At 47.4% G+C, this 144,179-nt stretch overlaps 1 protein-coding gene across 3 annotated transcripts; it reads right to left on the minus strand.

Moving 5' to 3' along the window:
- Window positions 1-20,392: 20,392 nt before the first annotated feature.
- On the minus strand, window positions 20,393-113,922 carry ENPP6 (ectonucleotide pyrophosphatase/phosphodiesterase 6). Of its 3 annotated transcripts, XM_036250072.1 has the most exons (9): window positions 113,597-113,922; window positions 78,204-78,383; window positions 51,991-52,102; window positions 42,502-42,643; window positions 41,647-41,826; window positions 38,733-38,870; window positions 26,261-26,384; window positions 21,001-21,253; window positions 20,393-20,801 (listed from the first exon to the last, which is right to left on the minus strand). In XM_036250072.1, the coding sequence occupies exons 1-8, from the start codon at window positions 113,835-113,837 to the stop codon at window positions 21,048-21,050; spliced, it is 1,323 nt and encodes a 440-aa protein (XP_036105965.1). In that variant the 5' UTR covers window positions 113,838-113,922; the 3' UTR covers window positions 20,393-20,801; window positions 21,001-21,047. The 3 variants fall into 3 exon arrangements, with proteins under 3 accessions (XP_036105965.1, XP_036105964.1, XP_036105966.1); XM_036250071.1 differs by having other exon boundaries at window positions 20,393-21,253; XM_036250073.1 differs by lacking the exons at window positions 20,393-20,801; window positions 26,261-26,384 and having other exon boundaries at window positions 21,076-21,253; window positions 113,597-113,883.
- Window positions 113,923-144,179: the final 30,257 nt, after the last annotated feature.

Consider the following 144,179-nt stretch of genomic DNA (forward strand, 5'->3'; position numbering starts at 1 on the left):
CAAGGGTGGGGCAGATGTTAGTTGTTAATGGGCCTCAATTTGCATTTCAATGGCCCACCTGTGTGCGGTTGACTCTCCGAGGGAGGGGCCGCCCCCTCTCCCCAGAGCCCTGGGAAGGAGCACAATGGCCAATATCCTGCGTGGCTGTAACTCAGCAAAAGCTCTGAGCGCCCTCCAAATCCCGAGTGTCCCCACACAGTTCCAGTCCAGTCCGCCCTCCCTCTGCCGGAGCCCAGGTTGAGTGGCTGTGGCTGTTTTAGCCTCTGTCCTGGCTCCACACTGGGAGCCGCTTGGGAGTGTGACCCGAGGGCGCTGCTCCCAGCTAAGGGTGCTGCTGTCTGTGGGCTCCCAGCCCCTCTCTCGTGCCTCCGCAATCCTACCAGGATCGAGTCAGGGTCCCTGGTTATATGGTTCTCGCAGGCTGCTTTTCTGTTCCTTTTTCCTGACGATTTGTCTTTATTTTAGTTGTAATTCCAGTTTGGTCCTGGGAGACGGTCTGTGTAGCTTCCATTCACTCTGCCACCATTTTTTCCCCTCAACACGAACCACTTTAAAGTGAACAAGTCGGTGGCATTTAGTACGTTCACACTGTTGTGCAACCATCACCTTTGTCTGCTTCCAGAATCTTCTGTCTTCCCCAAAGGAAACCCCATGCCATTAGCCTCGCTCACCCCCCTCCCTCCCCTCCAGCCTGGCAGCCACTCAGCTGCTTTCTGTTTCTACAGCTGTACCTGTTTGGGGTATTTCATGACTGGAATCGTACAGTCTGCGAGCTTTCTGTTGGACTGAATAATCAATCTACATTAATTATTTTAAAGCACTTTTTGTACATTAAGAAGTAGATAAAGTAGAAAACTTAAAACTTAATTAGATTATTAAGGGTTCTCTTCTTAGCTGACTTCCATGTTCAAAGGTGTGATGGTATTTTATTTCTTCTTCTTTAAAAAAACAGTTAACCATGACTTATTCATGATCTTATAACTGAAAGTTTGTAACTTTTGACCCCCTTCACCCATTTAAAAACATTTTTTTTCCTATATTGATTTTAGAGAGAGGGAGAGAAAGATAGAAGCTTCGATGAGAGAGAACATTGATTGGCCGCCTCCTGCATGGCCCCCACTAGGGCTTTGGCCCACAATCTGGGCATGTGCCCTGACTGGAAATCGAACTGGCGACCTCTTGGTGCACGGGTCGATGCTCAACCACTGAGCCACACTGGCCAGGCCCCCTTCACCCATTTTGTCCACCCCCACCCCCAGCCCCCGACAGGAATCAAACTCTGGATCTATGAGTTTCTGTGCTTTTTTAGATTCCACATGTAAGTGAGATAATATAGTATTTGTCTTTCTCTATCTGACTTATTTATCTTAGCATAATGCCCTCAAAGTCCAACAAGGTTCGATAAATTTAAAAATAATCATTTTACTTATTCTTGACACATTCCCTCCACCTGCCATTGTCTTGTATGTATTTGATTATCATTATTAATATACTTTATTTGTAGAAATGTTTTAGATTTACAGAAAAATTAAGCAGATAGCACAGAGTTAGGACACAGATTATATGGGAATATACTACTTGCAACACTTCACACATTTTTCTTTACTATTAACAGCTTCAGTAAGTGAGGTGCCTTTGTCACCATTAACGGACCCATATCGATACATTGTTATTAACGAAAGTCCGTACTTCATGCAGATTTCCTTAGTTTTCCCCTCAGGTCCTTTTCCTGTCCCAGGATCCTGTCCAGGATCCAACGGGACATTTAGACATCTTGTCCCCTTGACTGTGACCGTGTTTCAGACTGTCCTTGTTTTCGATGACCTTGATGTTTTGAGGAGTAGTGGTCAGGCTTTGTAGGATGCCCCCACTGGAATTTGTCCATTGTGTTTTTCAAGATCAGACTGGGTTTACAGGTGTTTGAAAGGAAGATCCCAGAGGTAAAGTGCCATTTTTATCACATCATATCAAGGGCACATTTTGACATAGGTTATGACTGTTGATCTTGACCTTGGTCACCTCTCTTAAGCAGCGCTTGTCAGGTTTTTTCCATTGTCGAGTTACTCTTTTGTTCTCCTTCCTGTCTTTTTTAAATTTCAAAAAATCTTGTTCCCATGACTAAATTGCACTGCTTATGTAACCAAGTGGATGCTTTGTGTAGACACAGCCAGCCTTGAAGGTTTGAATGGCCTTCCTGTCTGTGCCGAGTGCGGCAGACCACACAGAGGCGAATGTATTCAGGGGCTGTGCACGCTCAGAAACGGCCACAGCTGCAGCGAAGTACTCGGGGCATGAGCGCCCCCACCCCACCCCACCCCCCGGGAGAAGCCAAGTTCTGCTGGAACGCCAGCTGAGTCCCCGGGAACAGTCACCAGTTCTTCTCTGCTTGAATTCTTACCTAAAACTTCCCAGATTTATCTGCCATGAAATCACAGCCGATGTGAACACAAGCATGAATGCAGGAGCCGGTAGCAGAATCCAGTCTTCATGTAGCCATTCAACAAACATTCCCTCCACCGGGCCGATGTTCTGCAAGGGCATTTCAACTGGATGATTAAGCTCCCTATGACAAACGTGTGGTTCCTCTGCCATGTCGCACACGAGCCTTAACAAAGGGAGGGAATCTATGGAATACATGGCAGGTAGTGGAATCCCAGAGGGTATAGCTGCAAAACCTATGATAACAGTCTCACTGCAATCTCCGTGAAAACTCAGGCCAATGAGGGATGCATTCTGGGCTCTTGACACTTAGACGTAGGAATGAATTTTTGCCTGGATGTTTTCAATTTAAGATAAAAGGTAACAAGATAGATTCAGGTGATGAAGAGATGGTGTGCAGGCCCTCTTCACCATACTTGGTAATTCTTCTAGAGACTTCAGTGATAACTCCTTGAACATAGTATTGGCCATTAATACAAATGTCTGAAAAGAGAGGAGCACAGGCACACCTCCCAAACGAATAAGACTGGGAGGGAATGGGGTGAAGTTCGCTGGCTAATTGGAGACTTTATACAATTATTTGGAAAATAACTCTCTGGGCTGGGAGCTTCACACGCTCAGGGCGGAGTATCTGGCGGTGTTGCCAGGCAGCAGAAGGGAAGCGTGGTCATGACTTTGGACTCCAGAGTGCTGTCTTTCCTCTCTCCGTTGACCCCCCCCTTCTGGCTATGGCACCAGAGGGAGCAGGGAGGGCAGAGGTGTGGGGGAAGAGGGTGTCTGTGGCAATGAGGCTGGGTAGTTTGCGTCTGGGGGAGGCAGTTCTAGGACTCATCTGAAGGCACCAATGACAGGTGGCAAGCAGCAGACAAAAGCCATTGAGTAGTAAACACACTTAGAAAGGTGGACAAAAAGAAATGGGTGTTTTTAGGAGAAGACAGAAAACACCATCCAGATGGCCAATGATCATCCCCTGGTCATCACTGTATGATGGACTCATACAGGGCATTCTGGTCTACCAAGGGCTGTCATATCCATTTTCTCAATAGATCTTTGCAAATGGGGAATTAAATTGGTCAGTTCTGATCAAATGACATAACTTATAGACTGAATGTTTATATCTCCCCCAAATTCCTATATTGAAGCTCTAACCCCTAGTGTGGCTGTATTTGGAGATGAGATCTCTAAGGAAGCACTTAAAGTCAAACAAGGTCATAATGGTGGGGCCCTGATCCTGCAGGGTTAGTGTCCTTCTAGTAAGGGACACAAGACTGCTTCCTTTAGCTCTCTCTCCTGGTCCCTACACACCACGGAAAGGCCACGTGAGGACACAGAGAGAAGGTGGCTGTCTGTAAGCCAGGAGGAGAGATCTCACCAGAAACAGAATTGGCTGTGGCCTGGGTCTTACGCTTTCAGCCTCCAGAACTGTGAGAACATAAATGTCTGGTTTAAGCCATCCAGCCGAGTCTTTTCTCTTGGCAGCTGAGCAGGCTGACACAATAACTCCTAATCACCGAGACATTCGGAGGCAGATGGAGCCTTCCAGCTGGAGCTTCATGCCCGCGTTGTGCTTGTCCCTGACGACGAGGAAATAGACTTGTAGACTTACCTCAAAACCTTCCTGTTTGGGGGCACTCTGTGGTCACTGCCAAAGAAGTTTCAGTCTCTTAGGAGAGCGTGAAGCGAGCAGTGTGTTGGGTTCAGTTACTGTCTCTGGTCTACCCAGTAGGTGAGCATGCGTCTAGCTTTGTCTGGTTTCTGCACTGGGAGTCTACCTCAGTCCCTGGTAAACCTGGACACTTGGTCAACCTGCCACCTAGCAATCTGCCATGAATATCTTCATTTTAATAACTTAGTTTATAAGTAATCTGGATTAATTTCAGTCTGGAAGTAGTAACTGACTTTAGAGCACATTTCTCCCCCTGCTCCTGTGGGGCATTCTAGTGAGGAAGAAGGCTGAGGCCCCGGCCCCACACACGAGGGTCAGGCATTATTCGGGAGCCCCGAGGGGAACCTGAAAGGCCATTGCTAACTCTGGAGAAAGCAGTGTGTTGGAAAAGCTGAGACCTGGGGCTAGAGCAATTATTGTAGGAGAACTGGACAGCTCCTGGCTGGTGGCTGAGTTGGGAAACTCCTGAGGAGTTCCTGAGAGAGACTCCACTGCATCGGGGTCCCGAATGCCTGGCGTTGGCGCTCAGAAAAGGAAGGGGTGCCCTTGGAGGGAGAGGGGGAGGGGTGGCCTGCTCTCATTTCTACCGGAGTCTCATTTAGGACTGTCCCCACTCCCTGACTCCTGACAGCTTTCATCTCCCAGACAGGCCAAATGAACCCGTCGATTTTCTTGAAATTGTAGTATTTATTTATGTTTCTATCCTATCTGCAGACATATATTACGTGGGTTTCCGCTCTGTGTTTCCTCAGCTGCACTGGCATAATTTATTCTGCCAGGCTTGGCCTGTCCTTGACATACCAGGCCATTAACTCACAATCAGGAAAGTTCTGTGAGGTCTCTAAATTCTTTCCTCTGATTATCAGGCCCTGTGCTCGCTGAAAATAAAGCCACCGGGCTGGAAGAGGGAAAATAATTGGCCTAAATGATCATGGAAAAGTCTAAACAGAAGGTTTTCTTTCTCTTTCCACTTGCAATGATTTATTTTCATGGTTTTATGAGACTTTAATGAGGAAACCTTATCTGTACGCCTGGTAATTATCAACCAAATTCCCATTTCCTGTCAGAAAATCCACAATAAGTCAAACAAAAATGGTGGAATTGGGAGAGTCTTTGGCCTCTGACCTGCACGGCTGAAGAATAACTCATTGCCACTTGGGGTATGTGACCAGGAAGCACGTCTGTGACCTCTCTTGTCCACTGCTGCTTACACCAGATCGCCACCTTCATTTAGGGTGACACAGGCCAGTAGACTGGGTGCCGCTGGTCCCCGGGGTGCCACCCCTCGAGGTGGCTGCTTTGAGGCAACAGAAGCAGTTTCCCTACCTGTGATTCCTTACGACGTCTGGTCTGGCTCAGTTCTTCTGCTGGGAACGAGGTCACACCTGCCTCCCAGGCCTGACAAGATGCTGTGACCTTTGCATTTGAAACATTGGTGTCTTTGTGGCCACTGACTCAAGACTCGGGGGTGAGTGACCACCGTGGGGTTCAAGCAGAGAGGGTCAGGTCACGGCGGGTGTGTCCCAAACCTCCAGGGCAGAGGCACAAGCAAGAGGAACTCAACCGCGTTCTCCACAAAGGTGGAGGCCGGGGAGAGTGTGAAACTCTCTTTGGAATTTTAGGGTGCCACAGCACCCCGAGCAGCCAGAAACCAGAACGCATCTAGTTTAGTTAACAAGGTGAGAATCTCTTTTTCTTCTACTTTCCTCTAGGTGTAAAATTTGTCATGCTCCCAAATAACCTACACATTTATTTCTGCTTGGCCTGTCATTCGGAAAGAATTTTGCTAGTGCTTTAATCGTATCTTTATTGGCATCTGGGCCAGCGAGGGGAGCATCTGGGCAAGGATGTAATGACTTACTTTAAGTTAAAGAAATGCTCTTCCAACACACACCTGAAAGCCACTGCAGACGGGACCCGCTAGGCTTGTATGAGGCGCCAGGTCTGCTCCAGGAGAAAGCGACGTGGCCCGTATTCACTGGTGCCCTCTCTGGAGACACGAGTTCCCTCACCCCATCTCCCCTACCCCATGGGGACAGGTAGGAGCAGGCCACCAGGAGGCAGTTACTCTATAGCACATGAGTGGTCACCAGCTTTGGACTTTGTTGGGGTTTTTATTCTCTTTTCAATTATTAATCTATTTATACCCTTTAACTCTTTCTCTGCAGTGCGAGGGCATTTAGGTCTGGCAGACTTTCTGGACTAAGAAGTGAGCTGGGTCAGGCATGTCTCCTGTCTTCTCTTGAGGAGCCATTAAAGTTTGGTCACCCCTGCTCAGATGGGAATGAAGAAGGGCTCTGGGAACACCAGTGATACCCAGAAAGAGCACACCCCAAGATGAAGGAATCCCGTAGATGAAGACCCAGACAGGAATGACGCCGTCCAATAGAAATATAATGTGAGTGATGTAAGCAGTTCAAGGTTTTCTAGTGACTTCATTTAGGAAAGGAAAAAGAAACGAGTGAAATTAATTTTCATAATATATTGCATTGAACACGTTATTTCTATAACGTCATTTCAACATGTAGTGACTATAAAATATTAATTAGATATTTTACATTCTTGCTTTGTACTAAATCTTTGAAATCTGATAGATTATGTACTTACATTAAATCTCAGTTTCAACCAGCCACGTTTTAAGTGTTCAGAAGCCACATGTGGTTAGTGGATTATGTATTAACGTGAACAGAGGCTGTTTATCTGTTCCGACGCGCTGTCCAGCCTCGGCAGTTAGCGTTTGCCGCTCTGGGTACATGAGTGACTGTACTTAGTAATGGTGCGGGCTCCGTCCCAGAGAAGTTTGCTTCCCCTGTCCTCCCCACTGTCCATCTTGCTGAAATTTAAAGCCAGGTTAGAATTCGGATGTATCAGTTCAGATTGTAACATTTAGAACACGGATTCTCCAAGCTCACAGCACAAGAAACTCAGTTTATACAAATGCAGATTCCCAGGAAGAGCTCTGGATGAGCGGGCGATCATTTCTGGAGGTAAATCCTGGAAATCTGCCTTTTATCAAAATCACCAGGTGATTCTAATCCACCCTGAAGTTTGAGAACAGCCACAGACCCTCAGACAGCTCACAGAGGTTTGTCCAGGACTTGGGGCTTTGACTCACCCAGACCTTGGTTCAGCTGCATGCCACATAGACTTTGTGCCCACGGACCTGAATTCATGCACGTGCAGCGTACACGGAGCCCACGCAGAAGGCGGCTGCTCAGGCTCTGCCCTGAATTTTTTTTTTTTTTATCCTCACCCGAGGACATTTTTCTATTTTTTATTCAGATAGAGTGGGAGGGAGAGAGAGGAAGAGAGAGAGAGAAACATCGATGTGAAAGGGACACATCGAGTGGCTGCCACCCGCACGACCCAACCAGGGCCGGGGACAAACTGCAACCGAAGTGCATGCCCTTAGTGGGAACCGAACCCGGGTTTCTCTGGACCGCAGGCTGACGCTCTAACCGCTGAGCCAAACCAGCCAGGGCTGCCCTGAATTTTCAAGTCACCTCGCTCTTGCATCCAGAGACATAGAACACCCCCAACAACTGAGAAGCTGTTCTGTGGTGTGCTTTTACGACTCAGACGCTACTTTTGGACTTCTGTCTCTGTGTGCGTGTGCCAAGCTAGCCCGCACATGTGACACCTCTGCTTAGACAACCACCTCCCCAGGAGCCTGCAGGGTGTGTATGAACAGCCTCTCCCTCGTCTTCACTGCACCCCTGCAACATGCACGACATGGGACACTGCCTTGGTTCTGCAGGACGGAAATCGAGGCACTTGGTCATCGATTTGTGAAGACAGTCGGGTCTAAAGTCAGTGGTCATAGCCCTTCTCCTTTGGCCACCACCCGCGTGCCTCCACTCTGCCCACTGACATCGGCTGCGGTTTTTGGAACCGACCTGGAAATGCTTCTGTAGGAACATTTTACCGAAGATGCTGGGTGTGCCAATGGCCTGCCTCTGTTCAGGTGAAGAAGTGGGATATTCGTACCCGTGTTGGGAGACTTCAGCTGGGAGGGATGTTTTCCATTTCTTATGTACTTGGAACACCATGTCTTCTGGAAAGAAGTTCCCGAGGGATCTCCGTCCCAGGAAGAGCTGATCAGCATTTGAAATGAAAGCTGATGTCCTGTCCTGTCTACATTCTCTCGCTCCCCACTAGAGCTGACAGAACTCTATTAATTCAGGGGTGCAGCCGGCTCCGGGAGAGCTTGAGACTCACGTGGGCGGCTCGGGGCTGCACATTTCATGACGTGCTCCCACGTTAAGGCCCTTTCTGCCTGTGGACTTGAATCTTTCTTTCGAGAGAGACAAATGTGTGTGTAGCGACCTCAGAGAAGGGCTCCTTTAAAATCGCTTTTGCATTCCTATCTACTGGCTGACTGGTGACCCTCTTTCAAAACATGTACTTTAATATATTTATTTTTTTCACTATCTTTTTATTTTAAAGGTCCATTTTTTTCACTTACAGGTTCATCAGAGGAAATTTATAAAATACTGAAAGCATAAAGAAGAAAATGAAAATCACCTACCTTTCTCAGAAACAGTCACTAATACTTTGGTGTATTTTCTTAGTTTTTTTTCCTTGCTTTTTTTTTTTTGGTTCATATTTGGGATGACATAAAATCAACCATTTCTTTAAGAGGCACTGTTTTTGCCCTGGCTGGTTTGGCTCAGTGGTTAGAGCGTTGGCCTGCGATCCAGAGAGACCCAGGTTCGGTTCCTGCTAAGGGACGAACTTTGGTTGCAGCTTGTCCCCGGCCCTGATTGGTGTGGGTGGCAGCCACTCAGTGTGTTCCTTTCACATCGATGTTTCTCTCTCTTTCTCTTACTCTCTCTCTCTCCCACTCTGTCTGAACAAAAAAATGGAAAAATGTCCTCAGGCGAGGATAAAAAAAAGAAGCAGTTTTCATTCACTGGGAACTGGTATTTAAAAAACCATGACCAGACTACAAGAATTGTACTGGAAATGTGATTGTTTCTAACTCATTTTAGTGGACAGAGCTAGAAAATACTAAAAAACAAAACAAAAAATATGACTGTCCTCAGCCCAGTCTTTTTCCGTGGTGTCACTATCAGAGAACACAGACCAGCAGTCAACAGCAGACAAGTTGTGCTCCATACTTGTCTCTCTCCAATGACATTCAAAAGGAAATACAGTTTATAATCTTCAAAAAATGAAATAAAACCTCTAGGAGTTTTTACTGATACTTGCCATTCAAATCCAGGACACGGAGGTTCTACTGAACCACTTCTAGCTTACATCCATTCTTCCACACTGGAAATCCTGGTTCTCAATAACACAGGGATTGTATCATTAAAATATCTCATATTGGTTTATGTGCTTTATTCTACATTACTTATGTAATAGTTTTAGAATAGCAGTACAAATATCCCCACCACCAATAAGATTGCTTGCAACAGTTAATTTTTTAAAAAACATGTTTTTATTTATCTTTTAGAGAGGGGACGGGAGAGATAGAAACCTCAATGTGAGAGAGAAACATCAATCGGCTGCCTCCTGCTCGCCCCTTACTGGGGATCGAGCCCACAACCCGGGAATGTGCCCTGACCGGGAATCAAACCCGATCCTCTCAGTCCATGGGATGATATCCAATCCACTGAGCCACACTGGCCATGCATGCAACAGTCAATTTTTTTGCATAGTTGCTTCCCGTTTACCTCACCCCCATTTAAAAACAGTCGTGTGGTGTCTACCTTGTCAACACCTATGACCCCTGTGCTGCGCTCCCCCCTTCTCTGCTGTAGCTGTTTATTTAACGTTCTTTGCTAGGCCTTGTGCCCATGTTTCTCTGGCCACTCTGCTTGTCTGAATCTTGTTTGCTAATAGATGAATCAGAAAAGATGAATATTTCCTAAATTCTTTCAGGTTAATAACAGTTTGAACTTTTCATTCTTGGAATTTAGTGTTGCTGGATCTTAAATCCTTGGCTCGCATGTTCTTTCCGTTCGCATCTCGGATATGTTAGTACATTTTTTTTCTGCCATAAAGTACTGTGTTTGAAACGTCTTTTTCATTATAAATCATGTCTTTTTGCTTATGCCCAAAGGATGTTTTCTTCGTCATAAAATCCACTACATTTGGGGTTTGATATCAGCAGTTCTGGTTTACGTTGTCGGGTATATGAAGGATTCTTTCCGTCTATGTTGTCAGATGTTTCCCTTGCAACTTCAGGTAAGTTTCTTTGCATTATAGTTTTAATATTTGCCCTATTTGTTTGCCTTGTGTTTTTTCTTGAATTCCTATTACTTTATGTATGTATTCTTTGCCTACCTTCATTCTTTGTTACTTTCTCTTGGATCGCTTTATCTCTCAATTTATGTTTTATCTTTAAAATGTATCTCCCTCTTTACTTTTTATTTCTCCTAAAGCATTATCTGTTGTGATTATTAACTCTTTATTCCATCCAGTTTAGATCTCATTTCTGGAATTGTTTCTTTATCTCTTATTCTTTCTTGAGTCTAACTCGCTCTGAGTTTCTATAATTTGATTTATGTTGTTTGTCAGATCATATATTGTTTCTTAGTGTAATTGAGCTCATTTTGAAATAGTAGTTATGGTTTTGACTAGTTTTATGACCATGTTTTTCTGGCAGGTTTTCATTGACTGTCAGGTTGTTATTCTGCTTCTTATTTTTTACTTTAAAATAGTATCTTTGTGTAGGATTTTACTTCACTACTTTTTACATTTTTCTTTCAAATTTGTTTTTTTAAACTTTAGAAGGAGATGTGGTTCAGGTAATCCTTCTAATTTATTTAGAGTTCCCCCTTCTGTTCTGAAGTTACAGAATTATTTCATCAGTTTTTAAAATATTTATATAACATATAGCAATCTATGCCTTCTATTCATTTACTTATTGGGGTCTGAATTATTTTCTTATTGATTTGTATGGGTTTTAAAGGTTGAAGATATTCACCATTTATCATCTTTATTGTCATTCTTTTCAGTGTGTCCTTTTGTTGATTGGGAATCAACTTGATTTTGCGTGGTTTAGCACAGAAGTGTAAACATCGTATGCTTCCCTTACAGTTGCTGTCATTGTCCTTAGGCTTTACAAGGTCACCTTCCCCCACCCCATCGGAGTCCGAAGATTAACTGCACTCGCGTGGGTAGCAGCCTTCTGCCGGGATAAGTGCAGTCCGTGTTCACAGGGAAGGAGACAGGGATGCTCACACCCCGGCACTGCAGGCGGGCAGGTTACACGAGTCTCTACAAATGAGTGAATTGGGGGGGAATCACCTCAGCACTGACTCCTGTCCTCTGCTCGGCTGGCCCTTCCCATCCCCTCGGGGTACCCCGCTGGCAGCTCCCCTCTGCGTGCTTGGCGCTCGGTGCTAGACCCGTGCGGGCGAGCCACTCCTAGGGTGGCCTTTCCCTCGAAAGTGAGGGGCTCGGCCTTTCAAGGTACGAGCGCTCTTTACTGAATATTCGCACAGAAAATTTTATCGAGTCTCCATAACTCTCCCAATGTGAGTTGTCTGGTTCCTGCTGGACTTACATCGTCCATGTTCATTTCATTGCTGGATGGATTTCCTTAGTTCAGACTGACGTTTAAACCAGGTGAGACCATTTCCCACAAAGACAAATTAAATTTCATCCGCCACAAAATTTCATATCTGTACCCAGAACAAGGCCTGTTGCTTTTCTGACTGTTAGCCCCGGACAGCTTGTCCTGGCCACCTTGACGGAGTGGCTTCTTGTTGGCGAATCGCTATTTCCAAGTAGGGTTGGCTGCCCAGGTCACTGACAGGCTCTAGGTTATTTGTGATTCACTGAGTGAGTGTCCGTCTCCAGGGAGGTCTGTTTCAACCCAGAAACCATTTTCTAGCTGGTTTTTATTGTTTGCTGTTTGTTACAAAGTATAAAGAACTTCCAGCATACTGACAGATGCGTCTTTCACAACACAGCAGAATACAATGAGTTTCCCAATCTGGACAAATTCTAACATTAAAATTAGGCAAACCATGCATGTTCCCTTAGAATTCTTAAAAGGGCCCAATTTCTACTATTATTTTCCTTCTTTCATTCCTGGTAGAACATTAGAATCACCTGGGAACATGTTTTTTAAATACCAACGCCGGGGCCTCCAGACCATTTGAGTGAGACTCTCAAGGGTCGGAGGCTGAGCATCAATACTTTTAAATAATTTCCTCACGCAATTCTGGACAGCCAAGTCTGAAACCCAGTGCCCCAAAGAAAACTGAATTTGTTGAGATTATTACACAATGCACGTAAATAAACATGTTTCTCCTCTTTAGGAGCTCGTAGAGGTCATGTGATGGGACTCGGGTCATCACTGGCAGCTCTGGAAATGGTGGGGTGATGGGTTGGGGTGGTGTAAATGAAATTCTGGAAAATAAACTCTTGCCCCCTGGATTTCGTGTCACACAGCTAGTCATTTGTCAAATCCTGCTAATTTCTATAAAAACACCTCCTGCCTCCGAGGCCATTTACAAAGCAAGACCCTGCTTTGACTTTGCTGGCAGGTTTTGGGGGACAGGGGCTTGAGGGAGTGCTGATGGAGACTGGTGGGTTTGGGCAGGTTAAGCCAGGATGGTGGCACTCCTCTTCACACCCAGAATCACACTAACCAGGATCTCTCTCTCCCAGCTGTGCGACCTTGGGCGAGTCATTTCATCTCTCGGCTCCTCAGTTGCCTATGCCAAACAAGAGGCTCTTAGTGTCTAATGCACTTCCTAATACCGGCACCAGGCAGGTGCTGATTTTTAGGGCTTCAGGTGCAGAGAGCAGCCTGGATCCTGGCTGCCGAAGCCTCCACACCCCACCTACAATGCCGTGCGTCTTCCAGAGATCGCTGAGGGAGATAATGCGCATTACTCATTGAGCCCAAGTCCCTCTTACTTTGTTGAATTGAACTGTGGTCTGGACGATCATGAGATTCCATAATTCCTTCCGCTCTATTTGTGTAAGGGCAGGCAGAATCGCCTTTTTTTTTTTTTTTCCTTTATTGATTTTAGAGAAAGAGAGAGGGAGAGAGAGATAGAAACATCGATGAGAGAGAACGCTGATTGGCCAACTCCTGCCCCCCACTGTGAGATCGGGCCCACAACCTGAGCATGTGCCCTGACCGGGAATCGAACCGGTGACCTCTTGGTGGATGGGTCGATGCTCAACCACTGAGCCACACCGGCCGGGCAACAGAATCACCTCCTTGTCTCCCTTTCCTTGGAGGGGGCTTTTGAGCAACACTCTGCTCTGCGCTTTGGTGGAAGTTCAGCTGCTGCCTGTCCCGCTGACACCACCGAAGCCAGACTTCCTGAAGCAGCAGGAACTCAGAGGAAAGAGAAGAGGTGTCAGCAGGGTTTTCCCAGGAAGGGGACTCCTCAACTATCGCTTGCCTCCCTCTGAAAGCTCCCCTCCAACTCCCCTGCCACCAACTCCCCGTTTCAAAGGCAGGTCGGACTCAGAGGCCGTCATTCTGAACTCCTCCCAGCCGAAGGGAAATGACAGCTCGAGCTTGTGTCAGCGTCCTGTTGAAAGTCAAATGAAACACGGTGAAGACAGAGCTAATTTATCTTTTCTCCCTTTCTTCCCATCTGTTCCACTTCCTCTTGTTCATGGCTAAAGAGGGGGCCTGCTGAAATTCTGGGAAAGAAACTCTTGCCCCCTGGACCCCATGTCACGCGTCGAGTCATTTGTCAAATCCTGCTACTTCCTACAGAACCGCTCCTGCCTCTGGCTTTTCCAGCCCTTCGTTAGTATGGGAGGCTCTGTGCAAACTCGGGTGATCTTCTGACCAAGATCAGAGTCCTGATCTTTTCACCTCATTCATTCATTCATTCATTCATTCACTCATCCATTCGATAATTCATTCATTTATTCACCAGACAATTATCAACTGTTTTGTGGCAGATGTGGTTGGTGTCCCAGACTTTGTTTGGAGACTCCAAAAATGAAAAGACACAATTTTGGTGTTCTGCTCTGCATATAGCCTCGTGGGAGACACTTGGAAACAAAGTGTTACAATGCAATGCTGGGAGAAGGGATGTGGAGGAGGTGGAGGAGGGTATGGGGGGTAAATAGTGTTGGATGGAAACATGACGCGGGGTGGTGAACACACAGTACAGTGTACAGATGATGCGCTGTGGAATTGTGCACCTGGAACCTGTATCCTTTTCTTAACCAGTGTCACCCCAATGAATTCAACAAAAAGGAAACAAAAGTTTTTAAAATAAAAGAGCACAATGCACCGCGACTTGGTTGGTAATAGATGAAACAATCAGGGAATACGAAAGGCTTCGCAGAGAACGCAGGCTGTGGAGGACAAGGGAACTGTGCTAGGCAGAGTGGGCGGGCATCCCGGACACAGGGACGATGGGAGAGAGTAGAGAATGGCACACTTAGGGGCCCCAGCTGGGAACTTTGATATGGCGCATCGGGACATGGAGAGGAAGTCAAACCACAGAAATGGGTGGGAAGCAGACTTTGGAAATGAATTCTATAGGAATGAGAGGCAAGGCTGTTTTTAAGCAGGTACGTAAGGTGATCGTGTGCTTTTGCTGCGAGGTGATTCTACAGGTAAAGAGCAGAGGGTGGAGGCCAGACGTCCAAGAGCCAGGAGCGAGACCCCAGAGACCCCAAAGGAGGCGGTGGACGGCGTGCCATCGGGAGCACACGCCGGTGAGCTTCCTGCCTCCGGCTCCTCTGCTCTAGGGGACACCCTCTTTCGTTGTGTGACTCCAGTTCCTCTGAAATTCTCTCCACGCGTTGCCTGTAGCAACCAGAACGCTGCGTTCCACAGAAACGAGAATTCGGTTCTGCTCAACAGCGGAAGAAATGACATGACCACACTGGAAGTTCTGTGAGGAGGTAACTGTTTTCCCCAAACATAGTGCGGGGCCTGGTGTGAAGGAGGCTCAGGAAACCCTTGCGGAACGAGGCTGACTCCTACAGCAACTGAGGGGATGTTCGTTTCCTGCGGCCGCTCTAACAGATTCCCACAGGCTGGGTAGCTGAAAATACAGAAACGGCCCTGGCTGGAGGGTCTCAGCGGTTAGAGATCAGCCTGCTCACCGAAGGGCCGTGCATTTGATTCCTGGTCAAGGGCATGCACCTGGGTTTCGGGTTCATTCCCCGGCTCTAGTCGTGTGTGCGGGAGGCAACCAATTTATGCGTCTCTCTTACATCAGTGTTTCTCTCTCCTCCTTCCTTTCCACTCTCTCTAAAAAAAAAAAAATCAATGGAGAAAATATCCTTGGGTGAGGATTAACAGCAACAACAACAAAAACCCAGAAATGTGTTTTCTCCCCGTTCTGGAAGCTAGAATTCTGAAATCAAGCGTTGGCAGGGCCATGCTCCCTCTGCAGGCTCTAGGGAGGGTCCTTGTGTCTTCCAGCCTCAGGTGGTTTCAGCCATCCTTGGTGTCCTTTGGCTTATAGATGCATCTCTCGAATCTCTGCCTCCATCACCATGTGGCCTTCGTTTCTGTGTTTCTGGGTCCAAGCTCCTTCTCCTTATAACATCAGTCATCGGAGTATGGTCTACCCTAATAGAGAATGACCTCGTCTTAACTTGATTACATCTGCAAAACTCTATTTCCAAACCAGGCCACATTCATAGGGACCAGGGAATAGGACTTGGCCATATCTATCTTGGGGGACAGTTCAACCCATAACAAAGGGTGTGGTATGTGCTATTCTCCTGTCTCTCCCAGTCCGAGCCTTCTCTGGAGGACTCATTCCACATGGGCAGGTTGTCCCTGAGACAGCTCCATCACTTCCATACTTGGATTACAGTCAGCGTGCTCTTAAGAAAAATAAGACTCATGCATGTTTTAAATGTCTGGGGGCCTGGCATGTGCCCAGCTCCGTTCTGGGACCTGGATGCACACAGGTGAATAAGCCAGACCTGGGCTCTGACCTGATCAAATAACACGTATTGTTGGCAGTGACATGCAGAACGTTTTTAAGAGGAAAGAAAGTGAATCATTCTTTTCTTAGAGTTAAACTAAGACTCATAATTGGGAGAATGCTATTTCACAGAATTATGCCTTCTTTATGAGGGCTTCTGGCAAAAAATGTGAACCCCAATTTGGAGTGCCCTGTGCACAGCAGGGAGGCCAGGGCAGCTGTGGGGGGCGGGGGGCTGCAGGAGGCCACGGGCCAGAGAGCCACGTGGACCAGATGACAGGTGGTCCCATGCGGCCTCACTGCGGATCAGGCCATGCTGAGTCCTGATTCACCTTGGTGACCAGTGGAACCACCACAGCGATGCTCCTCAGCGCTTGTCCTGGCCCAGGGGCGGCTCAGAGAGAAACCCCCCAGCAGGCATCCCGCATTCAGGAAACTAACTCTCAAACCCCGGAGCTCAGCTTCGTGCCTTCCAACGTGACACACCATTTGCTTCCCTTCCTGTCGGCCGCAGAGCCCTTCCAGGCATTTGCAAATCAGGTACCTGAAGAGGGACTTGTATGCACAATATATGAAGAATTGTTACAATGCAATAATCAAAAGACCAACATTCAAGTAAAAAAAAAAAAAAAATAGACAAAGGACTTGAGTAGACATTTCTCCAGCAAAGATAAACAAATGGCCAGTAGACACATGAAAAGATGTTCAAGAACATTGGTCATGAGGGAAATGCAAATGAAAACCACAGTGAGATATCACATCACACCCAGCAGGGTAGCTGAAATTAGAAAAAAATCACAAGTGTTGGTGAGGATGTGGAAAATCTGGAAGCCTGCTGGTAAAAATCCGAAATGACGCAGCCAGTTGGAAAACTGACAGTCCCTCAAAAGTTTCCCACAAGGCCCAGCAATGCTGCTCCAGGTAATATTCCCAAGAGAAATGAAAACATGTGTCCACGAAAACTCACATGAATATTCGGAGCAGCAGTACTCATCCAAAAGGATGGGGAAAAACAAATGTCCATCAACGAACGAACAGATAACTACCGTGTAGGATATCTGTGCCATGGAATATTATTTGAAAATAAAAAGAATAGTGACTCATGGTAAAACCTTGAAAACATTATGCTGTGTGAAAAACGCCAGCCACAAAAGGCCGCGTGGTTCCTTCTTTATGAAACATCCCGAATAGGCAAATCTGTAGACAGAACAGAGTGGAGCTGAGTGGTTTCGGGGTAGCGGTGGGGGGAACGGAAGTGACAGCTAACGGAATGATGGATGCGGAGTTTCTTTCTGGGGTGATGAAAATGTTCTAAATCAGATTGTGGTGATGGTTGCATAATTCTATGAACGTTCCAACTGGGAGAATTGTCTGGTGTGTGAATTAAATCTTGATAGAGCTGTTACATTTAAAAAAAGTAAATATGCTCAGTGTATTTAAAAGCTAACTCCCTCCCTCCCTCCCTCCCTTCCTTCTTTCTGTCACACATATAAGCCTGGGATGGAATATGTCTTGTTTATGGAATGCAGTATAATTATCAGTCGGGTGATAGGAAAAGGTAGCAAGCCAAAAGTGAAACGTTTATTTAGTTTGAGGAACTACAGACGGAGAGAGAATATCTGAAGTGTAAGCAAGTCTTTTTAATGACACTTATTCTTTTTTTATTCAACACGTATTTATGGGACATCTATTAAACATTTGAGGCACTGTATTCGGTGCTATTTTGTGATTTCAAAGCAACATAGAAATGCATTTCCATCGCATGTACCCGAGACCAGGTTTCCCATGTTTATAACCAGGCTGCCAAGGAAGGCTGTGCCCTTCCTTCCTTCTCAAAAGTTTATGCGTGCTGACTTCGGTCTATCACAAATTGCTTAAAAAGAGTAGACAATCACACTTGGAAATCCCTTGATATTTACAGAAATGCAAACCAATTAGGAAATGCATAAAATAGCTGTGTGTCTTGAACAACGGGTTTGTCTGATCGCACCTCTGGGAAACTTAGACCAAGAAGGAGCGGGGAACGGGGAAGCCCAGGGTGCCTTTTTGGCTCCTCTCTCCGTCACTAGGGGTACAGATCGGCTTTGGTGTAAGGAGGGCTGGAGGCTTGTCCCAGCTGGGATCAGCAGCCGCTGCCAGCCTAATGGCCCCAGGAGGAACTGGTGGCTTAGGAAATTACTGTCAGGAGACTCAGGTCTAGCAGGGTCATTTCAGAACGCATGTCTCCTTAGAGCAAATCCAAACCTTCCATCAGCGTGATTTAAAAGTGTTGCCTGCGGCCCCACCCAGATCCTCTCAACCTGTGTCTCTGAAGTGGGTCAGAAGATGCTTCCCGTCCCAGGACATTTGCACACCCTGGTGTCTGGGATTGAACTCAGATCTGATACGGATTTCCAGGATTGTTTTAAGAGAGTTGAAACTTCATCATGCAGGACTCTGAGGCAGGAAAGAATTCTCCGGGCGTGTTCTAATTGATGCTGGTCTTCCAAAGTTAACTGGGTTGGTTCTGGAGATTACGCCTTGAGGCAGCGAAAGTGGCCATTCATCTCATCCCGGATTTAAGGACCATTCCGTTCCATTAGCTTTGGTATTTGCAGGTCAATCTAATTACCGTCCTCCTGGAGTTAGCAATGCAGCAGTAAAATAACCCAGGAGAAAGGTGTCTGTGTGTATTCCTCAGTTTACTCCTGTGGAACAAAACCATTTAGAGAAAGTAGAATTTTCCTGGGGGAAAAAAATGTAACTTTAAAACAAAAACCAAGGAGGAAAAAAAAAAAACCTTTAGCCAAAGAATTAAGCCACTAAAACATATGCATTATTTTAGGCAAAAAAAAAAAAAAAGTTTTTTTCTCCATTTAGTGGCTGAATTTTCTTAATTAGTTACCAATAGTCATGATTCTCAAAGTATCTTATTCTAATCCAGTGATTCAAGAGTATTTATTGTGTACCTACACTTTGTCAGACCTCTGTGTGAAATTTTATTTTGTAACTTGAAGGTTTTAGGAATGAGTGAGGGGAAAGAACAGTCGACCAGAGCAGGAAAGACAAATGCAAGGTGGCAGGTATACCAGCTTACACCCCTCCCCGTTTGCATGATCCACCTGTAACTTAATCGCACGGCTGTCTTTTCGGGAGCCTTCCCTCACAAGGGAGGAAGGTGGGCTCCGCGCGTTCACAGAGCACCGTCCTCCAAGGAGGAAGGAAGCTTTTTTTTTTTTTTTTTTTTATCCTCACTCGAGGATATTTTTCCATTTTTTGTACAGATAGAGTGGGAGGGAGAGAGAGGAACAGAGAGAGAGAGAGAAACATCGATGTGAAGGGACACATCGAGTGGCTGCCACCCGCACGACCAACCAGGGCCGGGGACAAACTGCAACCAAGGTACGTGCCCTTAGCGGGAACCGAACCCGGATCTCTCCAGACCGCAGGCCGACGCTCTAACTGCTCAGCCAGACTGGCCAGGGCAGGAGGAAGGAAGCTTTGACCAACCATGTCGGCCACCACTGCCAGCGTCCAGAGCACGCATTTGCTTTCAGCCGGGTAACAAAGGCTGGTCTGCCTTCCTTCTATTGGATTCCATGCTGCAGTTTAAAAGTGTGTTACATAAACCCTTAGAAATCTTTTGTGAAGACGAATGCAACCTTTTAAACCAGGGATCCTCTGCTCCCGTGATTCAAGGTACAGACACGGCTCCCAGCCCTCCTGCCTCAGGGTGAGCGCTGGTGTCCGATTTTCAAGGGGAACATCCTGCAAGGGCTTCATCGTCCCGAGGAGACCTGAGCCGCTATTTTCCTGACAAAAAGTCCCACTGGCAGAGCTGCCTCATTTAGTGCAAAGTCGTTTTTAACGCAATGATGCGTGCAGATGACACCAATCACTCATAACTGTAGTTGCCCTTGTTTTTACAAGATCTCCGACACCCAACTCAGAGAATTAACTGGGAACATTTCCACCAGGCTCAACGGCTCATCTCGGGGCTCTACAGAACTCGAGTCTCTCGGGGTGGCACTTTCCTCCTCCAACGGCTTGTTGGTTAGTGATGGGGATTTGACTCCATCACGTTCTCTCTACCCTGTCCTCATTTTCCTTGGGCTTCAGGGTCACTCAAGGATCCGCTTTGCTGTCGTCCGTAACAGCCTGTCTCCAGGACACCAACGCATACAACGTATGCTTTCTACATCACCCTCCAGGCAGTGAGCTGAGACTTCTGCAACTGCGTCCACACGCTCATCAGCCAGGCCTCCCAGCTGTAATGTATGTCAGCTGTTGCTATAGTCTACGTTGTGTGCGGCGGTCCAAGGAGTGGTCGTCTCTGAGCAAGCCGGCAGGCAGATGGGCAGGCGCAGGCCGTCCATCAGCTCACCCTGCTATGGGCAAAACTTCCAACCATGAGGCCCTGGGACATGTCACACAGAAGCCCGGGTCTATGGTCAGCTGTTCTGCTCGTCAAGGCCAGCGGGACACTTTTGTGCATCCCCACGTTGGGAGGGAGCTCATGCCTGTCACCTTATTCTGAGTTCTCGAATCCTTAGTGATTTTGATTGATGGGTGACCCAAGCTAAGATACACCCTTTCTGGGTCTCTGTAGAAGATGGAAAAACTCCATGAGCTGGGTCAGAGACAGATGGCAGCTACAGCTGTCATGTGGAACCTCCTCTTTCTGGGATGGGAGGCGCAGTGTGGGACTGTGACCACAAGTCCTGAGGTGGCTCCTGGGTGTGCACAGGGCACAGCTGAGGGGCTGCTCTGTGCAGAATGTGGCCCAGGACTGTCAAAGTCTGTTGGCTACAGACAGTTCGTCTGAGTTGCTACATGAAAAGAAAGGAGAAAATGACATACAGTCGAACACATTAAGAGCAAGATTTTCCTGACCCTCAGAAAAAATAAAGTTCAGATTTTTTTTTTAAGAAGTAGGGAATTTTATAGAATTATCCAAGAATAATATATTTACAATTTGTGTGGCCTTGGTCGTGTTAATGAAGCTATTATTCAAATAGAAAACGAAACCTTTCCCCCTGGAGGCCCACTCGGCTGTGTTTGGGACAGAGGAGCAGCTACTGAAGCAGCAGGAGGAGTGTCAACGCCAGTGCCAGACTGCGAGGCGGGACCGCCGGGGCCGAGCTGGCCGGGCCCTTCAGCATGCACATCACCCTGGACCAGGACCCGTTATTGGGCAGCGGGGCGATGCCAGCCACGCAGCACATGACGTTGTAGACGTCCACGGATCGGATTGGAGCCGCTCTGAAGTTGGATTTGAAATCTGAAAGGGAAAGGCAAGCAAACAAGTTGTCACAGTCACCGGGCAGAGAGGGGTGAGTCCCAATGTTGAGGAATTATGCCCAGGCTCCACGTGGCTTTGGGACCAGAAAATCAGCTCTGTCAATGGGACGTGGCCAAATGGTGGTGAACTTGGCAGAGTATGTGGAGGGCTACTGGCTGTGAAGGGAAGTAACTCCCCATGGCTCATGAGAATTAGTTCCTTTAAAACAAATCAACCCGGCCGGTGTGGCTCAGTGGTTGAGCATCAACCCATGCACCAAGAGGTCACTGGTTCCGGCACATGCCCAGGTTGTGGGCTTGATCCCCAGTAGGGGGCGTGCAGAAGGCGGCCAATGATGTTGTCGCTTCTCTCTCATCAATGTTTCTATTTCTCTCTCCTTACCTCTGTCTTAAAAAGAACAATCAATAAAATAATCTATGTTACAAAAAGAGACAGATCAGCACACAGGCTGACCTTGGCATAGCTGTGCTCCTTGTAGTAATGGAGCTTGTGCTTCCTGGGGTGCAGGGGGCCACCTGCAGGCTGGTTTCTGCAGAGCACAGGAGGGCAGGTGTGCTCACAGACCTTTGATGTCTTCGTGGACTCTCCAAATCCCAGTTAAAGGGTATTGTTGTCTTTCAGAACACTTATCTCGCAGGGACTGGTTGCCCATTTCGACTGCAGAGACCCCACAGTGACTCAATGTTGCTTCATTTTCCTGCCACATGGAGGTCCCAGGGCTGGATGGGATGAGAACCGCCGTCTCCCTGGAGCTGGGAGCTCAGAGCCAAGTGATGTCTCCCTGAACACATTGGGAAGATCATCTGAACCTTCTCTGGGAGCCTTTCACTAGCAGGTGAGAGAACACGGCCACGTGGGGAACAGTCAAACTGGCATTGGGGTTACAGAGCCGGGAGGTTCTGGGAGATCTAATGGAGGAGAGTTGTGCTTCCAGGAACCCAGGGCTGCCCGACCTCCAGCGGGGACACAGGTGTGAAGGGCAGGACTGGCTGTTCACAGCACCGTAATCAGGGCACCGAAGGAGGGATTTCAACCAGGAGTGCGCCTTCTCCTTCCCCGAGGGAGGCGAGCACGATGCTGGCTGCAAGGTGTTTGTCCATTTAAGAGCCAGTGGAAGAGTTTGGTAATAATGTCCACAAGCAGTTTGTCTTTGAAGCCTCAAACCAGAACTTTCAACAAAATACCCAAAGCCACACTGGGGCTGAATTGAGAAGGGAGATTTTATCAGTAAGGCCTCTGCATGGCCGTCCAGTCATCGAAGGGTTTTTAAGGAAATGGGGAGTTTGGGGGCTGTAACCTTTACAGCTGCTTTGCTAGAATGGCCACGCAGGCTTTATTTACAAAGCAAACAGAAACAACAGCAGCATCACCCGAAAGTGCTAACATTACATTCTGCTCTTTTGTCTCCCCCAAAACGACAAATATGCCAGACAAGTACATACAGAAAACTCTGCCCCAGAGCACGTAGGGTCCAGGGCAAGCATGGGCTGTGCGACCAGCCTGCAGCCACGTACCCGCTGGGTAACCTCAGGAAATGGGCAGGGAAATGGTACCTCGTCATAGCTGCAGGCACGTAGTATGTGCTCAATAAATGGTCACATATTATTACTTTTTAAAAATATTTTTCTTTATTGATTTCAGAGAGAGAAGAAGGGTGAAGAAGAAAGAGGTAGAAACATTGATGAGAAAGAACATTGACTGGCCGCCTCCTGCATGCCCCCACTGGGAATCTGGCCCACAACCTGGGCCTGTGCCCTGACCAGGAATCCAACCATTGACCTCTTGGTGCATGGGTCGATGCTCAGCCACTGAGCCACACCGGCCAGGTGGTAGCTAGTATTATTAATAGACATGGAGAATAAATGCCCAGCAAGGGCAAGTGATGGATTGAAAATGCTTAAATTCTCTGGCGAGCTCACTTTACTTCTGGGGCAGGGAGAATGAAGATCAGCATCACCTCAGGGTAAAAATGGTTTTTAAAAAAACCCAGGAGCTCCCAGGAGAGGAGAGCGTCGAGGCTGCCCCAGGATGCCGTCCCTTCCTAACATCACGGAAACTATACACGTAGACGAGATGGTGGCGGTGCTTCCCGAGAGGACTGCGCGGCAGCCGGACGGGTCCACGGGAAGGCTGCCCCGCGATGGGAAAGCCGGTCCTCTCCCTCCTTCTGACTTGCCACGACCTTGAGTGTGATGTCATGGGGTGGCATGTCCTTGTCATGTGTGTGGGTGGCAGAGGGTGGGAGGGGGCAGGCAGCAGTGAGTCCACAGGGGACCTTTCAAACACCCACTTCTTTAACCCTTGGCAAACACATTGAGATGAGCTCTGTAGACAGACGTGTTGGAGAAGGACCATTCTTCTACGTGCAAAGCACCAAATCAAATCCTGTGCACGCAAGCAGGAAGGAGAATTGGGTTTTCTTTCCCATTCGATCTGATTTGTTTTATATTTTTATTTTTTTTATTAGTTATTTTTGTTATAGATGCTTCTCCTTTGGTCCGGAAGACACCCTCCTCCCGATCCCGCCCCTCACCCGGCACTGTTGTCTATGTCCATTGGTTACGCATGTAAGTTCTTTGGCTTATCTCACCCCTCCTCCCCCTCCTCTGAGGGCGTCCTCTTCTGCAGGGCTGGGACTTTGGGCCAAATGCAGACGTGATTTGGGCTGGAATGAGAGCTTCTAGACAATTCCTGAGGAGCAAACCAATACCTAATCCAATGTGGGAGGACCCAAGCTCTGCTAGCTCTGGGTGGCATTTCGAACCTGGATTGGGACACTGAGCTATTCCCGTGGGTGCAAATTGTGTGGCTATATACACTGTTTCTCTCAAAGGGAGGAGGTGTGCAGGCCCCAGGGGTGCCCGCCGTCCTGGGCTGCTCCCCGAGGGGCTCTCTGGCTCGCTGAATCACGGCCCTGCTGTCTTCCCAGGAACATGGATTTCTCCGGGGCCAGATTGTTCCAGTCAGAAACTGGGATTAGCCAGACAGAGGCAGGCTTCCAGAACTGTCTTCCTTTCCCTTAGCTGGACCAGACTCCCTGACTTCTAGAACTATATGTGGGCCGCCACCACGATGCCAAGCCTCCTCCCCATGTGAGAGGCACATGCAATTAATCAGGAGGGACGTTCCTTTATCTCGAAGTGCAGCTGATAGCTCTTCACGGCCTTGCTCTTACATTTCCTTCTGAGTAAACAGCCAGCGTGTAAAGCTGTTCAATCTTTCATGAGCCTTGGAGCCGGAGACGGGATGGTCGGCGGGGGACTCTCCAGGCTGCGTCTTCCTGGAAGCATTTCTGCAATTAGCCCAGTCCATTTTCATCAGGGGTCGTCTTTCCGTCTATAAAAGACCCCGGCTTTTACTTTTAAAGGAGGCTTGCTAATGGACGAGCTCTCCCCACCGAGTTCAACTCCAAGCGAATGCAGCTTCGGGTATTTTGTTTAACATTTTTTTTTGTTTGCTGCTGCTTTAAAATATGCCTGTGACTTGTTCATAAACACTCCTTCAACTGACCACTGTTTTGCATTTATGATCTTTCTTTTTTCTCCCCAGGGAAGGAGGAGGTGATGCTTTTGAACGAAAGCCCGTCTGTCTGGTGCTTTGCCGTATAAAGGCCGTGGCCCTGGAGTGTCTCCAACCTAATCTAGCAGTTGACCTCCACGAAGTCCGCGGGGCTTCATCACTCATTCACTGAGCGGTGAGCTGCACCGGTCTGACAGGGGCGCGGCTGACAGGGAGCACCTGATAGCTATTATTGGCTGATGGCAACATGCTGGACACCCTCTGCACCCCCTTAGCCCATGTCCTGAACGCAGCAGACATTTGTCGGCTGCTACTGTTTCTGATGCTTCCTTCGGGACGGGGAACTTGAATCACAAGTGGGAAAGGATCTGGACCCCTGTGTTCCCTCAGCTCAGCTAGCCGGAGGGCCCCTGGGAGGGTGCCGAGACGCACACCCCTGGTTCTCAGCCACAGTTCTGTGGTAAGTGGATGACCCAAGGCAGGTGGCATGATGTCTCTCTTTGTTTTGCTACATGGTGAAGAGCAGGGCTTCTAGGGGAAATCTCCAATGTATCATTTGAAAGGAAAGCATGGAGTTCATGGGCAGAAGCACTTGGATCAACATCCAGAAAAGGGCATTTGGAATGCGGATCAGGGTCAGCTGATTATATTCAACCAGGAGGGTGGACAGCTGTAAGAAAGAAGAGTAGCTCGTGAGCCGGTCAACTGAGGGATAATGGCTAGTCTAATGCTCTTTGTCCTAACTGTTTTTTGAAAGGCGGCGTTGGGGTAGTAGTATGATCTTCGCAGTGTTTGATAAACTCTTCCAGAACGTGAATTGGTGGTGCTCTCAGTAGTTAAAGCAAATGACCAAACAGGCCCTCTTCACCCCTGTTCTCTGCCAGCCCTGGGAATTTATCTGGTCGAGGGAGGCACAGTACATTTGCTTTCATCCAGGACATTCCTCATCATTCTAGTTGATGCCCAAAGTCAGTATCCAGGTCATTTCCTAGCCCGCCCTTGGGCGCATCCCAGCTCCTGGTTGGCCCTAAACCGAAGGAGCCCCACAGGGGCGGCTGCTCTGGATGAGGAAGAACTGTGGAAGATTCCGACCCTGTGAAACAGCCACACCGGTGTTGAAACTCAGAGCTGTCTGCAACCTGGTGTCTGTTACGCTTTCCTGGACATCAGATAGCTGTGAAATCACACTGTGATGAATTAAGTAAAAAATGAATCACAAACATGTGGAATGCATTTTCTTCACTGCACTCGAGATTTAGAATTTACAAGGAAAACTATGTGGCCACCTTTGCCAAACCCAAGAAGCATTTGAAAGCGAGCCAGCGAAAGACGTTTCATGGAGACCGGCTGGGTTTGCTCAGCTTGGCTCATAAAGAAATCACGCCAGCCTTGACGCTCGCCACGGGCCCCTGGGGACACATCCTTGGGAACGGATGACTACGAGAATTTTGTCATTTCCCCACCTACCGGGTCCAAAGGCCAGGAAGATGCCCCTCATGTCCATGAGCTCATTGTCATACCCGTGCCATCCACGCTGCCAGCCTTCCCTCTTGCCAGTGCTGTTCATCCAGAACGGAAGCAGATCTCGCCTCTGAAACCAAGCAGGGCAGTTAGGTTCCGCTGTGCCCCAACGGCCGTGGCCAGGGAGCCCCTGCACCAAACCACCACTCGGCGGGGGACTCCCTCTCAGCCTCGGGTCGTCCACGGGCATCACTTCCCGTTCTAGGGAGCTGGGACCCAGGAGGGAAGCCCACGACATTGCCAAAGAGCTCTAGGTATGAACTCGTTGTCTTACTCGGGGCTGACCTGTACCGCATAACCAGTTTTAGAAACACTAGATGTAGCACGGTTGCGACAGAAGGGACGACAAAGTGTGTCTGTGGTATAATACGAAACATATTTGGGCCTCATCCTAGGTTCCTAGCACAGGCTCCTAAAACCCTTGGGGTCTCCTGAGTGACAGGAGTGTTTTCTGCTGTTATGCAAGGAGCCCTCTCTCCCACACCTGAGTTTATGCTAATGGATGGCTGGGGGCAGGGGAGGGACTCGATAGCGTCAGGATGGAGGCTGGTCACGGGAGGGACCAAGCCCCGGATGAGACGGTTAGAAGTTTCAGCCCTTGCTCTGACCCGTACGGTTGAGTTCAATCGGCAGCCACTGGTTTCATCACCCAGGCCCACACAGGGAAGCCCCGCATAACACCCTGGGACCACAGGGCCGGGGAGTTTCTGGACTAACAGACACATTAGTCTGCTGGGAGGGTTCGCCCGAAAGGAACTAGGGTGCTCTGTGCCCCTCCTCTGTTGCATCTCTTCCACGTGGCTCTTTCTGAGTTGTATCCTTTATAAGGAAACTGTAATCATAAGGACAGCAGCTTACAGAGTTCCGAGACTCCTTCCAGTGAACTATTGAACCTGGAGGGAGTAGTGAGAACCTCACATTGTGGCCACGTCCAGTACACGTGCAGGCGGGCTGGGGATCCTGGACTGGTGGCTGCCACCTGAACTGAGCAGCAGAACTGAGCCCCTTAACATGCAAGGCTGCTTGCTCTTAACTCGGGGTAGTGTCAGCATTGAATGGAATTGTAGGGTACCCAACTGCTGTCAGAATTGTTGGAACACAGCATCTAATGTAATCATCTAATTTTTCTGGCAAAGCCCTTAAGCCCAGAGGCGGTCCTCTCTGACCGTCTGGCGCCCCGCTACCACCCGTCATTCCTTTCTTCTGGCTCCGCCCTCCGGCACAGCTTAGAGTGTGTGCATCCCCACCGGTCCATTCAGTCAAACGTTTGAAGATGCCACTCACGTTCCTCTTACCCGTCTTGTAAATCTGCACTTCCTCCAGCCGCTCTTCATTCGGGCTGGGTTCCGGAACCATCACTCCCCGAAACGTGTCTTCCCGTCAGAACGAGCATTTCTTAGACTGCAGGTGCTTCCCTGTGAGACAACGAACTTAACGGAGGAGGCCATAGCCAGGTGGACACACGGAGCCCTTCGTGGCAGACGGAGCGTTTGCTCCTGGTGACAGTCACCCTCTTTCTAAGCTGGCGTAACGTCACACACATTTCAAATGCAGGAGGTCGAAGCGGCTGGGGGTGAGGAATACGTAGAAGCGAAACAGCTCAAGTGCCGGCAGGCCACAGGTTGGCTTACAACGCTGGTGAGGTTCTCATGAGGTTCCTGTGCCGTGCGGTTCACCAAGGCTGACAATCTTATTCGCGTACTTGTCACATGCCAGCATGGATGAGATCGCTCCACTTTGTGGTTGAAGAAACCAAGGCACAGAGAGGCGAACTGCTTCTTACAGTCACACAGGTGTTGAGAGACAGGTCAACTGTCTCCCTTCTCTCTGCACCTTGCACTAACCACAGCCAGAGGTCACCGGAGTGCTCCTGTCAGCCCTGGACAGTGAGGTCCTCCCTTGTCACTCGCCTCTTCGCTGCCTGAGTGGTGGCCACTTATAAAGTGTAGCGGAGAGATTTGGGAATCGGATGGGCATGAGGTTAAATTTCAGCTTGCCTCTTTCCAGCTCTGTGATCCATCTGAGCGTCACCTTTCTGCAGAGTGATCGTACCTGCCTCGGAGTCTCGGGAGGGTGACAGGACTGTGTGCTCAGTGCCTGACCCACAGTGGGTGTCCACTGAATGGCCGCGGATGGTCCCCAGATGCACGGCTGTGGGGCCAGGCGCTCTGGCCATGTGCAGCGGGGCAGTGATGGCTGTGAGGACCGGACTCCCTCTGCTTATTTAGCTGTCATATCACATTGCACACCCATCCAGTCTCAGCCCATAAATCGCTCCTGGGCATGACTGCTTGCCAAATCACACTATTTCATGGACTCGCTGTTTCCTGGATTTCCATCATCCTGTGTCCCTCCTCCTCCAGCTGTAGCTCGTATTTTTCCATGGGAATGTTTTTATTAACTTATTGCATTTCTAACTTGTTATACTGTTTTTGTTCTTTATCTGTCTGTTCTTTATCCGTCTGAGGATCACAGCGCGGCCCAATTTAGCTTCGTCAGCTAATTTACTGTGTTGCCGCCCCTCCTGAGCACTAGGTAGGACACTGTGTTCCTAATGACTTCGCGAATTATGAACCCCACAGGACATGTGCACCCCACGACAGAGGGACAGGTGAAAGGGAGACGAAGACAATTATCTGGTTACAAAATTCCAGTCTCAATTCCAAACATCCAAACACAGAGCAATGAAAATCTTTGACCCCAGGGAAAACCACCAGTTTTTATGAAAGTGGCAAACTGCTCCCCCTGATTTTCAAAAGTGAGAATAACCTGGCTGCTTGTGTGAGAAGCTGACCGTACTGTCTAAGTGACTGACTGGAATCTGGTGCGACGGTGCACTGAATGACAGTTCCTTCCCTTCCTTCCGAGCAGCACTCGCCACTGTCACCCTGTGCCCACTCGCCCCGCCAGTGCGTGTATATGAGCGTGGCTCACAGACCAGCCTCCAGAGTGGGCAGCCCTAGGCTGCCGATCCTCCAGCTCCTGGCTGGAGAGCCCGACCCCACCCATCCTGACCCTGCCTGGTGACATCCTAGGGAGGTCCCTAGACCCTGCAGATCTAGCCAAAGGTGAGACAGGAGTAAAGGACTGGTGTGCGTGCGTGCGTGCGTGTGTGTGTGTGTGTGCCCCTGTGTTTGGGTCACTAAGAAAGCCAGACCCCATTGTAGGGTGAGCAACTAATTTGCAGAAGCTGCAGGAAATACCTGGTCCTTCTGCTGCACGCTGTGGAGGCCTGGAGAGGGGACCTGCCTACAGCGGGGGTCCCCCTCGTACAGAAGAGGGAATCCACTGCAAAGGATGGAGAGGCGGGACGTCCCTGGTGAGGGAAGTCCCAGGCAGGGGCACCTCCCTGCCAGCATGGAGAAGGCAGTGACTCAGAGCCCTTGACCCCATTCAGCAGACGTGCACTGAGCCCCGAATCTGCCAGCCGCTCTGCCAGGCTTCCGGGTGGGGTCCAGGCGAGGATGGAAGTTCTCACCTGAAAGAGTTTCTCTTTAGTGAGGGCCGAAGAGGGGTCACGGCTTCTGTGCAGTTTCCTGAGCGAGCCAGGACCAGGAGGGGCTCCCCAAACCCGAATCAATGAGGTGGGGTCAAGCACTGAGGAGCCCTGGGGTGAGAATCCCTGTCAGTGGGGCTGGGAATGTGTGTGTGTGTGTGTGTGTGTGTGTAAGGGAGTCTGTGTGTGTGTGGTGTGGTGTGGATGTGTGTGTACAAGTGGGTGTAGCTGTGGGGGACCACGGAGGCCACACAGGAAGCTCTTAAAAAATCATGGTTGGGCCCTGGCCGGTTTGGCTCAGCGGTTAGAGCATCGGCCTGTGGTCCTGAGAGACCCGGGTTCGGTTCCCGCTAAGGGCGCGTACCTCGGTTGCAGTTTGTCCCCGGCCCTGGTCGGATGTGCGGGTGGCAGCCACTCGATGTGTTCCTTTCACATCGATGTTTCTCTCTCTCTCTCTGTTCCTCTCTCTCCCTCCCACTCTACCTGAACAAAGAATGGAAAAATGTCCTCGGGTGAGGATAAAAAAAAAAAAAAAAATCATGGTTGGGTCCCAAGGCCCTCAGTAGTGGGACACTGGGGAACTGTGTTAGGGGGAAGGCTGGCACCTGGAGGCCCTGAGAGGCGAGGGGACCTGTGAACTCACCTGGGAAAAGCCTCCGACAACAGCAGCCATCAGAGCAAAGCTGCAGGAAGGAGCAAGAGCAGCCGTGAGTCTTCCGCTCTGGGTGCCTACCGGAGGTTACGGATGCCAGTCAAATAGGGTGACAGACTTCCTGAAGTCTGATCAGATGGAAATGAAATGTGAGCACCGATCTCGATGTGTGAGGGGCCTACTTTATTCTCCTAGGACACAGTTATAACAGGACCCCCACCCCGGGCCCCGAAAATGCAATACATTTCGGACACCATCTCAGGCTGAAAAAGGCACTCGGTGACGCGTAAGTCAGGGTGGCTTCAGTTAAAACCCTTGTGGAAGTGACGGTTGGGCCCACTCTCGTGGTGTTGCTGCCAGGGTTCGAGCTGAGCCGTGGTTTCCATTACGAACCAGTGTCTCAGATTCCGTGGCCTTGCTCTTCAACGTGCTCCTGCGGGAGGCTTGCTGCCGGCCTGACTCCCCGGAGCCCGGGCGGGTGGTTATGAGCCTTCAGATGTGTGTTTGCCACGGGCCACTGGAAGAGATGTCCCTCTAACCGTTTCCCTCTCCCTGTCGGAGAGGGCTCCCTCCTGCTAACGCGGAATTGAATTGCACAGGCTCCGGCCCTGCTCTGCCCCGGGAAAGCCAGGTGCCACACAGTCGAATCCTGGGAATGAAAAATGCCAGACGGCAAAGCCGGCGGGGTCGAGAGAAACGGAGCTCCTGGGGCAGGGAGGAGTGTGGGGGCGCGGCACGGGGTGGGTGGGTGTGCGCTGCTGAGTTCCAGGATGGTGCCTACCGAAGTGTGCCCGGGTGAGGAGCGCACGCCTGTGTTCCCGGGCGCGCCGACGACCCTCATCGCCGCCGGAGAGCCACAGCTCCCGGCACTCAACGCCAGCTTCCCGCAGCTCCACGTCGGCCTGGACAGCGCCACTCGGCTGCCACTCACTCTCAGGGGCTGTGTTGCCCAGATTGTCTGGATTTCCCCAAATATTTTGGGCCCAGGCCTAACTGCCATTCATCCTCAGGCCTTACAATTGAAGCTGGCATTTCATATCCGGTGCCAGTTCTGAGTCGGTCTTTCCTCCAGAGACAGACGTTGGCCTCCTTCAGCTGCTTGGCCTGAATTTGCCTCATTTCCCTCCACTCAGAAGGTCAGCAGTGAGACATCATGTGTCACCATCTTTCACCAGGTTCTGGCCCCCTTTTTGAGCGGTGGCATGCGGTGGACACTGTCCAGAAGGGTCCACAGGAATTAGCCCTGGAAGCTAAGAGGGACTGGAGAAAGTTGATATGTCCCAATCTTGGGCTTCAGCTGTGGGCTAATGGAAGTCAGGAAAATGTCCATTACTGTTTTCAACACCTTTTCCCCATTAAAATTTCTTCTAGGGCTACCAATAGTGATCTAAAGTTAAAGGCCTGACTTAGCTTTCCTCTCTGTTTACCTGGCTACTGATTTACAAACCTACCAAGTGAATAACCTGTCGAACCAAGAATCGACTGTCTCCCCATTTCACTCATTTAATTCACATTCCATGAACATGTACCGAGCCTTGGCCATGTACTAGTTTCCATGGAGGACAATGAAGGGCGAAATGCCACAGACCTGACCTAAAAGGGTTTCCAGCCCAGGAAGAAAGGGTATCAAAGCAGACAAACAAATACTGCAGCTGCAGGAGTGAGCCAGGGCTCAATGAAAACTCCAAGATGGAGTAAATTAGGGAAGAGTGGGGTGTTTCATAGAAGAGATGGCATTTGGGTTGGGCTTAAAGGACAGGTGGGAGTCAGGGAGGACAGGACGCTCCAGGGATTGTATTGGCTGTTTATTGGGATGCTTGATGTTGCTGGAACCTGTGAAGGCAAGCCCGGGGGCAGAGCATGGAGCATGTTGGGGGAGCAGTTACCTCTCTCCAACCATCTAAAAAATTCCCAACACCTCAGTTCTGCACTGGACAAATCATTTGAACAAACATGGCAAATTCGTTATGCGCAAACCACCCATGTTGGCAATAGGAAAGGACAGACCTGGGAGTTAAGAGGAGAAAAAGGAAGCAAAGTGAACAGCTGAGCTGGTAGACGGGTTTTTGCAGTACTGCCTGAGTAAGAAGAAATAAGGGATCATTTTAGAACTCTGTTTCTGCTCTGTGACGCACTAGTCCTATCTGAAACCAGAGGGTGAGTCTGTAACTCTGAAACATGAAGTCGGATACACAGCGAACATTTTGATGGAGGACCTGAAGGATCTTTGGAAAACTGGCTGGACTGTGTGCTTACAGGTTATATTTGGGTTCAAATCCTGGCCTTGTCACTCCTAGCTTTGTAAAATGAGGCAAGGCATTTAAAACCCCGAGCCTTACTTAACTCACTACAGTCGGGACAACGGTACCCACAATGCAGAGACGCAACCAGGAGACACTTAATTCAAGGTAGCTATTGTTCTTGTTGTTCTTGATGACCAAAATTTTGAAAAAAAAATTTTCTTGATAGATTTATCATTGACAAAATGTAGAACAACTCAATACACATGTCATTAAAACTTTTGGGGTTGGTTGTTGGGGGGGGCTCATTCTCAAGTTTCTAATGACCAATGATAAATGAAGATTATTTTCACAATACTCATTATTACTAATTAAAGGTGTAAGGAATAATGTTGTTAGTCTCTGTGATAAGAAATACAAGAATTTTAAAGAAACTGCTCACCGCACAGTTCCTCCACTCTGTCTGGCTTATGAGGGCTGAGTTACATCACCTGAAGGTTATGGATCGCGATGCTCCCTGTTAAAAGTCGCTATGGCTTGCCATTGCACGGAAGGTAAAGTAGCCCGCACCTGGCCTGACCATGCCCCTGCTCACTGGACGGCTCCATCTACGCCCCTTCCTTCTCCTCGCTCCCCACAACCGGCCACCCGATCCACTCTGCCAGTTCCTTAGTTCTCAAAGCTCTTCCCTTCCTGTCTCAGGTTCTCCAAGCATCCCGCTCCGGGGCCTGGAAAGCGGCACCTCCACCCCACCCCACCCTCCAGCTGTCTGATCCGTGACCGCTCATCCGTCCAGTTCCAGCCTCAAGGTCACTTTCTCCGAGAGACCTTCTGCCTCATTCAACATGCGTCCCCTCTGCTCGTAGCCAGTCTCTTTCGTAACACTCACTCGCACTTGCACACTCCCGCTGGCGTGGCGTACATGTTTGTTTGCTATTTGGCCCCTTCCCTGGGCTGCACGCTCCCTCAGGGCAGGAGCGCCCAGGGTTCTGTGCCCGGGAATTGGAACTTTGGCGGTTACATGTAGCAGGCACTCATCAAGTAATTGCTGGCTTTAGTGGTTGATTTTTCAGGTAGGACATGGATTTTACAGTGGACGAGTGTGTACTTGAGTTTGGTGGAAACTACCCACCTGTTTTATTCACTCTATGTTTTGCTATGCTGCTCGTGATTATCCCAAATGCCAAGGACATTTAGCATCACTGGAACTGCTTTCTGAGGGACCTTGGATGACCTTAGACACTGTGACAACCAGTGTGCTCCAGCCCTTTCAAGGCGCCTCCGGGGGAAGGATGGGTATAGAATAGGGGTGAGTGCCAGGGACTGTGGGAAAAGAGCCCAGGTTAGGGGAGGGGACCAGCTTGTTCTAGGTTCCAAAGCTGCAGTGAAGAGTGTGACTCTTGACCCCCGACAGGACAAGCATTGGGATGGTTTCCAGAGAACAGTGGACAGGTCCTCGGGGAACAGAAGAGGAGGTGGCAGCTGTTAGTAAGCTCTATTTCCTTGCGTGGCGGGGACAACAGGCTGGGACTTAACCTGTGCAAACAGCCTGGGGTTTTGCCTCTTCATTTCAGTCCTCTGAGAATATGAGCACCTTCAGACTTCTGCCCACGCCAGAGGGGGCGGAGAAAGGACTGGCAGGGGGTGGATGCACATTCAAGAGTGAGGAGCAGAAGCCAACTTCGGGGAGCCGCTGTGCAAGGCGCTACGTCAGCACTCACGCTGGGTAACTGCACAGTTCTAAGTGACAACTCAAATCTGTTTCCCCATCTTTATCTTTCTCGGTGACAACGCTCTAAGCGACCATTAAGAAACACTAACTCCGTTAAGTCTTCCTGTTACAGCAGCCAGCTGCCTTGGAGTCTGCAGAACTTAGACTGGCAGCAAAAAGTTGGTGTTTATACGGGAATGGCATTTTTGCCAAGGAAGCAAAATCGTGCGTGTTGATGGCACAGCAGCTGCAGCGAGAACGGGAGAAGGGATTCTGTTTTATTGGCCCCCAACCTGCATCCATTTGCCCTGACTCGGCTGTCGCCCTGAGCCCCGCTAAACCAGCAGAAAGATTGCCCTGCTACAAAGCCGGACCCAGAGCGACCCGCGCAGCGGAGAAGCGGGGACGGAGGTGGGCGCAGCACCGGCCCGCAGGACCTCAGGCGGGCAGCGGGGCGCGGACCACAACCGGTCCCTTGGCCCCGTGGGGAGAGGTTCTGGGGTGGGGATGCGAGAGACTAATAGCCCGGCACAGAGCAGGAACAGGACACACAGTGCAGTTTTCAATTCCCTGTAGCTCAGTAAGCATAACAAACCACAGAGAGATGTAAACGAAAAACGTCTAAGATAACAAGGAGAGGTGGGTGCTCGTTTCTAGGATGTTTCGAAGACTAAGAAATATAACCCCAAGGTTATATCAAAGTACAATCAGAATTTTTTTTTTTTTTTTACATTTTTACATATGAGTCTTAAAAATGGAAATCCATAGATTTAAGGATAGGAGTAAAATGGCTAAGGGATTCAGTTGCAGGAACTAAGGCACAAAACGGAACGATGAAAAGAGACCCACATTTCTCTCAGGACACAGCGACACCCGTGATTTTCCCCAGAAAAGTTCGTGTTTGTATGTCACAGACATCGTATGTTCCACTGATGTCATTGATTGTCCTTTCCTCTTTGAGTTGGCTGCTAGGAAGCTCAGAACCATGTTTGTGTTCCGTTTGATGTGGTATCTTATTTTCAGGACTAACAAGATCCATCATGTAGAGTCATTGAGAGAATTACAAGTAGTAGCCAGAAGGTACTTAATTCAAGATAGCTATCATTATTTCATCGCTGTTGTTGACCAAAATGTTAGGAAGAAATTCTTCTTGATAGATTTATTATCTACAAAGGGTAAAATAACTATGTTCATGTCACTGAAACTTTGGAGGAGGAGTCATTCTGAAGTTTTTCATGAGCTAGGCATGACAAATGTAGATTAATTTTATAATATACAATTTTAGTAATTAAAGCCACATGAGATAACATTAGTAGTGGGTCAACACTCATCTTTCAGAAATAATCTTACTTTTTTTCACGTCCTATATATCTTCCTTCTGATTTCTTTCCTTTTTAAAACAAAACAAACAAAAAAAATGTTCTGCTTCCAGTAATTTAAAAAATGATGTCCTTTTTGAAATAATTATATATTTTTTAAAAGCTGTTTAAGTAATTGTTGATAGCTAGGCATTCTTTCTTTTTTTAATTCATTTTTTAATTTATGTGTAATTGGCATACAATCTTATGTTTCAGATGTAAAATATGCTGATTAGACGTTCTTATACCTTACCATGTGATCACCCCACTAATTCTAGTAATCATCTATCACCATGCAAACTTATCACAATATTATTGACCATATTCCTAAAGAGAGGGGGTAGGGGTGGGTGAAAAGGGGAGAGGGGTATAGGCAATTCTTTCTTTCTGTTCTGTGGCTTCTCCCCCTTTTTAAAGCCATACAATGAAATAGTGGGTGGCTCTAGGTCTGATTTATACTAACAGATGTAATGTGTGTGTATATTTGTATGACACGTGCAAAAGTAATATATAATATAGTATGCAGTTACCAAATGTCTTCACCCTCAGGAGATACTGGAACTTGCCAGTTCCTGCAGGGGAGCAGGTACTCAGGCCCTCAGCAGAGGGTGCAATGGAAGCAGAGCCAGGGGTAGGTGGAGGCACGACTGAGTTGTCCCTGGGCTTTCTGAGGGGACCATCACTGTCAGGGACTTTCTAGCCATGCTGAGTTGATTGATGAAATCTAAAGGGGAGCCTGTTAGCGGGTTCTTGGCAGAAGCAGATTCACAGTGTAGTTTAAAAAGCTTAAGCATCAGGGCTTCTCACTTGCATGGATTTCTTCCAGGTCTCTGCTCCTAATTTATATTCATAATTATGTACTCTTTTCTTAAAGAGAGACCCTTCCTTAAATGTTATCATTGTCAACCTCTGATGCTGGGATATATGTTTTTCTCCCTAATAAAAGTAAGAGCTCTTTAAGAGGAAGCCACAGCTCTTCTTTCCTGCTTCAAGATGACTGAAGGGGGGTGATGCTTGGAGCTGCAGCAGCCATCTGTGAGCCTGAACGGCAGGCCTGAAGAATTACAGAAGAGCTGACTCAGGGCCTTGATACCACCGGGTTGCTGGATGAACCAACCTTGCAACTGCCTACCTCCAGACTTCTAGTTACATGAAATAATAAATCTTCACTATTTAAACCACATTTATTCAAGTGGCCTATGACTTAAAACCAAGACCATCATGACTGATACCTGTGGGTCCCCCATCACTGTGTGTGAATCACTCATTGGAAAACCATGCTACTGCCAAGATACTGTGTCTACCTTCCAGACTGAACCTTCCCCCGTGGCACGTATGGCTGGAATGGCTTCACCGATGCCTGTCCCATCCTCTCGGAGGGTTCAGGGCCTCTCCTCCTGGCACCTCATAGCTGTCTAGTCTCTTAATGATGACCTCTGGCTTGGCCACTGTCCCTACCTGAGCCTGTTTTCCCATAAACTGTCCCAAATCACTCTGCATTCTTGCACTCTCCCTCCTGACCACGGACCAGCCGCACCAGGCAGTTATCAGCTCGGTGTGAGGAAGCAAACAACAGACACACAGCCAGGCTAAGAAATGAGTGCCAGCGAACTGTGAATTAACCCTCCTCGTTTATTTGCTTTTAAACAATCAAAAGAAATTTCACCAGAACTTTCTAAACTGGAAAAGTGTCCAGCGCAAGGCCTTTGGTGTGACCGGAAAGGTGGCTTTACGGAAGAAAGTTGGACAGGCACCCACTAGAGGGCATGTGTGTTGATGCAGAGCCCTGAGGAAGCCACCGTGGATGAAACTGCTGTAGGCCTAGAATAAAATCACTGAAGGTGAATTTCAAACCGCGTGATAAAGGAAGAGAAGCATTTTGGTCCTTAGAGGGGAGAGCGGTAGGGGCAGAAGGACCCTCTTGGAGACTTTTTAAATCACATGGCCCAGGAAGCCAAGTCTGCAGAGGGCCCAGCTCCGCTGGGGGACAGCACAGCTGACATTTCTGACCAGGTGTGGCTTGTTTCCTGGTGACCAGGTGCTTCTCCCTCTGAGAACACACAGGAATGACTCAGTCCGCCTGAATGACTGGAGTTCACGTCGGGGGACTCCCCTGTTCCACACCCAGGTCCCCAGGTGTCCACTCATTTGCCCGATCAGGATTTCTGGCCATCGCCCGACCTCTGTCTGGCAGATTAAATACAGTCTTAGGCCTGATACTTCAGGGGCCTCGGCCAACGGCTCTCCTGTGCCAACACCCGCCACTCCCTTTCTCCCTAGTCTGACCTGTATGCAACCCATCCTCAACTCCTGTCTACAGTAACCCACGCTCTCTTCAGAAACGTATTCTAAACAGGACGTGGCTGTGATCCCTGAAGGGCCAGGCCTCCCCACCCTGGCCCAGTAGCAGAAGCCGATAGAGGAACCCGGTGAGCTGGGAGTCCAGGCAGGCAAGGAGGAGGCTGCTGACGTCATTCAGGCGTGAGGCAACTAGGGTTTGGACCCCAGGTGCAAGATAATCTCCCCTGCAAAATCAAGTTGGCCAACGGGGGACCTGATCTATGGAGTTTTGTTTGCCAGATATTTCTCTTAAAGGCGACAGCAAAGCTGAGAACCTCCTTGCTTTTCGCTGCCCTAAAGCAGCTGCTTCGGTTCACACCGATTGTTCCACTTTAAACCAAACACGCTCTGTCGTGAGCCCTGGTAACTGAGTGAAGGTCCATTTGTTAAAAATACAGCAAGTCTGGAGCCATGCGGTCTAAACCGCGATCTGGGTCCCAGACCACAGTCTGTGTCTGAAAGTCACCGGACCAAGCCTCTCGATTCTCTCAAGAAGGGAATGATGCCGCGCACAGCACTTCACTGCAAACACATCTTTCAAGTGTGAGAGCCGAGTAAGTATTGATCTTCGGTTTGGTAGAATGTGTCTAATGAATCAATTGTCATCTATTTTATCATTACCTCAGTTATGAACCATCCTTCATCGGCCACTAAGGTCAGAGGAGCCACAAATTTCCCCTTCTTGTAGTAGAACCTGTCAGGGATGGCTTCCTTCTCGTAGACAGCCATGTGTCCGACTGCTCTCAGCTTGGTGTACATCTGCAAAGAAAACCAAGAGGGGCCGCTGTTGCACTCTGCTTGTCAAATGCACGGGACTATTTATCGGAGCTGGAGAACAGGGGGGACTTTGTAAGACTCAAGAGAGAAATTACCGAAACAACTGATAGATTTGATTATGGGAAATATGGGACATTTTTGTATGTCTCTGAAAACAAGGTGGCTTTATCTAGTAGGGCTGACGGTCAACATGCCCCCCGACCTAAGAAGTTAACTCCAGGAGATACAGTGAGAAATCTGAAACATGCGCACCTGCAGACACGCAGAGGGGTGTGTACTGCAGACTGAAACCCCAAAGCCCAGCAACAGTGGAAGGAATAAATGAATCATGGTGTGTCTTGGCAGTGGAATACTCTATAGCAACAAGGAGGAATGAATTACAGCCACACAGAATACCTGAAAGAATCTTGGGGGTTTCCATTTGAGACCAAAAAAGCAAGTTGCAAAAGAATACAGACAGTTTTCCTACTTGAGAAGTTCAGACAACTAAAAAAACTATAGACCATATATGGTAAAACTGTAAGGAGAATTAGGAAAAGATAACTCAACATTTAGGACACTGGTTTTCTCTGAGGGGGCTGCAAAGGTGTTGGGGTCTGGGAAGGGCACATGGGAATTATCACAGGCAATGGTAATGTTCTATTTCTTAAATGTTGATCGACTATAAGGTGCCACCGAATCATTATTCTTTACACCTTACACGTATTTTATAATATTTTGGTATCTACTAAATGATAAATGAACAAATTACAAAAATGTATTTATGTCGCAACTGCTAAAATAAAATTAAAGAGAAATCGGACACCACCAAGATCAAAGAAAGAGGATTTGTTCTTTGTCTTGACCTACCTATACTTGAATCTGAAAAGTACCAGGTGTTTGACACGAATTACACTGCTAGTTTCAGGATGAAGATGTAAACTCTGTACATATTTCCATTCTTAAGCCGCAGCTTACATGTTTATGGCTAAAATTAAAATCCACTGGCTGACGTTGACTTGCTGGCCTGTAGTCAGCAATTCTTCCTGGGTAGAACTGACTATAAATTTAGGTTTATCCACTCAACTCTGAAATTAATTAGTCCTCAGGCTGTTTCGCAGAGGGTTTCTGATGGCCCGTGAGTTGTGATTTCCTACTTAAGAGAATCCACACTTCTTCGGGGAGGTGGGGTGCCTTTGCCGGAAGCTTCTGGAGAAGTGAAAAAGCTGATGACATCTCACAGATCCCACAAACTGTTGTGTCCATCACATGACAAACCGTCACCCAAACACAGCCCCCACTTGTGCATAATCTGCCAACTGCTTCAGGCAGCGTGGAGCTGCGTTGACGTGGACACCACGTGGGAAGGGGCGCTCCCTGGGGCGGGGCTGCTGACCCTGAGCGTTCTGGAAGCTGCGCCTTCCCGGGTGCCAAGCTGGAGGTAGGGGGCTCTTCCTTGCCAGGAAAACAGAACTTCTTTGCAAGAAGCATTTGCTGTGGGACCTGCCAACGTGTAAGATATTCTTCCCCTTCCGTTTTTAGGGCGTTCGTGGGGACATTATGTAAACGCATTTAGCATCTCCACTTCCTGAGAAAAAAGGGACATCTCCGGGGGAGGACAAAGCTGGGGAGGACTGGTGTTGTGGCAACTGTTCCTCAACCCCCGAACAGATAGCTCTTAGACTCTCATATGGGAGTAGCAGGGTTGGGAGAAGAGTCTTTCTGGACCGAAGAGAGGAGCCCACCCCAGAGCTCCATCAACACAGCAGCCTTCCTCCCGTCACATCACCGTTGCACTGCGTGAGCGTGGGTGGAGGCGCCAGGCCCCCCAGGCCTATTCCTGGCATCCCCATGGTGGGCACCTCCACGGGCAGCAGTCTGGGCCTCCGTCGAGGAAGACAGCCATCCTGGTCCCAGTTTCCTCTGGGAGCGGGCAGAAACCCCAAAACCTATCCTGGGAGGAGACTAGGTCACATGGAGCAAAGCAGTCACCCAAAGGTGCCACTGGTCTCTTCTCATTTCTCAGGGTGACGCACAAAGTGCTGCCACATAGAATTAGTGTTTGGAGGGACGGGGAAGGAGCGGCCGGTTGTCTCAGGGTACTGAGTCCCCAGAGGGCGGTGACTGGTCCCACCTCTGCACATTGGAAGCACCACACCCTCTCGGAAGCACCACCTCTTTGATGGTGATAATCGTAGTAAGTGACATGTACCTCATCCCTGCAGTGGCCCAGCCTGCTTTGCAGCAGCCCAGACGGAAGCTGCGTTGACGTAGACGGAAGCATCAGAAGGGCCGGGTCATGGAGCTGCCCCGTTATGGCAGACGGGGGTCTGAACCCCAGCAGTGTGGGTCCTGAGCTAAGGACACCACTCACGGCCTCATCCTGTCCATTCATCACCTCTTTATCACAGCTCTCTGATGAACGCAATCAGACTGGTGGCCGAACCCAGAGAAAGAGGGTTGTGTGTGTGTCTGGTGTAGCTTGAGAAGTGCAGCACTCGGGCCAGTTATAAAATAGCCCCGTTAAGGGCTCAGCATTTAGCATGCGAAGCACTATGCATCCTTCATCTCCTTTAGTTTCCACTAACATTCGGTGCGGCAGATACCAGCGTGCCCATTTCAGAGAAGAGAAAAAGAGACAGGGGAGGATGAAACCCTGAGGGAGGGCGCCCCGCTGCTACAGGACAAAGATCAAGCACAAAGTGGAGGCGAATGAGGACATGCTTCGCCCGCTCCCCGACGCGTCCCCCCCCCCCCGCCCCATCTCGGCGCCTCTTGCCTCAGAGTGTTTCCCGGGGGCCGGCCAAAGGCTCACAACGGGCCCTCGGTCCTTCACTTGCTGCAGGTCGTCCAGGCTGATGTACTTGTTCAGCTCAATCACTTTGTCCATCCAGAAGATGTCCGTCATCCCGTGGTCTGAGAAGATGATGACATTGAGCTTGTCCTGCAGCTCCCGCTCCTGTGGGTGGACAAAAGAGGTCATCACAGCACACGGAGACGCGCTCTTGGAGAGAGTTTGGAAAGAGGTGCTTTAAACTGTCCGATATAGGAGAAAGGACACTTAACAAGTCCCGCTCTTCCCCCAAGGGCACAGTTTAAAATCTCAGCAGAAGCACTTTGGGGGGTGAGTGGGGCGGCCTGGTCCCTGTTCCGACAGCGCTACAGACAGCACGTGTGGGCCCTTCGCCTCGCCAGGGGCCCTCGCCGCTGTCATCTTTGGCTTTTTCAACAGACTTAGGTGCTCCTGCGAGAACTGTCACTCACCCATTTCACAGACGTGAAAGATAAAGCCCAGGAAAGTTTTTAAAAAAGAATACTTTGCTTAAAGTCATTCAGCCAGGATGTGGCAGAATGAGGGGCAGAGCCCAGGCCTGGCCCCATGCCCATGCCAAGCTGGCTTCCAGATTTATTCGGTTTGGTACAAGACGGAGCCATCAGGCCCGCTGAGCCGGCTAACGACACCGGTCTGAGCCCTTTCCCGCCCTCTGGCCTGGCTGGAAACCAGGGGTCTCCGGGTACCTGAAGAGGCGTGTGAAGAAAAGAGTAGGAGAGAAGATGCTGAAGGGGTGACAGTCAAGGAGACAAAGAAAGTGACGAGAGGGAAGGTGGCCCCGTGGTCCTTGTTCTCAGTCACCTGGATCCACTGGGTCATGTACTTGAAGACGGTGTCCACAGCCTTCAGGGCGTCTTTCCTCTGAGGGGACGAGGGGCCATAGTGGTGGCCTTCCACGTCGATGCGCTCGTGGTATATGGCTGCCAGGTCGGCCCGGCCACTCCTGGAGGGAGCAGGGAGAGGCACAGCTGAGAGAGGCCCCGTCTGCTTTCTCCACTCTCCCCCTGCAGCCAGGCCCGCGAAGGCGTCGGTGTCCCCAAACCCTGCCCTGTGGGCCAGAGTTGACACCTTAAAGTAAACAAGGTGACACGAGGCTACGTGGGCACTTCAAATATTGGGGGGACCACTCTCTAAAGTACATGATTGTCTAACCGCTGTGCTGTACACCTGGAATTAATACAGAATAATAGTCCATGTAAACAGTAAATACAAAGATACAGAATATATGTAAAAAAACAAAAAATGAGCAGGTGGGCTCTGCAGGGAGAAGCAGGAACACAGCACCACGACGCGGCCGTCCTGAGCACCTTGGAGACAAGAACCAGAGAGCATGCTCCTGGTCACCTCGTCTGTGGGCTCTGTGCATTGCTCATCATGTCCAAAGCGTTGGGAGCCACGGCAGCAGGCAGGGGGCGCTGTGATGGCTCCCTCCTCACCACCTGCTGTCATTGGGGGATCAGAAAAACTAGAAGCAATCATTTGACCATTCCATTATTGCTGGACATTCGGAAAGCCTCCAAATGAAACACCAGTGGGTTTCACTGACGACCAAGAACAAACTTCACCACTGCGACTTTCTGGGAGGCAAACAGGTTAGTGTTCAGGGCCTGACATCAGCAGACACCCCTGGACGCTTGTTCTATGGGGACACATGAGGGGTCAGCTCCAATGTGGACACAGAGTGAATTCTAGCAGTGACCACACTTCTGTGGGTCTCAGGAAGCCCCTGGTTCTGGAAAAACACTCCTGCTTGGCCGGAGTACCGAGGTAAAATCCAAGTAAGCCTCGATGCTGGGCTAGGAATGACCAGGAACCGGTGATGTGGATTGGAGCAGGAGGCGTGTGAGTGAGGGAGGGAAGGAAAACGCCTTCAGTGTGTTCCACTGTGACTCCCTCCCCAGCGCTGGATGTGCCAGAATCCCCCCCAAAGCACCAGACAGAACAACACGCATGATGATGGTGGTGGTGGTAGAAATAATAGTAACTGCTGAAAACAGAAGCACTGGAGAAGAAATGAAAGTTCATTGTTTTGCTTGGACTTGATAAGGGTTAATAATTAATACTCTGGTGTACTGCCTCATTTCTCTTGAAAAGCTATATTTTAAAGCACACCACACACACATGCACACACACACGCACACATATGCGCACATACACACAAGGTGGCATGGTCTCTCCTGGTGTGGCCTTCCCACACTTGGAACATGAGGAATGAAATACTATGTATCCTCAGAGCCTGCTGCGCCCTGGGTCTAGCAGTCCACAGGGGGGCAAACTAGCGTCACAGTAGTTCAGACAGTGTGGTTTACAGGGCCAGAGTCGAACATCCTGCACTTCCTGCAGGTCTTAGGGGAGATGACGCCTCTTCCAGGAAGCTGGCTCTGATGCCCAGGCTCAGCTGGGTGGCCCTTCTGTGTGCGCCCACAGCACTCTGGGTTCATCTCCGGTTATGATTTTCCATACTGACTGTAGTTGCCCATTTATGTGTCCTTTTCACTCTCTAAACTGTGAAGCACACGGTTGCTTTATAAGTATCAGTTGAACGTATGATAACAGTAAGTGTTCAGTGAATGATAGTTACTCTGGGTCAGGCGTTATGCTAAGGGCCTTTACAGACATTACCTAAGGTGACGTTCACAATGACCCTATGAGGTAGGAATGTGTTAAACCAGCGGTTCTCAACCTATGAGTCGCGACCCCTTTGGGGGTTGAGCAACCCTTTCACAGGGGTCACCTAAGACATAATAGTAGCAAAATTACAGTTATGAAGTAGCAACGGAAATAATGTTAAGGTCGGGGGTCGCCACAACGTGAGGAGCTGTGCTAAAGGGCCGTGTGTTGGGAAGGTTGAGGACCACTGTATTAAACAGAGTCCAAGGCCGTTGCCAGCATCACACAGCCAGTGAGAGGTGGAGCTGTACTCAGATCAAGGTAGGACCAGCTCCGTCACCCGGACACAGTCACTGAACACCCTGAAAGACCTCAACAGCCCACAGCACGTTCTGCTGAACCCAGTGATCTGGGGGAAGTGGTTCGTACTCTTTGCTAAGAACACCGCCAACCCCACGAAAGCTGGCGTGAGACACAGCGAAGGCAGCGCCGCGAAACGAGTCACCTTCATTTCTTCACGCTCAGGCCCGCGTCTGCTGGTCGGACGGGCCTTCGCACTCCGGAGCTGGGTGAAAAGCATCCCGATAGAAGAGCACGTGCGTATTTTTCAGGTGAGGAAACAGACCGGAAAGGGCTCCAGGAGTTGGTCCAGACCTCCCAGATCTCTGAGGTACGGCTAACTGGAGACGTGAACGTGCCACTTCTAAGGTCAGGGCTTGTGACCAGCTTGGGCTTTTTTTTAATCCTCACCCGAGGACATTTTTCCATTTTTTGTTCAGACAGAGTGGGAGGGAGGGAAAGGGAGGGAGAAAGAAAAACATGGACATGAAAGGGACACATCGAGTGGCTGCCACCCGCACGACCAACCAGGGCCGGGGACAAACTGCAACTGAGGTACGTGCTCTTAGTGGGAACCGAACCGGGGTCTCTCTGGACTGCAGGCCGATGCTCTAACCGCTGAGCAAAACCGGCCAGGGCTAAACAGTTTGTTTGTTTGTTTTTCCCGCTTGGGTTTTTGCATGTCCACATCCACTTCATTCACTACACTGTCCCCAGAGAATGTTCTGGTACTGTACCCACGCAGAAACTCCAGTTCTTTAACGTGACCCTCTGCCCATCCACTCCCTTCCGTAATCATTCAGCCCTTAGGACATCAGATCCTCGTCGGTATGAAACTATCTTAAGAACAAAGCCTCAGGTCTGTTGACCACAGAAGCAGAGTTTCAGTCAAGTTAAAGGTAACATCTTGGCTTCAGCTGTGTTTCAACCCAGGTCCAGGAAAGCTGAACGGACCCTGCAGACCACACCCTCACAGCACCAGACAGAACAATGCCCTGGCTGACACTGGGACCTGAAACAATGATCGCCGACTCCCTACCCTGGCCCCAACCCATCAATACAGCACACGACCCCAACTCCTCCAGCCACCGTGATTGGTGATCCCCCTGTACAGCCTGACCCCTGGACGCCCTCAGGGAGCCAGGTCTTTGAGCACTAGCTCACCTGTGACTCCGGACTTGGTGCCATCTCCTCAACTCATAAACCCTTCCTTCCTTGACGATAAACCCCTGTGCCCATCTGATTGGGCTTTGATGTGCACAGGCAAATGGACCCCTTCAGTTCAGTATCTTTTTTTACTGTGGTTGTATTTGCCAAGGGGTCCACTCTTTAATGATGCTGTGATGTTCTACTGCCTGCCCTGTTTTGAGGACACATTGCTTTCTAGGTAAGTGAAATTGTTAGTCAAATCTTCCCTTCCCTTTTTATTTTAATTTTATTTATTTTAATTTTTAATTGATTTGAGAGAGAGATAGAGAGATTGATTTGTTGTTCCACTCATTTATGCATTCATTGGTTAATTCTAGTATGTGCCCTGACCAGAGATCAAACCTGCAACCTTAGCACATTGGTACGATGCTCTACCCAGCCAGGGCCACTTTTCTCTTTTTAGAACAAAAAAAAATGTCTTCTTTACAAATGCCATGACCACCATCCTACACAACAGAGATTGGGTTAGATTGTTATTTAGGTGTTTCTCCCAAATGGTATAATCATTATTCATACTCGCTAATGTACGAATGATTAATCCTCACTTCCTCAGCATCTAGAGACAGCAGAGAACAAATGTCTCTTCAAGGTTTCTATGTGGGTCGGCAGCCGGTGAACGTTCCTCCTGGGTGGTGGCATTTTCACACACATTCCTACATTGTTTCTGAGGCCCAAGTTCATTACTCAGATGAGCGACGCACTTCCTCCTCCAGTGTGTTTGAGCATATGGAGCCTTCCAGACAAGCCGTTCCCTCAGACAAGCCTGAGCATGTAGCTGCTTTGTGCACTTGTATGCGTAGCATCCCAGATGTGCAACACACACCTTCCTGTGGTGAGTGTGCCCGCTTCCAGTGTGGGGCTTGTATGTGGGGAACATTCCACCGGCAAGGTGACCGTTGCGGTCAAGTTCAACAAAATGCTTTTAGGTCATTTCGTCTTAGACACCTCGCTTTACTCCAGGAGCCACTGGGCTAGTTTCGTTTAGACTATTTGCTATATTTGCAAACCTCCAAGTGACCAGAACGCCAGAAATTCTCACAGCTGTACCTGATGGCTTCGTGTCAGGAACTGTCAACTCCAGATGCTGGCAACACTGGCTTGGGGATGCTTGCGAGTCAGGGAATTACACACGCGCCTTTTGTGAAAGGCTCCGATGCTGGAGTCTCTGGTTCATCAGGGACCTACGTCTTCAAGGGCTGAGAGCTCTCGCCAGTTTGGAGTTCAGCTGACAAATTCTTGGTCGCCAGCTGTTTTCCACATGGGTCTGGTCTCCATCACAGGTCAGCTCATTTGTAACCGAGTGCCTGGGTGCGGAGCGATGGGTGGGAATGTCTGCAGGTATGTTATTGGCTATTTATGGCTTTGAGGTCCAGGAACCCTGCCAGAAGGACATGTGGCCATCAGCCCGGTTACCTGAGAGCTGCAAGGGGCCCCCAGTCCAGGGTTTCGGGGACACACAGGTCTCCCGTCACCTCAGGATTCTGTCAGGCTTTCTTTTCAATCAGGTTCATAATGTCACGTCCTTTTTCCTTACCGAAGTGGGTTGGAAAGAGCAAGAATCGGGGAGAAAGAAATGGAGGCAGTTTAAAGGAACGGTGGAAGCTACCTACTATTAGCAAAAACAGTCCAAAGCTCAGAAATAAGGCCATCGAAACAGTCATTCAGTGTGGTACCGAGCAGCGTCTAATAAGCTTGCTTCCAGGCCACACCTACCCGTTAGAGCCCAGACTCCGCAAACTTGGCTGCTAATCTGTAGGAACTGACAAGAGGAACCGACTTCTGTCTGATAGAGACAAGTGGTTCCACAGATTACGGCTTGATTATTCGCTGTGTTATTGAGCATCTGTGCATCTTGCAAGGATTGTGTCCCGTCATTCTCTTCATCCTTTTCCTTCGTCTGTTTCTTAGATTCTCTCTGTAACAGCCTGGGCCTCCTGATTCCCTCAGAAATACATTCGTTTGAACTGTCGCATAATTCTCCTATGTTTGTAATGGGCACATGACAGAGTTTCAGTTATGGAAACTACGCTTTGACAGGGCATGAGAACTAGACCCTTCTGGGTTCAAATTCTGGCTCTTTTCTTACTAACCTGGTGGTCTCTAAATATCTTTAAGCCTCAGTTTCCCGTCTGAAAAACCTCCTCCAAGGGCTATACTGGGTATTAATGAGCTGGTGTTTGTTGAGTGCTCGGCACACAGTGAAAAGGAGAAAAAGGGAAGAAACACCCCGTTTCTCTCCCCCACACAGACATGCCCCTGGACGGCTCTGCCCTGTGTGCCCAGCTGGGAGGAGACAGCAGTCTGTGTTCTTTCCTCTTCCTCGGGCTCAGGGGGAGGAGGGGCAAAGGCCAGGACATTGGAGCTATTGTCACAGCCCGGAGTGTGACAAAGGACAGCAGCTGAGTCCACCACCGCCCTGGCCCGTGGTTATCGCCCAGCTTTGGAGAGGCTACAACAGGCAGTGTGTGCAGCCGGTGGAAGCTTTGTCCAGGCCCTGCAGGCATCCAGGGCTGCATCTGCCGCCCTCACCTGGGGGCTGCTGGCTCGCACCCCTGCACGAGCTCCTCAGGCTCACTGGACTCCGGCATCACGCACCCTCCTCTGTCCTCGAAGCATGAACATTCTGCAAACAGAACTTCTGGGAGGATGGATTAAGCGATCCCAAACTGCTTTCTTTTTTGACAGGCAAGATGGCCATACGGGCAGGGGTGCTTGCTACCTGGGTGTCCCCTGAGTGGTGGCAAGGCACACAAAGTACCAGTGACTGAGGATGCACGCTGCTGAGCACATAGACGCTGAGCAGACCGCCAAGGCTATCAGGCCCCCTCTGCCCTGCATGCGCCCAGGCACAGCAGGGTCCAAGGAGGAGACCTGCCCTGCCTGCTGACTCCATTCCAGGGCACCTTGCAGGGGTGGGTGTGGATGGGAGGCCTGCGGAGTTGCCTCGGAAGCGTTTGCACTCACTTCACACTCAGGAGAGACCCCGAAAGACTGGGTCCTAAGCTCCCATGGGAAGGACTGGGCTCGGGTCCACCTACCAGCTGTGTGAGACCTGACAGACACTTAACTGCCAGATAGCCCGTGGACTCTTATGTGAGGGGTACGGTTGGGAGTGGGGCTAACAACACCTATGTAGTGCCCGGATGTAGAGCAAAATGGTCAGCGCCAGTGAAGCCTTTGACACAACTCTAGCAGATGGCATTAGAACATCATTCTCTTCCCTTCTCCTTCCTCCACGCTGGGGTCGTGCACGTGCAAAGGTAGCATCTGACAAATGAACGACTCGGGTCAGTAAAGCCTGCTGAACACGAGGGGCAATGCCCAGGTCACAGTGGAAGCTGGGGTGGTCCTTCCTACACAGACACGTGCCGTTTCGCAGCTGACACGGACTCTTCGCTGAAATGCTGTCGCTGGGCAGGACTCCACGTTCAAGACCTTAACTGTCTCTCCTGCCGTCTGTCAAAGCCTGTCTGTATCCCGTGTCCATTCTCCCCGCTGCTCAAGCTAGTAGCAGAATGGACAAAGACTGTAATAAGCAGCACTGGCCCGGAGGGGTGTGTGTGTGTGTGTGTGTGTGTGTGTGTGTGTTTGCACACTCGTGTCTGAGAGCTCGACATGCTCTTCATATCACAGCGAGGAATGTGAGCCAGAGCTGTGACACCCAGAGGTGAGTATGGAGTTCCAGACATGCTCCTTCTTTGGAGCGGACGGAGGATAAGCATCAGACATCTTGCCTGAGCGCATGCGCCAGGAGAATGAATGATGCCTTGGAGTCGCGTTCTCGCACGAACAAGCTGCTGCCCGCCAAGCGCCGTGCTGGTTCCGCACCGTCTGGACCGGGCACTGTGCTGGCCCCGCACCGCCGAGCCTCTGCTCTCCTCTGTGAGGGGGGACCGATGTGTCCCACCAGTGCGGAGGCTGGTTGAAGGAGCAGCCTCCTTTTTCTCTGGGGGAGCCTAAGTCATCTACTGTCTTCCCAGGGCGGCGAGCATCATCTGGCCGGTTACCCCCCACACCCTTTCCTCTCTCTCGGTTAAGCCCTGCCTAGTGTTCGAGAGAGCAGACCTCCGTCTGCCTGCCCGCTCCGCAAAGGGGCTGTTCCTGGCGCCGGTTACATTTACAGCGTGAGGAGGCCGGACTGGCCGGCACCCATCCTGCTCAGGCCTGCACTGCCCAGCTGCAGGGCACCTCCGCGTGGTGGCCGGAGTGAGGCCCATCCCCGGAGCTCAAGCCGGCTGCACAGACGACCGCAATGTCGGCCGCGTGTTCGCGCCAGGACACTCCCGCTAGAGGCCTCGCTCGGGGCCACTCTCCTGGGCCTCCAGTTCTTTGTGGTTTTTCTCTCTAGTCTAGAGGAACCCATACCTTTTTAAATGCACACATGCACGCGCACACACACTCACTACCACCACCAGCACCAGCACCACCGACAGCAACAACAAAAACACCACCCTCCCGTTTCGAACACTGTGCTCCACAGTGAAGCTGTGCTTGCCCCGTGTTCCCTAGCTGCGCCGCGTGGCTTGGAAAGGAAAGGGAGAAAAACTTCCCTGGAAACAGGCAGCAGAAACGGAAACTTCTCTAGGCCACAGGGCACTTGTCCCTCCAGCATGCTGGTAGCCTCAGGACAGGGAAGCCTGCCTGGGGTGGCCAGCGTGCCGGCCAGGGCCGGCCTGGGATGGTCGCGGCTGTGCTCAGGGCTTCTCCACCTGTGAGTCCCCGGGCGGTGCACAGGGGAGACCCTTGTGCAGTCAAGACAAGATGGATGCGTGAAAGATCACACTGCTGAACAGAGTGTTGCGTTATGGGGAGGTGTTTGTGTGACAACTGTGTTCCGCATTTTCATATCTGGCAAGGCAACAGGCTGTCGGGACGGCTGGCATTTGTAAACGTTGGAAACAGCCTGGTGCACACACAGACCGTCCGAAAGCTCCGCTCCTCTGCTCCGCCTGCCGCCTTCTGCTCCCTTTGCACCAGCGGGGCTGCGACCGACGTTCCAGCTCACCACGCGGGCTCTCCTGCACTTGCGGCCACAGAACCTAACACACCTGTGTTACAAACCACGTGGTGGAGAATATTTACCTAAAGGTGACTTCCTCCAGACCCTGTGCCTTCCCTCCACACTGCCCCCCAAACACCCTAACCTTTACATTTGTTCCTTCTCAATTTTTAAGTGTTTTAAACTTATTTTTCTCTCCAACATGTCAATCACAGCCTGGACCTTCATGTGCCCAGAGGATGCTCGTGGTAGGTTTTCGTGAAGGTGGAATCATTCTAAGCAGCAGCAAAGGCAAGGCTGTGGTTTTCTGCTTCCACAGTTCTACGGGGGTGGTGGCTGCTCCCCATGATAGCTGGGGTGGTGGTGGCAGGAATGGGATTCATACTGGGCCAACTCTGCCCGGGGCAGTCTTAGTCCCCGTCCGTTCCTGTGGCAGTGCCCGGGATCTGTGCGCCGTGCCTGTGGCATCATGGCCCCCAGGGTCTGTCCTGCTTGAAGCCAGGTTCTTCCTCTTGGGAGGATGATGGTACTTCCATGGGCTCCACACTCTGATTACTAAGGGTCTTCCACTTCAACCTCACCCAAGGGACCCATTTGGTCGCCAAGGTGACCCTGTGTCCAGTCTTGGAAACATAAGAGCCCCAACATCCTCAGCCTCTTGGTTGCTGACTTTTCAGGTAGACCTCCGACCTGGTTACCCACCTTGATGTCCATGGCCAGTGATTTCTGACACTGAATTGAGGCTTTGTCTTGACCTGTCTTGTTAGTCACTGTCCCTGACAGACTCGCGTGCTATTCAGGACAGCATCGCTCGTCTCTGCATTTTCCAAACTGCATGCTATGGTTTCGTGTGGGAAAAAAATAAATAAAGATCTACGTTCTGATATGCTAATGGCTCTGTACACTTCCAAGGAGAGGGTAGAGTAAGCCATTTTCTAACCCTATTTCATCGCAGATCCTCCCTTTTGCCAAGTACTTATTAATATCTTCTGAGATACAAGCATTCAGTAAAGCACCACCTCTCTGAGACATTATTTCACCTATACCAAGTCTTCTTAATTCATGTTAGCATTCATCATTGGTCCTGGAAACGAGGGAGAACAATGGTATGGCTAAGGAGCTGGGACACTTACTTGAAGGAGTCAAGAGCGTCGCTGACTGCATTGGCAAAGTTGATATCCGTCGGGACATTTTTATATTCCAGGCAGTAAGTGGGTCTGACACCAAGAATCTCAACCTCGCAGCCTACGAAAGAAAAAGATGGTAAATGGTTACTCTCTTTAATCATCAAGGTAGGGTTATGAGCCTATTTCGGGAAGTAAGCACCATTAGTCAAAATAAAATTTTTTTCATTTTCATGAAATGAAAGAACTTGCTGCTGCTACGTTCTGTAATTATGTTTAACTGGAGCAGAAGTTCTCGAATGTCATTCCTACACGGCACCGGAGTCCCCTCACAGGGACTAGCAGAAACTAGGTGAATAATTGTCTTTCTCAATTCCCAAATTTGAAACAAAAAATTAATCGGTGCACAGAAATGTCTCAGTTAAAACATTTTTTTCTATAGATTTTTTATAACTACTAATTCTTCTAGTATACCTTTGCCTATTCTAGAATCAAGTATTAGGTAGTATCTGACTTAGTCCAGGGATAATAAAATACGTATTTTACTACTGTAACTGGCTTAGAAGTACTGCGCTAGATCAGCGAGCCTAAGTTCCGCTGAGTGAAAGCAAAACTCTGAGCCGTGACCTTGCCTCTTCCAAAATTAAGTAAAAGAATAAAAGGCGTCCAGATGTTAGAGTTGCTATGGCCTCAACTTCTCTGTCCCAAGTCCCTGGAAAACAGAAGCAGCTGCCCCGAGGAAGAAATGTCCAACTTATCAGAATATAAGGCAGGAGAGGGAGGAGCTAGTTTCGGTTTGAGTTAGTTGGGTACATTTATTGGGCATCTGCTGTGAACTAGTTACTAGTTCAGACACGGTGGAAAGAGGTATTTATGAGTAGGGTCTCCGACCTGGCGCATCCCAGAGAGGAGCCCAGTGGGAGGAGACATACAGGAAAACAATGTGCTACGTGGAGTCTTATGGGGTGGTGTGGGGCCTCGGATGGGGACACTTCCTCTTGGAAACCTTCTTTGGATGCTCGTGGTGGGCTGTCTTACAGACCAGTTAGCCGTGCCTCGGGTGGAGGTGGGAAGGAAAGGGACATCCCCAGCAAGGAGAGCAGTAGAAGCAAAAGTTCAAAGTTAGAAACAATAAGGTGTGTGTGGAGACTGCCAGCACAATACCGTTCCAGACAAGGGGTGTCAGGAGACCAGATGGTGAGCTTTCTTGTAGCTCAGGGAAAATGATTTCCAAGGTGGACGTGAGTAAAAGTGGGATAAGTTGGGAATGTGAGGAGAAACGAAGGTCTCCATCAAGAATCACTCTAACCCCACTCCTGGGTACATCTGGTTGCAGCTGGTAACCATCTGGTCCACAGTTGGTTACAGCTGATTTATTAGAAGGTGGGGCAGCCTCCAAGAAGAATTCCTTAAGCCGGCATACCATAGCAAGCTCTGAGCGCTCCATGGGGACGCCATCTCTCTCTGCCTGATATCTTGGGTTCAGGGAGAGCAAAACAATTAAGAAAGACTTAGGAGGCAGGAAGCCTTTCCAAGACGTGTTTGTTGAGTAGGATGAACAGGCTAGAAACCCTAAGAGTAAATTCTGCACCCGGGTTCTTGGCAAATGTTCATCATTGGAAGAAATGCCAGTGGAATCTTGACCAGTTATGGCACGTAAGATACCTGTCTTATCAGTTGAAAGTTAATTTGTGAATGTTTATTGTTCTCCCAAAGATATTTATTCAGCCATATATGAGTAGGCCTACACTTTGTATCCACTGTGTGCTCAGTATCAGCAACCCAAATGCAAACAATACACCACTTATCTGTCAAAACATTACCATCCTTACAGTGTGGCCAGGTATCTGCTCCTGGCACATCTGTTGTACAGTTATGTGAGCTTGCAAATATTGGAATTTTGACCATGGTTTTGCAGATAAACGAAACTGCACTGCACACTTTTTTGTGTTTGTACATTAATATCAAACCATAAGAGTTTTTGTATAATAATATTTGTTATTCTTTTAATGCTTTATTGGATTAAAATGAATCTGGATTTAATATTAGCATAATAATATAGTTTACCTGAGAAATTTATACTTGCCTAGGTTAAAGGATGATATAAAATTCTTTTATTGATTAATTACACACAGAATTGTATAGTAAAATTAGACACAATGTGTGGCAAAGTAGCTCTTGTGGTAACACTGTTGTGGAATTTTTTATTTCTAAATATTACAATGACTTTTAACTTAAAAAAGAACTATGGCAGCATCCTACCAGAGGCTAACAGGAGGACAAGAGAATGGAGATAAATTCCCCCTTTTCCTTCACCCAGTGCAAGGCAACAGCTCACCAAAGGCTGGGGAAGAACATCAGGGTAGAAGGAGATCTTTCAAATTGCAGAAAGTTGGGGAAAATGCTGGAGAGAAAAAGAACTCCTCAAAGCAGCATAAACTCTCCATGTAAAGAATACTTATCCAGTGAACACATTCCAAGAGTTCCTAAAGGGATAATCCTTATCTCCCCTCATGACATTTGACACTAGTGGCAAAGTGAATCTAACTGAAGCTTCAAAAAAGCCCTGACCCAGCTCAACTACAGATTAGATTGACTTAGCTTCCATCAGAGTCCTGACCTAGGAAAGAGCATGAAGTTTTCTGGGGGGAAATATCATTTGCTACATCCTCTACTGCTATTTTTCACACAATGTTCAGCATATAATAAAAAATCATGACATATGCTAAGACGCAGTGAAATGTGTCCCATAATTAAGAGAAAAATAGTCAACAAAACCAGATCTGTAGATGACACAAATGTTGGCCAGAAGTGGTAAACATAAAAGAAATTTCTTTAAAATGTCATTGACTATTTAAAACAAAATTAATAGCAATATATTAAGAGATCTGCAACATATATATATTAAGTGAAATCGATGACAATAAGAATATAAAGAATATATGTGGACAAATAGCATTATAAAATTTTAAAATTCTAACATCATTTGTGAAGTAATATATTATTTCAAGGTAGAGATAAATAAGGAATGCATGTTGGTATGTAGAGTAACCATTAGAAAAAAAGCAGTAAAATCTGAAATTGATAGAGAAGATATAGTAAAATTCTAAAAGTAGTCAATTAAAGAAGACAGTAAGGGAGCAACAGAGGAATAACTGTTCAGATGAACAGTTAAATTTAAAAATAACACAAAAAAATGGCAGGTTTCAATCCAATCATATCAATAATTACATCAAATGTAAACGGACTAAACACTTTATTTAAAATGAAGAGATGGACAGACTGGATTAAAAAAATTAAAATCCAAATCTATGCTACTGATTAGAGAAAAAAATTAAAATATAAATACATTGACTGGTTAAAAAGAAAGGGATGGAAACTTTTTACCATGCAACAAAAGTATAAGCAAGTGGATATGGTTATATATCCAAGTAGATTTCTGTAAAATATCAAATGATAGTGAAAATGAGCAGCTGGAACTCATGTAATTTTCTGGTGGGACAGTAAGACCTGTCCTGTAACACATGGTAAGTATTTGTGTATCTAAACATAGAAAAGGTACAGTAAACATATGGTATGAAAGATAAACAATGGTATGAAAGATAAACAATGGTACACCTGTACAGGGCAGTTACCATGAATGACCCTGTAGGACTGGGAGTTTCTCTGGGTGAGTTAGTAAGTGAGTGGTGAGTGAATGTGAAGGCCTAGGGTGTTACTACACACGACTGTAGACTTTATAAACACTGTATACTTAGACTACACCAAATTCATAAAAAGCATTTTCTTCCTTCAATAATAAATTAACCTGTTTACTGTAACATTTCTACGTTATAAACTTTTAAACATTTTGACTTTTATAATAACACTTAAAACACAAACACAGTGTACAGCTGTACAAAAATATTTTATTTCTTCATATCTTTATTTTATAAGCTTTTTCATATATATATTTTATCCTCACCCGAGGACATTTTTCCATTTTTTGTTCAGACGGAGCGTGAGGGAGAGAGAGGAAGAGAGGGAAAGAGAGAAACATCGACATGAAAGGGACACATCGAGTGGCTGCCACCCGTACGACCCAACCAGGACCGGGGACAAACTGCAACCGAGGCACGTGCCCTTAGTGAAAACTGAACCTGGGTCTCTCTGGACTGCAGGCTGACGCTCTAACCGCTGAGCCAAACCGGCCAGGGCTCCTATTTATATTTTTTTAAATTTATTTTTTACCTTATAAACTTTTTTGTTAAAAATAAGGCTCAAATACACACATTAGCCTAGGCCTATACAGGTTCAGGATCATCGATACCACTGTCCTCTACCTCCACATCTCTTGTCCCTCTGCAGGTCCTTCGGGGGCAGTGACGTGCATGGAGCTGTCCTCCCTATGAGAGCGATGCCCTCTTCTGGAACACCTGCCGGAGGACCTGCCTGAGGCTCTTCTTGAGGAGGTGTCAGTTTTTTCAGGAATAAGTCCATGGTGGCTTGCTTGGTTTGTTTGTTTCTTTCGTTGGTCATAAATTTGCTTGTAAGTGGATAATGCACCATGAACATTTCCCTCTAATAGTGAAAACCATTTGGTGTTGGGGTCTATGTTTTCAAACTTCTTAAGGAGCTTGTTGAGGTCTGCAAAAGCTTCTGCCAAACCCTTCACTGCATTTTTGAGGAGGTTTTTCTTTTTCTTCTCCTGCAATTTTCTTTTCTCTTGCCTCTTCTTCAGCTATGCATGCCTGTTCCAGTCCCACAACTCCTCATTAGTCAGTTTCTCAGGAATCACCTGTAGGAGATCCTCAAAGTCATTCCCATCCACACCCAAGTTGCTTGCCATCGCAACCGCAGACTGGTTCATTTTTGCAACCTCCTCATCCTTAGAGGAAGAGAGGTCATAAACAAACCTCCTGAATGTTTTCTTCTAGATGTCATTACACACTCCTTGTTGACATCATCCCAAGCCCAGGCGAGGTTCTTGATGCAGTCATAGATGTTGTCATCTTTCCAGAACTGCATCAGTGTCTCCTCAGTTGCATGGTAACCTGAGCAAAAGTCTCCCTCAGGGAATAGGCCTTAAAAGCTGCTTTAATTCCTTGATTCATTGGGTGGCTCCAAGAGGTGGTGTTTGGAGGGAGAAAATTCACTCTGATGTTGGGATGAAGATCACCAGTAAAAGGAGGATGTCCAGGAGCATTCTCAACAATAAGCAAAATCTTTATAGGTATGTTATTCTCCCAACAGTCCTCCTCCATTTCACTGGCATGGCAATCCAGGAGGGCCTCTTGGAAGAGGAGCTGGGTCATCCCTGATTTCTTACTGCTCCTGCAAGACACTGCAGTGTGTGCTTATTGACATGCTTGAAGGCCCTGGGGTTCCCACTGTGACAGATCACAAAGGGTTTCAGTTTGTAGCCTGCCACCAGCAAGACCGTTTCCTGTCCTTAAAAGCCCTGAAACCTGATATTAACTTGGCCTCCTTATGGATGAAAGTCATTTCAGGCATTTGTTTCCAGATTAGGGAGGTTTTATCAATATTGAATATTTGCTTTGGCAAGTAATTTTCCTCCAGTCAGCTTATCTAGAGTTTCCAAAATTCTTCAGCTGCCTTTCCATCAGTACGTGCAGACTCGCCACTTACTTTCACGTTATGTAATTAATAATGATTCTTGAATCATTTAAACCACCCAGAACTAGCAGTAAATTCAACATCATAGTTGGGTCCAACCTTTGTTTTTCAACGCTGCAAACGTTTTGCTTTGGCCGTGGTCAGCATGGTGCTGAGAGAAAAATGCTCCTGTCTGGTCTTCAATCCAGGTCTCTAGAAGTTTCTCTGTGTCTGATAGGGACCCGTCACAAATTGGTGTTAGTCTCATTGCCTTCAAAAGGAAGCAGACCCTTCGATCATCACTTTGTTTTTGTTCTTCAAGACCGTAGCTGTGGTGGAAGGGGCGTGCCTGGCTGGAGAGCAATAGCCGTTTCTGATTTTCCACCTTCATAGTCCTTCATCATTTTATTTCGTCTCCCGGTCACTCAGTATGGCCTCTTACTGCACATTAGCCATGGGTTTTGTATACTTAGGGGCCACGATAAACAAAAATACATGAGATTAGGTCAAGCAGAAGATAAAATAATGCAATCAAGATACTCAGTAAACACGGGATGTATAACACAAACCTTTTTGTAAGTAGAAAGATATAAAAAATAACAGATATATAAATGTATCTATGTAAAATGTAAGATATAAATATATGGAGGATTTGAATGTTATTATCAATAAGCTGGATTTAATAGATATTGGACATTTTATCTTATAAAATGTACATTATTGTCAAACATAAGAGTTGGAAAAACTGATCATATTGGCCCACAAAGAAAACTTCAACTTCCAAAACAAAATTTTATAGGCCAAAATGCATATTACCTGACCACAGGTAATACAATTAGGAATTAATCATAACAATTAACAAAATTAAATCCAACTTCTTATAAATAAAAACAAAAACCTTTATGTAACTTTATGTAAAGAGGAAATGAAAACTTCACCGACAGACTAGTTATTAACAACAGTAAAAATTCTGTATTTCAAAACTTCATGGATGTAGTTTCAGTTAGGTCAGAAGCAAATCAGAACATTCCATCCCCACTGTAATGTATTACTGCTCTAGAAGTTCTTCTCAAGGCAAGCAGGAAACAGAAATAAGAAATGAATGCTGGAAGTCAAAAGGCATGCATAAGAGTTCCTCTATGGAAATGCTTTTAAAACTTGGCAAAATACCCACATTGCTGCATGACAAGTACAGAAACACACACACTCACAGAGGAAACAAAAGTTGCGCCGAATTATGAGAACGCACACTAATACTTTCTTGTTCCATTCTATTCTGTTTTATGTACTTAAAAAAAATACTGATTAGAACTCATAAATTGATTTCCCTGTTCACTATGGATCAACACATATGGATTTTAAAAACTCCAATATAAGGCACAGACCGAGGTGTGGATTCCTAAGTGACTCTCATCCATTGACAATAAGGTTGTTAGGCAATATTCATACAATTTTACCGTATGCATGCCTTGCCTAGCAAACTACCTCTAGGAGCATACTCTAAGAAAACAAAGTTATAGATGCAAGCATCTTTATTGCAATATAAAATTAAAAAGTCACTTAAACATTTGGTAATAGAGGTATGGTTAAATTATGGTAATCCAAATAATGAAATACCATACAGGCATTAACATCATTATGCTATTTGTATTTATTGGCATAACATTTCAAGTGAAAAAAAAAAAAGGCTACAAATAGTATGTAAAGGATACTCTAATTTTTGTAACTATTTAAAGCATACTCATGTAAAAAAAAAGTGGAAGTGAATATAACAAAATATAAGAAAGGGCAAACTTTGGGTGGCTTGGTTGGTAGTCATTTATTTGTTTGTTTAGCTAAACCAATGTCATTCTGAATTCCCTTTTCCCTTCCCAGCTCTCCCTATAGAGGAAAGCTTCATCACCTCCCCAGCATCCCTTATGCCTAGAAATGGTCCTGTGATCCAGTACTGGCATTTTTATCTGGAAGGTACTTATAGTGGAAGGCTTTGTCTTCATGGCTAGCACTGCCTTCCCCTGTTGGGAATGCAGGTTGCGAGGGCATGATCTCTGGACCTGCAGCAGCCATCTTGAAACCATGAAGCAACAATGTGAGGATAAAAAGTTAATGTGCTAATACGGAGCAGAAGGATATAAAGAGCCTAGATTTTAAGCACGTAAACCACTTAGAGTATTTCTTATGTGATACAAATAAATTCCTGTACGTTTATTCCATCCACTGTTCAGTGTTGGCTAGATTTTCTAAAACTTGTGGCAGATAATTCCTAGCTGATTAAGAGGAATTGTGGTTGACTTTTATATTCTTATTATTGCTTATTAAAGTGAACTAACTTTCCTAAAATAAGTATCTGTTATTTTTGTGATAAGAAACCAAAAGCATATTTTTAGTGATAATTTCCAACTTTCTTTTTTAATTTTAATTTTTAATTTTAAATATTTTTTATTAATTTATTTATTTTTGTTACAGATGTTTCTCCTTTTCCCCCACTGATTCCCCCCTCTCCCTGCCCTGTCCCCAGCTTTGTTGTTCATGTCCATTGTTCATGCATACACGCATATAAGTTCTGTGGTTTATCTCTCCCCCACTACCCCCTCTTCTGGGAATTGTCAGTCTGTACCCCACTTCCACGTCTCTGGGACTACCCCATTCCTCAGACTGTTATGTTCATTATATTCCACAAATAAGTGAGATTATATGAAACTGTTCTTTCTCTGTTTGGCTTGTTTCACTTAGGATAATACTTTCCAGGTCACTCTATGTCATCTCAAAGGATAAGAGATCTTTCTTTCTTATTGCTGCATAGTACTCCATTGTGTATATGTACCACAGCTTCTTTATCCATTCATCTACTGATGGACATTTGGGTTGTTTCCAGATCTTAGCTCTTGTAAATAGTGCTGCTATGAACATGGGGGTACCTATATTCTTTCTGATTGGTGTTTCAGGCTTCTTAGGGTATATTCCTAGAAGTGGGATCACTGGATCAAATGGCAGTTCAATTTTAAATTTATTGAGGTATCACCATAGTGTTTTCCATAGTGACTGCACCAGTCTGCATTCCCACCAGCAGTGTGCTAGAGTCCCCTCTTCTCCACACCCTCGCCAACACTTGTTTGCTGATTTGTTGATGGCGGCCATTCTGACAGGTGTGAGGTGATACCTCATTGTTGTTGTAATTTGCATCTCTCTGTTGATTAGTGATGTTGAGCATTTCTTCATATGTCTCTTGGCCATTTGTATGTCCTGTTTGGAGAGGTGTCTATTCAGTTCCTCTGCCCATTTTTTAATTGTGTTCTTTGTCTTCCTTTTGTTGACTTGTATGAGTACTCTATATATTTTGGAAATTAACCCCTTATCTGATGTATCATTGGCAGTGATGCTCTCCCATACAGTGTGTTGACTTTCTATTTTGGTGGTTGTTTCTTTTGCTGTGCAAAAACTTTTTAGTTTGATGTTGTCCCATGTGTTTATTTTCTCCTTTGTTTGTGTTGCCGTAGGGGATGTATCAGTGAAATTTCTGCTGTGTATGATGTCTGAAAATTTGTTGCCTACAGTTTTTTCTAAGATTTTTATGGATTCATGAGTCACGCTTAAGTCTTTTATCCATTTTGAGTTTATTCTTGTGTGGTGTAAGTTGATGGTGTAGTTTCATTTTGCTGCATGTAGCTGTCCAATTTTCCCAACACCATTTATTAAAGAGTCTGTCTTTACTCCATGGTATGCTCTTGCCACCTTTGTCAAATATTAATGGAGCATATTGCCTTGGGTCCATTTCTGGGTTCTCCATGGTCTGTTCCACTGTTCTGTTCCACTGGTTTATATGCCTGTTCTTGTGCCAGTACCAGGCTGTTTTGATTACAGTAGCTTTGTAGTATAACCTGAAATCTGGTATTATGATCCCACCTATTTTGTCCTTCTTTTTCAAGATTGCTGTGGCTATTCAGGGTCTTTTTTGGTTCCATATGAACTTTTGAAGTATTTGTTCTAGTTCTGTGAAGTATGTCATTGGTATTTTGATGGGGATGGCATTGAATCTATAGATTGCTTTGGGTAATATGGACATTTTAATTATGTTAATTCTTCCAATCCATGAATAAGTTATGTGCTTCCACTTTTTTATATCTTCCTCTATTTCTCTTTTCAATGACCTGTAGTTTTCAGCAAATAGGTCCTTTATTTCTTTGGTTAAGTTTATTCCTAGGTATCTTAATATTTTTGCCACGATGGTAAATGGGATTGTTTTATCAGTTTCTCTTTCTGTGAGTTTATCATTGGTGTATAAGAATGCCATCAATTTCTTGACGTTAATTTTGTATCCTGCTACTTTGCCAAATTCATTTATTAAGTCTAGTAAATTTTTGATGGAGTCTTCAGGGTTTTCTACATATAGTAAGTATCATGTCATCTGTGAATAATGACAGTTTCACTTCCTCCTTTCCCATTTGGATCCCTTTTATTATTTCTTCCGGTCTGATTGCTGTGGCTAAGACTTTCAGTACTATGTTAAATAAGAGTGGTGAAAGTGGGCATTATTGTCTTGTTCTTGTTCTTAAGGGAAATGCTTTTAATTTTTGCCCATTGAGTATAATGTTGGCTGTAGGTCTTTTATATATGGCCTTTATTACGTCGAGATACGATACCTCTAATCCCAGATTGCTGAGCGTTTTTATCAGAAATGGGTGCTGGATTTTTTCAAATGCTTTTCAGCGTCTATTGATATGATCATATGATTTTTATCTTACATTTTGATTATGTGGTGTATCACATTTATTGATTTGCGAATATTGTACCAGCCTTGCATCCCTGGGATGAATCCCACTTGGTTATGGTGAATAATTTTTTTGATGTATTGCTGGATTCGATTTGCTAGTATTTTGTTCAGGATTTTGGCATCTATGTTCATCAGGGATATTGGTCTGTAGTTTTCTTTCTTTGTAGTGTCTTTTTCTGGTTTGGGAATTAGAATTATGCTGGCCTCGCAAAACAAATTTGGAAGTCTTCCTTCTTCTTGAATTTTTTGAAATAGTTCGAGGAGAATGGGTATTAGTTCCTCTTTGAGTGTTCTGTAAAACTCCCCCGTGAAGCCATCTGGGCCTGGGTTTTTGTTTGCTGGGAGAGTCTTGATTACATCTTCAATTTCTTCTGTGTTATTGGTCTGTTCAAGTTTTCTATCTCTTCCCGGTCCAGTTTTGGGAGACTATGTGTTTCTAGAAATTTGTCCATTTCGCTTAGATTGTCAAATTTGTTGCTGTGTAATTGTTCATAATATTTGTTAACAATCCTTTGTATTTCTGTGGTGTCAGTTATTATTCCTCCTCTTTAGTTTCTGCTTTTGTGTATTTGGGTTCTCTCTCTTTGTTTCTTGGTGAGTCTAGCTAATGGTCCATCAATCTTGTTTATCTTTTCAAAGAACCAGCTCTTTATTTCATTGATCCTTTGAATTATTTTTTGGTCTCCATGTCTTTATTTCTGCTCTGATCTTTACTATTTCCTTCCTTCTACTTGCTCTGGGGTTTTCTTTCTGTTTGCTAGAGGTTAGATAGTCTATTAGAAATTTTTTTTGTTTCTTGAGGTAGGCCTGTAGTGCTATGAACTTCCCTCTTGGAACTGCTTTCACTGCATCCCATAGATTTTGTGTTGTTGTGTGTTCATTTTCATTGGTTTCCAGGAAATTTTTCATTTCTTCCCAACTTTCTTTTGATATACAAATGAGGACACAAAAATTCTATTGTGTGAATATTCAGTTTTCAAAAATCAGCATATAAACAGAATAATAAATGCAAACCTAATTGAGTTTATTACAGGAATAAAAGATAGGTTTAATATTTTTAAATTTATCAATATGATTCACAGCAATAGCAGAATAAAGGTAAAAAATCATATGATTATCTCAGTAGAAACAAAAATATTTAAAATTCTAAAGTCATTTATAATAAAAACTCATAGTAAACTAAGCTAGAATTTATTAGAATAAACTTGAATAACTAGTAAACTAAATCCTTTATCTGATAAAAATATTTAGCAGAAAAACCTACATCATAGTTGATGGTAAAATGTGTCTAGAAATGAGATAAGGCTGCCTCCTACCATGACTTCTATCTTTTATTCAGTATTATGCTGGAGCCCCTATCCAGTTGGGCGTATGGCAGGGAGCACGGGGTAAACATAAAATAACTAAAAGAACATTGTCATTATATTTATGTGTACTAGGAACAAAAATTAGAAAATGAAATTTAAAAACAGATACCATTTACTATAGAATAAAAACATACAAGTTGTAAGAATACATCTAATAAAATGGCTCAAGAATTTTATGTAGAAAAATTTTATTTAGAGAAATGTCAAAAGACCTTAAAAAGTAGAATATATTATGTTTATGAATTGGAAGCCTCAGTATTATAAGTATATCAATTTTCCCAAAGTTGATCTATAGATTTAGTGTAATTCCAATAAAAATTCCAACAGTTTGTGTGTGTGTATATATTTGTGTGCATGTGTATGCATATGTGTATGTATGGGAATCGACAGGTTGATTCTAAAATGTATATGAAAATGAAGAGTCAAGAAGAACAAAAATATGTTACATTGATTCTAAATCTAAAGGCATGACTTTAGGTGCATCCCACTTGTCCAGGTGCATCATATGTACTATTTTAACTATTCCCCAGTCCAAGTTCAAGATACCCTCTAAATGCCCCGTTACTTCTCCTTTGAACCTTGAGTTATTTAGAAGTATCTGATTATTTTTCAAATATATGAGGGTTTAAAATTTTCTTTTCATTATTGAGTATATTGTAATTAACACTGTAGTCAGAGAACACATTCTGTATGATTTCAGACTTTTCTAATTTGTTGAGAATGCTTTATGGCTAACATCTGGTCACATGTGACAAACGTTCCATGTGCTCTAGCAAATGGTAAAATGCATTCAGCAGTTGTTGGGTGCTGTGTTCTAGTGTCTCAATTAGGTAAATATGGTAATTATGTTGTGTATCTATATCTTTTAAATTTTTTGTTCTCCTATTTTATTAGTTACTGAGAAAGATGTCTTAAAACCTCTACTATCATTGTGAATTGACCCATTTTTCCTTTTAGTTCTGCCAAGTTTTGCTTTTTTTATTATGAGATTGTACAATTAGGAGCATTAAAATCAAGGATTGTTAGGTTTTCTTCCTGGTAAATTGAACTTTATATCAACATAAAATGTTCTTCTTTATCTTAAAACTATACTAGGCTTAGAGATTACACGATGGTATAGCTGAACCAGCTCTCCTTTGTTAGTGTTTATGTGCCATATTTCTTAAAATGCTATTGCTTTCATCTGTTCTGCATACTTACATTTGATGTATGTCTTTTATGAGCAACATATATTAAGTTTTGCTTTTATCAGTCTAATCATAGTTCTTTTTAATGTAAATTTCTAATAAAGGTTAACATAAACACAAAAATGTGACTAAATCATAAGGATACTATTCAATGAATTCTTACAAAGTGAAAACAGCTGTGTAACCAGCACCCAGATCAGGAAATAGAATGTTACTTTCACACAGAGGCACCTTCTCATGCTCCCTCCTAGTCACTACCCTCCCAGCGTAAACACTATTCTAGTACTATCAGTTAGTTTTGCCTGCTTTTGAACTTTATATAAATAGTATTTCAATTAATTTAAATATTTAATAAAATATTTAAAAATGTAAATTTTAAATGTAATGTATTTACTGATACTTTTGTGTTTAAATTAACCATCTTACTGTCTTATATTCATTACACATATGATAGTTTTTCTCTTCTTTCTTGATTTCTATTGGATTAATATATATTATTATTTTTGCTCCATTTCACTTCTTCTACTAGCTTGCTATTTATAAATTTTAATTGATCCATTCCTGGCACAGTGGTCTAGAGATGATAAAGAATTAAAATATTGGTTTATAGTAGTCTAGTATAAATTTGCACTTTCATAACTTCCTAGGTACTGCAAAGACATTTGAATACCTCAACTCTGCATTTTACATTTCTCCCACCTTTTGTGCTTCTGTAGTCATGCATTTTAATGCTCTATGGATTTTAAATCATTGTTACTATTATTAATTTACTTTTACCTACATATTTACTTTTTCTGTTCTCTTCATTCCTTTCTCCATCCCTGTGCTTTCACTGTGACCATTTTCCTTTTGCCAGAAGAATTTAGTATTTCTTTTCAGAGTTTTTTTTTTTCCTAGAAAACGTTATTATTTTGCCCTCATTTTTTTTTTTAAAGGATATTGTCACTGGATATAAAATTTTGAGTTGATCATTAGTTTGTCTTATCACTTTGAAGATATTCCACTGTCTTTCTGGGTTCCAATATTTCTGTTGAAAAATCAGCAGTCAGTCTTATTGCTGCCCCTTTGAACAATTTTCTCTGGCTGCTTTTAAGATTTTTCTCATTGTGGTTTTCTATAGTTCAGAAGTTCATGATGTTCTTTCCTGGTTTCATAACACTTCTTGGGTCTATGATTTGATATATCTTGAATGTTTTGGAAAGTTGTCAATTACTATCTCTCAAATATTATCTATGTCTCATTCTGAGGGCGGGGGGGGGGGGTAGGGAGACTTCTGTGGCCTTTTCACCATGTCCCATATGTCTCTTACATTTTTTTCTACCTTTTTCATATTTTTGTCTGTCCACATTTAAGCTGGATAACTGTCTTCAGTTCTAGAATGCACTTTTTAAATAAAAGATTCCAGTTTACTACAGTTATGTCTCCATTTTGTCATTTAGTTCTTTTATCGTAGTGCTCTTAAAGTCCTTGTCTGACATCTGGGTCATCTGTGGGGTTTGTGTCTATCGTCTGTCTTTTTTCCTCTTGGTTTTTTAGTCAGGCTTTGTTTTCCTATATTTTGGTTATTTTTTGTAATTGAATGCTGCATATCATATATGTAAAATTATAGATATCATTTGACACTCTATATGTTATCTTCTAGAGCATATATGCTTTTGCTTATGATGGGCACCTGGGTTCTGGGCAGACCATCTTAATCCAAAGTGGATTTAGTCAGAGATTAAGATGATTCAAACTCAGCTTGTTTTAATGAAGGCTCAGTGGTCAAGAAGTCTTCACCTCTTTTCTATTTCTAGCTCATTCTTCTTCCTAGAGTGTTTATTACTCTTTATTGTACAACTGAAAGTCTGGGATGTTTATGAGGTCTCTTCTCCTTGGTGGGCTATAAACTCAAATTTTTCACATCCCCCATCCTCTTCCATTAAAAGCTCAGTTCAGATTCTCAGCCTCTCAGCTGCTGCTTTTAAGATCAGTGCCGGACTGGGAGCGAGATGTGATAGCAATTGCCAGAAACACCTCTTCCCTGGGTCTTTGCATGTCTCTAATCCATCACACATGTGCACATATACACACAGTCCAGCAGACTTTCTAGTTGTTGTTGGAGAAAAGAGTTGTTTCAAGCAACTAAGCCTGTCATTCTACCAAGTAGAACCCCGATTTCAATAAATAATTTCAAACATAAAAAGTGACATTTTATTTAAAATGGGTCTCATAATGAAAGGAATAGATATGCTTTCAATATTTTTGTTACTTTTTAGAGAGAGAAGAAGGGAGGGAGGAGAGAGAGAGAAATATCGATATAAACATCAATAGGTTGCCTCTTGCATGCCCCCTACTGAGGACTGATCCCACACCCAGGTATGTACCCCAACTGGTAATCGAACCAGCAATCCTTCAGTGCACTGGATGGCACCCAACCAACTGAGCCACACTGGCCAGGTCAGGAATAGGTATGCTTTTTACAGTTAACTCACATATCTATAGATAAATATGACTGATCTCTAGAATGAGATACGTCCAGAATCCATTGTACTCTTATTTGTTAAATATAAATATTAAGAAAGTTGTTCACATAAATAAGATAGAATTAGAAGTAGCTTGTTGTACCAAAGTCATTTGATTCTTTGAAGTGCTTCTTTGAATGCCAACGTTCACGTAGTGATCTATCATCATAAATTTTTAAATAATGTTTCAGCTGACAACTCAATTAAGTTTTTTTAAAAATAATTTAAAAGCAAGAATTGGAAAATCCTTGTTTGTTCGTTTTTTAAGAAGTTTTGTTATTTTTATCACTAGATGCATTCACTTTCTCAACACCTACACCAATATTTTGAACCTCTTTTTGGTGCCTGAATGCTTTCATATCCTGGAGCAATGCACCCCAGTAAGGTTCTTGATGGCTGAGGGGGATTCCATTCCCATGCACAGTACAAAGGGCGTATTTTAGTCAGGACAGTTTTCACAATACATATAGAAGCTGAGATGCCTAGGATCGATCCCCTTTATCCCTTTTAGCTAATCTTGTTCTTATAAATCTTTGGGAACCCAGTTCTATTTGAAATAGAAATCTAGGCAGCAGTAACTCTATTCTATGGCAACTGTGATGTTCATGTTAAGAAAGCAGCTGGCTGGCCGGTTTGGCTCAGCGGTTAGAGCGTTGGCCTGCGGTCTGGAGAGACCCGGGATCGGTTTCCGCTAAGGGCACGTACTTCGGTTGCAGTTTGTCCCCGGCCCTGGTTGGTCGTGCGGGTGGCAGCCACTCGATGTGTCCCTTTCACGTCGATGTTTCTCTCTCTCTCTCCCTTCCTCTCTCTCCCTCCCATTCTATCTGTACAAAAAATGGAAAAATATCCTCGGGTGAGGATAAAAAAAAAGAAAGCAGCTGGGCTTAAAGTGGTGTGGGGAGTTGGAGGTGAGATATGACCGACAGTGGTGTGATTTCTTCTCCTCCAGTTGTCTATCCCACAGCTGAAGTTCTGGATGCAGAAAAGAAAGAGGAAGACCCTTCACAGCAGAGCAAATGAGACATTATCATTTACCATCTATTCCAATAGCCAGAGGGCCAACGATGGGCTGGGAAGATCGCATCTCAACCCATCGGAGATGCCCTGAGCACCAGTCCTGCAGACAGTCACTCTGAATAGGAGCCACACACCTCCATGTGCCCCGGGAAGGGACTGGACTCATACCCAAGTAGCCAGAAACTGGGGCAAATACAATCCTTCTGCTCCCTCTGTCCTGAGTGGTCTCTCCTTGGTGAAGTCTCAGAAGGCAGAAGCCCTCCCCTGGCCTCTAATCTCAGGATGAATAAATGAGAAAGAAAACAGCCGGCAGGAAACAACAGTCGCAGTGCCATGGAACATGAATTAGGGGATGGTTTTACAGAGAGCAATGCTCATTTTCCTAGGTGAATTGGTGTGGGTGCTTTGTTTTGTTTTCCTTGGTCTGTCTGATGGAAGTCAGCTGACTGGGGGGTGTTGTGTGGCTCTCATGAGACAGCCCCCTGCCCAGGAGTCCATGTTCCCCTTTCTACCGACCACAGGCAGAGTCTGTGGTCGCGGGCGCGTTGCTCAACCCCAGGCTGCGGCCTCCAGGCCATGTCACGGCTTCACGGGAGCACGGGGTCGGGTGAGCTGAGGTCATTGCAGGCCACTCAGGTGTCTGACCCTCTGCTCAGGGATCTGTGGGGAAACAGAGGGTCTGTGGCCTGGATCCGCTGTTTCACAGCTCAAACGGGAACTTTGGAGTAGGATTCTGGTTTCACAGCCACTCTAAGGGTGTGTTTGCCTTGACTCCACCCTGTTTCTTCATCATTCCCAGTGAACTTTGAAGGGAATTGCCCTTAATTAGGGTCCATTTTTAGGACCCAGTCTCATCCCTGTCTGGAGTCCACCTTCCTATTGGATGTTCCCACCTGAGGCTGGGCGCGTGTCCTCTCCTACAACCTCATAAACACTCCCTGAGGAGAAACCTTAGAGTCAGAGGGAACTTAAGGACAACCAGAGGGCCACCACTAAGTGCAGGCACCTTTGTGCAAAGTAAATATATAAATTAATTAATTAAAAGGACATTTCTCCAAAAACGCTGAACTTGCCTCATCAGAAAGCTATTTTATATGCCTATTCTGTCACAACAACATTTGACTTCCATGAGCCACAACACTGTGGAAATAAAGATGCAAATCTGTGACAACTACAGCGTGAGCAAAGCCCCGGAGATGCCTTCATGGCAGCCTTACGTCGACCCCTTCGCCCGACAGCTGAGAAAACCAAAGCCACGGACGGGAGACGTGAGTGTCCCACGGTCTCCCCGCCGGCTGGCGGTCACTGCCCAGCTCTGGGGTGCCCTCGTCCCTCACGTGGCTCTCCTGCCTGGGCCCTGCTTCCTGGCAACTCTCTTTAAGGACCACCAAGTTGAGCCCATAAAAATCACATTTCTCCCGCTTCCTAGAGCACAGGTCCGCTTGCCAACTTCGACACATCTTGTAACAATAACCCCTGTGAGCTACATTTTCTGTGATATGAGGCAGGTGTACAACTGTTGAATACATGTCTCAAGAGAGCTTATTAAAACAGCTAAGCCAATTAACTCACTTAGAAACATGGACCCTTTTCCAGGAAAATGCAGCTGGGCCACAGGAGCTTATGGGAACAGGTCCTTGGGGAAAGAGGGGCCTCCGGTCCCCAGGGTCAGCCTGGCCCCCTGGGCTGGGAGGCCTCTGGCGGCTCCTCTCTTCTGATGGAGAAGGAAGGAGGTGGGCTGGCCGAGCACAGGATGTCACTGAAGACTGGCCTTGTGTGCAGGGTCAGAGAGCAAGCCTAGGGGACAAATGAGATGAGAAGCAACTAGTCTATTAGAGCAGATTCCAAAATCTCAACTGAAAATGACTCAGTGGGCTTCTGAGGTGACTGGCAGAGAACCGGGGAGAAGGACTGTGTGCTCCCCAAGCTGAGGCTCCACGTTAGGAAGTCGGTGGTGATACCACAGCAAGGCAGAATGAGGCTAAAGGCGGGATTTGATCTCTGAATCTGCCAGTTAGCTTTATTATTTTTTTTTCTTTATTGATTTTTAGAAAGAGAGGAAGGGAGAGAGAGAGAGAGACAGAAACATTGATGGGAGAGAACATCGACTGACCGCCTCCTGCATGCCCCACAGTGGGGATTCGGGCCACAACCTGGGCATGTGCCCTGACCGGGAATCGAACCAGCGATCTCTTGGTGCCTGGGTCGATGCTCATACACTGAGCCACACCATCCACACTGCCGGTTAGCTTTAGACGGAAAAGTCTACAGGCCAGGGTCAAGGTCTGCCCTCCTCCCAAGTGGAGCCAGGTAAGGAATGAATGACCATTGCTGGACTGATGTCCCCGGGGCCCCTCATAAGACACTACCGGGGCTGAGGCACATGCTTCAAGGTCATCCAAATCTTACAAATGGTCATGATTACAGTGAGCTCAGGCTGCCCCCACAGGAAGCCGTCTTGACCTCTGCGCCACATAGTATTTATTCCCAACCAAAGCCTCCTTCTCCGAACAGGTGGTTTCCCGGTACTTGGACTACAACAGACCAGGCCAACTCAGGATGCAAGATGCTCACGATTTCTCTGCTGCAGAGCGGAGCCCGGCAGCTTGTTGCTAGAACTCTGTTCAGGGACTCCCCAGCCCCCAGCCCTTCAAGTCCAAGCCTGTGATCTCCAAGTCTGGCAAACGGCCCTTTCCCTGTGTGTCTGAGAAGACCTTGGGCCCTGACCTCTGAGATGGTTGTAGGTCACTCCCAGGAATGAGTGCTGAGCATGCAGGGGCAAAGCCACCTGTCTGCAATCCTCGGACCAACAGCTAGGGGCCAGCCCAGTGCCCACACTGCCCACTGCTAAGCTTCACCTTTGCATGTGGTCGTGTGTATGGCTCACCCTGTCCACTTTTGTGCCCTCCAACCCGAGACATAAAACTCCAGGTTCTGTCCTCCTTCCCTTCAATGACCCAGCTGTCCACCCCTTTTCTGGGAACACCCCCTCCTGTCCCTTACTGGTCTTGATGGCCTGTCCCAGAATTCTTTTGGCGAGTTAAAATAGAGCTTGCATGTCACTCTGTGTTTTTTGCTGGAGTGTATGTTTGAATTTTTTATGTGAATTCCAGAATTTTCATTCGGGGCTAAGAGTGAATCAGGTCAGAGTACCCCTCCTCGCCGCCCTGTCGTGGAAATGGACTCAGGCTAGGATCTTGTTCTAGAGTCCGGGGGCAGAGGATGGACTGAATGTCTACTCTGGCCAAATACCATACATATCTTACCTCATTCCACATGCCCAGCAAGCCTGAGAGTACATATGGTCACCCCTGTTGGACAAATAATGAAACTGGAGCACAGAGAAGTTAAGTGACTGTCCCCAGCACGAACGTGGTTGAATTGGTCTGGAAGCCACATTCTGGCTCTTCTCTTTACATTTCCCTGAGGTTCCCAAGTACCCCAGTGAAGGGCTGGAAACACGCCACGAACACCAGGACAGGGCAGAGCTGTCTGCACACGAAGGTCTCTGCTGGGGCGTCATGCCATCTCTGTGTCCCAGCACATTCTAACCACACAAGCAGCAGCCCACTGGCCCAGCTAGGGAAGGCACAGCAGAGGGGGCTGAGCCCTCCTGCCCACTGGCCAACCAGGAGGTGTTTAGTGCCCACCAAGACTGTGCCACAGGCCTAGGAGGAATGGTGCAGGATGGCCCTCAGCCACCAAAAGCCAGGACCCTAGCCTTCTCTACTGAGGACTGATTTAATACAGGAGGAGCCAACTTTGGGGCCCTTTCTCCACTCAGTCAGAACCCCTCTCTCTGGGTCCCCTTCCCAGGCTCTGGGAGTTGCTGGCAAATCCAGGGAGGCTATTAGTGCCACAGGAACATGAGACCCTCCCAGCCTTGGCCCAATCTCTTAATCAACCTCAAATCTAATCCATCCCTTGGTCCCAGCCATCCATCCATTTCTTACCACTTCTGTTATCCTGGTCCAAGCTATTCTCACCTCTTTCCTAGGTCCTGACCGGTGGGTCACCCCCTGTCCATCCACGGTGGATGCCTACATTCTAGCCTCCATGTTGCAGCCAGAACAGTCTTGTCAAAATTCAGTGTGATACTGTCACCTTCCTCCTTAAAACCTTCCAGTGACTTCTTATTTCTCTCACGATAAGAATACATTCTTCACTTTGAACCACAGTGCCGGCCTGGCCTCAGCCCCTCTCCAGCTCACCTACACCACCCTCCCCTCTCAGTGTCTCTGTGCATCTCCCGTCCCTTCCAGGAGCTTAACACCTGCTGTTTCCCTCGGTCTGGATGCCCTGTCCCACCAGCACCCGCTCTCGCTCCCCACCCTGTGCACCCTCTCAGGTGTTAAGTCATGCTCCCCGATGAAACCAGATCCCTTATTAGATGATATCATGGTGCAATATGCTTCTCATTATTATACTCTTAACAAGTGTACTTTAACATTTATTTGGGCTAATGTGAGATTATCGTCTGTCTCCTTGACCGGATGGTAAATTCACAGAGGGCGAGAAGAGCCTGTATCTGGTTTTGCTCATAGCTGTCTCCTGAGAGCCTGTTCCTGGGCCTTGAGTCACAGCCTTTTAAGACGTTTTATGAAGAAACAGATTTGTCATGATTTATGAAGAATGAAAGTTCATCCCTGGATTTCTCCCTAAGGCTTTCTGATTACCATCATGGATGATCCTGAGAAACTATGAGCTCTTTTGGCCAAGATACCATTATACGGAAGGGGATTGGATGTGGCTGGATAGCTGTGAAAACTTTCCAACGCCAGAGGAATTGCTTCTCCAGGCAGCAGTCCAGAGAGGCAACGTCTCCTCGATTTCTCTGCAGCAGAAATGGTTGATGTTTATAGCAGTGCTATTTACAATTGCTAAGATCTGGAAACAGCCCAAGTGTCCATTGGTAGATGAGTGGATGAAAAAGCTATGGTACATGTACACAATGGAATACTATGCAGCTGTGAAAAATCAGGTACTCTTACTCTTTGCAACAGCATGGATGGACCTGGATATTATCATGCTAAGCAAAATAAGCCAGTCAGAGAAACACAAATATCACACGATGTCACTGATATGTGGAATCTAATGGACAAAATTAACTAACAAACAAAATAGGTCCAGAGGAATGGATACATGAAACAGACTGACAAATGTCAGAGGGGAGGGGATGAGGAGGACTGGAAGAGATTAACCAAAGAACATATGTGTATATATGCATAACCCATGGACACAAATAATAGTGTGGTGAAGGCCTGGGGTGCGGCAGGGGTTGGGTGGAGGGGGGCAAAGGGGGGAAATGGGGGGACATCTATAACAGTGTCAACAATAAAAAGCTTTTTTAAAAAAAAATAAAGACTATTTAAAAAAAAAAAGAAATGGTGATGCCTAGAAATCTTGCTTTTAAAGATTACTTCTTTGGGACAACCTCAACTTGGAGGAGAATTTGTAATCTTTTTCTTGCTGACACAGACAGACAACATCAGTGATGCAGATTTTACCAACGTTACTGACACACAAAGAGAATGACTCAAGGTAAATTCAACCCCAAGAGTCTTAGAGAATATGATCCAAGTCTACTCTTGCCAGACAACATTAATTACAAGAGCTTGGGTTTCATTGGATACTTTGGTGACTTGTTAACATATGTACATGTTGCATTTTTAAAAAATCAAATTAATTAGACATTATAGAAATACGTGTTGCCATGGAAGACCATTTGGCAGTTCTCATCATTGTGATCTCTTGTATTGCGTGAACACAAAATTGTTAGTGTAGTATGTGTGGGTGTTTTGTTCTGGAAAAGGGAAGCCATAGTTCTTACCAGTTTCCTAAAGAGGTCTTGACTGACTAGTGTAGGAACCACCAGCACACTACATGTGTGTGCCTCTCCTGGTTCTAAAATTCCATACGTCTTAAACGTTAATGATAAATTGGTGATGTTATTGAGAAACTTAGTGAAAATCTGGATCCCTTGTATTTGCAATGTCAAATATTTGCCTGAAAAAAAAATTCCAGTTTTTATCCAAATATTTGAAGTCACATAGAGTCAAAGAACCTGGCCACAATGTCCACTCGCACTTTTGTGTGACTGATGCTGGCTCCTACTTTCCCTGTGCCTCATGGTCTGGTCAGCAGCCCCGCGGAAGGTTGTCGGGAACCCTCACAGCAGGAAAGGAGAAGATGTTGTGAACAATCCACAATTCTTAATCAATAGCCAAGATATGCCTCCTTACTTATTCTGGTGAAATCACCTTGATTTTAACAACTAAAACATGACAGATACTGAGTCAGATTGCCCACCATTAATTGCCCACCCAGCTCATCTCCGGAATCTGGGGAGGGGAAGCCAGGTGGAAATGTGTTTTTTCCCCACACAGAAGGTGTCTTATTGGCCTGAACACCTGCCCAGGACAGAGGCCAGTAGAAGAGCCCAGAACTACACCCAACACCATCCCAGGGCCATACGAAGGGGTGCCCCCAAGTTTTCCTGACTGCTCCGCTGTAGAGAGAACACTGCAAAATTCACGAGGAAGGGTGTGGAGCTCAGCGTGTTCGAGTGCTCACTCCAAAGAGTGAATCACAGACTCCTAAAAGGTCACTATTTTTTGTACCTTTTTTGTATTTCATGATAGCCACAAGAATAAACTTGAAAACCACTACCACTGTGAAGGCAGCACTGGTTGTCCAAAAAAGGCATCCTTCTCTGCTTTGGGTTACTCTCCAGATGAAATGGATATGGGAGTGTCTTCCTTCTCCCTCTCATAAAACTCCTTGGGCCTCAGGCCACAAGGACCGGGCAGCGGAATAAAATCAGGGACGAACACAATCAGCTCTAATTCTTTGCAAAACACTACTAGGTCCTGGTTATGTAGTTGCTGGCTGATTTCTTCGAGCTTTCCCAAAGAAATAGCCCACTGAGGGCCTGGGATCATTTCCTTGGCACATTTCCCCTGCACAGCTCAATGGCAGCACTGGGCAGGGTCATAAAGGGTCTGTTTACAATATTCAATTTCTCAAGACTGGAGGTGCGGTATTTGGGACTCCTCACCGCTGATCAATTTTTCAGTCTGCTGCTTTATCTACCTGACAGGAAGACTTGAACTACTGCCATTTCTAAATTGCACTTCTAAATATTGACTTAATGGCGAGACTCAAAGTGTCATAACACAGCTCACTGGAGCAATGAAGACTTTCCAGGCCTCATCGAGAGGTCTGCGTAATGTCCCGTGGGAGTAGAGAAGGAAGAGGAGGATTCGAGAAGAAAAAGAAAATCAAGTCATGTTTAGAAGAAATGCCACTGTCCTTCGCTTCATCTTGCTGAGACAAATGAACACGCACTGTGGTATTAGCCGTGGCTGGAGGGGACCGAGGGGAAGGGAGAAAGGAGAGTAGTGACCCTTAACCCCTCAGCTGTCAGCCAGTAAGAGTGGAAGGTGCCAGAGCGACTCTGCTGGGCCGGCGGCAGGGCCTTCAAAGATAGCAGACTCTCAGAGAGCCTTTATTCGTGTACCCAGGGCAGAAGGACTGGACAGTGTCTAGGAAACAAGGCTTTTCGTCCAATTTCTATCAAGACTTGAACACGGCTAGTTCTTCGGCGAATCCTCACTTAGGTCACCGAGGAAATTCTAGGAGGCTATCTTTTTAGCTTCTTTCCTTCTGGTAGTTAACACTAGAAACAGATCTTCAGGCTGCACATCGTATTAGCTGTTGAACGCTGACTCAAAGAAAGTGATTGGCCCTTTCTTGCCCTTTGAGGAGCTGTTTTGGAGGAGCAACAAGATGTTTTACATGCAAATTAGCTTTGAGATATTTTAGACACTGAGTGATAGAGAAATTCACGTTGTTTATTATGACTAGGGAGCCAAATACTCCAGGATGAGATAAAGAATCATGCTCTGGAACTGCTCATGCGGAGTTCAAGTTCCAAGACACAGAGTGTTGGGTTCACCAGATACCATGGAAGACGGCCCCGTGGCATCGGGCTCTGTTCATCTTGATGGCCCTTGGGTTTGTTTTAAGGTGGTCCCTAAGGCAGCATGCTAATCTGTTCCCTCTCCTATGTCTATACACGTGGGCCCTTGTATTTGTTGATAACGGTTTCTGAAAATGACCTCAAACTGCAGCACCGTCTTTTGGCTTTAGACCTCAGCTCACTGGGCTGAACCCATCGCTTGACTCCTTCAGCAAGTCTGATCAGCTTGGCTGATGCACTGTCTTGTTTCCTTGATCACACGTCCAACTCTGGGAGGAGTGGAGTCTCCTTGTAAGGTAATGGAGTTCTCTGAAACCCCTCCTGTGCTCGAAAGCTCCTTATCGTGTCATCCACGGTAGCTGCTGCGGACACAGTGCCGGGTGTCTTCCTGGGAAACTCGAGCTCGCCCCCTGACACTCCATCTGCCGCAGACCTAGCCTGTGTCCGCCTGTTCTTGTGCCCAGTTTTGATCGAACGCAGCCTGCTCCAGCCTTCACAGCTCACCTACAAAGGCCAGTCTCCGCCCTGTGAAGCTTTCAGGGCGCTCGCCACAGCATGGCTTCCCATCGTCTCCCTCTGCCCGTGTTCTGTGCTCCTCCGAGGTGTCGCAGCCTTGAGTGCCCTGAACAGCTCTCCACGTGACCACCTCCAGCCAGCATCTTCCAAGCTCCTGCTGCAGGCCCTCAGTGCTGGCCATCTGTGACTCAGCTTTGACTCACTCATCCTTCTCTCTGCTTTCCCCCACCCCCACCTGCCAGTGTCCCCCACAACCCACCACGCTCTCACAGTTCTATCAGGTTGTTGCCACCCTCCGACCCAGACCAACGAGATCCCCTCAGCTGCTTCTCCCTATTTATTTATTTAAAATAAGTTTTTATTGATTTTTTAGAGAGAGAGGAAGGGAGTAATAGAAACATCAGTTTGAGAGGGAAACATCAACTGGCTGCCTCTTGCACGCCCCCTACTGGAAATCGAGCTAGCAACCCAGGCATGTGCCCCGACTGGGAATTGAACTGGGACCTCTCAGTCCATGAGACGATGTTCAATCCACTGAGCCACAACCGCTGGGCTGCTTCTCCCTATTGATCCCTTCATTTCTTCTAGACCTCCCCTGTTCCCTTCTTCCACAATGGCAGCCATCAGTGTTGCACCAATAAGAATTAGGGAAAACATGTCTATAGTCATATGCAAGGAAAAGTCAAGTTGCCCACTTGCCTAATGGGAAGACAATGAGTAGAGAGTGGGTTATTTTGTTATCACCAGATCCTCTCATCCATAAAGAAAGATTTCCCACTGTCAAGATGAGAGTGTCCTGAAGACCCTCGCAGCAGCCAGGGAGTTTTCACGATTACTTAGCTCATTGCAGTAAGTAAAGTCGAACATTAATACAAGGGGACTTCATTAAATGTACTACTGAAATGTTGTAAGTGCTCCGAATCATCTTTTCAATATAGTAGGGGAGCTCAAAATCTATAGAAATGATATGCCAAATTCTTTTGTCTGGCAAATGAGCATCCTGTGATTATCTTTTCTGTATATCTAAAATTTTGCACATGAAAAAGCATGATAAACTGTGACAATGTTGCTGAACCAGGGGAACCAGGAAATAGTATTGTGTCTGGTCTGGTGTTAGAGGGTTCAAAGTTTTCTACAAACATGCTCATAAGACACATTTCTTGAATAAAAATACCATTTTCCAAACCCTGCATGGTTTTCAAACACGTCATCCACAGTCTTTGTCTTCAGACACTCCGCAGTGTTTTGAGATTTTGAACGTCGGAAGGGCCTGGATGTACTCACCTGGCCAGTAGTACATATAGACCTTCCTCTTGGCCTTGGTCAGAGTGACCCACAGAGGTTCTGATCCATTCCACCAGAGAGGCATCAGGCTGTCTTTGTTGACACCGATGTCAAATGACTTGTTGGTGTTGGGGTCCCACATGTAGTTCCCGATCATCTGATGGACCTCACAGTGTCTACCTGTGTTAATAGAACACAAAGTTGCAGCTTATTGTTAAGGTATTTTTATACTGAATCTTTGTTTTCTGTTCATAAAAGCTGTTCCACCACATTTAGGAAGCACAGAACAGCACAAAGATTGGCTTTCGATTTCTTTTTTAATATCGCTGTTTCTTCTCTCTTGGTTGTCCCATCAAGGCACACAATGGGGTGAGAAGTCCAATAACTGACTGAGGGTGGGATCATTTTGTGTGAAGTTCTTGTGCCAAATCTGAAGCTATTTTAAGTTAAACTGAGGACACTGTGTGCAAAATTTGACCCATTGTTCATGGCTTGGGGTTTAAATATGAATCAGTATGGAAATGGTAGATCCCTGTGGAACTTGGGTTAGCTTCTCCCCAGAGAGTGTTCTCACACCCCTGCCAGACTCTCCTCCTACAAGATCACAAGTAGATGCTATGGAGTTTATTCCCTTTCTTCCTATATAGGGGTGTTACAGCTTCAGCACTGAACAATGACATTTGGAACAGAACGGTGGAAAATAGATTCAACTCTGCAAAACAAAGCAAAAAAACCCACAGTCCACATGGAGTGTTACTGAGACACCAGGGTTGATTCTGCGGGGCACGGCTTAGTCCCAGAAGAGAAGCCAGAAGTCAAAGACACAAGCGTTTGGACTCTTTTGATGTATTAGGCTTCAATTACTTCTTTTGCCGTAATCTGCTACATCTTTAAAGTAAAAATAACACAAACTTTGGCAAGTGCATGAAATATCGCTGCAGTTTTAGTGAGTGTCATTTGGCACCGAATGCAACATGCTTCATGAGCTGACTCTGCTTCATCAAAGTGGCTTGTTTGTTCGCTGGTTTTCGTTCTTAACTCCCCCAACTCTCTCTCTCTCTCTCTCTCTCTCTCTCTCTCTCTCTCTCTCTCTCTCTCAACAAAAAAGGAAAAACCATAAAATGCAATTTTGAAAATTTGAAGACCCACATATCAAAAAGGCAAAACCTTTTATTTCATCACAGAAACGTAGGCATTGCACAAATCGTGTTTTGAATTTAAAGCCCAGAGATCCAAACATAGTGGGTTTTTTACCCAAAGCTTTACAATTAGTTTTTTTGACCCTAACCAAAGCTTTTCTATGTGGACTGATATATTTTTAAAATAAAATAAAAACTCTGCAAATTCTCCAATGGTTAAGGAATGTATTGGTTTAGTTTATTCCTTCAACTCACATTTACTGAATGCTCTTATGGATGATACACTGTGACAGGTGTAGAGATTCAAATCTGAGTAAATGTGGTCCCATCCTAAGCACCCTGTGATGTGTACACAACAGAAGGTCCCCTGCATAGAGAAGGGGCTGAGAAGGGACCAGGTTTCAGCTGCAACTGGAGAACCATGAGGACACGTACCCACTCGGTAGCCGAGGACAATTCCTAGTATTTTAACTCATTGAAAGCAGGTGCATACATCTTATTCACTCAACTATGTTATCTTTCTTCAGCATATCTAAGAATAATGATATTAAGAGAACTCTTCTCATGAGCAAAGGTTCTTAACCTATTACCTTTATTCAAAAATAATACACCCTGTCTATAAATTTTTTAAAATCATTCTAATAATGCTCACTCACCCTGTTCTCAAGGCAAGAGACTCATGAGAACTTGACGATCATGACGAGTGTCTCCTTCACAGAGTCATTGTCTCTAGATGTTCTCCGGTGAGCCCCTGGGTTCAGGGAGGTGTCTCAGCAGAGCGGGGGTGCACAGACACCGAGGACCGGGGCACAAGTGGAAGGGGGTGTGGAAAGCATCACTGAAGCCAGGAGCCAAGGAGGGCCTCTCAGTGCGTCACAGGAGAGGGCTGGAGGGGCTAAGGGTATCAGGTCTGGGTACAGTGAGTAGAGAGACCTCGTGGGAGGGATGTAGGACCCTGTTTTCCATTTGAATTGTTTTGACTATTTTAGAAGAAACGCCTGAAACCCAAACATAAACAGGGGCCTCGTGTGATTCAGTTTTTACAAGGTGTTGCATTCCAGGAAGCATAAAGCAACAGGAAATAATTTTTAAAGTCCCTACAACTTTTACTGGTGTATCTCAGAAACCCCACAACATGGTTTGATACCATTTCTTTTCCTCTTTCCAACACCCATACTCAGCACTCTGCACCCCAGGGGTACAAACTCTCTCACTCTTCTTTGCTGTCTGGGTAAACAACTATGAGGAGCCACCCCTGAGTCGTAGAGCTGCTGTGTTGACCGGCTGGTGTGTGTGCTAAACGACATTCTCCACCTCTTACACATAATTTTTTCAAAAACATCCAAAGGGCTTCCCCGAGGAGAGAAAGGATCTATGCGTGCAGTGAACGCCCAGTTGTAGGGTACTTTAAAGTGTCAAATGGTGAAATCATGTTTCCTGTAGTTGGCCCCTTAGCTTTTTCATCATGGATCCTCTCTCCTGACCACTGTGTAGGGTCTCCATACTCCTGTCACACACCAATCGAATTGGCAGTGCTGGTGACCCAGGTGAGCTTCAAACATGTCACTTGTACTCTTTCGGGAAGCATCTTTGAGACAAAGACTCCGCAGATGGCTTTGGTTCCCGCTCCCGTTAGCATCCTGGCTGGTCCAGGCTGGCACAGAATCGCTCGTCTACTCTAAGGGGAAGCGGATCTATGGGGGTGAGTGATCCACCCCCTCTCCCGAGATGGGGTCAACACTTCTCCATAGGCTGGAGGGGGTGCTCTGGGACAAAGGTCCCCGCTCACCTCCTGTGACTAAGAGGTGCCTGAAGACCCAGGAACCAGCAGATTTTCCTGTTATGAGTTAAAGGTCGACTACATGTAGAGTGGAGTTCTTCCAACAAGGCCATCATCTTAGACCCCTGTTTATTTTTTTTTTAATTTATTTTTTTATCCTCACCCGAGGATATTTTTCCATTTTTGTACAGATAGAGTGGGAGGGAGAGAGAGGAAGGGAGAGAGAGAGAGAAACATCGATGTGAAGGGACACATCGAGTGGCTGCCACCCGCATGACCAACCAGGGCCGGGGACAAACTGCAACCGAAGTACGTGCCCTTAGCGGGAACCGAACCCGGGTCTCTCCAGACCGCAGGCCAACGCTCTAACCGCTGAGCCAAACTGGCCAGGGCTAGACCCCTGTTTAGAAGGTGGGTTCTATTCTTTTGGTGGACTGGGCCTTGAGTGGTCACGGGAGGGTGTGTCTGGCACAGGTTTAGTGACGGATGCTGCGCTGGTCCCGGGGGCATCCCTTAGTTCTGGGAAGCTTTCCCCCCAGGGAGGCCAGCAGGAAGATGCACGCCCCCCCCCCCATCAGCATCTCCGTGGCTTCCACAAATAGATGAAGGCATCTGTGTCTGTAACAGTCTGCGCCTGCTCTCGCTGGAGCCGGTTTCTCACCTAGCCTGTCTCTCGCTCGCTTTCATGTTGATTTCCTGGGTAAACGTGGTGGGAAAGAACAGAACAGAACAAAACAGAGTGTACCGGCTTCTGCAGCCCACAGGCTCTCATCTCCATATTGCTGCCTGACCCGTATCTATTTTTATACATCGGCAACGCTTCTTGATTTTTCTCTGGTTTGGGCTCACCAAACAGAACTTGCTGTCATTTCACTGTGGGACTTTCCTCAAGGCTTCGGGAGAGACTTTCCTGGTGTCATCACAGACCGCAGATCCCAGGTGGTTTACAGGTGTGGTAGGTAGAAGGTCTACTCCTGCTTCTCCTCCCAATGACAATGACAACTCTGTGGGGCTTGAACATCTGTGCCAGGAGGCGCAGGACTCACTGCGAACATGGGGCAGCTCCTGGTCCGAAAATTTCCAAACACAGTTCAACATCTTTCCCTTTTTCCCTCTCTTGTCCCTCAGACCCGAGAGTTTGTAAACACTCGGGTTCCACGGCCAATGAGAAATTTTTATTACGCAAAAGCTTTCTTACTTCCTGGCGTATAATCACCTTTACAAAGCATTACTCGTCTTTCCTTTGGAAAGCCGTCCGTTGTTCCCCGGGGGCCCGCGTGTGTTCCCACCGGGGAACGTGGTTGTGTCTGCTACGGATCGAAGCAGCTGGTCGAGAAGTGAAAAATGCAGTTATATTTTAGGCACATCAATTTATTCAGAACATGGCAACGCGAATACAGTTTACAAAATACGAGTGAGGAGCTTGGAGACGACTCAGAACTCACGCATTTTCACCGCAGGGTGGGTCGAGTTCAGAGTTGCAGGCAGGCCTCCGGGGCCACCCGCTGGAATTCCGGGTTACAACCAAGTGTGACGGGCACACTGGACCAGGCTGTAGGCACTCAGGGGGAAGATGGGTACAGTGGAGAGATGACAGGCAACTGGTCACACAGACCTTGCTAGCCCACTTCACAGGTGAAGTAACTGAGGCCCAGAGACATGACGTGCCCAGTGTCACACCGGGAGGGTAGTGGACCCAGGCTTCAAGGCAGGCAGCTGGGCCCGGAGCCCTGGCTCTCCCCCGCGTGGTCTCCTGGCACGAATCACCAGTGTAGGCACTGGGCTCGGGTGGTCCCAGCACTTCACTAGCCCGCAGGAAGGGCGCTGCTGCCCTGGTGCTGGCCCCGATGTAAGCCCCACCCCCCAGCCAGGGTCACGTCAGCGGACCGGGTCAGGCCAGGGGTAAGGTTCCAGGGGTCAACCTACTCAGGTAGCACCTCACCTGGGGCAAGGAACGGAGGCGGTAGAGGCCAAGTCAGACGCAGGAGAGGTCATACCTGAAGGTCAAAGGCCTGGACCAGTTTGACAGGTGCCTGCCCACAGGCTGAGTAATAAGACGCGTTAGCAGCTCCTGGCCGCCGCCCATGTATCTGGAACTAGCACCTCAAGCCCCCGTCCCATTCAGTCCTCACCGTGACTCTAGAGACAGGGGACAGTGTGCTCTGTTGCAGGGGGAGAAGGAGGCTCGAAGTGCTGGGTGGCCGGGCTGGGCCATGCAGCCGGTAGGACAGACATGCTGGCTGGAACCCCCCACATCCAAGCCGGGTCTCTCGGCCTCAGTGCCGCACCCTCCCGGGCCGGCCACCTCCTGCCACTGGCCACTCATCGGTCCACCGGGGCCTGGCTGTTTAATAGAAATTGCCCTGAAATGCAGGTCTGCTTCTGAGATTCTCATTAAAGTAACCACACGAAGTTTCCCGGGTCTCCAGAAAGCCAGCCCCTCCTGTCTCTTGCAGCCATGATCCACTATTGTGCACCAACGTGACCGTCAATGTCTCTGAAGGGGGACGCTGCCGGACGAGGGACACTAACACAGCAGACGGGCTCTTCCGCTTTCTCCCCTTCTGCAAGAGTCCAGCTGTGGAAAGAGTCTTCCAAGGCTCTGAAGCCTGTGGGTCTCAAGTTAATGGGTGCGTTTTAGAGACCGAGCGTATGTACATCACCTCCGATTGACATGGCCCCAAGAAGCAATCACATACCCGACTCAGAGCCTGGCAGCCAGACACTCCTATGTAAGGCAGACTTTCCATGACGAGACTCCTCTGGGCAATTTTCCTTCAGTATTTGGAGGGTCTAAAGACTAGTTCAGACCCTGTTTAGCAAATTTTCAAATAAATACTTGATACTCAAGAGGCACTGGACTCACAAGTTGAAATTTGCTTTACGGATCACCTCTGTTGGGGAATACATCTTATTTTCTTAACTTGTTCAAAGACAGAATTTGGTGTGTTAAAGAAGTGGTTTCGAATGAAATATGCAAGGTCAAGTTGAAGGAGAAGTTCACAACTTGCTCACCTTTAAATTCAACTACTGATGTATGTGCCAGACACAGTCCTGATTAGAGTCTGAATCACAAATATTGCAAGACCGAGGTAACAGGCTTTGATTATCGTGTGAGGTGTAGAAACTGCTACAGAAATAACCCGAAATGTTACCGGGGAAAGGTTTCGAATTAGAGACATTTATGCTCATAGTTTTGAGGTCACCGGACTCCCATTTTTCTGTGGAATTCACTAGGTTTCTACAATTATTTAACAACTAGAATACAGGAAAAGAGACAAATATTATTTTCCTCCATATGGACCAAAATGTAAGTCTGGGAATTTTTATTTAAACACTTTTTGGTTTTGGAAAGCAACTTTTTATCAAAGCTCCAAGAACTCTCCAAACGATTTAATCTATCCTCACCTCTGCGAAAAGTCGGAGAAGAGCTTGAATTAATTACGGCGTTTAAGGCGCTCTCTTTGAGACGTATGTCCACCACACAGAGTACTGCCGGGGACTGCTAAGGAAGGGAGGCATCTGGAGGGGACACATTCCGGGCCGTTCTTCCATATGGGAGAGAATCCAGCCATCGTCTCTGTCCTGAAGCTCCACCACCTTCTCCCGGTGAGCAAGTGTCCATCGTCCCCCACCCACTGGGCTACCTCCTCGCCTACAGGGACAGCAGATTGATCCCATGTCTCTCACTCCAGGGGGTGGTTACTTTGGCAAGACGCAGGCTCCAGCCCCTTCCCATCCCGTCTGCTGCAGGTAGATGGAGGCCCTTTTGCATTCTCTTCCTAACCCAGGACGGAGTTCTCTTTGTGCCAGAGCAGGGGGTTGCTCTAGTTTTCCAGTCCCCCCTCCTCCTCGCCCTGTGACTGGGGCAGGGGTCAGGGGTAAGGATGGGAGTTCAATTCAGCAAGACAAGAGGGCACAGTTAGGTTTCAGATCCAAACCACAGCTTTTCAATTGGTATAGAACCTGGGACGACCAATGGGTGAGCTCCAGCAACGTGGGCCAGACATCAATATATTATTGGATCAGCCATTAAGGCCAAGAGTTGATCAAGAATGATCAGTTCAGCTGTTCAGGACTGTGAGGTCATCAGTAATATCAACAACTCTATCTAGTGTGAACAAACCAATCCACAAAATAAGACAGGACAAACCAAAAAACACACCCTCTTTCTTGGGAAGAAGCAAATGGAAGAAAACTCATTTTTCAGTATGGTTAGTTTTGTTTGTCAGTGCTAGAGTGTGTGGGGTATGATGCTGGCCTGTCAGACTTCACTGCCTTGGGCCAGGTGTGGGCATAGAGAAGTAAGGCCAGCCCCCCAAGCCATGGGAGGAAGAGAGCTTAGGTCACGGCTGTAGCCACAGCGCATCTGTTCTGATCCCTGGCCAGCATGTAAACAAATGCTGTGTGGAATCGACAAGGTCCCTCACTTAATGATCTGTGTATATAATTCCCTTTGGGTGCCCTTAGCATACATAAAATGTGTTGAAAGATAATTTGCCTTCAGGATGAAAGAGTAACTCAAATGCACAACTCATCACTTGGCTGGATGTGAGAAGTATCCTTCTGAGGTACTGAGTTTCCCTGTCCAGGCAGTAGATGCCATTGGCATAGTGAAGCGTTTGGAGTTAAATTAGAAGCCATGGGGCAGGATGAGAACCTGCGGGGACTGAGGAGCCCCGAGAAGCACATGGCATAGCAGAAAGTGTTTTGGAGCCCAAGAGACTAAAGTTTGAATCCTACCCCTGCTGTGGGACCTCACATAAGTCGCTTAACTTTGTGAACCTCCGTTTCCTCATCTGGAAAATGGAGATAATCAAACTTTCTTGCAGGGCTAAGTAATTTGGGGTAGGTAAAACTTTTGCACGGTGTCTGGCACATAGTAAGCATTTGATAAATGCACAGCACCACCTAAAGGCCCCTTTAAAGGTCAATGTTATCAAATAATATGCAGTTATCAATGATTTCTAGGGAGAGAGGAACCTGGGTGGCCTTTTTCTTATTGCGTATTTACACATCATAGTCGGAGGCAGACTCTCAAAATTCTTGAAGAGAAAGAAAAGAAGCATTCCTACATCTTGCTCCGGAGAGGTTGCCAGGGGTGAATCCCAAATTCAGAAGCTAAACAGGGGCTCACCTTGACTGAGAAAGCAGGCCCCTGCGCCTGGGGAATGCCTGGCCCGACACTGCCCTCTGCTGGCGCTCACAATACCTCCACCACCAGCCGCCTCGCCGGGATGCTGCGGAGAGCCGCCTATTATTTCGTTTTCGCATCTTACGTGGGAAAGCGCCCCAGGATTCTTAGAGCTGCTTGTGAAGATGCGAAACCTGCCAAGAATCCAGGCCGAGGCCGGCAGCGAGGCCACGGGGCCGGGCGGCCGCGCCAGGCAGCCCCTGTGGTGCCCGCAACCTGGGGAGCCAGGAGGATCCTAGCGTCTGGACCCTCCTCATTGTAAATCTCATGTTGCGTTTCTGTGTCCTCATCCACCTCGCTCCTAATCCCTGCTGAGTTACACATCTCTTTTTCGGGTTTGCTTTACTTGGTATTTTATTACGTATCCCCGACCCCAACCCTGTATCACCTGTCTTCTCTTTCGGTGAAGGTCTGTGATTTATTTTTAGCCCTAACTGGTAATGGTCACTTCAGTGAACACTTAATTTACCTAATACCCCTTTGCCCTTCTAGGAGCAGCTACCCTGTCCCTTCAGAAATTCCTCCTCCCTTCCCCCAATGTGGTCCACACAAGAACTCATGTGCCTGAGCGCTCTGACCTCTCTGGCTACAGTGGTGGCAAGACAGTGGACATTTGTTCCAAGCTGTGCCACCTCCCCCCCCACACACACACACACAGAGGGACAGTGCTCCAGGACCCGGGCCGGGCGGGTCAGAGCCCAGCGGCCTCATTCCTCATGCTGGGAGGAAATGTCCTCAGTGCAGACATGCTCCATGGGGCAGAAACTCTGGCTGCAATAGAGGCGAAACATGGAACACAGGCCACAGGAAGGGAGCATCCAGAAGGAGGAGGGAGGCAGGAGGGGGGCGTGGCTCAGTTCAGCCCAGGCTCCACCTGTGCCTCCAGTGCGGGAGCCGCAGAGACCTCTGCCTGGAGCCCAGGCTTCGATTTCAGCTCCCGGCTCTTCTTCATTCTCAAAAGTGTCCGCATCTGCACAGATTTTGAATGTCCCCAAGTCCCCCCATAAAGACAAAGCAAAACCAACATCCCAAGGACAGCCTCTACAACAGCACTAAGTGGCCAAATATCCCTGCAAATGTCAAGTTAAACCACCCAACCAAAGCCGCGGCCAGCCACGCGAGCTTCGCCTCTGTGCAGGGCTGCAGAGGGAGAAGGCAGTGCGACCCTCTTCCGTGACGATGGCCACGCCTCCAGACCCCTTACACTCAACACCCTCTCCCAACTTACACAAAACCTCGTCCTCATCTGGATTTGCAAAACGTAGTATTCTTGCCAAAATAAGGCTTAACTTAAACCTAGCTGGAAACAAGTATCAGACAAATCCAAAATTCAGCCAGTTTACAAGACAACTGGCTGGGCTTTTAAGAACATCGACACCATGCAAGTCCAGACCAAACAGAGAGGCAAGAATAGGTCTCTGAAGGGAGAGCAGAGGAACATGGCAACCAAATGTACTGCTTGAACCTTGATCCGATTTTTTACTTTTTAAAAAGTTACAAAGGGTACTTTTTTGGCCCTCTGAAAATGTCTGAAAATAATTGTGGTGATGCAGGAGAATATTCTATACATGCTGAATTATTTAGGGGTGAAGGGTCATGATGTTAGCAGTTTACTTTCAACTGGTTCCGCAAAACAAAACCGAAACCTCTATTTCTCAAGTGAGAATACAGTGGACGTGCCAAATGCTAACGCTTAGGGAATCACACGAAGGGCACGCAGATACTCACAGTGCTATGTCCATGTTCCTGTAGCTTTGATTTTTTTTATTATAAAAACTTGGCTGCTATCCGTATGATGAAATACTGCTCAACAATACGAAGGAACAGGCTGTGGTTACATGCTACAATGTGAATGAACCTCTAAAATAGTGTGCTCAGTAAAAGAGGCAAGACTCAAGAGATCATATCAGAGGACTCCATGTATGTGGGGTATCCATACAAGGCAAAGGTAACAAGGACATGAGGTAGATCCGTGGCTGTCTGGGGCAGAGGTGGTGACAAATGGGAATCGCCAATGCCTGTGCACGAAGGGTCAGACCTCATAAGGGATGAGACCACCAAGGTGAGAAGAGAGAACAAGGAAAGAAGGACGAGGGCCAACCTCTGAGGCACCCCGAGGTGATGGGGTTGATAAAGAGAAGTCAGCAGAAGTCACTCGCTGAGAGGAGGAGGGGAAACTCGAATCCCAATAAAGAGACAGTCTCTAGAAAGCTCGAATGGTCAAAGGTAAAACATCACAGAGAGATGTTGAAAGACGTCATTGGATCTGGTTATTAGAAGGTCTTGGGGGAATTTAGGAAAGGCAGTTACGATAGAAGGATGACATCAAAAGTCAAATGGCAATTCCCACATTTGCCCAGCTCTGGTGTGAGCTGAAGCCTCCTGAGGCCCCCCTGCGTCCGCCCTTACCCCGTTGGTCTGCGTTCCCCACCCTGGCAGCCAGCGCAATCTTTCTAAAACGAAAGTTATGTCCCATCGCTCCTCTGCTCAAAACCCCCAGGAGGCATTTCCCGCGCTTAGAATAAGATCCGAAGTACCCCACGACCCCCTGGGACCTGACAAGGCGTTGCGTCAGTTCAGGTCCCTCGAGTCGGAGGGACCAAGAGGAGACTGGACACCCATGCAGTTTACTGGGGGAAGTCCCAGAGGAAGGAGAGGAGACAGGACCACAGCAAAGCCCTTCACTTGTGAAGGTCTGATATTGGTGAAAAAAGATGTCGAGAAGGAAAGGACTGGGGAGAAAAGACCTTTGCGGTTCTGAGAAATTCGAGCCAGATGGATGGCAGTCCTCCAGCAAAGTCACCCAGGAGACCCCTGCCTTGCTCGGTCACGGGCGCAGATCAGCCTGGGCGCCGGGGACGCATGGGCAGCAGCAGGTCTGAGCGGGGCGTTTCCATGGTGCACCACCTGACCTGTCCGACCTCGTCCGTCTCTCTCCATCACCCATCCTTGCTCTGACTCTACCAGCTCTTAGCTGCTCCTCCAGGATCCCAAGCAGGTACCACCTCAGGGAGTTTATTCTTGAGCTCCCCTCTGCCTGGAACATGGGCGCTCAGATACCCACATGGCCAGCCCCCTACTTTCCTTACGTCTCTGCTCAAACTCCATCTGGTCAGAAAGGCATGTCCAGACCACTCTGCGTAAAATGTCACTCTCATCATTCTCGGTGCCCTTGACCTCTTAGCCTGGTCCCTATCATGTATCACCACCTGCCATTATTCATACCTCTATTTATTTCCGTGGCACTTTGCGGGGATGTAAGTTCCGGGAGGTAGACACTTTGCCCTGCTTTGCCCGTGTATGTCCAGTGCCTGATGCGTGACCTCTGGGCTCGTGGGCGGCTATGGGTGCTTTCTGATAAATGGTGAATGAATGGTGGACACCTGCTGTGTCCACAAACAGGTGCGCTGAGACTATTTAATGAGCGGATGAGGCAGACACGGTTCTGGGAGCTGGGATATGCACTGAACAAGACAAAGTCCGTGCTGTTGTGGAGCATGTATTCTTTTTTTTTATCCTCACCCAAGGACGTTTTTGCATTTATCTTCAGATAGAGCGGGAGGGAGAGAGAGAGGAAGAGAGAAAGAGAAACATTGATGCGAGAGAGACACATCGACTGGCTGCCACCCACACAACCCCAACCAGGCCAGGGACAAACTGCAACTGAGGTACGCGCCCTTAGCAGGAACCGAACCTGGGCCTCTCAGGTCCGCAGGCTGATGCTCTAACCACTGAGCCAAACCGGCCAGGGCAGAGCATGTATTCTTTAATAAAATAAACGATTGATCATTGGGTGCTAGAGTCTAACTGATCGTTTATGAAAGCAAGTATCTTGTTACGAGTCCCTGTACGTTAACTTTAAAGGACATGTTCTTGGAGACGATCCCAGGAAGGAGCGTGACATGGCCCATGGGTCGCCGAGCCAGGGCTCTGTTTTCATTCCAGGGCTCATGATTCGTTTCTAGACGCCAAGCGACAGCTTACGTTGTGCCTGAAGCCTTTCCCAGTGGTGTGTCTTTAAGAAAACGTTATCTGAGCTTAGCTTCTGGGGGTAAATTTCAAGACTCACAAAGCAAACATTTTCTTAAAATACGGACCCAGTTCTATTTAACGAAACCAAACATTGTCCGAGGTTTTTGCCCCAAGTAAAGGCAGTCTTCTCTTCACCGGCTGCCGTCTCGGCCCCTCAATGCCATCTGCAGGCCTGGGAGCCCGCGCCTCTTCCTGCCGCTGGACACGGGACGAGAAGCTTCCGTCCTGAAGCTGCACCGTCCACTCTTGGCTGAGGCGCTGGGAATGCCCTCCTCGGGGCACAGGCAGGCGTCTCAGGTGAGACGAAGAAAGAATACAGAAGGGGCCACCTGTGGAAACTGAGGTCTGAAATCTGGGGAGCAGTTTACCCTCAAAAAGCTGCAATTCTGAGCAGAAGACATGAGGAAGATATATTGCCGATTAAACGGTGGAGACATTTCTGAACAAAATCACAATCAAAACAGAAAAAGACTCACAGATGATACAGAATAGATGGACATCTGTCAGAAGGGAGGGGGCGAGGGGGTTGGGTGGAAGAGGTGAAGGGATTAAGCAAAAACAAACAAACAAAAAACACCCATAGACACAGACAACAGCCTGGTGACTGCCCAAGGGGCCGGGGGTGGGGGAGGTAAGAGGGCGAAGGGGGAGAAATGGTGACGAGGAGACTTGACTTGGGAGGTGAACACACAATATATAGATGATGCAGTATAGAAGTATACACCTCAAACCTGCATAGTTTTATTAACCAATGCCTCCCAGTCAATTCAATTTAAAAAAGGAAAAAGAGGGCACATAAATAAATAAGTAAATAATGGAGATATTTCAGAATGCAGACATCGAACCACAAAGTGAGGTCACTGTCAATCCCCCACTGGTGGGCGAGGACACGGTTGCCTCTCACGTGCTTCCTTCTGAGACAGAAGAGACCCCAGTTGCCACGGAGCAGTCAACCCCTGGCCTTATTAACACTTGGACTTGACATTGAAGCGATCTAGAAAGACTGATGGGCATTAAAATGACAGCTAGATGATTAAGCAAGGAAATGTACTTGCCATTTTTTTAAAAACTTAATTTCCTGGATTTTCCACTGTGACCCACCAGGGTGGCCTGTCGCCTGTCGGGCTGTTTCCCAGGCTGAGGCTTGGCACCCAACAGCTGAGTCGGCGAGCGGGCGGGCGGCCCGGCGGGAAAGTGGACTGGTGTTGACATGATAAATCATTCCTCCGGGTCACGCGGTTCCTTCCCTAGGTGGCCCTCCTTGCGGGACTCTTGCCGGGGTTCTTCTGGTGAACTCGGAGGGGGTGGAGCCCATTCGATTAAAAACACTTCAACGTTGTTCTTCGGGGAGATTGGCAGAGAAGGATGTGATTTTAAGTAGAGATTTCTGGCCTGGGTTTCTAATCCCCCAAATCCTACCTTGAGCCAGGCCGTTTCCCCTCTTTTTAAAGTCCTAGCCCTGAGTCCTTGAGGACCGCCCTGGCCGGTTTGGCTCAGCGGTTAGAGCGTCGGCCTGCGGTCCAGAGAGACCCGGGTTCGGTTCCCGCTGAGGGCGCGTACCTCGGTTGCAGTTTGTCCCCGGCCCTGGTTGGTCATGCGGGTGGCAGCCACTCGATGTGTCCCTTCACGTCGATGTTTCTCTCTCCCTCCCTCCCACTCTACCTGAGCAAAGAATGAAAGAATGTCCTCGGGTGAGGATAAAAAAACGGGATGAGGTCCGAGTGTTTGAACTCAGTGCACGCCAACCAGAGCTGTAGTTGGTCGGCTCAGTGGACGGGCAGCGAAGAGGGGCACAAGGTCAAACGCCCACCCTGCCTCCCTCTGACACGAGCCCAGGTCAGAAAGGCAGAGGAAAGCAGACCAGAGGGGATCCCGACAAGAGATGGGAAAAAGGGGACCACCGCATCAGAATTCACCCCTGGGAGCCCGCCACCCCTCACATCATCAGAGAAGAAGCCTGAACCCAGGAAGACTGTGAGGCCACAAAGTTTAGGTGGCACCATCGTCCGGACTTGAACCCAGGCCTCCTGCTTCTAGCCCAGCCCTGTCCTCGCCAGGCACCTTCGAGGGAGCAGAAGGAACCTGGCCAAAGCCCAGGAAGGGGACGCACGAGGGGAGGAGTGGTTGGCTTTGGCGATGAGCTGAGAAAGGCATCAACTGGGGCTAAGTGAAATACAAGGAAGTCTTGTTTGGCAGGAGCAGCACCTTTTTATTTCAGGTCATTAAGAAATCCAGAGTCTCCTGCCGACCACGAAACCACACGCACGTGAGAGCCGGGCCCCAGCCCGAGGCCTCCGCGGCCCAGCGCGCCGCCCTGGGAGCTGTGGGTCCGAGAACGTTTCCAGACTCCCCGTTAGAAACGGCCCCGCTCCCAAACCTGAGGGCTCTTGGGAACCTGAGAGAGGTTGTCTTACACCGCGGAGCCCTGGGTGACTCACCCGTTTGGACTTCAGTGAAAAGGCAAACCATCATTATTTCAAGTTGGGTGTCTACTTGCCTCTTAAAATATTTGCGAGCGTTTGCAAACTATTTAATTATAGCCATTGTGCTCTGTGTTCTTAAATCCTGGCTTGGGTGTGGACAGGCCCCGGGGAGAAGAGGCAGAGAGAATTGTGGAGCTATGTTGGAGGTGATTGGTGCTACTTCCGTTTGGATTTTTCATCGGCTGGATGACAAACAAGGTCCCCCTGGACAGAAGGACAGCAGGGACCCCTCTCCGTCAGGAGTGGGGGTGGGATCGGAAGAAAACAGCTTTAAAGGAAACTGGCTATGTATTTAGAATAAAGCAGTTTCCGAGTAACTTTAAACCAAATACAAAGACGCATCTACTGAGTTCCTGCTGAGTGTCAGGGATCATGAGACACCTGAGTGGGAGGTGGGGCGACTGGAATCTTGCCCTGTGTGGGACCACCATGCCCTCCGCGCCCCCAGAACCAAGGGCAATGGGGAGCGACTGGTCCGGGGCTGCCGCCTGGTGGCCGGGGTCAGCACTCCAGATGGGGCTTATCAAAAGAGGCCTGTTTAAACCATGCCTCACAACTGTTCAGCCTGGGCCACTGGAGATAAGTAGCGAAGTGTCCGAGGTTGAATCCTCTCTTTGATACTCAACCCCAGAAGCACTGATTGTTTGCATTGTCCATTGAGACGCACAAATGAGGGATTAAGACACAGCTGGTTGCCCAGGAGGTGGCTCCATCTGGAGGAAGCCCGGCAAGCGCGGACGCACGTCCTACGGGTGTCTGCGTGTGCAGGCGTGTGCCATGTGCACAGTGCAATGACCACGTCACTGTCTGAGGGACAGACACTGAGGTGGCTGCACGAGGGACGCTGCCCTGAGAGCCACTTCCCTGGGAGAAGGAAGGGAGAGGCCACATGAGGTCAGGGGAGGAGCGCAGGATTTTGTCCTCACAGCTCCGCAATTTATGGGCTCTGTGACCTGGAGCAGAAGCTTCCTGTCCCGGCCGTGGCTTCCTCATTTGTAATATGGGGATAAGTGTGCCGGCCCTACAGGGTTTTTATAAGGACAGATTAAACTCACATTTGAAAGCGCCTAGCACTGAGCCCTGCAGACGTACAGACATGTAAATACAGAGACACCTGGAAAATAGACGCTCCGCTCCCTGCTGGGCTGAATCTGGCTGCTCATGACCAAGGAAGGCGATAGGTGATCCGCAGAGCTGTGGCCATCCCTGCCCCTCAGGTTCCCACCCAGAGGCCGTGCGGTGGGAGCTGAGTGATGCGTGGGAACAGCAGTCCTCTGGGTGGTCCCTTCCTGGCTGGGTGACTTGAGACAGCGACTTTCCCCCTCTAGACTTAAAGTCTCTCCTTTGCAAACATGCCCAAGGCGATTACAAAGATCAGCCAAAGGTATCAGATTGGAAAGGAAGGCGCAACTGTCTACACAGGCAGGAAGTTTGACCTTGCGTATTGTATCAGGGAACTCTAAGGAATCCACAAAATACTATTTGAATTAGTAAACAAACTCGTCAAGACAGGCAGATACGAGGTTAACACCCAAAGCTCACTTATACACTGCAAACGTGAAATTAAGAAAAGAATTCCATTCACGATGACATCGAAAAGCATCCAGTGCTCAGAAATATTTAACAAAAGAGACGCAAGACGTGTGTACTAAAAACCGCAAAGCGTGGCTGAGAGGACTTGGAACCTGACTCAGTGGAAAGCCATCGATGTTTATTCATCAGAAGACAATATTGGGGAGATGGCAGTCCTCCCAAACTGTTCTGTAGACTTGACACAACTCCTGTCAAAATCCTAGCTGGGCTTTTTTGTTTTATTTTCAGAAGTTGACAAGCTCATCCTAAAACTCATTTGGAAATACAAGTGACTCAAACTAGCCCAAACAATCTTCAAAAAGAAGGACAAAGTGGGAAGAATTACGTATCCCTATTTCAAACTTCCTACAAGGCTCAGTAACCACGACAGTGTGGTCCTGGCGTAAGGATACGTGGGGAATATAATTGAGGGCCCAGGAATAAACTAACATCTACAGTCAGCTGATTTTCAACAAAAGTGTCAAGAAAATTCAGTGGGAAAGGAATAGTCTTTTCAACAAATGGTGCTGGAAAAATTGCCTCACACCAGACACAAAAATTAACTCAAAATGGATCACAAACCTAAATGTAAGTGCCTGCAGGGGTATAATCCCCAAGAAATCAATACCAGCTCACATCGCACACCTCATCAGATTAGCCCGACCAAATAGAGCAGGCTAATTTTAAAGCTGATAATGAAGTTGGATGGCCCTGGAGTGATGTTATAAGTATCCAATGGCCCTTGGCAGAAAACAGGTTCCCCACTCCTGCGTAGCTCAGGCAAAGAGCTCTTAGAGGAAAACACAGAAGTAAAGCTTCATGATATTGGGTTAGGCAATTGTTTCCCAGCTAGGACACCAAAAGTCCAGTGATAAAAGAAAAAATTGATAATAGGACTTCATCAACATTAAATGTGTTTATATCTTAAGACACTCCATCAAGAAAGTGAAAAAACTACCACCACCTGGGAGAAAAATATTTGCAAATTATATATTCCCTAACATATATCTAAAATATATAAAGAATTCCTTTCCTACAACTAATAATAAAAAGACAAATAACCCAATTTTAAAAAATAAATCTTAGAATTGGTGTAGACATTTCTCCAAAGAGGTTATCAAATAGCCAATAAGCTCATTGTGTTAAGCATCACCAGTCATTAGGAAAATGCAAATAAAAACCACAATGAAATACCACTTACACCTAATAGAGTGGCTATAAGAAAAAAGGACAATGACAAGTGTCATCAAGGATGTAGAGAGATGGGAACCCTCACGCAGTGCTGGTGGGAGTGTAAAATGCAGCCAAAAAACATTAGCAATTTCTCAAATGTTAAACACAGAATTGCCATATGATCCAGCAATTCCACTTCTAGGTATGTACCCAGGAGAAATGACAACATATCTCCCACGAAGACTTGGACAAATACTTGTTCATAGCAGTATTTTTCACAATAGCCAAAAAGTGAAAACAACCCAAATGTTCATCACTGATGAATGGATCAAAAATGTGGTCTGTTCATGCAATGGAATACTTCTTGCCAATAAAAGGAATGAGCTACTGATACAACACGGGTGAACCTCAGAAACATGTGCCCAGTGAAAGACGCCAGACACCAAAGAACGTGTATTCTATGGTTCATCGACGTGACATGTACAGGTAAATCCTTAGAGAAAGAAAGTGGATAAGGGTTGGAGGTGGGAGTGGTCAACAAGTACAGGGCACATGGAAATATTCTAACATTATACCATGGTGACAGTTGTGAAGATACTAAAAATCGTTGACTCGTCTGTGGGGAGGTCTGTATCTCTGGGACAACGGCGGACGCTGCCTGCTGGACATATTCCTTCCTTTGGGACTTGGGATCATCTCGAGCTGAGCCCCCTGGGACACACGGGGAACGTGTCTCCGAGGGGAGGGCGGCAAGGCGAGCACATGTGCCTTTGAGAGAAGCGAGGAAGAGAGGGAGGCGGCCCGGGCTACAGAATTGCAGGACCTAGTGCAAAATGAAAGTGCGGGGTCCCTTGTCCGTAAACGATTAAGAATTTCAAAATGGTGACAGCTGAGCAGAAAAGCAAACACGGGACTCCACGGGACGGCACAGGTCATGTTCCACGAAGCTGGTCCTGGTGGGACGTTTTCCTGCAGACCAGGGAGAGCTAGGAAGGAGTCGGCTGGTCCAGCAGAGGGAAATGATGCGTTGCGGGTGGCAGTTCTCCCTGGGGAGCACTGACCTTCGAGAGACACAGGGGGAAGGCTGGAGTCAGAGTCACAGCGCCCCGTCTTAGAGCAGAGCCCCATCTCAGAGATGTATGGACCAAAGCTGGGCATTTAAGGGGGACAGAGGGGACCAATGACCAGGGCCAGTGCCCCTGTGCCTTGGGACTATATATGACCCAGGACCTTTGTGTAACCCCTACAGGAAAAGTCACCCCACTACCCATCAGTAATGACTGAGACTGAATTTCTACTGAGCCTTATGGGATGAGGGTCAGGGTCAGATTTAGGTTTATTTTTTTACTGTGGTGAAATAAACAAACATAAAATGATCATTTTCACCATTTTTAAGTGCCCAATTCAGGGGCATTAAGCACAGTCACGTGGTTGTGCAACCACCATTCATCTCGAGTGATCATCCCAAACAGAAACTGTCCCGTGGAACACGCCCCGTTGCCCAGCTCACAGTAACCACCACTCCACTTCCTGTCTGTGACCTTGACTCCCCTACCTCCCTCCTGTAGGTGGAATCACACAACAGTTGTCCTTTTGTGTATGGCTTATTTGACTTTGAATGTTTTCAAGGTTCACCCATAGGTTTAGAGTTTGTCAAGAAAAATGGGAACATGCACTATTTCTTATACACTCAAGTTTGTGAACACAGGTTGATTCATTAATTTTGCACCAGGACTGGCTTGAATTCTTGTCTTGTTCTGAGATTGTTTTCTCTCTGATCCGCCACAGCCAACCAGCCTCGCCAGTTCTCTCTCCGCAGAGCCTATCAAATCCTTGACCCCGGGTCCGTTCTAACACAGAGGACTTGACTCCCAGGTTCTTCATTCTCGCCTTAGGGAACCTTCCCTCCTCACCCCACAGTCTCAGAAATGGTCTGTGCATCTCCTGTGCACATACTATTCCGTCCTATGATTATATATATTTCAACATATATTTAGTTGCTCTGTGTTCATTGCAAGCTCATCCAAGACAGAGGCCATGTCTCACAAAGTAAATGTTCAACATATCCTCCCGTGGAGAATGTTCGTATGTAAATGTACAGTGTAAAGATACAGCAACATGATATGTTGGTGTAATTACCAAATGCTGTGGTTTCAATAGTAAGTGGTGAAGGAGTTCATGAATAGATAAAAATAAGGTCTCAAAGCCGCTCCCAGCTCTGAAACATTACTATTCGAAGGTCAAGGCCTGGAGGGACATCTTACTTTGGCTTGGAAGAGAAAAATGGGTGGAGGGAGCTGGAGCCTGGGCTGGAAGGAAATAAAAGAAAGCACCAAGTGTTCCCAGAGAGGCCGCCAACAGAAACAGGTGACAGTGCAAAGTGGGGAGGTCAGTTTTCAAAATTCCATTCCAACAGGGGTCACAAGTGGCCACATGGACCCCGAAGATCCTTTGTTAGAAGGTCAGGAATTAGTCTGATGTCCACTGAGGGGATCTCTTGAGGTGAATTTTTAAGACCCCACAGAATCAAACAGGTGGTTGGGAACAGAGCAAATAAGGTCATTTTTGTTTTCATCCGATTATTTTGGCTTTCAGCTCGATGCTGAAATGCATGTTGACGCAGTCTGAGAGTGAATTCTTCGGAACATGACTTCCTTATCTGTTCCATCAGAACATGGTGAGGTCATGGACGGAACTTAAAAATAGCAGCCAGCCCTCCATTATTATCCAAGGCCCTGGGAAGTAAGGAGGACGGCTGAGCTGAGTCCAAACACCACCCCAACATTCTAGGTGGTTCCATCTCCTCCTTGACCAGATCTTTTTTTTATCCTCAGCCAAGGACATTTTTGCATTTATCCTCAGATAGAGTGGGAGGGAGGAAGGGAGGAAGAGAGAGAGAGAAACATCGATGCGAGAGAGACACATCGACTGGTTGCCACCCACACAAACCGGGGCCGGAGACAAACTGCAACTGAAGTATGTGCCCTTAGCAGGAACTGAACCCAGGACTCTCTGGTCCATGGACCGACGCTCTAACCACTGAGCAAACTGGCCAGGGCTCCTGACCAGATCTTTGATGAAATCAACAAGAAACTTTCCTTGAATTTTATCTCCACTTCAGCTCACACATCCTGGAGATGTTAATGAGGGTGAGAAAAGAACCAAAAGTAACCCAGGCAGGGGAGCCCCCCGTGGAAGAGTGGGGTGCTCAGAGCACGGTGAGAGCTCAGGCAAGGAGGTCGACCTGGGTCTACAGGCAGGAAGGGTCAGACAGGACGCCTGGGCTTCTATCCCTGGTCACCTGAGGGGGCCAGACCTGGCGTGGACTTGGAGACCTGTGCCTGGTGAGCTTCTGCCCTGATCTAGCTGCTGGGTCTGAATCTTAGGGCTCGGTCTCCTGTTCTGTACAATGAGACCAATACACGCTTTATATATATTTATTTATTTTTAATCCTTACACGAGCACTTTTTTTTTTTTTTTTTTGCATTTATCTTCAGATAGAGCAGGAGGGAGAAAGGGAGGAAGAGAGAGAGAGAAACATCGATGTGAGAGAGACACTGAGTGGTTGCCACCCACATGACCCCAACCAGGGCCAGAGACAAACTACAACTGAAGTACGTACCCTTAGCAGGAACCGAACCCCGGACTTTCTAATCCGCGGGCTGACACACTAACCACTGAGCCAAACTGGCCAGGGCCCAATACACATTTTAGAAGTGCTAGGGCATCTGCTTTTCTACATTTTGTAAACTCTGAGTGCCTTTGGGGAAAATTTTGGATCAGGATATTGTGGACTTTGTTACATATTCTCGATCTCCTTCACAAGGTTTCTGTGTTATGTTTTACACCAACAAATGCATGCTACAGTGGACTCTGAAAGCCACACGCAGGGAGGGGTGCCAGGGACTGGGGCAGGGCCAGCTGGCTAGGCTGCAGGACAGTGGGACGGACTGGGAGTAACCGGAACCTGGAATGAGACCCACCACAGGCTCCAGCAAAACAAGGACAGGTCTGGGTGCCGGGAAGCCCGAGACAGGAGAAATGGCAGTGGTGTTGCCTGGGGCCCCGAAAGGAGGAGCATGTTCAGTGTGAAGAGGAAGGAAGGAACTGAGAAGCTGTGGAATGCAGCCGGAGGAATCGGTCCAGGAGACCCAGACAGGCATCCGGGTGCACCAGTGCTTGTTAGAAAACAGTGCACCCTCAGCAGATAAGGCGCAACAACAGAACTCTAGAGCCTAGGAGACAGGCAGATAACATAAGCCCTCCACCGTGGGTCGGACGCAAGTCCAGCTCCTGGCATGAAGCCAGGGCAGTCCAACAAGCATGAATCAAGTGTCTCCTCTGAGCAGGTGCTGGGCCCAGACGCTGAGACTGCCCACAGGCCCACAGGCCCCTGCCCCTGAGCAAGTGTAGACCAAATCCAGGGTGGAGTGCAGGTCTGGCCTGCAGGGGTAGCCTGAGGGAGCCACCTGCAGAGTGGAAGCCTTCTGAGGCTGCATGCAAGGTGGGACCTGGTCGATTATCTTTAGTCCTGGTCCTCCAAGGGGCAGTGGCAGCGCCCATGAGGTGATGGTGTTCAAAGGACAGTGACAGAAGCCTTAACCGTGGGTCTCCTGAGTCCTGGCTGGTTGTTGTGTGTGAGTCTGCAGTACAGACTGAGCAAACCAGACACTGCGTGAGGCCCACCGGGCTGGCAAGCATCCTTTAAAAACCCTTTTAATGTGATTATATTTCCCTAAATCTCAAAATTCATATATTGAAATCTAATCCCTAATGCGACGGTATTAGGCTAAGGCGGAGCCTTGGGGAGGTGATGAGGTCATGAGGGTGGAGCGCTCACGAGGGAGGTTCGTGCCCTTATAAAAGCGAGCCCAGGGAGCTCCTGTCCTCTTTCTACCACGTGAGAGTCCGAGAGAAGGCAGCCATCTGCAGCCTGGAGGAGGCCCCGCCAGCACCTTGAGCACAGACGCCCAGGCTCCAGAACCGTGAGCGATAAATGTCTGTTGTTAATGAGCCACCCAGTCCGTGGCACCTTTTACAGCAGCCCGGACTAAAGCAGGGGCTTCACCAATGTTGAATTAGAATGTCTGCTTCTGCAACGAGAGAGAAGCAAGTTCCACTGGATCCAAACACATCTTGTAACTTAATATTTTGAAGAGATAAATCCTATTGTGTAAAAGGAGTGACAAGCAGCCAGCTGACTCGCGCGTTTGTCTCTCCTCTGTCCAGCTGTCCCTCCGCTCGGAAACCACACGTCCTCGTTTCCTGTGGACCTTTGAAGGTGTGTTTGCCTGCAAACGACCAACGTCCTTGGCTGGGCCCTGAGGACCCTGGGGGGCGGTGTCTCGGGTGCCGGCTGTCTCCGGCCTCCCTGTGGAGTCTGCCTGGGCAAAGAGCAGGAGGGCAGCTGTCTCCACAGAGTATTTCTGACCAGTCTGGGGAGCATGAGTGAAAAATGTTAAATGACGGACCACTTCCACAGAGATGTGGCCCAGCTTCTGGGAACAACTCAGGCTAAGTGACATGGTGGCTCCAGGGGGGTGACTTCTCTGAGGTGCCACCCTGTCCTGATCGGGCCTTGCCCCTCATGTCTCCCCTCCGGTGGGCTCCTGGTGGGATGTCCTGTAGGGTGTACCCCAGAGAGGACCTGCCTGCTTTACCAGTGAGAACACGGGAGCCCAGGAGGCATTCACATGGCTGTGGGGGGTGTTCCATGGGTCCCCATTATCCTAGGCTGAGGGGCAGGGGTTGGACGGGGTGGGCAGCATCTTCCAGGCCGGGCCTGTGGTCTACTAATGAGGGACTGAAAGCCCAAAATGTGAGGTTTTCTCCCAAACACTTATGTTTGTTTAAGGTTTCTGCCTTCCACTGTTAAATCAGAATGTTCTCAAGTCTGCCCGAGGAAGCCAAACCCTGCTCCGTACAGATGGTTTCAGGGACCACTAGACACGCTGCAGAGCGGGTGGTCTGATTTGATTTGTGTGCACAACCTGGAAGAACAGCCCGGCCCACGGCCCCCTGAGGAGAACACTGTGGGTGTCTCGCCCACTTTATCCACAGACACGGGACCTCCGCCTGCTGCCTCCCACCCTGCCCTCGGGCCAGAGCCTTGTCAGGGGCCATCAGCACCCAGCGGCATGAACCACAGACCACTTTCTCCAGATGTGTAAAAGAGGTCCAGTGGACTTGTGACCATCGCAGGGGAAGAGATGCAGAGCCCCCCCGCCCCCAGTCCCCTTCTCCTCTGCCCACCGTGGCCCCTCCGGAGCTCCTTGGGCCCGCCCCCCATTCCAGCCCCGGCACAGGGCACTAGAACATTCCCAGACGCGTCTGGCACGCTCTCCGCACAGCGAACCCCAGGCTCCGTCTGCCCAGGCCTCTCGTCTGAGAGCTGCGAGGATTCAGGACTTGAAGGTGAGGGGACGTGTCCCAAGTCCCAGGGGCCGGCTGACTCCTTCCCGTGCTCGCCAGCCAGTGCTGTCCGCCTGCTTCACACCACACTCCGGTGGGACCGCCAGGCTGCCCAGACCCACGGTGCCGGGGCAGGGACCTGGCCTCCGACACGCTCGGAACGTTCACAGCCACGGCACGCGGGCCGGGGTGCTTCCACGCACTCACACGGCCCGGGAGGGGTGCTCTCAGGGGCAGGGCCTGGGGCGGGGGACTTCATCAGGTGTGAGGGCCGCGGTGTCCCTGCCCACGTTCACGCGTTCAGCCTGGCAGCCCTTGTGCGGTGGGCCTGCCCGCACGTGGTTCCGTGTCTTTCTGCCAGCCCGCTCTCCTCCGTGTGGAAAGGGCTGAAGAGAAGAGTGGGTTGTGAGCAAGCACGATATCCAACAAGAGCCAGATGCCACACGGGGGACCCGGAGAAGCCCCAGACCTGCGCCGGGCCTGCCGGGGAGACCGCAGACAATGGCCCTATTCACGGGACGCGGCTCTGAAACGTGAGCAGCTGTTGTTTAAAGTGTCTCTGAAATAGACGTTAACGTGCTGACTCAGGCTCCCGCTGAATTAATTTGCAACGTCCTCTTGCCCACTCCTGGCGTAGCCTTCCTGATGCAGCGGGTCCTGAGGGCAGCAGCATCCGACCACACTCCCGGGGCCTTGGCCGGAGGCCGAGGGTCCTGTGGGTCAGCTGGGCGGAGGTCAGCCGTGGCTCCGAGCCCGCGGCGGCTCCGGGCGGGCGAACCGTCTTAGACAGGGCCTGGCTGTTATTATAATCAAACGCTTTCACCACATCTTGAAGCTCTACCCACTACCCTAACCATCCCCTTCCTCGGGTGGTGGTTTCCGGCCGCCGAAGGCCTAGAACAAGAGCTCCCTCTCAGCGCCCTGCAAGCCAAGAGAAACATGCCTTTTCAAACGCGGCCCTCTAGTGCAGAGAGGTCTGTTGACGGGAGCTGAAATAATGATGTGCCAGGAGAGATTACTTCTGCAAATTCTTGGAACACGCTCTTTTCTCCGGGCCTGAGCCGGTTCGTGCCCTCCAAGGCTTCTGCTGCCCGACACCTCGCCGGCCCAGCCTGTGTCATCGGGCAGCTTACTCAGGCCCGTTACACAGACCCTAGTTTTAAGTAGACACGTGGAAAAATGTTGTTAGGCGTCCCTGGGAAGTAAGTGACAAAAGGTAGACGGAAGTGCGTGCAGATGAGAAGACAGGGTTAACTGGGTTCCGTGAGAAACGGCTCTGCCCACCGTGTGGCAAGCAGAGACGAGAAGGCCGCTGGCTGGGGTCCGCTGGGGCCTGCAGGAGCAATTTCTCTCTTGCCTCCGTGGGGATTTCACGTGTTTCTGGAACTCTCCTGTAAGACATTGTCTCTGCTCCCCTAAAGCAGGATATGCAGGTAGAGATCTACTTCAACTTGAAGTCGATTCTGATGAAAATTCACTTCCCCAATAAACAGCCCTCCAAACTTTCTCGTCTCTGCGCAGAGGAGCCCCGGACTTCTGAACATCGCATAGCCACGGAAGTGGGGATCCCGTCCTTTTACTTCTTCCACATTCACTCGTTACCCGATCAGCTAGTTCTGCCTCGGGGCGTCTTCAAGTCCCTCTCTAACCCTCCCACCCACACCCGGTGGTGAATGGTTTGAGCACACCTCCCCTGTCTTGTGACTGCTTCTTGGACTTTGCTTGTGTTATGTCCCTCATATCATCACTCTTTATAGATTTTTTTCTTCAGACATGGCTCAGAAGTCATGTCTTACTAAAAATCTTTCCACTCATCCTTCAGGGTTTAGTTCCAGACCCACCTTCTCATGGAAATGTTCAAGACCATGGCAACTGTCCCCTAACTGCAGACACTCGTCTCTATGCCATTCATTTTATCGGGACCCACGAGGTTCTTCTAACAGGCAGCAGTACCCGCTCCATGACCGCGACACCGTGCATTCGTGTTAAAGATAATTCCTACACCCACATGGGCCATCAGACATCCCTGACCTACCGGCGGCAAGCTACCAATAGGATTGGCTTTGGCCAATGAAATGTGAGTAGATGTGACTTGTGACACCTCTAAGCAGAAGTTTTAAGCATTATCACATCGTTTGGCCATTTTCCCTTTGCTGTGTAAGCAGCACGGCTCATTGAGAAGCAGCCTTTTCAGCCTCAGTCTCAAAATGAAGAGGAGATGGGGCAGACTTAACCCTTAAAGTCTATATACACGAGTGAGAAATACACCTTAGTTGTTGTAAGCCTCTGATATAGCTTGTGACTGCGACACGAGTTAGCCTGATCTTACTGATAATAGGTAGTTTTTATCTTGGCTTTACACGAAGTTTCTCCTTCTGGCCTCAGAAGCCACGAGGTTAACTCTATTTTCTCCATTCTAGTGATTAATAATATTAAAACTCAACAGTACTTGTTTCAATTCTGAGAGCCAGAAAGGAACGGAATAGATGAAATTAGGTCTTCTGCGGCAAACCCGTAGCTTTTTTCCACTACACCAAGTGCTACGGGTCGAACTGTGCTCCCTGAAAAGATCTGTTGATGTTCTATCCCTCAGTGTCTGAGTGTGACCTGCTTTAGGAACAAGGTCTTTACAGACGTCATCAAGTTCAGATGGGGTCATTAGGATGGGACACCCTGATTTCAGGTTCGTGGCCTCCAGTACTGCAGAGGAGTCATTTCTGTTGTGTCAAGTCACCCAGTCGGTGGTATTTGTTACAGCCTAGGAAACCAACACACCAGGACTACCTCGATTTCCGGGCAGAGACCACCAGGAAGCCTCAGTGAACAGGTTTGGGGATGGAAGTGGTCTGTCCAGAAAAACCTTCCTTCTTCTATTAGCAGTCCGCTCACCATCCTGCCTCTCCGTTTCCAAGAGCCGTCAGGACAAAGCACCGCAGCCCAGCCGCTCACACAACAGAAGTCGGCTTTCCAGTCTGGAGGCTGCAAGTCAAAACCACGGTGTCATCAGGGTTGGTCTTTTCTAAAGCTTCTCTCCTTGGCGTGTCGATGGTCATCTTCTCCCTGTGTCTTCTCATGACCTCCCCTCCACGCCCAGCTGTGCCCTGACCTGCCCTTCTTCCAAGGACATCGGTCAAGTGGCGCCCACTCTACTGACCCCATTTCAACCTCATTAGCTTTTGAAGGACCCTGTCTCTAATACAGTCTCATTCTAAGGCGTCGGGACTAGGACTTCCACTTATGATCGTGCAGGGGGGCACGACTCAGCCCATAACACCACGTTTCCAAATAGCTAAGCAACCTCTCCGTGCCTGGGTTAACAGCCTGGCCACTTGAGCAGTCTGAACACACAAGGGTGGTGCTGCCAGCGCGTCACGTCGCCCGGCCCATCCCTGGCCCGACAGCCGGGACCACACACCACTTGGCCTTCGGCGTCTTCTCGCAGTTGTTTATGCGATTCTGAACCATTTGCCCCGCTCACGCTTTGCTGCGCCCTCGGCTTGCATGCTCAGCGGTCTTGGCGGAGTCTAGCGCTCTCTCGGGCTGTGCGGACAGCGTCCTGGTTCAATTCCCAGCGCCCCAGGTTCTCGACCCCTTAGTTGGCACAACCCTGTCCTCACGGTGACTCTCCTGCTGCTTCCGCTGTTAAGGTCAACACTTGAAACAAAACTGATAGACAGGCTCTGAGATATATAAGATTACTAGACATAAAAGGTTCACCTCAATGAATGTTAATTGCGTAAGTAAAACAAAGCACAATTGTAGGGTTATTTTCTCCTTTTTAGTTTAGGAGTATCTGAAAAACAAAATAATGACGACATTTTCCGGAACTCTGAATGTTTTTTTATAATGCTTCTTCAGTGTAATAGATTCTATTGGAAGGGGACAGAATAATCAAAGTGATGCTATGATGGAAAACAAGGCGTGAGAAAGACCGCGGTGGAGAGGTGCGGGCCCCTCTCCTTTGGCGGGCGGGGAAGGCGCACCCACCACGGTGGCTGCAGGGACGGGATAGGAGAAAACCAGTGGCGCAGACCTCGAGTCTTCCCAGGGAAAACTGTTCCAGCCAGAAGGAAGAGCAAATCCAATGTCCTGAGGGGCCACGTGCCTGGGACAGGCGGGGAAATGAGGAATGGGGTCCGGAACGAGGTTGGAAAGAGAGAGCTGAGCACGTGGGGCCACTTCGGTAAGGACTTGAGGTCCTCGGAGTGAAAGCAGAATCTGCCGGAGGGTCTGGCCAGAGGAGCGACAGGGGGACTGTGTATTAAAAGGAGTTCTCTGAGAAGTATAAACTCAAAATGGGTAAAAGTCTTAAATGTGACCTGTGAATCTATAAAAATCCTAGAAGAAAATGTAGGCAACAAAATTTTAGACATCATACGCAGCAGAATTTTCACTGATACATCGCCTAAGGCAACAGACACAAAGGAAAAAATGAACACATGGGACTCCATCAAACTCAAAAGCTCTACACAGCAAAAGAAACAACCATCAATACATAAAGGGAACCCACTGTATGGGAGAACATCACTGACAATGATACATCAGATAAGGGGTTAATTTCCAAAGTATATAGAGTGCTCATACAACTCAACAAAAGGAAGACAAAGAACACAATTAAAAAATGGGCAGAGGAGCTAAACAGACACCTCTCCAAAAAGGACATACAAATGGCCAAGAGACATATGAAGAAATGCTCAGTGTCACTAATCAGAGAGATACAAATGAAAACAACTATGAGGTATCACCTCACACCTGCCAGAATGGCCGCCATCAACAAATCATCAAACGTGCTGGCGAGGGTGTAGAGAAAGGGGGACTCTAGTGCACTGCTGGTGGGCATGCAGACTGGTGCAGCCACTATGGAAAACACTATGGTGTTTCCTCAAAAAATTAAAAATTGAGTTGCCATTTGACCCAGTGATCCCACTTCTAGGAACATATCCTAAGAAGCTTGAAACACCAATCAGAAATAATATATGTACCCCTATGTTCATTGCAGCACTATTTACAATAGCTAAGATCTGGAAACAGCCCAAGTGTCCATCAATAGATGAGTGGATAAAAAAGCTGTGGTACATGTACCCAATGGAACACTAGGCAGCTGTAAGAAAGAAAGATCTCTTATCCTTTGAGACAACATGGAGGGACCTGGAGAGTATTATGTAAGCGAAATAAGCCAAGCAGAGAAAGACAAATACTACATGACCTTATATTATTTGTGGAATATAATGAACAAGGTGGGCTGATGAACGAAATAGACCCAGAGGCATAGAAAGGAGTATGGTTCAGACTGACAGAGCTCAGAGGAGAGGGGTGGGATGGATGAGATCAACCACAGAACTTAATGCACGTGTGCGTAACCAGTGCTAGGGGGGTGGGAGAGCAGGATGGGGGGAGTGTGTCTGGGGGGGGGGGGAGAAACATCTGTAACCAAAATAAATGAATAAAAATTGGAAAAATAAAATAAAAGGAGTTCTCTGGAAGAGACGGCAGAGCAGGGATGGTGGAGGGAGCTCTTGGAAGCCCCAGGCAGGAGAGGTGCTGGCTCTGGTCCGGGTGCAGAGGACAAGGGTGAGAGAAGTATTCCTTTGTCTTGGAAGACAAGGCTCGGTGCTAGAGAGAGAGGGAGGAGATGCAGAGGGCAGCCCCACTGCAAGGTACTGAAATGTGAGGAAGCGAACCGGCCGGGGTGGAGGTCCCCGTGCAAAGGCTGATCTTGGGCCAAGGACAGGAGAGGTAGCCCTGGAGGCCATGTCCATGCTGCAAGTGTGCGTAGCGGTCCGCCAGCAGCCCCCTGGTGAAATCCAAATTCTCCAGAAGGCTGAGGACGTGGGCTTTTTTCAAAACATGATTTCTCAGTACTTTTTGCATTTATTTCCTTTGGTCCAAGTGACAGCCAGTTTTAACTTAAATCGGCTATTTTCTTAAAGATGGGGAAAAGCATGCCTTACCCTGCAATCTTGACTCCAGAATGTTGGTCCTTGATATCGGGGAAGAACTGGCTCCACATGTACCTTCTAGGAGTGCCGTAGGAAACATGTTGGCACAAGCATTCATTCTTAGCAGTTGATATTCTTGGTTTTGCTTTGATTCCAGTAAAAGATTCATAAAGCACCTTTATTCAGGCTCTTGCTGCCTCCTGGCCTGGTCTTGGGGAAACCTCTGTCTCCCTGGATCTGAGGTCTCAACATCCTGGACACTCCAGGACTTGGGTCAGGGCCCTGCTGTGTGAGAACTGGGCCTATGATGTCCACCCTCCAATCTTAGCCTGTTACCCCCATTCTCCGGTGTCTGGAGTGAAGCATCCAACTTTCCTGCACTTCATTTACTGGTTTCTAAATGTTCAAATGATAATAGCACACCGCATAGCAAAATCATGTCAACAGGTTTCCATCTGCTGGAGATTATGTTCAGTGAAGGTTAGACTGGCTTCCCTGCTATTCAGGACATGTCTGGGTCACTTTTCCCAGATGCTAATCAGCCTACCTATCAATAGATAAATGGGTAAAGAAGATGTGATACACACAGAGAGAGAGAGAGAAAGAGAGAGAGAGAGAGAGAGAGAGAGATATTACTTGGCTATAAAAAAGAATGAAATCTTGTCATCTCTGACAACATGGATGGACCTAGAGGGTATGTGCTAAGTGACATAAGTCAGACAGAGAAAGACCATATGATTTCGCTTACATGTGAACTCTAAAACACAGAAGCAAAAATGAACCAACAAGCCCTGGCCGGTTTGGCTCAGCAGTTAGAGCATCGGCCTGCGGTCCTGAGAGACCCGGGTTCGGTTCCCGCTAGGGGCGCGTACCTCGGTTGCAGTTTGTCCCCGGCCCTGGTTGGTTGTGCGGGTGGCAGCCACTCGATGTGTCCCTTCACGTCGATGTTTCTCTCTCTCTCTCTGTTCCTCTCTCTCCCTCCCACTCTACCTGAACAAAAAATGGAAAAATGTCCTCGGGTGAGGATAAAAAAAAAAAAAAAAAAAAATGAACCAACAAGACAAAACAAACAGAATCAGACTCATATACAGAGAACAAGCTGATGATTGCCAGAGAGGAGGGGCTGGGGGATGGGCGAAAAAGGTGAAGCAGAATAGGAGATACAAACTTCTAGTTAAAAAGTAATAAGCCACAGTGTGTGGTGTACAGCACAGGGAACATAGTTAATAATATCATAATAACTTTGCATGGTGATAGATCGTTAATAAACTTATCACGGTGATCTCATCATAAGGTATATACGCGTAGAATCACTATGTTGCACACCTGAAACAATATAATACTATGTGTCAACTACACTTTAATTTTCAAAAGAAGTGTTTGAGAATTACCAACAAGTGTTGCCATTGACCTTGGCAAAACCATGTTGTCACGCTGCTTGAAAACATACTCAGCATTTTCTCTTACCCATAATCTGGATTGAACAAAAACCACTGTTTTTCTTCCATGGATTTTATGTGAAACTTTACTTAAATCAAGTGTGGATTTAACTCAAGGAGAGAATAACTTCGCAAAAAGATCCGCCGCAAGACTGAAGCAGAAAGCCTCCCACTAGCAGTCACTCTGCGGCTGCATCTAACTGATGCAGGGGAGCCGCACAGGCTCTTCCGCAGGAGCTTATGCGGGAAGTGAGCTGTAACCACACACACAGTGCTTGTGGCTGTTGGTTCCAGCTCAGAGCCCACCTCCTTCGAAATGCTTTCACTGGTGTACAGCTCAGGGCTCCACTGGAAGAACACTCTCCTCTCCTCCAGTCTGCTGTACGTATTAGCAAAACTGCCCATTGGTTTTTGTGTATTAGTTTGCTCGAGTTGCCTCAGACGGGGGGGCCCAATAACAGTTCTGGAGGCTGAAGTCCAAGGTCAAAGTGTTGGCAGGTCTGGTTTCTGGTGAGACCTCTCTCCTCGGCTTACAGGAGGCTGGCTCTCACTGTGCCCTCACGTGGCCTTTTCTCTCCTCTTCTGGAAAGGACGTCAGTCATGCCCTGGCCAGTTTGGCTCAGTGGCTGGAGCATCGGCCTGAGGACCTAAGAGTCGGGGGGTTTGATTCCAGTCAAGGGCATGTACTTTGGTTGCAGTTTGGTCCCCGGCCCTGGTCAGGGCCATGTGGGAGGCAACTAATCAATGTGTCTCTCCCACATTGATGTTTCTCTCTCTCTCTCTCTCCCCCCCCACGCCTCCCCCCACTCTATGTGAAGATGGATAGAAAATATTCTCGGGTGAGGATTAAAAAACAAAAAAAGGACATCAGTCATATTGGATTAGGGCTCCACTCTAAGGACCTCAGTTTTAACTTAATCACCTCTTTTTTGAGCTATCACTATGCCTTTATCGGAGTGGCTAAAATATACAACGACAAGCCAGCCAAACGCGGGTGAAGCACCGGAAGGACCGAAGCCCTCCCACACAGACGCAATCATGTGAGAACACAGCTCGACAGTTTCTTAACATTGAACACGCACCCATCATATGATCCAGCCATTGCATTCCTACATATTTAGCTATGACGAGCATAAAGCCATTCAAAGACTTATACATGAATGTTAATAGTAGCTTCTTTTGCATTGATCAACATCTGCAAATAACCCAAATGCCCCAAACAAGTGATAGGTTGAACACATTCTGGTGTGTACATACAATGGAAGACTACTCCACCATGAAAAGGAATATGATGAGGTCCTGTAAAGGCCTCATCTTTAAATCTGGTCACACTCTGAGGCTTTGGGGGTTGGGACTTCAACACATCCATTTTGGAGGGGCACGGTCAGTCCTTGTCATTCGTTTTGGAATGTTAGTAGGTACTTGATGTGTCTCCCACCTTCAACTTGAATGCCGGACTGGCCCTGGTGAAAGTCCCTGTTCTAAGACCCTTTGTCCCCAGGCATGAATTGTCTGATGGGTTTTTCCTGATCACCATTGGAAGTTGTGTTTACATGTGCCCTGATGCAAATATAATTTGAAGGAGAAGATAAAATCAGCCACAGTGGCGTCCTGTCAATGACTGGGCTAGATGGCGCCAGAGGTTCCTGCCAAATCCCGTGGCTGCTCCTCTCCCCCCACAATCCCCGGGGCTTCTCGTGAGATTCTGCGCCCTAGGAGTTCAGACAGGTGCTACTTCTCACAGGCAGGCCTCCCAAGAGCTGCCAGTCCTAACCTTCACTTTAGTTAAAATACAACCGCAGAGTAGCTGCTACTGGGATGCTCTCTGTTTCAGTCCTACTGTATTGCTTATTTTCATGTTTGCATCTGGCCGCCTCTCAGAGGCTGGCCTGATTCAGACCTGGAAGCTGGGAAACTGAGGCAGCGCAGCGCCTCACCCCACGTCTTCCCACACCATCCAGACCCTGGGAGGACTCATTTGAGGTCTTCCAGCTCCGAGGCCCAGGTTCTTTCCAGTGAGCCACCCTTCCCGATCACGCAAAGAACACCAGGGCTTTGTCTTAAGCAACGCAGCGCGTAGTGACGCGAGGTCAGAATTCTGGGGGACCCTAAGCATGCCTGGCTGCTAGGCCAGAAGGACCCAGCATGCTTCTTTTGTTGCTTCATAAAATGCTCAGACCATATGTTTAAGTGTAATTCCCAATGGTTAGATTCTTCCTTATATTAAAAAATGAAAGCGGGATTTTTCAACATCAGGTAGAAAAATAAGCACGGATATTGGGGGAAATTGTCTAAACTTAGCCCTGAGTCGGTTCCGGGCAGTGGAGGCGATGCCAGCTTCACGGCCTGGCACCTCCCGGTCCTCACTTCTCGGCAGGGGTACGACAATCACACCAAGGCACCCGCAGGTGAACACGAGCCGTGCCAGACACATCTGTGCTAACGTCGCTTCTGTACGAGGGAACGGCCGCCTCAAATAGCGAGCTGCCTTTCACATCGGCTCGTACGTTTTACCACCTGAACATACAGGCATACCCCGCGGCTTCCTCGGGCGAACTCGGTGTGAAAGGGCAGGTGTGATCTCTGCCACGCCCGCATGGGAGCTGCATGGTCACCGAGCACAGGACACGTGAAAGGGGCCCTTCCGGGGCGGAAGGCGTGTCTCTGCTGGACGGAGGCTCCGTGCACGCGACTCCTGGTGCCAGTGGCAGGAATGGGGGTCTGGCGAACAGAAGACCGTGTCACGGGCCTGGCTCCTCTGTGGGGAGTGTAATGGCCCCTTTCACTCGCAGGCGTCTGGCTTTCTGAAATGGATTCTGTCCGTTTCCCACCGAGACCGGGAGGCCCGCACGTGGCCGTGTGCATCGGGGCTCCCAGCGAGGCTGAGAGCCCACGGGAGTGGCGTGGTCTGCGTGTGTGAAAGGCCCGGGCCAGCTGGACACACAATGACAGCTGTGTGTGACCCAGCAGCCTGCAAACTGCTTCTCTGCGGGGGGAACGTGCCAGGGAGGACCGGAGGACCTCTGTGCATCTTCTCTGCCACAGAGACACTGCTGTTTGTCTGTGGGGGAAACGCTTTAAAATCAACACGTTGTTCGCTCCGGCACAGACTGGGTTTCTCTCCTCTCCACGCCTTCCTTGCTGGTTCTCCGGAGTAGCCCTCCCCTTTAATTTTACGTTTCCACGTGCACATGCCGATAGAACCCACACGGAGTCAGAGATAGCAATTGTCTTTCCAGACTCCTGTGGCTTTGCTGCTCCGTGGAGATCCATAACGGCCCGGGAGCCTCGCCCCTTCCCGCTCACATAATTTATGGAGCTCTCCCTGCGCCCGGAGCACGTAGCGAAGCTCAGCGCGAGCAGCAGCAACGCCGCATTCTTCAGCCTCCCTGGACGGCTCGCGAATTCCTTCCGAGAGGCCGTGCAGGCCCCCACAAAGGTTACTGAACACCGGCGGGGAGCCAGGAACCCAGCTGTGTGAGCTGAGGATCCCGCCCGTGGACTCACACTGGCTATTCCAGGGCAAGGCCATCTGCAGGCAAACCCAGCCTTCTCAAGCCCAGGCACCATCTGGGTCAGCTGGCACTTTTGTTCTGTTTTGCTCCTTTAAACAGATGCTACATGTTAAAGACGGGAATCTGAAGCACACAACCGTGTATTTCCTTCTCCATGTGCTCTATCTGGCCCCAAAAGGCCAAAGATGGGCCAAGAGGCATTGCTAAGTAATACTTCAAGATCTGGCTGAAAAAGTCCCTCCGAGTGGTCCAGGAATGCACTTAGATAAGACCGGTGGACTGGCATAGCCCGGCACATTGGTAAACAAGCCAGGAAGCCTCCAGGATGACAGAGGACGGCCGAACAAGGGGACCGCAGGGCTTTGGCGCAGACGTGAAGATCAGTTGACGTTTTAAACTTGAACTTGGAGAATATGGGGTTTGCTAGGATTTTGATTTATAATACAAAGAGCCCCCTTTTAAATCATCTATTCCTGTAGCTCTCTCTTCTCCACACTGAAAATCCAAAGCAGATTCTTGGGATAATTTTTAGAGAACAATGCTATGATGAAAAAACAATCTTGGCCTAGAACACAAACTTCCTGTCTGTCTCTGGTGTCCCAAAAAACTAAGGAAACCTGAACAATTAAAGTAAGACTCCAATGCCAGGCGCTAACTGCTCCCGGTGGGACTCCAGCACCCCTCCTCCCCACCCAGGAGAGAACAAGGTACTCACCGGTCATGAGGGTGTAGTAATTGGGGTAAGACAGACTGGGGAAGTCTGGGGTCAAGTAATCCACTTTCACTCCCCTGCTCACAATCTCTTTGAAACCAGGCAAGGATTCCAGGGCCTCATCACTGATGTAGTCTGAGCGAAAACCATCCAGCAGAAACACCAGGAGCTTCCGGTGGGCAGAGGCTGGCTGGGCCAGGCCGAGGGCAAGGACCAGCAGGAGGGCCCCAAGCTTCACTGCCATGCTGCCAGGAGCCTACCCGAGCTGGCTGGCACAGCCGTCCCCTTGCAAAGACTGAGGATGGAGAATCTGTAGCTATTCTCTCTTCTAGGGGCTGGACCTTGACTGCTGGCCTTCCTGAGCCAAGTTCACTTTCAGAATTTAAAGGTACAGCACCCATTTTTAAAAACATCCATGCTCACCCTCTACTAGAAAATCAGGAGATGCTGGGTCCCCAGACAACCCGGAAGTAACACCAGGGGAGAAAGTGCAACCTTATTATTTTGGGTGAATGTTCCAGAAATACAGGCACCCACAGAGAGGTGGCATTTTCGAAGATGACAGAGGTCAACATTCACTGCCGTTGGGCTCACCAAAGGCAGGAGCCAAGGAGAAGGGCAATCTTTTAATTTGCTCTCATCCCACGCCTTTGCTCAATTTAAACTCTCTTGCTGACTGTGTCACTTACAATTTAGGGAAGCAAACCTCTTAACTCAGTGCATCAACAACAGGCCGTAAAACCCGGTGGGGACGCTTGTGAACTTTTTGGCGGTGTCTCCATGACCACAGCATCCACAGACCAATTGTTTGGCTAGGTCTCAGCCACTTCTTTCTCATGTGCAGCTACAAACAGCTATGGCCTTATTGTTGAAGTTGCTGGTGTCTAAACCCTCTGCAGGAGGGGGTGGTTCTCAGCAGAACTAGAGAGACAGAAAGTTCCAGAGGGGACAATGGGGCCGTTACAGGTGATTGTTCTGAGGCAGCACTGGCCCAGGAGAGCCAGTGAGGTAGAAAGCTGGAGGGTGAGAGTCTGCAAGGGAAAAGCAGAGCTGGAGACAATGCAGGCTTGGCCGCCGGAAGGGCTGGCAGGGAGGGGAGCAGAGGCCCGCGGAATACAGCGCGGCCCAGGCGGGTGAGGAGACCGAGCACTGCGTCCAGATGCTCAGGGTTCCCGAGGGTGCGCTTTCATTTGGCAGAAAATTAAAAAGGCTTATAAAGTGTGCATGGCCCACAGCGAGTGCTTAGTAAATGTTAGCTCTTATTGGCATCATGACGTTGCTTGCATCCTGGCGAAACCCGCAAGACTCAGGGCAGAGCTTCAGAGGGACTGAAGGCAGTCGGACACCTGCCACCCTGACCCCCATCATCGAAAAGCCTCTCTGCCCTCTGCCCTCTGCCTGCGCTGCTTCTCCTGGTCTACTGTATCTAGAGTGAAGCCCTTAGATCAGACCTCGGAGACCACGGGTCCTTTCTAAATTGTGCTACAAACAAGAAAACACACTGGCCTAATTCTATCCCATCTCAGCTGACAGAGACAGGGAGCAGACTTCCTTTTTCCATCCAAAATAATGCTTTTTACAATTAAAACATTAAAAGGGGAGGCTTATTCTTAATGTGCGTTAGTTTGGAACACAGTGTTATTTATATGTTTTTTGAGCTGAGGGGTATTGTTATTCTAAACAGAAAAAATCAAAGGGGTGGAAGAGGAGGGGGAGGAGGGGCGGGAGGGAGGCAGAGGAGCTGACGGGATGTCTGTCTGTCAGTCACACACACACAGGAATGTCCTCCTGTAGTGAGTGAGGGTCCAAGGAGGCAGCAGGCAAAGCTAGATACGTTCAGTCGGGTCCTGAGGGTCCTGACTCTGGGCTGTGGAGATAGTGCAAGTCCATGTGATCGCCTTGGGGTGGCCCCTGGGCTTGGCTGGGAAGGACTCCAACTCTTAAAGATGAACAGAAAAGGGGCATCCACTTTCCTCTGCTGCTAGCTGGGGGTGCAACCCAGAATACAGCTCCCTGAGTCCCTTGAGGAGGGCAGCCTTACGTAACTCACTCTGATCAGCGTGTCCACGGATCTTGAGGTTCCCAGGACTCCACAGGGAATCCTGGGGTGTGTCTGGGTGGAGGCATCGCTGATTGCCCTATCTTGTTTTATGATGGTTATATCACTTTATGATAATGTTTAGATAGTTTCTCTGAAGTTTTGGGTCAGAATTATTGTAAATCTTTATCATGCATGGGAACATATGATGAAAGAAACGTGTGCTATGGAATTCAAATCAAGGCAATCCCGGCATTGCCCAGGCAGACTCCTGGTCTTATACATTGTGACCTAGAGAAGGTTGGAAATAGAAGCAGCACTAGGAAAGGCACTAGATCAGAAAATGAGGTTAATGTTAAGTGACCAAAGTCTCGTGGCCCACGACCTTGTTTGTCGTATCCGGATGGCCTCAGCTGGAGACGGTCATCAGCACCTCGTGTGTAAAGTGCTTCCTGCCGCTTGTTTTCCAAGGGCTGGCAATGCTGTGGGTCATTGCCCATGGGGGTGTAACCCAGACACACAGAGAAAAGAGACATTTCCTTTAGAACTTGGAGCCACCTTTGCTCTGAAAGCGGCTCGGGGTCCTGGTGAGGACACGCGTGAGCTCACGGGAGAGTGCTGCCCAGGCCCGTCGGCACCGGGTGCCCGGCTCCCTGGACAGGCGGGTGAGCGGGAAGGACAGAGCCCTGGGGACGGAGGACAGGACCCCGAGCCCGGCGTTCTGGCCTCACGCAACTATGTGATTCCGAGGGATTGCCTTCAGCTTTCGCCTCTGAAAGTCACTCAGCTTCCAGGTCCTTTCAGCTCTAGAATCAGTGAGACTCGGAAGTTGTGACCCAAGTCGGCCACGCTGGCCAACATCAACCCTCACTGGCCTGTTAGTCCTTCGCAGTTTCATCAACCCATGCTGACGAGCATGGTTCTTCTCTGCCCATGCCAACGCCTCCCTGTGCTAGACATCGGAAGTCCTACTTTCTCAAACGTCTTGTCCCAGCCCCAGACCAGGACAAGGTCCCATCAGCCCCCATCCTGGTAAGGCATTGGGATTAGAATCGTAATACTTTTTAAACAACGGAAACCCTACAGAATAGGTTCTAGGTCCAGGAAAATATTCTTCTAAAAGTAAGATGAAATAAAGACATTTTCAGAAAACTGAAAGCTGAGAGAATTAGTAACCAATAGACTTGTAATACAATAAGTACTAAAGAATGTCCATCAGGTTAAAGGGAAATAATACAAGATAAAAAACTAAGATCTACAGGAAGAGAAAAAGTGAGTTATCAGAAATAGTGAGTATGTGGATAAATATAAAAGACTATATATTTTTCTTTTCTTAATGTACTTTAAAAATAACCATTAAAAGTAAAAATAATAGCACTATGATGGCATTTATAGTGTACAACTTATGAAGAACTAAAAGATAAAAAAACAGTAGCTTAAAATACAGAGATAGGATGTTTAGATGGAATTCAACTGTCGTGACCTTTTCATTTACAAAGTGGGAAAAGTAAGATATAGAGAATAAAATGTAAAGTGATCAAATATTAATTGTAAGTAGATTATAATAAAAATGCATACGTTAATGCCAAGAGCAACCACTAAAAATTAATACAAAGAGGCATAGCTAGCCCTGGCTAGTTTGGCTCAGCAGTTGGAGCGTTGGCCTGCGGACCAAAGAGTCCCGGGTTCGGTTCCTGCTAGGGGCACATACAAAAAAAAAAAAAAAAGAGGCATAGCTAGAAGCCAATAGAGAAGGAAATTTCATCAATCTAATAGAGCCCATAAGTGACAAACCCACAGATAACATCATACTCAGCGGTGAAGGGTTAAAATCTTTCCCCCTAAGGTCATGAAAAGACACTTCCTCTCCCTACTCTTACTCAGTGTAGTGCTGTAGTGCTGTAGCTCTTATCAGAGCAATTAGTCAAGAGAGAAGAAAGGCATCTAAATCAGAAAGGAAAAGTTCAATTTCCTGTTTGTAGATGATATGATTCTATATATAGAAAATTCCAAAGATTCAAAAACAAGTTTTAAAAAGTTATTAGAATAACAAATAAATTCAGTCAAGTTACAGTATAAAAAATTAACATAAAAAATAACAATGCATTTATATACACTAACAATGAATTTTCTAAAAAAGAAATAAAACACTATCCTTTACAATACCATAAAAAATATAAGATACTTAGGAATAATTTAACTAAAGAGGTGAAAGAGCTATAGACTGAAAAGCATAAGACATTGATGAAAGAAATTGAAGAAGACACAAATACATGGAAAGATATTCAATCCTCATCGATTAGAAGAATTAATATTGTTAAAAGGTCCATACTACCCAAAAGCCGTCTGTAGATTCAATGCAATGCTTATCAAAATTCCAGTGACATTTTTCACAGAAATAAAATAAATCCTGAAATGCATATGGAACTATAAAAGACCCTGAATAGCCAAAGCAGTCCTGAGAAAGAACGAAGCTGGGGGCATCATACTTCCTGATTTCAAATTTTATGTCAGAGCTACAGTAATCTAAACAATATGGTATTAGCATGAAGCAAACACGTAGACCAATGGACTGAGTTAGGAGCCCAGAAACAAACCCACACGTATACAGTCAACTATTATTTAACAAAGGAGCAAAGAATACTCAATGGGGAAAGTATAATCTAATTAGCAGTATTGGAAAACTGGATAACCACATGCAGAAGAATGAAATTGAACCCCTATCTTACACCATATTTGTAACAATTAACTTGAAAATGTATTAAAGACTTAAATTTAAGACTCAAAACCATAAAACCCCAAGAAAAAACATAGGGACAAAGCTCCTTGACATTGGTCTTGGTGATTGTTTTTTGTTTTTGTTTTTTGATATGACACCAAAATAACAAACAAAAATAAACAAGTAGACTAAATAAATCAAGCTAAAAAGCTTCATGAAAAAGCAATCTACAGAATGGGAGAAAATATTTGCAAATCATCTTTCTGATAAGAATTTAATATCCAAAATATATAGGAAACTCAACAATGAAGTAAATATAATATAATATAATATAATATAATATAATATAATATAATATAATATAATATAATATAATATAATATAATATAATATAATAATATAATATAAAAATTGGCAAAGGGATTGAACAGACGTTTTTTCCAAAGAAGACATACAAATAGCTAACAGGTATATGAAAAGATACTCAGTGTCACTAATCACCAGGGAAATGCAAACTGAAACCACAAGGAGCTATCCCCTCAGACCTGTGAGAATGGCTGTTATCTACAAAACAAGTAATGACAAGCGTTGGCGAAGATGTAGAGAAAAGGGAACCCTGTACGCTGCGGGTGGGAATGTAAGTTAGTGCAGCCACTATGGCAAACAAAATGGAGGGTCCTTAAAAAATTAAAAATAGAACTACCATAGGACCCAGAAATCCAACTTCGGAGTATTTGTGTGAAGGAAATGCAATTACTGTCTTGAAGAGATACCTGTACCCCCGTGTTCATTGCAGTATTATTCACAATCCTGCGATATACCTAAATGTCCATTGACAAATGAAAGGATAAAAAAAGATGGAATAGAATATTTTTCAGCCATTAAAAAGCCTGTCAGCCCTGGCCGGTTTGGCTCAGCGGTTAGAGCATCGGCTTGTGGTCCAGAGAGACCTGGGTTTGGTTCCCGCTAAGGGCACGTACCTTGGTTGCAGTTTGTCCCCAGCCCTGGTTGGGTCGTGCAGGTGGCAGCCACTCAATGTGTCCCTTTCACGTCAATGTTTCTTTCTCTCTCTCCCTCCCACTCTGAATAAAAAATGGAAAAATGTCCTCGGTGAGGATTAAAAAAAAAGCCTGTCATTTGCAACAATGTGGATAGACATCGAAGGCATCATGTTACATGAAGTAAGTCAGACAGAGAAAAACAAATACTAATATGTGGAATCTAAAAAAACCCAAATCATCGAAACAGAGTAGCGTGGTGGTTGTCTGGAGCGGGGGAGTAGGGGAAACAGGAGATGTTGGTCAAAGGGTACAAACTTCCAGTTATAAGATGAGTAAGTTCTGGGGAGCTAATGTACAGCATGGCAACTATAATAACAATTCTGCATTATATACTTAAAAGTTATTAAGAGAACAGATCTTAAATGCTATCACACAAAAAACATAGTGAGTATGCGAGGTGATAGAGGGGTTGCCCAATCTCATCATGATAATCATTTTACTCTATATGTGTATCAAATCAAAAAGAGACAGAGCGCTCTGCAAAGTGTTCGAGTTACAGGTGAAGAGGAGCAAAGGGCAGCATTTGAGAGATTACGTACAACAATTGTTCTATTTGCTCATGCTAATTGTTAATTAAATTAGCTGCACACATTTTAAATTAAAAAGGTATCTAAGAACACACCCCTATGTAAAAGACAGCTGACTAAGCAGGATCACACAGATAGTAAGTGGAATGTCTAGAAACCATTAGCCTGACTCCTGACCTCATGCTTTAGCACTACCTTGCTGATTCACGGTGGGGAGCAGGGACCCTCTCTTTATTACTGTCACTGATCACTGAGTGGGACCCGACTAGCAGCCTTCAGAGGGGGCCCCAGACTCGTGTCTCCTGTGCTGGGCCCGTGGTCTCCCCTCATGAGAATGCAGCTGAGAGCTGAACCCACCCCACCAAAATCCCAGGCTGTGAGACTAGGTTAATATATATCGTTTAAGGTTCATCATATGATTCTGATCAAAAGCCGGGCGTGGGAACCACTGCTGGCAATGACCGTCAGTGATGGACAAGCTGAGCAAGGTCACGTCGTCACCAGATTTGCATTTTGAAAGCAGGCTCTGGAAGCCCTGTGGGGCCCACACCCGTGCCGGTGGGAGCAAGAATGAGAATACCCACCTTCCTGGCTACTAAGAACTTTACATGCAATAATTCATTTAGATCTTCTGATAATTTTTAAGGTAGATATTTATACCCCGTGATACAAAGGACACCAATGTTCAGAGAAGCTTAACATCAAATAGCCTGAAGGGTCAAATTGAAATTCAAGCCCAGGTCTCTTTTATAGCCTTTTCTTCGGGGGGAATAAATTCGGTTTTGAAATTAGGAAAAAGAGTCAAAGCCTGTGTGAAAGAAAATATAATTAACCCTAAATATCTTTAATTTGTCTTGATTAAACTGAGAGGGGGAAATAGAAAAGTCACCACTCGGACTTCCAGGCACCATCCACCGATGAACGTCAAGATCAGGGGAAGAACCAGAAAGTAAGGAGTGTTCAGGAAACCACAGGGTTATCGTGCATGTTGGATGAGTTACTTTGTGTAAAGCAAGCCCCTTTACATATGGTGCCTGCCATCACAGTAGATACTGTATCGGGGTGGAGACTGCTCACTGGTAAGTGAAGGAGACCAGATGCTCCTGGTGACTCAGGTCCCACCCACCTGCCCCACTAGAAGAGGAGATAAAAATCTTGGTCCTCTTGTATCCATGTAAAGGACCCCACTGTGCTACTAGCGTGTGGACGCCAGTGCTGCAGGTCACCGTGCCCTGGGTGAGCTCTCATGTATTTGCTTGTACAAGGACATAGCCACATGAATATCACTTGCAGCAGTATCTCTAATGGCCAAAAATGAAAAGCAATCTAAATGTACAATTACAAGAGCATGAGTAAATGACATCAATATTCAAATAACAGAACACTACATAGAGATTTGAAAGAATCAACCAGACCCAAGTGCCTAGTTCTTGGATAGATTGCAAGGACTATGTTCAGTGAGGAAAAAATGGATACACATGGTGTGAAATATTAATGTAAGACGAGGCAGCGCGATGCTCTCGGTAATCACAGCGCAAACACCATGGAAACCATGACCACCGAAATCAGCACGAGGTTTCCCTGGAGAGCAGAGAGGAGAAGGGAGCCGAGAGAGGCACACTGGGGCTTCGCCTCTGTCTGTCATGCTCTGTGCGTTACAGAAACAAAGCAATTCCTGAAGTGTTATATATGGATGACAAAATACTGCAATGTCCCAGACCTGAGTGTTGGTACATGGGTGTTTCTATGAGGCTCTCAGATTTTCTGTAGGCCAGAAACATAACTTTTAAAAACTCGGCAGAGCCCTGGCCGGTTTGGCTCAGCAGTTGCAGTGTTGGCCTGCGGACCAGAGAGTCCTGGGTTTGGTTCCTGCTAGGGGCATGTACCAAAAAAATATATATAAATAAATAAATAAAAACTCAGCAGTCCTTGGTGGTTAATTGAACGTGTAGGTGGAAAGGGGGAGGGGAGGGCCTTGCATGACCCCAAAGGTTCTGCCTTAGGTGCCAGAGCGGCACCATTTGTCAAGCTCAGTGCTGTAGGAGAACTGCCATCTTCCAGAATTACCTCATCGTATGAATCAGAAACAAAGAGGGGCGCTAACCTAATTCAAACCGTGATCCAAAGTGACAGAGGAACCTCTCTTCGTACTGGGCCTGGGAAGGGGCTCTCAGCGCGGAGCAGCGTTCTGCGTCCTGGCGCAAATACGCGGGTCGAGTGACGAAGGCGTGTGCCCGCGGCGTGTCTCTGCTGCATCAACAAATCCTCGGTGCACGGAGGAACGGGAAACGACGACTTCGTGATCGGGCACGAGATGGATGTCAGAACTCACTGAGAACCAGTGGAAACCGCTCCGTGTTTTTTAAGAAAACGGGGGAGAGGACACGATCCGTCCCAGGACGATGTTTGTTTGAGTTTACGCTGTGAACTAGGAAGGAGAGTGAAGAAGCAACAATGCCTTCGCAGAGAGCTGCCGCATCTTGGTTGCTGCCAGATGGGAAGAACTGCTTAAAAAAAAAAAAAAAAAAAAAAACGGGAAAAGGAAGTGCAATCACAGAAGTATAGGGTTGTGAACGTGGAAGAGACTGTAGGAACAACCCCATCGTCGCCTCTTCATTTTGGAGAGGAGGAAGCTGAATGTCGAGGCCCGGAGAGCTGCCCAAGGGGGGAAGGTGAGGAAGGCCGGGGCTGGAGGAGGTATCACCTCCCATATCAATGTGTGTTCAGATTCCAGCTTTATTCAGTCTTTGTCTCCTCCCTCTCCACCCCCTTTTATTGTTGATTTGCCTGTAATATATTTATTATTGCTTTCAGCAGCTCAGGTGCACAGCCCCTCATTTGAAACTCTTAGGACCAACTGTGTCTTGGAATGGAGGTGTTTTTCTGATTTATGAAGGGTTCTGGGGGGTGTACCATGTATATTAATTGAACATTGCAATATCTGAGGCATGACCCAATCATCTAGGCTGTTAATATTGCTACAGAAAAATGAATACACTTCACACGAAGTGGGAAGAATAAAGACCGATCAAGGTGAGTGTATGCTACCCCGTGAGTTCTGGTAAGATCCGGATTTTCCCCCAAGTAAGTTATCAAAAATGGTTAAGTTTTCAGAGTTTTTTTTGAATTCCAGAATTATGGCTAAGAGCATAGAATTTATGTTTGTGATAAAAATCTAAATGGATTAGGTCGGGATGTATACTCTTAGTCCACAGGGCTCGGCGAGGTCTTGTCTGTGCAGCGCATTGTAAGAAGGATAGAAGGGCAGGCCCTGCCTTCGCCCTAGTGAGATGCCCAGTGCCCTGTGAAAGTAGGGATACCTGGACATCAGCATGCGAGAGGGATGAATTGTTCATCTGGAAAACAGTAAGCATGCACTGATTGTCAATCAGGACATGACCATCACTACCTTTGTCCTGCCAGACATTCATTCAGTTCTCAGCAGTGGACAGCTGTCTGCCGTTGGGACAGGCCAAAGCCCCTCCAGTGTTCTCTTCTGCAGGCCGTGCCCCCTCCCGCCCGCCCCTGTGGGAGAAGGGCCTCCACGTCAGCCCTCTGCGCACTGCTGTCGCTTGACTCTGTGTACGACCTGACCACAGCTGACTGACCCAAGGACGGCTAATCCCACATCCTGTGACGGGCCTCACAGGACACGTGAGCAGACGTCAGCGCCCCTCCTGTAAGAACCTGGTTCACTGTCACAGGCATCTGTAACTGAAGTCACGAAGAAGCAGAAACCATAAATAAGCAGAGGAATCGAGGTGGTAGAGACCAGTACACCACAAGAGGTGCAGAGATATACATGGAGGGATTGTACGTCCATAAAAGAGAGAAAGTGGGACTTCCTCCTGCCCTGGACCCTTTTCCAGCTCCATGTCTAGTCCATGGTGTCCCTTTAATGAACCCCCTTTTTCATAAGGGGGTCTGAGTCTTTGTACCATCTCCCACCATGAAGGCACACAAAGTGCCTCTTTCCTGCCCAGGGTCTCACTGGAAAACAGTATCGGAAAACAGTCTCCAGTTTCATTCCTTGAGAAAGTTTAGATTATGTTAATTATGTGTCTGCTGGAATTGGTTCAAGCAGAAGCAGAAGTGGCCTAGATCACCCAGGAACACACTCTCTAAACCTGCGTTATCCACTCGGAAGAGCTGGTCTTGGTTTGACCCAAGCTCTTCCCTGGTTACACGAGGCTGACCCCAATTCCAGTGCTAGGGAGCCCGTTCTCCAGAGGGCTCCACAGATTGAAGCAATTTGCAAAGATACATTATTGCAGAGATAGTGTATCTTACGAAAAACAGTAACTGTATTCTAACATCGAATGATGCCATTATGCAAAATGTGTGCAGCACGCTCTGGTCTTCTGTTGTAAAGAGCTGGATCGACATGTCACAGAGATTGCGTATTCTGGTCGGTGTATGCCACTTGCTACTGAGGTTTCATTTTCAATTCGGTCACACAGTGTGATAAGCAACACTCTTCAAGAGCTTGATGAGAATGTCATTTCTAAGAATATGATGAACTAAATCACCAAGACTGACCTGCTTGCTGAAAACAATTACAATCCCGATTGGTTTCCTTAATATACTTGTAAAATGCACTAATAATTTCTAAAGAAAGAAAATCATCACTGGAGCCCAAAACAAGAAGAAGCCAGACTGGTCAGGGCAATAAAGTCAGTTCTCACTTTGAGCACATTTGCCAAACTGGTTATCTGACATTAGCTTTTTACTGTTTCCCTCCTGGCAAGGAGTCAGAGATAAATCCTAGGCAGACAGAGATGAGGAGTGAGGAGTCTAAAAGAGTCATGAAGATAGGACCTTAAGTAATTGATAAAAGACCATCACTTATAAAAAAAGACCACCACCAGCCTTCTGGTGAGTTTGAGCCCCGATTTACACTGTCATGTAGTCTGAGCACACATGGAATATCTAGGGAAAACAGACCATAAAATACTAAACAAACTTCAAAATTTGGTACCATACTACCCATATTCTCTGGTCACCATCTAATTAAATGTTAAATTAACAGTAAAAAGTTAACTTTTTAATGTTTTTCTTTTTTGTTGAATTCATTGGGGTGACACTGGTTATCAAAGTGATAGAGGATCCAGGGGCACAATTCCACAGCACATCATCGGCACACTGTACTGTGTGTTCACCACCCCAAGTCAACTCTCCTTCCACCACCATTTATCCCCCATACCCCCCTCCACCTCCCTTAACCCCCCTCCTGGCAACCACCACACTGTTCTGTGCCCATGAGTTCTTTCTCTCTTTTTTTCTTTTTTCTCAATTCCTCCACTCCTTACCCCCCACCCACCCCTGGCAACTGTTGTCAGCCTGCTTTCTATCTGTGAGTCTATCTCCATTTTGCTTGTTAGTTCATTTTGTTCATTAGAGTCCACAAATGAGTGAGATCATATGGTACTTATCTTTCTCTGACTGGCTTATTTCACTTAGCATAATGCTCTCCAGGTCCATCGACGTTGTTGTAAAGAGTAACTTTTTAATATTTTTCTAATGATAACTTTCTGGGTCACAGATGTTTGGCAATTAAGAAAACACTGAATAATTCATGGATAAAGAAGAAATCATAATGAGAATTAGAAAATATTCAGAGCAAAATGGTAATATTGACTTCCGGTCAAGATGGCGGGTAGGTAAACGCGGTATCGCGTCCTCCCACAACCACATCAAAGTTACAACTAAACTACAGAACAAACATCATTCAAAACCGCCTGAAATCAAGCTGAATGGAAGTCGTACAACTACGGAACTAAGGAAAAAAAGCAGCTACATCCAGACCGGTAGGAGGGGCGGCGGCGCGAGGGGGAGCACCGGCGGCGCAGCGGCGAGACGGGCTGGTCCCACACCCAAGCGTGGTGGATAAAAATCAGGAGGACACCTCGGCTGGGAAGGTCCTTCCTGAGGACTGAGGGGTCCCCGTCCCACACCAGGTGTCCCGTTCAGGGTTCCAGTGCCAGGAAGAGAGTCCCCATCACTTCTGGCTGGAAAACCAGCGGGAACTGAGGCTCAGGGAGGCTGAGGTGGCTGGAGCCCCAGGCAGCTCCTTAAAGGGCCCGCGCACGGACTTATCGGACTCTCTCCCTCTAAGCTCGGAGGGGAGGCAGCTCGAGGGGCACCAGAGACACACAGGGAAGAACTGAGCTGTTTGGCACTGGAGCGAGGGCTGGAGAGGGGGCTTCCTCGGGGACAAACGTGCTGTCAGAGGCCTTTGTTCCTTTGGTGAGCCCTTCCCGGGGGCGGCAGACAGAAGCCATATCTGGGACTCCAGCAACCTGGCTCACACTGGTAGCCCCGCCCTCTGACTCCCTGAGGCCCCGCCCCACCCCACCCCACCCAACTTTCAAGCTGTTGCCACTTGCTTAACCATAGGATTGGCCGGTCTTGGATCCTGCTTCAGGTTTTTCCTAAATTCTTTCAAACGAGCAGCACCGGGTCTCAGTGAGCCCCATACCTCTCATTAAGTAATACACAGAAACAAACACAGGGAGGCAGCCAAAATGAGGATACAAACAAACAGGTCCCAAATGAAAGAACAGAACAAAACCCCAATAAAAGAACTAAGCAAAAGGGAGATAGCAACCTAACAGATACTGAGTTCAAAATACTGCTTATAAGGATGCTCAATGAACTTAGTGAGAACCTCAGTGAACTTAGGGAGGGCATCAAGAGCATAAAAAGTACCAGTTAGAAATCATGGATACACAGTTAGAATTAAAGGAGGCATTAACTGAAATAAAGAATGATTTACACAGCTTCAATAATAGAGTATGTAGATCCAAGGAGCAAACCATCGATTTGGAATATAAGGAAGCAAAAAATCCCCAATCAGAAGAGCAAAAAGAAAAAAGAATCCAAAAAAATGAGGATAGAGTAAGGAGCCTCTGGGATAACTTCAAGCGTGCCAACATTCGCATCTTGGGGGTGCCCCAAGGAGAAGAGAGAGAACAAGAAATCGAAAACCTGTTTGAAACAATAATGGCAGAAAACTTTCCTAACTTGGTGAAGGAAACAGACATACAAGTCCAGGAAGCACAGAGAGTCCCAAACAAGATGAACCCCAAGAGGCCCACACCAAGACACATCATCATCAAAATGCAAAAGGTTCAAGACAAAGAGAGAATATTAAAAGCAGCAAGAGAAAGGCAGCTAGTTACCTATAAGGGAGTACCCATTAGGCTGTCAGCTGATTTCTCAAAAGAAACTTTGCAGGCCAGAAGGGAGTGGCAAGAAATATTCAGAGTGATGAAAACCAAGAACCTACAACCAAAATTACTCTATCCTGCAAAGCTATCATTTAGAATCGATGGACATACAAAAACTTTCCCAGACAAGAAAAAGTTAAAGGAGTTCATCACCACCAAACCGTTATTATATGAAATGATGAAGGGTCTTTTTGAAGAAAAAGATAAAATGTATGAACAAACAAAATGGCAATGAATACATATCTATCAACAATGGAATCTACAAACAAAATGAACAGGAAGAACAGAAACATTCTCATAGATACAGAGAACATTTTATTGGTTGCCAGTTGGGAAGGGGGTTGGGGGAATGGGTGAAAAAGGTGAAGGGATTAAGAAGCACAAACTCATTGCTAGACTGACAAACCTCAAAGGGAAAGGGGTTGGGGGGGTGGGAAGAAATAAACCAAAGAACTTATATGCATAACCAATGGACACAGACAATAGTGTGGGAAAAGGTGGAAGGGGGGCGGGAGTGGGGAGGAGGGGGTCAATGGGGGAAAAATGTGGAACATCTGTAATACATTTTACATCCAACAATAAAGATTTGGGGGAAAAAAATGGTAATATTAATAGTACGTGATAAAACATGTGGGATGCAGCTAAAATTGCATTTAAAGGGAAATTTATAACTTTAGATATTTACATTATAAAATAAGAAAGCTGAAAACTAATGAGCTAAGTCTCCAACTTGAGAAATTACAACTAGAACAACAGAATAAACCAATAAGAGTAAAAGTAAATAAAAATAAGAGCCAAAATGAAAGAAGTAGAAAGTGAACCTAAAACAGAGAAGAGCAACAAAACCAAAAGTTGGCAAGTTCAATAAAAAAAAGAGAAAGGGAAAGAGAGGGTGTACAAAACAAACAGTAGCAGAACTGAAAAGAGAGACATCAGTACACATCCTGTGGTGATCAAAAATTAAATGAGATATATACTGAACAAGTTAGTGTCAATAAAGTTGAAGACAGAGGAAATTGCCAAATATCTGGAAATCCATAGCCTACCAAAATAGACTCAAGGGTATTAGGTTCGAATAGTACTAAAAATTAAGTAACAGGAGACATTTAGAAAAGACATACTATGATAGAAGCAAAGGTGCTGAGGGAAAATCCACACTACATAAAAACTGTAAAGAAAACACCAATAACAATTCTTACATATTATTTTTTAAAAAACTGATAGTTCTGTTCAGCAAAAAGGCCCAGAAGCACGTTCTCTTGACTGGATGGACGTGCTGTGGGAGAGGCACCACGGGGACTGTCCCCACGCAGCTCGTGGTTTGTAAGGGTCTCAAGGTAAGTGCCATTGGTACGGAGAGAGAAATGAGCTGAGCGCCGAGAACTAGACCACAGCCTGTAAGTAAAGGGATTACATGTCGGTCAAGAGCCTCGACAGTAGTTACTTGCTCATGAAATTGACGGACTGAAATAGATTGACATCTTTGTATGTTTTTAAGAGATTGATACTGCCAAAGAAACCACAAACCTGGTCTGCAGAAGCCTGTGATGATTCAAACCCATAAATCATTTCTCAGGCCCTTGAAACGGCATGTTTAGGGAGTGGGCAGTGAGCCCCCACACGGCCTGACAAAGTGAAGACATCACATCTCCTTCCATTGTGGCCAAAGGGAAAACGGGACAAGAGGAAGACTCAGGGGCCAGAGAGGACAATGGACAAGGGAGTTCCTGCCAGAAGACAGCTGGACATGCAGGTGGGCTGCTCGGGGAACTCGGCACACACCACGGCGGGGAGGTTGTTCTGTGCGGTGCACAGTGGCTGCTGGGTGTTCTCCTTCTGCCTTTTTCCGAACGGGAGTCTGTATAGCAGAGGGCTTGTTCCTGCTCCTCCAGGGTGTAATGGAGGGGGGTGGGATGGGCATCTTATCTTTTGGTGTATGGGTTGTTGGGCCAGAGAGCCCCAGGCGGACCTGTGTAAAGGACTCTCCATTGCCCAGAGTTCCCGGACGATGAACCGGATGGGACTCCGCCTTGTTTCTCTCGGGCACAGGTGCATTTATTCTCCATGTGAACCGGATGGGACTCTGCCTTGTTTCTCTCGTGCACAGGTGCATTTATTCTCCATGTGAACCGGATGGGACTCCGCCTTGTTTCTCTCGTGCACAGGTGCATTTATTCTCCATGTGAACCGGATGGGACTCCGCCTTGTTTCTCTCGTGCACAGGTGCATTTATTCTCCATGTGAACTGGATGGGACTCTGCCTTGTTTCTCTCGGGCACAGGTGCATTTATTCTCCATGTGAACCGGATGGGACTCCGCCTTGTTTCTCTCGTGCACAGGTGCATTTATTCTCCATGTGAACCGGATGGGACTCTGCCTTGTTTCTCTCGGGCACAGGTGCATTTATTCTCCATGTGAGAAGAACGTGCATGAGTGAGTTTGTGCACAAAAGGTTGACTATGGAAGGAGCTACTAAACTGTCCCATTGCCCAGTCTCCTCTCCTTCTAAGCTTTCGCTGGGCATAGTGAAAGACCTAACTAAAGACCTTCCTAACTAAAGACCCTAATTCCCAGTCTCCCAGGCAGGCAAGAGAGACCAGGTGGCTAGATTCGGGGTAGAGTGGAAGTTACACCTGTTTAAAGGCAAAACTGTTCACTCCGCATTCCTCTTCCCCACGTCCCGTGGAGTGAGGGCGGGGTGACAGGGACAGCTGCCTGGGCCCAGGGACAGCAGCTCTATAGCAAAGTGTCCCACCAGCCTGAACTCCCGAATGATCTCTGGAGCAAGGCCAGCCTGCCATCCCAAACCACCCCCTACCTTTGAAAGTTTACATGAGGAAAATATAAATATGCTTCTATTTAATTTGAGCCATTCTGTTTTGGCGTCTCTTCGTTATGGCGCAGAGATGTGCCCGGTACTTAGGTACTGTTTCCATATATCCATCTATATTTAAAAAAATATTTTTCTTTATTGATTTTAGAGAGCAAGGAAGGGAGAGGGAGAGAGAGATAGAAACATCGATGAGAGAGAACATCGATTGGCCACCTCCTGCATGCCCCCCACTGGGGATCAGGCCCACAACCTGGGCATGTGCCCTGACCGGGAATCAAACCGGCGACCTCTTGGTGCATGGGTTAATGCTCAACCACTTAGCCACACTGGCCGGGCTATCCATCTATATTTTAAAAGAATATATATTTTATTTGCAATGGCTTTGATCCCCACATATTTTTACATTTAGCTATTCTGTTTTCTATTTCTAAGTCATGGCTGAAAAATAATTGGGCTGGTTTTTTCAAGGTGTATTATAAATCATAGTTAGACCCTTTTCCTCCTTGAACTACCCACTCAACACAGCAGACAGACGCCCATGAGTGTGTGGTGGTGTCCCAGGTGAATCAGAATCCCTGGGGGAGTGGGAGGGAGGGAGGCGAGGAGCGCACGTGTTATTATCTCGTAAGCCTCCGTGTCTGAGATGTGTCACACGGGGCATAGGCTCCCGTCACTGGGCATCCCTCCCATAGGGCCCCGTCTGCGTCCCTGTCTTTCCACCTGGGCTGTTTGGCATCCGTGGTTGATTTTTCTCATGACACCTCCATGGGGCACACAATTACTATATTAGTTGTTGTCCCCCATGGGAAGCAACTATGGAAGTTACTTTTTTTTTTTTTAACTATGAGATGTCAGGAACAAATCTGTGTCAGGGAACTCAGAACTCTCCAGCAGAAGAAGCGCACCCTGGTCCCAGAGAACACGGACACGTGTGCAGCAGGGCTTGTCTGGGGAGGCAGCGGCCACTGTCTCAGACCCTACACGGCAGCGCCGGCTCGGATCTTCGGGATTCTGTGTCCTTCCATTGTAGCAGATCTGACAACGTATTGGGCTTTCTTTCCACAGAGACTTGTTTTTCACCTTGAGTTGCCAATGGCTAGGTTAAGAGGGCCCCAGCTTTGAATGGCCTGGGGGACGGTGGGAGAGGGACACGGGGAACGTTGCTCACTGAGGCCGGCACTGAGGCTGAGTGCAGGCATCGCCCCTTCACGGTCCACCTGTTAGGTCAGCCCAGACCTTCTCAACATGAACAGCCTTTTCATCTCTGTACCCGCAGACCTGAGAAATGGCCTCAATTCTTCAAAGATCTGTCTCCCTCTAGTGGCCAAAGATTATTTTTCTAAGATTCAAGCCTGCAAGAAAGCCTGAGCACTAAGAAAAACTTCGTATTTGGGATGTACATGATCCTTAAATTTGAAAGTATATAACATAAAATTTAATACGTAACCTCGCCATAAATCCCGGAAAGATAATATCAATTTCGAAGGATTTTGTGAGATCTAATCTGAGCATCATTCAATGAGATCAACCAAACAGCTGCAATGTCGCAGCTGGGAGGCCGGCTAGGCTCACTCACTGGGAAGGTACTGGCTTTGGCACAGTAACATAGAAGTAAAATGGCAAACGATTGTAGGTCATGGATTGTCTCTCCTAAACTGCTGAAACCTTCAAATCTTCAAAGGTTAAGACTATGGATATCAAAGGTAAGCCGTCGGGACAGCCCTGAGAATGCCCTGTAAGCAGCATAATGGCTCCCCCAAAGACGTCTTCACCCTGACTCCTGGCATGTGTGTATGAGGTGGGTTGCACGGCAAAGGGAAGGTGGCTGACGGAATTAAAGTTGGAAGGGAGACTGTCCTGGATTATCAGGGAGCCTCCAGCGAAATCACAGGGGCCCCTAAGTGTGGAAGCCGGTCAGAGCGATGTGTTGTGAGAACGGGAGGGACTTGAAACAGTGTTGCTCCATCTGAAGGGGGAGGCAGAGGGCCACGAGCCAAGGACCGTGGGCAGCCTCTAGGAGCGGGAAGGGTCTAGGACACAGATTCTCTCGAGAGTCTCTATAATGGACGCAGCCCTGCCCACAGCTTGGTCTCAGCCCCTTGAGACCTGCTTTGCATTTCTGACATCCAGAACTGTAAGATAATAACTTTGTGTTCTTTTAAGCCCCTCACTAGGTAGTAATTTTTTACAGTGGAAATAGGAAACTACTTCGCTCCCTAATTGCTCTCCTGGAGGAAATGTGAAATACTGTCAGACCTTGAATTTACTTCCGATTCAGAAATGACCTGCCAGTGAGTCTTGTACCCTGGGCTCAGAAGACTCAGCTCCGACTGAGAGATGTTCGGACTGAAGACCACGCACCGCCACGGCACAGGTAGGCATTTTGTGCTGCTTCCCACCCTGAGAGGGGATGGTCCCACCATTCTCCCTAAGCCTGGCCAGCCAGTGAGCACACTAGCATGCCAAATTCGATTCTTCTCTTACAGAATGAAAGGGTCGGACCACAAAAGCTCATCGGTCCCCTCCGGCTCCACCAATTCTGTGAATCTGCCTTCTTAGCCTTTCAAGCAGTCGGTAAAGTCTCAACAAGACTCTTGCTTCCGCCATTCTATCTGTTGCACAATGGGTTATATCACAGCCAGACCCGGCCTTCTGGCTTTTCCAACCATATCGTTGGATGGGTGTCCTTCCAAACCACCCAGCTTCCTGCAAGGCTGCCCTTTCTTTCAGCTGCTTCTGCTCCGGCAGGACGGCACCCAGCACAGGCTCTCGAGTGAGCACTTGTGCCCGTGGGAAGTGTGAGAAGCACCCACTACCACTGACAGCTGCTGGGGAACACGGGCTCTAACTCAGGGGCTGCAGCTTCACGGGTGCTGCTCACGGGGCACCAGGCTGGCCCTCCCTCCCGGTGCAGCAGCACATCCTTGGCGTTCTCAGCTCAGTCTCCAGTGAACCAGGGGGCTGAGGCCTGGAAAGTGTGGTGCTGCATTTCATTCAACTCCAGGACCCCGCGTCACTACAATGCACGGACTGGGGGTTTCATAAGGTGGTGCGTTTCCAGGATGAGCTACAAGAACGTGCATTCCCCGAGCTGGGCTACCTGGCTCCCGTGCCTGCTGGTGGTGCATGAGACTGCAGCGGGGGCCCCAGCACAGACTGCGGGGAGTCACTCCACTGGCTCGGGCTGCAGCTCTGGAGGGCTTTGCACTCACAATTCTCGCTCTGCCTGCAGGGGCAGTAATTCCCTTTTCCAGCTTCATCCCAGCCTCAACACTAGCGTGGAAATGTTTACTCGTGGCTTCGATCTGACTGCATCTTATTTCTATGGAAACTCAGCCTGCTCCATAAACCCCATTTCTCCCGCCAGCCCCTTTCACTAGCACCTTTACAGTAGACTTTCACCTTCCCTGAGTGTTAACCTTTGACTTTTAGAGGTTCGAGCAGCTTTGTGGAGTGCAGAATGCCCATATGGGAAGAACTCAACAAAGACCCGAATCCCAAATAGCCGTTTTATATGATGTGGTCTTCAAACATGGAGGCCCACTCAGCCGTGAAGACAAACTTGGTGACTCCTCTAAGAAGGACCGAGCACACCTTGGTGAGAGGGGTTCTGAGGCTGCCCTCAAGCTGGGCTGTGAGGTGCTGTGATTGATTGGCAATGCCTGCCTCAGACTTGGTGAGGCCCGGAGGTGCGTGTCCTCCCTGGACCGAACACAGTGTGTCCACTTCACAGCAAAGCAGCATATCCAGTCTGGATTCACAGGGGTTTCTAGGATCTCAGCTCCAGAGGTCAAGCAAGAAGGTCACAGGAGTCACTTCTGATCCACCTGGAGCACAACAGCCTTCTAGACTCGGGTTCCTGGGGCACAGGTACCCCGATCCTGTCGTCTGGGTCAAGCTGCGTGCCTGTCTCGAGTATTTGATATACACCATTAGGAGTTAGCCCTGTCCTTAAATGGGGAACAGTTCTGCACAGACAGAGCAGGGGCAGAGAGCTTCGATTTCCCCTTCCTGGAACTGGGGACTCCAGGAGTATTAATTAGGAATTGTGTTGTTGCTGCCTTGAAGGAAAACTGCCTTGAATTAGTTTAGGTACAGCCAGGACTAAGACCTGGGTGTCCGGAGAGTCTCAGCTGGTGTTCTTCCCGCCACCAGCTTCCAGCTGCCTTTAAGAACCGTCCAGCAGTGGTCAAAGTGAGCCCTGAGCCTTCATCCTTCTGTCTGATCACACGCCAGGAAGGGTCTGTCTCCATCATCCAGACGTAAGAACAGCACACAAGGGTCCCTGACCCAGGGGGCGGGTGGAAGCTGAAATGCAGCTCAAGTACAGGAGTAGACAAGAAAGGCAGAAAGCAAGCAAACAGAGAGATGTTCCTGGGAAACTCCAGAGCTCTTCGAACTCAGCTTTAGAAGTCAGCACAGGAATGGCCACTAGATAGAGCTCTATTTCCAAAATAAAGTCTCAATCCCTTAGCTCTGAACTGGTTTATGTGATTCAGCTCACAGGGCCTTATCTTGACAACATCAAAGGTTTATTGCAGAGATCTGCTCAACAAAACCACTGGCTCCCATTCAGATTTTATGTCAACCTAAAGTCTACGGTCTGTGAGCTGAAGTTTTCCATTTTGAACCCTAGATTAGTGTGTTAATAGTAAATACAATGTGGGTGTGTATTCTTGTGAATGTGTATGTGTATTTAAAACTAAATCAGAGAAATCGCAAAATATGTATTTAGCTCAGCAACAAAGTGTTTAAAGTATGTGTTTAAAATATATTCTAACATAAACCATATACTTAATACATATTATATAAGATGTAATATATTTTAATGTATTGTGTATAATTGCATATAGTATATACTTAAATATTTTTAAATTTGCTCAACATATAAAATATCAATTTATTGTATTTTATATATAATTGTATACATTATATATTTAAAATTCTTTCTGCTATTTATAAATCCATGCTTTGTAACTCCATTATATATAAAATACCTATTGAATATGTTCTATATTACATTTAAATGTAATATAGTAAATATATACTTTATATGTAAAATATTATTAAGTATATATTTAAAATTCTCTCTCTTGCTAAGTGATAAATGAATGTTTTCTAATTCTTTTGGTTTTGTTTTCCCATAATAATCACCAAAACCCTTGAAAGAAAAGAATAGCATTTTTATTGACCCATTCCTCTTTCTCGAGTCCATATCTGTTCACATACAGTTGACAATAGAAAACAAAAAGAGAATAAAATTTAAAGAGAAATGGGCATTCACTATTAATAGTTCCTCACTTGATTAAAATAGAAAGTACAAAGGAAAATAAGAAAGTCTGTTGTAGCTAAGAGGAAAAAAGGCTTTAAGTGCCTCAACCAGATAGGAAAATACAGAAGTCCTCTTCTGATTTCCTTCAGTGCTAGATCCTAACTTACAGCTGATTGGGAAAAGGCACATATTTAATAGCCAATATTTATGCTGCTTTGAGGAAAATCCTGTTAGTGTCCAGCATTTAAAAAAAAACACCACACACACATTTTCTATTTTTAATGAGATCTGATCGGCAGCCCTATAATGCAACTTTGCCCCATCACGAGAAGCAGACTTGACAGATAACCTGGTGGAAAACAGACACAGACTCCGTTAAGGACATTTCTGTAGACCGGGTGGAAGCAAGGCCGACGGCAGACTCCCCCGGCACACCCAGGTTCGCTCAGGAAACAGACCACCTGAGAAAGCTTGGAGGATGTCCCTGCGGTCTGCCCCTGGCTCCAGGACCTGGGAGCTGAACCTGACAACCGGAAAACCACCCACAGTTCTTCCTGGTAACACCCAGTTTCTCTTCTCTTGGTGACATCCACTCCCCGTCCCGTTCTCCTTTTAATCAATGTTCATTCAAAGCCCAAACTTTTCAGAACGACAACACAGAAGGAACTGGTGGTAGCTCACACGTTTTAGAAAACGGTGCCCGGAGTACAGTTCTCTGCAGAACAGAAGAGGGGAAAGAACCCCACTCAGCAGTGTGCTCGAGCCTGGGCTTTGTCCTTCCTGGACTCCGGACACTGTGTCAGAGAGCCAATTAGATAGGACAGGAGGAGCTGTCCAGTTGGTAAGATGGAGCTTCTATATTGAGTGTCGATCAGGACCTGGGCACAGGAACTTGTACTGTCCACCTCCCGCCCCAGTGTTCTGAGAACAGGATTCCGCACAGCGGACGTGACCGCGGCCAAGCAGCTGGCCCCTACCTCTCCACAAATACGAGCTCTATGTAGATGCCGCGTCACTGAAGGACGAGTGGGTAAGTAAGTAATTAGCTCCCTGTGGAGGCAGCTAATTGTGTGGCAAAAGGGGGAGGAATGAGGGACATCTGTAATAGTGCCAGCAATTTTTTTAAAAAACTACAGAAAATAGGGAAAAGGATTTCATCCTGATAACTAGAAGAATTGTATCTTCAGAAATAATCTACGAAGGATCCAGAAGTTTCAACAAACTGGCTGGCATCCTCTGTAGGATATAAAAGGATGTAGCCTCTAATGAACAATAGCAAAATAATAATAATAATAAACCTAAGGAAAGAATGAGTGGAGATGGAAATTGAGTACTTTGCGAGATAAACTGACGCTGTCAACAAACATTCCTCCAGAAGCCGTCAGGAGCCAGGCCCCGGGCTGGAGGCGAGAACTCAGGTGAGTGCAGTGGACCCGAGGCCATGGTGAGGCAGCTCGTTCTCTGCGGGGCCCACAGACGACGAACAAACGCATCACCGGAGTGCGTGCCACGTGGTCACTGCTGTTCAGGACATGAAGAGCGGGCTGCCTTGGGGAGCACAGCGGGTCGGCTTGGCGCCCTCGGAAGGCTCTGTGCAGGGCGGTGGTTCACCTGAGCAGCACGGGAAAGAGCAGCTCAGCGCCTTAGTGGCGGAGGGAGCAGCTGCCTCCAGGGAGAAAGTCTGCAGCCTGGGAGACCGGGCAGGACCGTGGGCGGCGAAGGGTGGCGATGAGCTTGGAGGCGCAAGCAGGCCAGCTCCCCAGGGAAAGCTCTGTGGATCTTAAGTGCAAACAGAAGTTACTGAGCGTGACTGTGTGTGTGCTTATGTGTGTCCAGTTGTATATATACAGACCCAGAGACATACACACATTTGAAGATACGCACATACACCAATTGTGACTGCACAGGGAAGGGACTAGAAGAAAAATAGAGGAAGTGAAAAGACAGACAGTCTCAGTGCAGGGATGGAGAGCGGTGCCGTGAGCCCAAGTGATGGCAGTAAGAGGAGACACGATGACCGTCTGAAGGAATGTCTCCGAGGTGGAACCGGTGCTGCTGTTGACGCACTAGCAGAAGACCTAAGGGACAGCAAGGTCTTACGCCTGGTTCTGGTTCCTGGCTTGACAACGTGGTAGATGGACACCAAAGGGTAGTGAGAAAGACGGAAAACTCAAGAGCAGAACTAAACCTCGTTGGAGTAGCAGGAAATAGAAGGCCTGGGGGCGGGGGGGGGGGCACAATGGACAGACTGCGGCCTGCAGAGAGAAAGGGGGCTGAGGTTAAACAGATGAGAAAGATGACGGAGCAGGGAGGCTCATTCTCCGGATAATCTAAAGAAGAAACCAGAGCTCTTGAATAAAAACAATAGCCAGAGATGAAAGACCGGGTTTCTGAAATAAACAATACCTAGAAATAGTCTAGAAATGTAAAACTCATCCTTTACGAGGAGAGTTACAGCCCAACATCTGAATATATTTCTGGAGAAATGCTTGAATTGACAAAATTGCCTTAGACTCTTACTCCGTAGCCGTAATTACAGAAGGCAACAGAACTATTTCTAGTGGTTTGAAACACAGCAAGTCTGACTCAAGGATTCTGTAGCAAGCCAATAGTGTTACTCGTGTGAGAAAACAAAGAGATATGATCGCATCCTCAAGAGCTAAGAAAATACACACTATCTACATGCTCTTACCCACAAAAGTATGACTCAATTCCTAACAAGAGGTGACTCAAGAAGGGAGACCTTCTGACACAGGAGTGAAGGGGAATATTTAAAACACTGTGTTCAACATACTTTCAAAAAAGTGAAATGTACATTAGACTTGAAAGATAAGTTATACAAAGAAAAAATTACACTGCTAATAAAAATTGTATAGAACATCTGGGTTATCTACAGAAACTGGGGCATGTGAGTGAAAACGTCGACCGTACGAGAAAACACTCTATCCGACGTGTTTCCCGTAACTGCAGGGTTGCTATGAAGGAAACAGATAGTGTGATGGTTCAGAGGACAGCAGGGGGACCTACTTACATGAAATAGGCAGGGCAGCTCTCACTGGAGAACTCATTTCCTGGCTCTTGGGGGATGCAGTGAAGATTTATGTGTCGGTCACACGGTGTTTAATGAGGTCCAGAATCCACCCAGTTGGCTATGGCATGACTGGCTTATAACCATTAGGCCATGAATATCTATTTAGGGAAAACTACATGGCTTTACATTTTTTTTTTTTTTGTCAAACATTGCCTGGTCACTTAAAATGATAAACAATAGTGAGTTTGATATCCACTCAGATCAGAGGGGGGCAAACTTTTTCTGTAAAGGGCCAGAGAGGAAATATTTTCAAAGTTGCCGCTGTAGCATGAAAGCAGCCATTGACAGTACATACATGAGTGGGCACGTCTGTGTTCCAATAAAACTTTATTTACAAAATAGGGAGCAGGTTGGATTGGCCCAGAAGCCATAGTTTGCCAACTACTGATTTAATGATCCTTGCAAATCTGTTCTTTCAATTTGTGGAATTTTCTCCCTGCCCTGCCTTAGCCACCTTTGTGAACACGTTCTGAGCCATGACCACACCATTACCAGTAACTGCCTCCCCCAAACCTCATTCAGCTGCCCCACTAAAGGATCAGCCCTTTCGTCATTCCCACTCACTCGCTCTAGAACCCCGACTCAGAATCCTTGGACCCCATCAGGTCCTTCGACCCACTGACCCTGCCATCTCTACACTGCCCTTCATCCGCCTGATGTCCTTCTGTCCTCCCTCCACAGCCTTGAGTGCATGGGAAATCATCAACCTCCCTCCTTTGCATAAACCTTGGACTCCCTTTCACTCACCTGGCAGAATCACAGCCCTCATTCAATCCAATTCTCCACATACTGTGCAGCTGAACGGGCCAGAGAAAATCCAAAGCCATGCTGGCCACCCCGTTTTCATTCATGACCATAAACCTCAAGGGAGCACTTTTGTGTTATTCCCTTAATCCAGTCAACCTCCCTTTCTAACGTCACAACTTCTCCCTCCATCAGCCGCTCGCACTCCCGGCCCATGACAAGGTGTGTCATCTCACTGCAGAATGAGAAGCTGATGAAGTTCTGGGAACACATGCCGACCAGCCACGCCCTCCTTCTTCCCTGTACATACCCACGGCTGCCGCTCACCTGTGTGCTAGATCTCGTGACCTCTTACCTGCTTAAGGACACCACTCCAGCGATCTCCCTCTCTTTCCAGGGTCTCTACTGAGTCACTCCTGTGAATATTCAAACAGCTGCCATTTCTCCTATCAGCGATGGATCTATCCATCTGTCAATCATTCTGGGAAGGGTTGGGGTGGGGGACATGGTGGAAGACCCTGCTCTGAGGAGGAAGAGCTAGTCAGGTAGAGTAAGGCTGTTGTCATCCACTGGGCAGAATCAGGGCAGAGTGCAGCCCCAAGACTGCCCCACCCCCATTCCTCCAACTTTTCAGGCAGGTTCTGAAAGGACAAGCAGTCTAACGGGTGCCGCTAAATTTACTTGAAAAGACAAAGAGTTTGTTTACTTTCCAACAGCCTGGGCCTGTGCCCTGAGCCCAAGTCAGCCTGTGAAGAGAATTTAGATAGTTGTCGGAGGCCCATGCTCACTTACTTCCAAGCTTTGAAAATCGTCCTTTTCCTTCTTGTTCTGTTGAACAATCTTTATAAGAAATTCTCAATTGTCTTGACTACAATCAGTGGAAAAGGATACTTTTCCAACATTTGCAGAGATAATGCAAGTACTCAGGGAGACCAGTGTGATGGCTGCAGGATCGCGGGGTGCACCCAGGGGGGGAGGGGGTGGAAACACAGGGGGCGGGGAGAGGGCAGGGAAGGGCAGATGCGTGGCTCTCCCCAAGCATGTTGGGAGAGATGAGAGGAGAGTTCATTGGATGCCCTGTGCACGGCATGAGAGTCCTCTGGGGAGTCAGGTGGGTACAGCTGCCCCTGGGAAAACAGCTGAGTGGGCAAGTTAACCATTCTCACATGTAGCCACGCCATGTCCAGAAACTCTGAGCATTCCGTGCCCACAGACTAGAGAGTCTCTCTCATGGTGGCACCCACCTTGGCCTGCCCTAGTAATGCCCATGTTTCAGATTCTCCTAGACCCTCAGCCCTCCCTCCACCTCGGATTCCCTATTTCTTTGTATACAGGGCCTGCTCTCTAGATTTGCAACCATATTCTGATATATTCACAATGAAGTCCCTACCACCCTTTGTATAAATATTTGAATTGTTTGTAGGTAAGCCTAGTCTTGAGAAGAAAATTGAATGCTGAGAATTTCTGGGTCATTTCCTAGCATTGGATGTTCACCAGTGGGTTGTAGTCAACCCAGACAGAAGCTTTGTGAGTGTCACACATGCATGTCACAAAAATAACAGAAATGCACTTTCAACTTCAGGGGTGGCCATCAAGAACCAATAGTCATGGTAACAACCAGAGGCATGCTGAAGAAGCGTGGTGGATTCCTCTGTCCCCTGATTTGGGCTTCTTCTCTTGCTCTCCCCCTTCTTCCCTTTTCTGCTCTTCCCCCTTTTCCTCTATTCCTTCTTGCCTCCCACATGCTGGAATGAGGCCAGCCAGGGGTTTATTTGCTTTGTTCCCCGCTGTGCTTGCAGTACCTAGAACAGTGCCATGCACAGAGTGGGAGCACTGTTGGATGGATGGATGGATGAATGGATGAGGAAGCTAACAGCCTGGCACATTGTCACCATCATCACATTTCTTTTTTTTTTATTTTTTTTTTATAGTTTTTGGTGTTCTTTATTTTTATTTTTTTTATTTTTATTTTTTTTTATCCTCACCCGAGGACATTTTTCCATCTTTTGTTCAGGTAGAGTAGGAGGGGGAGAGAGGAACAGAGAGAGAGAGAAACATCGACGTGAAGGGACACATCGAGTGGCTGCCACCCGCACGACTGACCAGAGCCGGGAACAAACTGCAACCGAGGTACATGCCCCCAGCGGGAACCGAACCCGGGTCTCTCGGGACCGCAGGCCGACGCTCTAACCGCTGAGCCAAACCGGCCAGGGCTATCATCACATTTCTAATGAACATTCGTTGATATGAAATAAAAATTTCCTTGTGAATCTATATTTTTGGGTTCCATTCACTTCTCAGTCACTGCTAGCCAAGATCTTAGATTTATGACTCTTGGGACACCAGAGCTTGGAGGACTTGGGGCCCATATGGATTCCTGTATAAGTTTCTGTGGAGAACCAGCAGTGTGCTGGGAGGATCGGTACGTTCTCTAGACTTCTGCTTCCTCCAGCTCCATACCTATTGGGCTGTAAAAATTGCCCAGTAGAGAGGGATTCCAAAATGGTGACAGAGTAAATGGAAGCTACACAGACCATTTCCCAAGACCAAACTGGAATTACAACTAAAATAAAGACAAATCATTGGGGAAAAAAACAACAGAAAAATTTTTTGGAGAGGACCCATATAGCCACAGTCAGAGGACATGAAATCGAGCCTGGTAGGAACTGCAAAAGCATGAGAGGGTGGGCTTGGAACCCATGAACAGCAGCTGGTTTAGCTGTGAGCAGCCCCCTGGGGGTTAAAATTCCAAGTCGGCTCCACAGCACAGAGTGCCAGGACAGAGCACTAAATTAGCTACAGCCACTCACCTTGGCTGCAGCAGAGGGAAGGTGAACTGGTTTGGAACTGTGTGGAGTCTCGGGAGCTGGGAGAGCTGGGGCAGCAGTGGGAGTTGTTTTGCTGAATCACTTCCTTGCAGGACAGTGGCTATCTTGCTCAAAGAGCCCATTCCCAGAACCCCAGGGAGAAGCAACAGCCTGTCCATCAGAAATTTAACACTACCTAGCCAGGCCAAAGAAATGCAAATTGAGACTTATTAACAGCCAGTAAGCACCTGCCCCACCCTCTGGACATCCTCTTACCCTGAACACCTGAGGCATTTTTTTCATTCAACTGAAGGCTATAACCCAAGGCTCATCAAGTAACTAAGACTAATAACCTCCAGGCAAAAAGCTAGAGGATAAGTAAACTTTTCCTGGACTTGCAAATCTACCCAGGAAAGTAAGACTTGACAGTAGTGTTTAACGTGGGTCCTGCCACACTCATCCAAACCCAGTAGAGGGAGCCACAACCATCAGAACACCAATACCCACAGAAAAAATTTGGCAGGCTCCCAAACCCACTGAGATAGCCAAAATGGTGAGATAAAGAAACACATCCCAAAAGAAAGAGCAAGATAATTGGACAGAAGATGAAATAAATGAAAGGGAATTGAGCAAGATATCAGAGGGCAAGTTCAGAGTAATAATCATGAGGAAGCTCAACAGCATGAGTAAAGATATAGAAGCATTGAAAATCAATCAATTGGAAATAAACAATGACATAGCAGAAATAAAGAATATATTGGAAGGAATAACCAGCAGAGTAGAGGAGGCCCAGGATTAGGTAAGTGAATTAGAAGACAGAGTAGAAAAAAAATTTCCCAATCAGAGAACCAAAAAGAAAAAACAATTAAAAACCAGGAAGACAGCTTAAGAGAACTCTGGGACAAAATGAAACGTAATAGCATCCGTATCATGGGAGGTCCAGAAGAAGAAGAAAATGAGCAAGCGTTAGAGAATATATTTGCAGAAGTAGTGACAGAAAACTTCCCTAACTTGGTGAAGGAAAAAGACAAGAACAAGAAGCACAGAGAGCCCCATGTAAGAAGAACCCAAACAGGTCCACATCCACACCAAGACACACAATAATTAAAATGCCCAAAATTAAAGACAAAGAGAGAATCCTAAAGGCAGCAAGAGATAAGCAACAGGTTACCTACAAAGGAACCCCCATAAGGCTATCAGCTGACTTCTCAACAGAAACACTATAGGCCAGAAGGGAATGGCATGAAGTAATCAAGGTCATAAAAAACAAGGACCTGAATCCAAGACTACTCTACCCAGCAAAGCTATCATTCAAAATAGAAGGAGAAATAAAGAACTTCCCAGACCAAAAAAAAAAGAAAAAGAAAAGGCTGATGGAATATATTAGCACCAAACCAGCACTGCAAGAAATATTAAAAGGACTGCTGTAATTAGTAGAAGATATATAAAGAAAAATATAGCCACAATAAACAAAAATGGCCATAAATAAGTATATATCAATAATAACCTTAAATGTAAATGAATTAAATGCTCTAATCAAAAGACACAGAGTAGCCCTGGCCGGTTTGGCTCAGCGGTTAGAGCATCGGCCTGCAGTCCGGAGAGGCCCGGGTTCGGTTCCCTCTAAGGGCATGTACCTTGGTTGCAGTTTGTCCCCGGCCCTGGTTGGTTGTGCGGGTGGTGACCACTCGATGTGTCCCTTTCACATTGATGTTTCTCTCTCTCTCTATTCCTCTCTCTCCCTCCCACTCTACCTGAGAAAAATGTCCTCGGGTGAGGATGATAAAAAAAAAGACACAGAGTAGCTGACTGGATAAGAAAGCATGACTCATATATATGTTGTTTACAAGAGACCCACCTGACAACAAGACGCACATAGGTTGAAAGTGAAAAAATGAAAAAAAATCTTCCAAGCAAATGGAAAGGAAAAAAAGAGCTGGGGTAACAATACTCATATTTGATAAAATAGACTTCAAAATGAAGGCCATAACTAGAGACAAAGAAGGCCACTACATAATATTGAAAGAATCTATCCAAGAGGAAGATATAACCTTGATAAACATATAAGCACCCAACATAGAAGCACCAATATATATATTAAAATTTCTGGAGGACTTCAGAGGAGAAACTGACAGCAGTACAGTCATAGCAGGGGACTTTCATACCCCACTGACATTACCAGATAGATCCTCTAGACATAAAATTAACAAGGATACAGAGACTCTAAATGATGCACTAGATCAAATGGATTTAATAGATATCTAC

This window comes from Molossus molossus, unplaced genomic scaffold (genome assembly GCF_014108415.1).
Source record: "Molossus molossus isolate mMolMol1 unplaced genomic scaffold, mMolMol1.p scaffold_m16_p_9, whole genome shotgun sequence".
Lineage (NCBI taxonomy): Eukaryota > Metazoa > Chordata > Mammalia > Chiroptera > Molossidae > Molossus > Molossus molossus.

What these genes read in the sequence shown, in the direction of transcription:
- ENPP6 (XM_036250072.1), bottom strand. Translation starts at nt 113,837, where the DNA reads ATGGCAGTGAAGCTTGGGGCCCTCCTGCTGGTCCTTGCCCTCGGCCTG. An exon ending in GACGCTCTTGACTCCTTCAA is followed by an intron (nt 42,644 to 51,990) that starts GTAAGTGTCCCA and finishes TGCTCCCTCCAG; the next exon opens with GAGTGGCCGGGCCGACCTGG. An exon ending in CTTCCTGGCCTTTGGACCCG is followed by an intron (nt 21,254 to 26,260) that starts GTAGGTGGGGAA and finishes TTTCCCTTTCAG; the next exon opens with ATTTCAAATCCAACTTCAGA.